The 123659-nt window shown below is 44.1% G+C and overlaps 10 protein-coding genes and 1 long non-coding RNA gene across 21 annotated transcripts in view; 5 read left to right on the forward strand and 6 right to left on the reverse strand.

Annotated features, from left to right (window-relative positions):
* The window catches only part of LOC124072897 (speckle type BTB/POZ protein), a 70139-nt gene extending 55199 nt beyond the window's left edge, over positions 1-14940 (reverse strand). For all 3 annotated transcript variants that reach the window (XM_046414666.1, XM_046414668.1, XM_046414667.1), the window contains exons 1-2: positions 14817-14940; positions 154-289 (exon numbers count right to left, since the gene is read on the reverse strand). The gene's annotated coding sequence lies outside the window, so the exon portion shown is untranslated. The remainder of the gene's footprint in view (positions 1-153; positions 290-14816) is intronic.
* A 26134-nt stretch (positions 14941-41074) lies between these two features.
* On the reverse strand, positions 41075-43191 carry ndufa4a (NDUFA4 mitochondrial complex associated a). The gene is made up of 4 exons (XM_046416392.1): positions 43032-43191; positions 42127-42215; positions 41819-41879; positions 41075-41347 (listed from the first exon to the last, which is right to left on the reverse strand). Exons 1-4 carry the CDS (start codon positions 43071-43073, stop codon positions 41291-41293), a joined length of 249 nt encoding a protein of 82 aa, XP_046272348.1. The 5' UTR covers positions 43074-43191; the 3' UTR covers positions 41075-41290.
* Positions 43192-44297: 1106 nt separating this feature from the next.
* Positions 44298-50392, reverse strand: slc35b1 (solute carrier family 35 member B1). The gene is made up of 9 exons (XM_046415608.1): positions 49791-50392; positions 48437-48540; positions 48105-48235; positions 47966-47996; positions 47320-47480; positions 47079-47205; positions 45394-45500; positions 45124-45277; positions 44298-44984 (listed from the first exon to the last, which is right to left on the reverse strand). The coding sequence occupies exons 1-9, from the start codon at positions 49913-49915 to the stop codon at positions 44932-44934; spliced, it is 993 nt and encodes a 330-aa protein (XP_046271564.1). The 5' UTR covers positions 49916-50392; the 3' UTR covers positions 44298-44931.
* A 428-nt stretch (positions 50393-50820) lies between these two features.
* fam117aa (family with sequence similarity 117 member Aa) lies at positions 50821-58642 on the reverse strand. 3 transcript variants are annotated; one of them, XM_046415605.1, is made up of 8 exons: positions 58145-58641; positions 56646-56791; positions 54025-54120; positions 53770-53883; positions 53192-53308; positions 52811-53036; positions 52545-52713; positions 50821-52306 (listed from the first exon to the last, which is right to left on the reverse strand). In XM_046415605.1, the coding sequence occupies exons 1-8, from the start codon at positions 58269-58271 to the stop codon at positions 52093-52095; spliced, it is 1209 nt and encodes a 402-aa protein (XP_046271561.1). In that variant the 5' UTR covers positions 58272-58641; the 3' UTR covers positions 50821-52092. The 3 variants fall into 3 exon arrangements, with proteins under 3 accessions (XP_046271561.1, XP_046271562.1, XP_046271563.1); XM_046415606.1 differs by lacking the exons at positions 56646-56791; positions 58145-58641 and adding an exon at positions 54872-55677; XM_046415607.1 differs by lacking the exons at positions 53770-53883; positions 54025-54120 and having other exon boundaries at positions 58145-58642.
* Positions 58643-59982: 1340 nt separating this feature from the next.
* Positions 59983-72238, reverse strand: rundc3aa (RUN domain containing 3Aa). 2 transcript variants are annotated; one of them, XM_046414369.1, is made up of 11 exons: positions 71996-72238; positions 63668-63783; positions 63281-63414; positions 63109-63194; positions 62786-62875; positions 62130-62210; positions 61863-62028; positions 61621-61778; positions 61390-61503; positions 61087-61196; positions 59983-60848 (listed from the first exon to the last, which is right to left on the reverse strand). In XM_046414369.1, the coding sequence occupies exons 1-11, from the start codon at positions 72100-72102 to the stop codon at positions 60706-60708; spliced, it is 1305 nt and encodes a 434-aa protein (XP_046270325.1). In that variant the 5' UTR covers positions 72103-72238; the 3' UTR covers positions 59983-60705. The 2 variants fall into 2 exon arrangements, with proteins under 2 accessions (XP_046270325.1, XP_046270324.1); XM_046414368.1 differs by having other exon boundaries at positions 63656-63783.
* On the forward strand, positions 66623-70614 carry LOC124072741. Its single transcript, XR_006845586.1, has 2 exons — positions 66623-66811; positions 67855-70614. It is a non-coding gene; the product is annotated as an uncharacterized LOC124072741 (long non-coding RNA).
* A 22-nt stretch (positions 72239-72260) lies between the features above and the next one.
* Positions 72261-75318, forward strand: rnf113a (ring finger protein 113A). Its single transcript, XM_046414374.1, has 11 exons — positions 72261-72289; positions 72794-72987; positions 73461-73540; positions 73629-73727; positions 73987-74094; positions 74184-74293; positions 74409-74515; positions 74601-74690; positions 74775-74868; positions 74952-75058; positions 75176-75318. The coding sequence occupies exons 1-11, from the start codon at positions 72276-72278 to the stop codon at positions 75238-75240; spliced, it is 1068 nt and encodes a 355-aa protein (XP_046270330.1). The 5' UTR covers positions 72261-72275; the 3' UTR covers positions 75241-75318.
* A 34-nt stretch (positions 75319-75352) lies between these two features.
* Positions 75353-84324, reverse strand: strada (STE20 related adaptor alpha). Of its 4 annotated transcripts, XM_046414373.1 has the most exons (13): positions 84171-84324; positions 82868-82933; positions 82496-82553; positions 80752-80780; positions 79127-79229; positions 78680-78801; positions 78321-78429; positions 78063-78186; positions 77402-77573; positions 77130-77234; positions 76612-76865; positions 76488-76530; positions 75353-76364 (listed from the first exon to the last, which is right to left on the reverse strand). In XM_046414373.1, the coding sequence occupies exons 2-13, from the start codon at positions 82877-82879 to the stop codon at positions 76209-76211; spliced, it is 1287 nt and encodes a 428-aa protein (XP_046270329.1). In that variant the 5' UTR covers positions 82880-82933; positions 84171-84324; the 3' UTR covers positions 75353-76208. The 4 variants fall into 4 exon arrangements, with proteins under 4 accessions (XP_046270329.1, XP_046270327.1, XP_046270328.1 ...); XM_046414371.1 differs by lacking the exons at positions 80752-80780; positions 82496-82553 and having other exon boundaries at positions 75353-75942; positions 76195-76364; XM_046414372.1 differs by lacking the exon at positions 80752-80780 and having other exon boundaries at positions 84171-84317.
* ddx42 (DEAD (Asp-Glu-Ala-Asp) box helicase 42) lies at positions 84267-91713 on the forward strand. 2 transcript variants are annotated; one of them, XM_046414366.1, is made up of 18 exons: positions 84267-84403; positions 85327-85545; positions 85684-85834; positions 85919-85974; positions 86407-86443; positions 86811-86963; positions 87085-87189; positions 87372-87491; positions 87591-87767; positions 87895-88023; positions 88136-88235; positions 88316-88363; positions 88474-88571; positions 88760-89036; positions 89158-89384; positions 89482-89592; positions 89814-89930; positions 90413-91713. In XM_046414366.1, the coding sequence occupies exons 2-18, from the start codon at positions 85334-85336 to the stop codon at positions 91025-91027; spliced, it is 2733 nt and encodes a 910-aa protein (XP_046270322.1). In that variant the 5' UTR covers positions 84267-84403; positions 85327-85333; the 3' UTR covers positions 91028-91713. The 2 variants fall into 2 exon arrangements, with proteins under 2 accessions (XP_046270322.1, XP_046270321.1); XM_046414365.1 differs by having other exon boundaries at positions 84333-84416.
* A 620-nt stretch (positions 91714-92333) lies between these two features.
* Positions 92334-101103, forward strand: limd2 (LIM domain containing 2). The gene is made up of 4 exons (XM_046415601.1): positions 92334-92530; positions 99884-99928; positions 100150-100286; positions 100375-101103. The coding sequence occupies exons 1-4, from the start codon at positions 92528-92530 to the stop codon at positions 100532-100534; spliced, it is 345 nt and encodes a 114-aa protein (XP_046271557.1). The 5' UTR covers positions 92334-92527; the 3' UTR covers positions 100535-101103.
* A 2719-nt stretch (positions 101104-103822) lies between these two features.
* Positions 103823-120736, forward strand: map3k3 (mitogen-activated protein kinase kinase kinase 3). Of its 2 annotated transcripts, none has more exons than XM_046414662.1 (17): positions 103823-105226; positions 109063-109147; positions 109682-109803; positions 111026-111066; positions 112000-112099; positions 112534-112647; positions 112851-112971; positions 113597-113730; positions 114098-114171; positions 114271-114338; positions 114780-114875; positions 114983-115144; positions 115260-115408; positions 116493-116624; positions 117518-117647; positions 117756-117933; positions 118319-120736. In XM_046414662.1, the coding sequence occupies exons 2-17, from the start codon at positions 109144-109146 to the stop codon at positions 118545-118547; spliced, it is 1854 nt and encodes a 617-aa protein (XP_046270618.1). In that variant the 5' UTR covers positions 103823-105226; positions 109063-109143; the 3' UTR covers positions 118548-120736. The 2 variants fall into 2 exon arrangements, with proteins under 2 accessions (XP_046270618.1, XP_046270619.1); XM_046414663.1 differs by lacking the exon at positions 103823-105226 and adding an exon at positions 106053-108948.
* Positions 120737-123659: the final 2923 nt, after the last annotated feature.

Raw genomic sequence — 123659 nt, forward strand, 5'->3', positions numbered from 1 at the left:
TATTTAGCTAAAGTATCACAGGCTCAAACTGTCTCTAACACCCCTCACCAATTCCAGCCAACCCCTTCACAGTATACCTGCCATTTCCTCATATTGGTACAGACCAACACCCCCACTTCCCTCCCCCAGATCCTCACCCCGTTTGGTACTCACCTAGATCAAAGTCCCTAGCACATCTGTTCCACTTGCTGCTGCCATGACTCGCCAGCTGGACTCTGTCCGTCAGGTCTCTCAGTCTGTAGGTGTGTCAGTACTGCATGTCTGTCCAAAGCCTGAGCTTCTTGGCAAGCTGCAAACGCAAACAGCGGAAAGAATCAACAAGACTGTAGTTGTGAGAGCGAGTGTGGGTGTGAGCCGGTGTCTTATCATATTCTTGCAAGAGACTCCTTGTCAAGTTGACTGTTTGTGTGCACATCTGTTATGTAGGAGACTTGAATGCAGAACCTTTTTGAGACAGAGTGTGTTGTGCTTGCCTGTGTGTCTGTGTGAGACAAGATATCACAAAGACGGTAGTGAGGTTTACACAGTGAGGCAGAACAAAGTGGGACAGGGACTCCTTACGTAATTACACTAAGCATTAAAACAGCAATCCAAAGGCAAACTGTATCTGGACTGTGTCCAAACAGCAAACTAAGCCACAGGTGTAAACCGAGTCATAAAGGAATGCAGTTTCATTTCCACAAAGCAAACGATGGCAAAAAGAGCCAAAGTAGGCTTAATGCTTCCTTAATACTTCTTGGGGTATGTTTACAGTGACCCATAAATATGGATAAAAATTTCATTGGATACAATTCAGATGTACATGCTGCATGTTGTGTGAATAAAAGGCCCACAGAGACCCCAATAACAGTACAACCACCTGACAGCACAGACCCACAGTGGCACTCAACTCTAGCATAGAGGTACGCTCCGGCAGTCTCATTAAATCCTCCAAGTCTAATTCTCTTCCAAATACCACCTCTACCTAAATAAACATGACCGAGGACGCTTACTCATACTCCACATGCCTGCCAACAGGATTCCGCAGAGCCGGCTGGTTGTGTTTAGCCTGCCATTATTCCAGTGTCTAATGTCTACAGCTAAACAGCCACAGTGACGCTCTTTTATTAGAGCCAATCCATAAAGATCCCTGACATTTGAGGCAAGTAAACTAGAAAAACAGTCGACTGATTTGAGTCAATGTTCTTTTGTAATAAGCTCATAAAGTACAAAGCTGCATTTTAAAACACGCATGAATGACTTGAAACGACAGCAACAAGTACAGAAAAGTGAGTCACAAGTTGCCACAGAGGAAAATTCTGACATAAATTAAAACACCGACTTGCATTAGGCCCAGACATACTACACAGTAAATATACTACAATATAATAATAACACAATAGGCTACTTTATACACTTAAGCTCTTTGTATTCACAACCTGTATCCAAACTTCCTGTGGGTTTTTTTCCTGAGGGAGAAAGGAGATGATCTACATGAATGAATGACATATCTTAAGATCCACATGTTTACAGATACATACCGAGGAAATGTCAATCAGATGCAAAATACAGACACTGAACCCTGAAAGAAATGTCAAAAAGGGAGCCCAGCACCTTCTGATCAATAGCTCACCTGAAATGAATACCTGATGGATCTCACTGTTTCAACAAAGCAGACATGCACCAAACTTGAAAACAAAACAGACACAACCCAGATCAATAGGCCCAATTTTTAAAAAATCTATTAAATACCAAACCAGTTTGATAAAACATTTTCCAGAGGAAAAGTGGGGATCAGAACAGCCCCGCCTTCCGTACAATAAATCAGAATCAAAATTCTAAATGAAATTTCTGATATTTTTCCAGTTTTACAGAATGTACTTTGTAGCTCATTATACCAAACCGACTGTAAAGACGGTATGATTTTTAAACTACTGCAAAGCTTTGGCACAGCAGCCTCATCACTGCTCTACATTAATACCAGGGATGACCAAATTAACCGGACAGGCACTGGAATCGACCGGTTTTCAGTGTGCTCAGCCCGGACTGCAGTCCCACCGGTCAGTCTCCGTTGTCTCTAATTTTACGCGTGCATCACACGTCACACACACAGCGGCACAAGCTATAATGTCACAGCCGCACGCAAACATGTCTTCAGCGTGGAAGTTTTTCACTGTGAGCGAGGAAAACGCAAAGCTCACGGGGGGTTTGAAGAGGCTAGCAAAGGAAAAGCGGCTAAAGCTAACCAGAGCTCAGTGCCAGACACAAGCCAGCAGCCTCGCCTATCTTTCCTTGGTGTGAGCAGTGAAAAGACCAAAGCAATTAGGAGCAAAATTATGGATGAACGTCTAATCTGATTAGTTGCACAACAGAAAATGAACTGTCAACCATTTTAATAATCAATTATGTATTTATGGAGCAAAGATTCCAAACTTTTCCGTTTTATACTACTGTAACTTAAATATTTTTTGGGCCGTTGGTTTCTGCTGCCCCCAAGTGGCCAAAAACATCAACTACTGGAGGGTTAAAGAATGATATTCTGAACTATCACTTCCTTCTGCTATCACGTTATCATGAAAGAACGATCAGCAATGTCCTCAACTTTAACACTGTCTTCCTTCATCATGTTTCCACTTTTAGAAAATCTTCATTTCTGTAGCCTATACTTTCTGTGTCCAATATTCACACGGTTCAGAAGTGTGATGCTGGGTTGCGACCACAGGAAATGAGGTATGACCTGGAGCTTGTAACAACCCCATCAACAGTTTGGATAAACAGGATGGGACCTGGCCTTTGTGCCCTTTTTGTCTTCTCTGTCCTGTGTCGTTTGCCCTCCTGTGACTTTGGCAGTCTCAAGTGGTCAGTTAAGACAAGGATAGATGACAACGGACAATCCAACCAGGCTTGCCACCAAGGCCTGACTGGTTGACCTCCCCTCCCCGAAAGTCTGAGCATCGGGACACAGCACGATCTGTCTGAAAGAAAAAGGAAAGGAGGATGGAGCTGCCAGACAGGGAGGTGGGAAACAAAAATACAAGAAGAGCAGAGGAAAATAGAAAGCAGAAAAATGAAGAGCCGACATTACACAGAGAGGGGAGAGGCAGGATGAGAGATAGGTGGATGTACAACAAACTGATGAAATAGAGCAAGAAAGACAGAGAGGAAGGAGTGGAACAGCAGCTCAAACAATAGTCAAGAAACAGGAGACACACCAAAGGGAGAAGACAAATTAAGGGCAGAGAGGGACATGAAGAGATGAGGGTAGCCAAAGAATTTAAAAAAAATGTCAGATTCAATCCTTCTCTCAAAAGAGGGGAGAATCAAGGAGGAAGAAGAAAGGCTTATTCTTCTCCATCTCACCGCTTCTAAAACCTGCAAAGACCAACATGTATAAAGGAACAAAACACAAGGGGGGCTCCATCAAGCGCTTCACTACATTCAAACGAGCCACAAAGGAAGAACAACTGACACAATTAAGAGCACAACTGCCATCACAGCCAATCAACCCTGTGGCGCCCACACACTGAGTAATAAACCCATCATGAAGAGGGTTGAAGGGCTGCTAATTCCCGCCAGCAATGCAGCACCGACTACTAATAGTGAATATCAGGTACCTTAAAGGCTACTCCATTCTAATGCAACAGAAACATGAGATTTCCTCTGTTCCTGCCTCCTTTGCATTCTGAGAGAAAAGCTGACATTTAAATATAATCCTTCTGACATGCAAACTAAGTGCAGCCAATTCCACCGGCATCGGAAAATGGACGATGTGTGAATCTGAAAGCAATCACAGGTGGATGCACACTCTTACTCAATAACATACAAACTAAATTTAATGAGCTCTCCAGTCCCTCCACAGTGACATTTCCTCTTCCATTCCTACAGCTCTTTACAACTATCATTCACCCTACCTCCATTTCTCTTTCTCACCCCGCTACCACCCGCCATCCCTGCACCTCCCTCGCTCAGTTTCTCATTCTTAATCCCTGCCTCCATCTCTCTCTCCCTCTCCATCCAAAACAACAGCCATTGCAAAAAGAGGGCCATCAATCTTCTTCAATGAGACCAGAGTGCGAGAGACTGCCAGGGCTACAGCAGATTACTATCTCTCCTTACCCCCACTCAAGACTGGATAACATGTAGGAGGAGAGGATGTGCAGGAGGGGAGGCAGGCAGGGTCGAGAGTGAGTCAAAGAAACAGTCTTAGATATCAGGCGGACACATTAGATCTTGAACGCCTCAGACTCCCCCCCCCCGCCCCCCAAGTCAACGGTGGAGGCTTGTCAAGCAAAGAAGCACAACAGCTGAATTTAAAAACTCTAATCCTAACTGGCAACTCCAAACCTGACCCTTGATTTATTTCCACAGAGTTCCACTGAGGGAAACACATGAGCTACACTGCAGCTTTCATCCCCTGTAAGCTGCTGGCTTTGGTGGAGGACTGGAATTCACTGGTGATTGTGATTTTTTTATTTTTTTTTATTGTCAAGTAATCACATGATTATTTAATTTATTGATTTTCTTGATCTGACAGATAACAAATTGGTAACTACTTGAGGTTGTACAGAATTTATTAAATCTCAGCTGAGAAGGCAGAAACACTATTTTTAGTCGTAACCTAAAAGCTATAAGTTGTAATTAATGTTCACAACTTGTAATCTGTTGACGGAAAGCGTCTGATGAACTGAAATCACAGACACAGTTTCTTTGCACACCTTCGTTTTCACATTCTTCTTCCACCAAATGCTGCGACTGATTCAGGACTAAACATTTTGATAGTTCAACAAGATGAACAGTCACCGCTTTGTCCGTCAAGTTGATCTATGAAACGCTCAGTCCACTCGCAGTCATAGACCGATGTTAAAGAGTGGGGTTTATCTTTGGTTGGATATGTGAAGAAGCAGTTGATGTTTTCTCATGTAAAGGGAAAAACCACCCAAGTAAACACTCTGTTGGTGCACATGTGAATGTGTGTCTCATAGAAAGTGCTATAACCTAATTTTGCAGCTTCGTGATATTCAGTGAAAATGTGTAAACGTGTGTGTGACAGAGCATTGACACTCACAAAGGTGGAAACGCCAGAGCCGTGACCTTGCAGCCAAAAGGGGTTTTTAACGAGCCGCCTCACTGCCCTGTGTGCAATAGCAATAATCCACACACACACACACACAGTGCAACACCAGCAAATCCAATGCCAAGTCTGAGGATAGAATTGGGATACATGGGAAAGTGTGGAGGAGAGAAATGCACAGAAAAATATGCGGAAAATGATCCTTTTAGCAGCTAAAACCAGTGTGATGCAGCACAAGCTCTGTGATCTCTTATTACTTATACAACATGGTCTTCTGAAGCCACGTAAAACCATGTTCAATCCAAGGACATAACAGGACCACCGAGCCAGCTCTGACAGCTACATCTACAATTGAACATGATTGGGCTAATCGCTATGCAGTTTTCTCACTGAGGAGGACTTACATGAGGGAGTTTTGTCAGGCATAATAAACTCTCCTTGTGTTGTCACAGCACTGTGAGGGGGAAGGTTAAACTTAGAGCTGTCTGTAAAGCTGTCCCTCTGCAGCAGCAGTGCACTGACTGGGAATCAGCGTACTGTGGCTCCTGTTGGGCCACACAACTACGAAGAGGAGCAGGGGGAGGAGGGGGAGGAGGAGGCAGCAGTGGGGCTCTGCCCGCCTCTAACGGCTTTGACAGTAACATAATAACTGATAATTGATTCGGCTGGTGAGGAAGGTGTAACATTAAAGGATAAAAACGGCAGCGGTGATGGTAGCGCAGCGCAGAGGCTTAATGTGAGCTGATGGGGCTGACGCCGCCTGTCACACACCATCTAATCACACAAGAGGCGAAGATTCTGAAGACACATATCATCAAATCAGTATCAGGCCCGACTCACTCAGCGCCCTCAAAAGAGCTTTGATCAGCAACAGGACAAGGGAAAATAGGGGCCACACAGGCCAAGGAGAGTGGAGATACGGAGGAGGAGGAGGAGGAGGATGGAAAGAAGACAAGCATCCTTCACTTTTGCAGGACGGCCCTGAGACATCACATGATAGGACAGAAACAGTCGAGTGCATCAATGAGTAGCACCCAAGGTTCAAAGAGCATCACAGGCTGAGATTAACGCAGGCGATAACCTTGTCCAGTCTGGTGACCGTAATAAATACACGCAGAGCTGATTTCATCTGCATGTGATTTTATTGAAATTTCATTTACAACTGATACCGGACTCTGAGATGCTGACACAAAGACTCGATGCTGTTGAACACTGAAATACAGCTGAAACAATAACAGAAAATGAATTCCTGATGACTGAATATCTTTGCATTGTAGGGAGTGTAGGTAAGACAAAACAAGACATTTCAAAACATCACCTCAGGCTTCAGGAAATTAAAGTGAGCATTTTTCACAACTTTTGTGGTCAATTAGATAATCATCAACAGATTAAACAAATAACAGAAAAGAGTTTGTGGTGTCTTTGGTTTTACTTATTTTCCTTATACTGCATATACAGTACACATACAGTACATATACAGTACATATATGTAAACAGAATGAAAGCATTGACCTATTTCCATGTGTAACCTGGACTAACATAAAAGTAGCAGTTAAAGAGAATGCAGCAAACTAAAATAAATGCAGATGAGATGTTTACAAGTTATTCTGTGATTAGCTCTATATTGTTTTCTCACTTAAAAGGCATTAACAGTCTGCTTAAATGCAGTTACACAATGTTATTCTCATTAGCTAATAAAACCACAGCTCTGATAATCTGTCAACCTGTGGGAAACACTTTGAGGCATACCTGAATAAACCTGAGGGGGTAATAAATATTTTTAACCTGCTTCACATGTGAGCAGACTCCTGTTTCTTAACATGGCCTGACATGGAGCACCAACTCTAGTCAACCTCACAGCTTTGTTATTAACGTGTAATGGAGACACATGAGGTAAGTCTAGTAACGGTGACCGGGCTGTGCCTATCTGCTGAGTGAACTGATGAAGACAGAGGGCTCCCTGTAGCCTTACAGTCAGAGCGCTGATAGATCGGGCAGCTTCCACCCTTTGCCTAACTGCAAGAGGGATGTGTGTGTTCATGAGAACCAGCACGGAAGCCTGCTAGACTGGAACTGACAATATTAAGTGGCAGTGTGACCGGTTTCATGAACACCGGGAGGCCAAGAGCGCCAAAGAGTAGGAAGGCCTCTATTATGTCACCAAACAGGAGACATAAAAGAAGCCACTCGGATTATCTGCCCTCCAGGACAGCACCAATAGACTCACCTTTCCAAAATTAAAGGTTGCTTAGTACAAACAGCATGAAACAGAGAGGCAAACACACACTTCCACCCAGTGCACCAGACATAAATGCACATCACCTCGTGTGGCTGGTGGGAGATCAAAGACTTTACAGATGTTTAACAAAACCATAGGAGCTCCTTCAGAGGTAGACTGCAGGGGTCGGATATCTTACAGAGGAGCAAGGGAGGAAAGAGGGAGGATAAGAGGGGGGAAAGGGGAGCAGCAAAAGCCGCAGGCTGAAGACAGTAGGGGGAGTAGAGGAAGGCTGGTACAACGAGTAAGTGAGAAAATGCAAATCAGAGGCTGCGGAGCAAAGAGGAAAGAGAGGAGAAAGAACGTGAGAGATTACTTTAGGGACTGTTGGAAGGGAATCTGAAGAGCACAACAAAGCTGACAATGAAAAAAGTGCTGCGGGTGGGGTGGAGAGCACAGGAAGAAATGGCAACGCATGAGACATGACGAGAACGCATCACGCAGCCTTTTGCTGCTAAAATAGGCCACATGCTTTCTCATATGTCCTTCAAAACGTAGAGCTGGCGGCTGTAGACATCATAGCACAATATGTTCTAAGAAAGAAAATGCAGGAAACACAGAAAATGAAAAGATGAATAGAGGTACCAAAAAATGGGGAGAGATATAACAAAAGGAAGGAGAAGAACCCCAGAGAGGCAGCCCATGGCATTTGTTTGTCACAAGCCAGAAGCACAGGGACACGGAGGAGGAGGAGGAGGAGGAGGAGGAGGAGGAGTGTATACAACGAACTGAGAGATGGCTCCTCTTCCCAGCCTCGCACTCCCCGGCTGTCCTCCACCAGCAGCTGGAGGCTAAACTTATGCTCTGCCAGCAGCCACCAGGGAGAGAGAGGAAAGGCCTTGGGAAGGGGTCATCCACAATCACCAACCAAAACAAAACTCAGAGATGCAGATTTGCATCATTAGCAGAGGAGTCCCCTGATGTCTACCCACGGCACAACAGATCCCTCAGAAATGTGGCCACCACTGTGACTGTGCACACAAACATGCTCTGCACAATCGCCACACAGCGATGTCAGCCTCCTCTTCATGAATATTCATCCGCCTCATTAACACTCAAGTGGGGAAACACAGCATATTGCATGAGACTCCCGTTACTTGGAGAGAGAACGAGATGAGGGGAAGGAGAGATGGGACACATGGTGACTGCAGAGGAAGCAAAGGGGTTAGAAAGACCAAATAAGAGGCAAAGCCTTCTTTTCACTGCCAGCAAACTTTTTCTTTAATCTCAAGGGTCTGCATGGGGTGGTGTGTCCTATATTGTTGCGGGAGCTGATACCCTCCTGTCGCTTGTATGAAGCCAGACTAGGGCAATATGAAAGCAGCGTCAGCAGCAGGGACAGCACAGCGGGAGTACAGGATGGGAATTACAGACCATTTTACCCTGCAAATCCTCCGGCAATAAAAGCTTTAAAACAGCTGCAATTTTGCTGCTAAAGTCTCGCTGTTCACAACAACTGCCAAACTGTAGGGGGTATGTGTGAATACACCTCAATGCAAACCGCAGACGGTCATGCAACCTCGTCCTTGTTCATACAGATGCACAAAGCCAGGCTGTCTAGTATACACAGACTCTGATTCTGTCAGTCCACACTCAGACAGACTCTTTTCTCTGAGCCACTTGCTGACAGACACACATGCGGACAGACAGTACCGCACATAGAGCGAGGATTATTTTCTCTTTATGTTGTAGTGCCAGTGAATCTCTTAACAGGAACTGCCAACAGGGGAAATCTCCCATCCTGCAGCTGCGTCCTCAGAGAGACTCTGGAAAGTGTAGAAATTGCGGACTGACTCTGGCGGCAGAAACAGTCGACCACTCAGGGTGAAAGCAGCGATGCAAAGTCAGGCAGTGCCCAAACTTCTGCCCCGCCAGAGTGACTCTGGTCCTTTAAAGGGCACAGGCAGGACCCGCTGTACCATAACTGGACCACGTCTCTGGAAATCAATACTGCTGCAGGGGCCTCCACCAAAGCTATTTCATATTCCACCTTCCACACACGGTTTCTGACACACACACACACAAAAACACCCTTCAATTTCAGAGCGGTATGAACTATCGATTTCACAGGCACGATTCTTACTCCTCTTTCTTTTCCAGTCCCTTAGCATCAACTCACAACTCCTTTCCCACTCTCTGTTAACAGCAAACAGGACTGTTTTCAGTTGGGTGTGGGGAAGGTGAAGTGGTCCTTACCTGTGAACTTGATCATTTTAGACTATTCAAATCCCTCGCAAGTGGCTTAAAGCAACAAGCTTTGTTTTAATTGGTTGGGGTCAAGGTCTCTTACAAGAGAGGTTTGATCTGTTGGTAACATGAATCGTGAGGACTACAGAAATGTTCTTCAAATATCTGTGAAATATTCAAATGTGAAAAAGAGCTTTCTGTGTGCTCCAAGTGAAAAGTGCAGCTACTTACTTCTCTACTCACTGTGTGTGTGTGTGTGTGTGTGTGTGTGTGTGTGTGTGTGAATCTGCAGATTACTCAATTAATTCGCTCAAAAAAATACATCAGAAAAAAAAAGAAAAATCCCCCTGACAATTCCTAAGAACGCAATGCAACATATTCAAAATGTATTTTCATGTTTAATTTATCAAACTATAAACACCAAATACTGACACCTGAGCAATATTCTGAATTTTGAAAAAGGAATAGAAGCTATTAAACAATTATCTAAATTGCCTTCACTTTTTTTCTTCTTACTCTGACTAATTACTTCAGCTCTGTTATTATCATTACCATAACCGAACGGTGCAATGCTAACTCAACATCAACATCTGCAAAAATAGAACAAAAATTGAAAGAAATGTTTCATGTCAAACAAACATAAAACAGACTGGCTTCAAATTTGGCATATTGTAAACAAAATATAAGTACTGAAATTAAAATGACTATAGAGATGTGAGGTTATTTGTTATGCGGTTATTGTTATTGATGTCATCGAAATGGGCCTGTCCTCTTTAGGGTATGATGCACTACTCCCACTGCTTTCAGCATTCTACAAAAACATGATATCTTTTTCAAATGCCAAATCAGACAACATCTCAGCCATGGCAGAGCTGGAACTGGCAATCAGACCATTAGGATGGGTCACTGTTTTTCTAACTTAAATGCCAGATAATATCAGCAAACTGGACCTGACTTTTGGGCACCGACACTTTTAACCAACTCTGTTGTCATTAATTCATATTCAGATGGTTTCCCTGGGTCACGGGTTGCGCTGAGCCGCCTGGCAGAGAGCGGGGACCTGACCAGTTCAAATCGCAGGTCCAAACTCAGTATGCATGCATGATTTAAATACATCTAAATGGCAGATGGTGAGAGAGCTGACTCGTGTCTGGCTCCATGACAGAAGCAGTGATGTAGGAGAAGCAGAAGATGAGGCTGCGCATTAGAGTGAGGAATGGCTTGGCTTGTCTTTAAGATTACTTTCCCTCTTAAAACATTCACTTCATCTGTGTCAGTCCCGCTCCCAAGTTGTTATTGGAAAATAGGAAAGGTGGAAAACCATTCAATGCCAGCACTGTCTGCATCAGTCACACACTGACACACACATACACACAGAAAATACATTTCATCCTCCATATCCGAAACAGCCAATAGCACTGGCAGGCATTTGCGACCCCAATCCATATTTCAATTTCCCTCCTCTCATGCAAACTAATTCAATACTTGTTGCCTTCCCTCACAAGCGATCAGCAATGTGAGAAATGAGCATCTCCTCACACTGCATCCATAACAGACCCAATCAGAGACATTTTTGAGCAGGCCTCTGCCTATATCAATTATGTCTTAGTAGGCTCGCACACAGACAGATTTTTGCATGTAGCATTAGAGGATGGAAAGTCAACGTTTTGCAGATCACTTTTCTCCATATTTTCTGCACTCAGAACGCATTCAGCTCAAATTAGCTGCACTTAAAACTGAAATTTTACATCACACACTGTCACAGTTTATGTCAGCAACAGCTTAACTGCTATTTTTTTCAAGCCAATTAAATAAGCATTAAGCAAACAGTGTGGTGTCAGTTGAGAGAGTAGTTCAAATATGATATACACTAATTCAAGATTTGACCCCTAAAGTGGAAATCAGCTTTAAACAAAAATCCCAAATCCACTGGTTTTTTTTTTGTTTTGTTTTGTTTTTTGTTTTTTTGTTGCCTTTTTTCCCCTTCAGGTTTGTTTTGTGTTCGTAAAAGACTCTCACAAAGCCAGAAACAGAGACACCAAAGCTGCAGGCTGCGATGCCATCAGCCAACACTTTTTGGAACTGATCCATCGCCAGAGCTCAGGAGACAGCCTGGCCAGAGAGACAAGCCTGAATTCTGGGGGAATTTACATATACTCTCTTAATCAAGCTCATTAGTGGGGAAACACTCAGTCAAATTCCTTTTATTTAGAGATTCTACAATGGACTTCTGACAAGCGATTGATTTCCAATGACCTTCTTCTCACTAACTGGCATTTAATGCACTATGTGCACTACGAGCACTTTGCACTGTGACAACCTAGAAAGGACTCATGCATCTCGATATAGTCCCCAGCAGTGCCAACAGCTAAGGAATTCTCCAAAAAGCACACGGAGAGCAAACAAATGATGCACATGGTACAGTCAGACTGAGAAGTGGTGCACTGCAGATTTTTTTTGTTACCACACTGTTAACTTGATGCCAGTGGGCAGTCTGTTATCGATCCTGACATTCTTTCCTCCAATTCACCGTCAATGCACTTTGCGTTACTTGATGAAAATACACAAGCATGTGTGGAAATATGTACACACCAGCATGCCCGTACGTTATTTGATGATGCTGAAACTCGTCAAGATGAATAACAACACCTGCACCGTCCCGGGAGCCTGGCCGCAGTTTTCTTCACAACTCTTTGGCCACATAAAAGGAGAAGCAAGAAGGTAATAGCGACAAATTTAGGGGCTTAAACGGCGACAGCTTTACGATGCCTGAGCGGCCTCTATGACTCCATTCCTGTCAGATTCTATTAGCTCGGTCTCCACCGTGTGTTTCGATTGGCTCTTGGCCTATTCCCAGCAGTTACAGAAGCACCTCCCGTAAATAAACCAAATAGCTGCATCTTGTAGTGTATGAAGGGGAGGGGGGCAGTTCTGGGTAGCTGAGCCCTTGTGTGTAAAGAACATCTGACAGAGTGGCTGAATAGTTTAATATACAGCAGCGAGCTGAACGGACACAGTCGACTAGAGGGAGAGCTCGACACACATCAGTGTGAGAGTTTAAATTTGACTAGTGTTTAAGAAGAATACCAGCAGCCAGGCGAGAAAAGCACTTCTAAATCAAGACAAGTGGTCTCATTCCACTCCACACAGACACACACATACACACACACTCACACACACAGTACTATAAACAAAAGAAAAATGTGTATCTGCCAGCTGCCAGGTGGAAGTCTAAGGAAAGGCCACCTGTCTAATAACTGTTTTTGATGCGTACAGCTCAGCAATATAAAACTGAGCATCTGGCCTGTCCCCTCCAAGCTGATCTTGTTAACAGTACGCATATCTCTGTTCCTTTTACACAGAATTTATCTGGGTGGTTCACCCAAATAGATTTTCCCCTTCCACAAAACAGAATTTTGTAGTAATTAATTCAACCAATCAGAGCTTGTGAGCGCAATGCAGTTTTGCCACCGACGCTCAAGCACCAGATGTCCACTGGATATTTTCATAAGGGGAACACAATGTTGCCTTCAGAACAAAAATGTGTTTTTGTTGTCTACTAAAAAAAAAAAAACAACTCATTTGAAGTATATTAAAATCAAGTCATTTGTTCTTTATAGACCAAATACGCCTCAGAGTAAAACTAAATGGAATAATAAATTCGAGTGACAATTATTAAAATGCAACGGTTGACATGCTGTGGCTAAATTAGTTTTTTATGGCTTTGAGATGGCCTTTTGAAAAAACATTTTCTTGCATACATAAAAACACTGGACTACAGCTCAACCTGTTTTATATTTTTCCGTATGGGTCTTTTTCACAGCAGACATTTTGACTACACAGGAAAGGTTTGGCTGCACCCAAAAAAAAACAAAAAACGCTCTGGCTTGCTTGTTTGTATTTGTATCATCAGACATCCACGTATACCTCAATTTTTTGTGACTGTGTGTCGAAGAATGTAATAAACAAAACTACTACATGTCCTTTTGGGCTTTGACAAAAGCTCTGAGTCCAACTGCGAGCCTTGAACAGTGAGACAGTAAGTAGTAAAGCAAAATTTACTGCTTGTCAATATTATCAGTTACATCTGTGATTGTTACCTCCATGGCAGGTCTAAATGTGATTAAGGCCTGCCGTACTTTTCTGTGCTGATTCTTAACATTACTATCTATAGAACTTTATGTTTTGGTCACTGAACGCTCTGAGTGGATTTGAGATAATTTTGTTTTGCTGTAGGCAGTTGTGACGTAGGCGACACAAAACAGTAAGATGAACTCCAATCCTGAAAACAGCACAGAAGCCTGAGGAGGGAGGATTTGATTTTGCGGATGGAGTCGATGGAGCTGCAGTTCGACAAAATTTCAAATATTTTCACAAATTTTCTCACTTAAGTAAGTGAGTAAAAAGTAAGCAAGTTAATATTTGTGGACTCATTTGTTTTCTAAATTGATCAGCTGTTTTAATTGAGGACAACTAGGTTTTTATTATCACAACAATCCCTGGCATTAGCTTACATAAAATAAGAAACAATCACATTGAACAGGTAGGTTTTAAATTTATTTTAAAAGAGAGTGCTGTTAATGGATCAGTACTATCTGTATCTGTGGGAGAAAAAGTAGGACTGCTGCACCGCTAATTTCTTGTTTATATTTATTCTGTATAAAGTGGTGTTTTACTCTCCTTTATAGACTTAGTAGTAAATATGTGTTTTACATGTTGGAGCACATTCAAACTGATTAAATTTCGTTTTAAATGCACAAACTGCGGGTCAATTTAATCCAGATGAAACAACAATGTTCTCGTTTTCTCTACGGCCTTCACTTTTTTAACGTTTCTTTCTACAGTCGCGGGTTGTAACCTGCAGCTGCATTGCGCCTGGAGATGCAACAGAGAAAAGGGAAGAAACCGTGCTCACTATTTGGCAGGATACTCGGGCTGAGCCGGAGGACACAGCGTACAACGCCTTCTTCTACGGGGCTCATTATTTTGCACGTCCCCGCTGAAATTCCCTCTCAAACAGTTTTTGCTGTGACAAATACATTCAGCCAACAGACCTCGCTATGACACAGAAAATAAGAAAAAATAAAGAAAGCGGCCCAAAAGTCAGCCGGACCGGCTCAGCATGAAAAATAACAAATCGTTAGTGAACTGCTAACATTAGCCAGCTAGCGACTGATATTTAAGCCCTGTAAAAGTGCTTCCAGCGTTAAGACAAGCCCAAGCGTACGTTATACTGAAGGAACAGCACAAGGTACAAGCGACAAATGCCGGAAGAGCCAAATATACGGCTTGAAAACTCACCTTTGTTTCGCTGTTCCACGAAAGTGATGAAGGATTTTTAAGAGGAGCTGTCACTGCACTTCCGGGTTACACTGTGACGTATACAGACGCCCAATAAGCGGCTGGCCATGCTGGGATTGTTTTGGTTTTGGGCGCTGGGTGCTCAGTCTTTTAAATTAACTGTCATTCAGCGCTCAGTGTCAGTGGTGCCCACACTGTGATTAGCTGATCTGAGTTCAGCATTAATCCTTGTAAAATAGATTGAGATTTCAGATAAAACTTAATTGATCCCCCGGAGGGAAATTTTAGCATAACAAGAAACATCCCGGGGAACAGGTGTGGATTCAAAGTATTCAGATCGTTTCCCTAAGTAAACTGAAAGGTACATTTGCGTGATGCAAAATTATCAAGCAGAAGTACTCATTATTTAGCATTTTTTTATTTTAATTTATGTTGTATTACTATCATTATTTATAAATTATGCATTTTATTATCGCAGCTTTTGGAGGTTACCTTTCATAAGGAAGTTTAGCTTTCATTTAGCTTTGTTAGTTGGGTATTTTGTCTCTTTTTTGGCAAATGAATAACATTAAAAGTACAGGTGTTGGGAGGTGGAGAGCGAGTCTGTAACCATCATCACAGACAGATTTGATGTGTTCTTCACACCAAAAAAATCAATATAAGCATAAATATCTGATCTTTTCCTGCCATATGTGTTTTGTTATCGTTGTTGTGATTTACTGCCCTCAGAAAAGTGGGTCATCACATTAGGATATATGTAAGCAAAACGTGAGGATACAGAGGATAATGCAACAAGCAATTAAAAATGTACATGGAATAAGGCAAGATGTTGTGCAGTGCAATGTTTTTGTTAAGATTTACAGCTTTATGACATGAAAAGGCGTGCTCTAATATGATTATGATCTTAATGCTGGCGTTTGAATCAGCTATGAAAAGAATGGTGTGCAGCCTCGATATTAAGTCACCACATGTGGGCAGCTGCCCATGTAGGGCTTCATGGCAATTTCGTTTATAAGGATATCTTAATATAATTTTCTCTTTTGAAGATTTAAATCACATTCATCCAACTTCAACAAAAGCTCCTGAGATCTACCACGAATTTGCTGTGATGCTCATCCAGAAGGTTGTCTTGTGGGAAAATTTCTTTAAGGCAAAGCAAATTGGAAAGATAAACAAAAAGAAGAAGAGGAACCTGGCAAATGAATAAAGGGAAGAAGAGAAAGGTTGTTAAGACACCTGGATTGTTTTCTTCTCAGGATTGTTTGATCTCTCGAGGTGCACAATGCAGCAGGGATGATATTCATAAGATCTTTTCAAAGGTGGAATTTGCTCCTTTGTTGTGTGAAACAGTCCATGTCCCCACTATTCTGAATTATATATATATCTGTGTTGACATTCTGTATTGCTGCTCTCATATTGGGAATAATAATGCAAACTTTTCTTTTTTTCTTCTTTTTTTTCTTTTTTTGGTTGTTTAGGTTGTTGTTTAATGAACAGTGCATCCCTACATGATTCATAATGTGGAATTTTCCCAGCTGGTGGGATGTTTCAGCACATGAAATTGTATTACCGCGTGGCAATCCCAGCTTACTCCACAGGTCTGGCACCGCGTTCGGCGGTGGCTCAGCTCTGGAGTTTAATGCAATTATAAATAAATAAGCACTTGGTCGTGAAGAAGACTGGGCCCTATGGGGACAAGTTGAGAGAAAATAGGGAAGTTTAATTAAAGCTGCAAACTGCACTCCCACACACAGTCACTCAGACACGCACGCAGTAACACAGGCAAACAAATACATGCCAGTTATACATGTCAGTCTGTGTGCACTTCACTCGCCTTTATGTTTGTCTGCAAGTGTCCCTATAGCTACGGCTATACAAAAGATGAAACAGTGTGGCACATGCTCACTATTGTGCCTGCCTCCATGCGTTCACGTGTCGACAGGCAAACTGTTACATGAGCAGGGAAATGTGTGGCAGAGAAATCCCATGTTGTACTCAGATAGGGCCTCCTGGATTCCAGCCTGTGTTTCAGCTCATGCTATTAGGATTACAAAAACACATCTTAGAATGAAGAAGGGTAAAGTGCCACTGCCATGCACATGCAAACACATCGCAGCAGTTCAGTTGTCTCACAACACTCTGGTCTCAGGTGGGCGCTTTCATGGCCTCTTGTGAATCCCGCCATTATTTGGTCTTTAAAGCAAAAAACATAAAAACATCACATTTTAGTTATTTTTATTTTTATTTTTTTTTTGTCTTTATTTTCATGTTTGGTCTTGAAGTGATCCAAAAGTAATGGAAAGTAATCAAGTTACTTTAACACTGTGATACTTGGATTAGGTCACTGACTACATGTTTAACATGTAACTTGCATCACAAAGAAAGTAACCCTCCCAACCCCACATGATTTCTTTTTCTTCTTCTTCTTCTTCTCCTCCTTCCTGGCGACAGAGGGGAAGGTGTTTTGTCTCCTCCAGTTCTGTGACTATCACCCTCTCTACACAGCCACAGTAAAAAATGATTTGGCGTGTGCAGCCATGTTTTTTGTTACATTATTTTCTGCAAAATGATTGAACCGCCAGCCTCCTTGTAATTACCTAAGGGGTGCAGGCAAAGGCACAGCTAGTAAAAGGCTGATGAGGGAGTATTGAATTTGCACTTCAATTAGAGTGCTTATAAAGTGTGGATTACACAAGGACTCCAGGGCCACAGCTCCCACTCAATTACCACAGTGCACTACGGTAGGAGGGGACAGCAGGGAGGACGGGTGGACAGTGAAGGCATCGGGGTAAAGGAGGAAGGTGGTGGATGAACGTGGATGTCGAGTGCTCGGTGCTCGAGTCTTGGAGGGAAATCCAAACATGTGTGAATCACATGTGAGTTTTGGATTCAATGAGGACATCTGAAATCGTGCAGCCATCTGAGTTTATTAAACTTCTCAGTGCTGGACAGAGAAGCATGCCTGTGAAAGTTCGTTCATTTCCATTTTCAGTGTAGTTTAAACAAGTCTCCTTCAAGTTGAAGGGGGTACACAGAAGAATCTGTTCAAAAGCACAAAAAAAACAACCTCAACAATGTGTCTGAGCCACCGAGTTAATTCTCAAATGGATTATTGAGGCAATGAGTGAAAATCACCGGCCATTTAGAGTGGATTTGTCTGCAAGGCAGCGATAAACGACAGTTCGCTTTTCCGCAGCTTAGCTCCTAGAATCTGAAAAGGAGATGCTTGAAGGACATGCTTTTAGAGTAAACAGGCCAATGGCAGAGGAGAAAAGAAAGGAAAATTTCAGTTTGATTGCTTGGCTGTCCGTATAAAGACAATGTGAGATGATATGAATGTGAATAATTAATTGTCAGAGAGATGAAGGACTCTTGGTGGTTAATTGCTGGTTGTGATGTTTGCATGAGGCCCAGTGAGATTTTGAAGATTAAAAAAGTGAAGATGTGCAGAGAGGAATGGCAGAAGAAAAGAAAGGTTTTGTTATCTTCTGACTCTGAAATCACTTTCAGTCTACAGTACGTTACATAAGGAGGCTGCACAAACACAGAATGACAGTGCAATAAGATACAATATGGGGAGGTTACCTGGGTTCAATTTGACAGCGTTATAAGACGGACCTGGCAGTTGCGTGAATGTGAAGCTTGTGCTAATTGGATATATGGATGAACGAATAAAGGACAACCTGATAGCGTGCTGCAGAAAGGGATTTTATATCAGCACGTACCTTTAATCTCCCAGACTCCAGCAATTTTCTGTCTGTTTAGATCATCTCCCTCCCTTCTACCTTTCTCTCCCTCACTCTCACTCTCTCTCTCTCTCATTGCTACTGTCAACAAAGAATGTGCAAGCTTCCCACAGGCCCTAAAGGAATCTCTCACACTGCACTCACATAATCACTTCAGACCCGGCTGTTTAGGCCGACATCTCCGCTGGGACTTAGCAGCCGCTCGCTGCAGGCCAAATCAGACCGCTGAGTAAAGAAAATTAAAAAAAAAAAAAAAAAAAATCAACTGCAACAGTGAAACAAAGAAGAGCAAGTCACACGGAGGAGCATGACCAATCTGAGAACATCAAGGACTCGTCTTTTGGCGGCTGAATGTCAGATTCACCTGCTTGAGTAATGGGATGATTTGGTGCCCTCCTGTATGAAAATGATAGACTTTAAGAGGCCTCGTTTTAGCACACAATATACACCCACATAATGTGTATGAGTAGAGTGTGCCGAGTTATGTGTGTGTGTGTGTGTGTGTGTGTGGCAGGTCAAGCTTGAGTCTCTCACTGCTATCAGACCAGTTTAAATTCCTTCATCCTTTTCGAAGACCGAATGGGATCCAGCGCTTCATCTACTTATATCAAAGACGCCGGATTTAATGACATGTTTAATGACTCCTTACGTTGGCAAATGGGCTTTATTTGAAACCTCCTCTGTCAGAAAGAAGCATTTTCTCCTCCAATTAGAGGCATCCTTTGGAAGACAGACTCGCTGCTCTAAATGAGAAGCTTTTTTATTTTATTTTTTTTTTTCAAAGATAGAGAAAGAAAAGATGTTGACGTCTGGTCCCTTGCTGATATCAGGCTTGAACAGGCTGGAAATACATTAAACTATCAAGGTGGGAAAATATTTTTAACAATGGCAGGCAGTGACTGAAGCCTCACGGGAGTTGACAGCTTATGAGAATGAGAGTTAACTGCCTCTGCTGGATTGTGTTTTACGGATGGAGTACATTCACTTCTCCTTTGAATATATTTCCAACGCTTTATCCCCCTCAACTTTTTTGTTTAGTCAGTTTGGTTTTAGTTTATTTACGCGTTTAGTGAGGACCAACTCTGGTTACAGGAAGGGTTAAAGATGCCTTTATGTCAGCATAAATGCTGCACTGAAAAGTTGCATACTTGCAGACGTGTTGCTCTGAATTGGGCAAATTGTTATGTTGAAAGAAGCACATCCTTGCCGGGAGTGTAGTTTGCCTCAGTGAACCAAATTATTAATATCTTAATTAACAGCTACAATATGAAAAGTGTGAGGCACATAACTGAAATGAAAGATGCTTGTGTTTTCTTCTTTTTTTTCCAGGCCATCAGAAGCTGAGCTGTGCAACTCAATTTGACTGACTCAAAAAGCTAATTCCCCTCCAGCACTGAAACAGGAACATTTGCATAGTAAAGGGTTGTACAGGCGCTGAAAGTTTCTCAGGGTGAAATGCGTGAGACATGACATGTGAAGACACAACCGCGCATTAAGGGAGAAGGTCTTGGAGACATTTTAGTCAGAAGTGCAGTTTCAAGTTTAAAGGTTGTGGGTCCACAGAAAAACGGTGCATAGCCGAGGTGAGAGATAGCAGCAGGTTTCATATCCCCGCTAATGTGCCCAATGAGAGGCGGAATATTGTGAGAATTACCAGAGAAACTGAAACCGGAAAAACCAAAGAGGAAACAGATCCGTGTTACTGTTAGCTAATTTTATTCAAACCCGTCCATAAATCATGCTATAACACAGATATCACTTTAATCCTGTAAATGTCATTCTTCGTTATGCTATGAGTGCGTCTGTGGACTCAGCTGTGATTATTGGCTTCAAAGAATAAACTAAGTTTAACAAAGCCGTAGCTGCTCACAACAACAACAGAAAGCAAAGCCATAGCCATGAAGTCAATATCCTGTAAACATAGTGATACACACACACATATATATATATATATATATGAATATTATTGCCAACATATATTATTGCCTCATTAGAAGGTCTACCTTCAAGGCAGCGGAGGTGAGTTGGAGAAGCTGAAAAGACACGCCGCATTAAACTATCTAAAAACAGTTAAAAAGGCTACTCCAGAAATTTGGCAGGGTAGAATGCACAACACTGAAGCCTCCTTGGCGGAGACATCCTGGGTTTTACTGGGATATTCACACATACATTGGAGGTGCAACAGGCTGCCAAGGTTTTGCTGCAGCACTGCAGGAGGGACTTTATGCAGACCCTCCCTGACATGCACGAGCAACAAGCTGGACCAACAATCGTGTTTGTTTTTATTCCCAGCTGTTAGCGGCTGAGCTGTTAGCCCCAACTCAGCTATGTAAAAGCAATTGGGACAAATGTGGGAAACAGCAGTAAACGTCTTTCCCAGTCAATATGATGTAAATTTAACAAGGTAATGCACTGAAAATGATGCATGGAAACACATCGCTCAGGAAATGAACTACTTCATTATGCACTAGCATAGTGGCAACAGGAGAAAATAAGAATGTGAGGGAGTTACGGACTGTATAATAAATAGAAGCGAGTCTGTAAATCACATGCTTGACTAAACTCACCACAAGTTTGGAGCTTATGAAAGGGAGGAGGAGGAGGAGGAGGAGGAGAAGGAGAAGGAGAAGGAGGAGGAGGAGGAGAAGAAGAAGAAGGAGGAGGAGGAGGAGGAGAAGGAGGAGGAGGAGGAGGAGAAGGAGGAGGAGGAGGATGAGGAGGAGGAGTCTGCTGCTTCAAGCCCGTTTGGGTGAATACCCTGATATGAATCATGGCCCAAAAACTCTGCATCCTACATTTCCCATAATGCAACTTCACAGAGACTTATATCTGACCCTCCCTGCTCTGATAAACACACACACACACACACACACACACACACACACACATTTCAAGCTTCACAACCTCAGTTTGCAATGACGATTACGATTGCTTTTTAGGGAAGCTCCAGAGCCAAAGAAGGTGATATATAAATGTGACAACAGCATACAAGACTGTCGCTTTAAATAATACTGGATCAACATATTGAGTGTTTTGCATTAACATAATAATAACAACTAAGTATGTTCAAACACCTAAGAACAGGAAGTGCTAAATCTCTGAAATGGCGACGCACATCCAACTTCATTTTGGGCTACAAATTATAACACAAGGACAAATCATTAAGTTCAGTGTAAAATATGCTTCACTACATTTACTCCAAACAGGCTGTCATCTGTGTCTTTCAAACTGCAGTCATTAACTCCAGCTAAAGTAGTTTCTGAGACAGGAAGGACACTGGCTGCCTTTCAAGGCTCTGACACGCTTGGCTCCGTCTCAGACATGTTGCACTGTAACTCCGTTCCTAATTCAGAAGATAAACAAGGACATGAAACAAAATGCCAGAAAGTCACGGCATGAAGAACAAACGGAGCGGCTCCCCGTCAACAGACACTCCATTTGTCCTTTCATTTAACCACCTCATCTCCGTCTTGGCGGTGTGTTTGTAAAGGGCTTCACCTGTTAGATCAAATTTTCTGCCCCCTGACCAGCAGCCAAAGCCTACTGGAGTCGTGCAGAACGAGCTTATCTGTTTTTCCTGACACAGTCGGGGCATAATGACCTCATGCCACAGGTCGAAACATTTTTCTGTCCTCTATCCCCTAAATGAGGCTGCCTCTGCTCATTAGGGAACCAGCGTTTTAAAACCGCAGAAAAACAACCAGTGGCCGCGGCCATTAAAGATGCCATCGACTTTTTAATTAAGTCTCGTAAAGGGCCTATCAGTGTGAGGGAGGTAATGTACGAAGGCGTAAAGCCAATCCCATCCCATTTCTGTGTTCTTTGAGGCTTTAACAGATCTGTTCTCATTTCACGCTATTAGAGAAGGTCTGGGACTGTAACACTTAACATCTCAGCAGTCTCTGCTGTAATTTCTCATCATGTGCTATAATCCAATTGCAAGATTTTATGTGTTTTTTCTTTCGGGTCCGACCGACATGGCAAAGAAAGTTTATTTCAGCACACAAGCAAGTCGAATGACTGTGCATGTAAGGCATAAAAAGGCTTTAACGTGCCGAGAATCAATATTTTAACAATAACAATGGGTCATATGACTTTTATCTGGATGGTTTTGGCTGAAGAGGGCAAAACTGGTCAGCAAAAAAAACCCAAAAACTTGCAAACCTGCCCATGATGAAACTGCTGGCAGACAAAGTTAGCAGCTAGCTATTGAGGCATTTACATGCTAAAGAGCCAGATAATTTCTGGGGAGTTGGTGAACACTGAAAACAGAGCTCGAGTGAATATTGGACTTACCAGGGACACAACATGCATGCTGATGTTAAACAGGCAACAGTTTGTCATGTCAACTTAATGGCTGACAGTATGTGAGTGCTGTGTTCACAGTTTTGTTTCTTCTGCTCCTAAAAGGCCAAAACATCAGGTAGTTTAAGTCAACATTTAAAAAGGCAGAGACAAGAAAATGAATGAAATCAACAGCAGTGGGAAAAAGCGTGCAGATTTAAATGAGTCCGAAGCAACACTGAGAGCAACAGATCGCTGATTACATCTTTACAGGTGCAGTGTGCGGCTCCTGTCACAAACACCTGTGGCTTGTTCTTCCCATCTACATTTAAAATCACGCCTCACGTCTTCAGACGTCTGTTCCAGAGACGTACACCAAAACCAAACGCTGCTTCCTAAGCTGCTTCCTGGACTATTGTGCTTTGCTTCCTTAGCCTGAGTGAGAAGTCCAGCCTCGTCTGGTCTGATTGCTTTGTTTGCAGACATGCATGAAGACGTTGATGCACTTGTTATTGAGATAATTAAAAGTAAAAACTTGAATGAACGTTTGTACTTGGACACAAACTCTGTATAGGCCTATCTTATCTCCTTAGTTTAACTCAGGTCCATTCCCACTCAAAGCTTTGTGGCTTGCTTTTTAAAGATCCCCTGCAGACCCATATTAAGACAAATACATGCATCTGATATGTTTTTATAGCAAAAAAGTATAATTTCTGTAAAATCCTAAAAAAATTCACAGGCAGATTTTGTCTCTTGCAGGTGTCCATTCTCAGTTCAGTCAATGTGCACTGGAGGCTCCAAGTTTCCACAACACCTTCAGTGGACCAGGATTAGACATCCAAACTGTTTATGAGGTCACAAATCATGCTCGTGGGCCTCGTCTCATAAAATCAGAGAAACCTTATTTCTTACACATGATTTTTCACACTCAGCCTCAGACATCCATCTGTAGGAAGAAGAGGAAAACATAGCTTGAGTGGAGGGGGACTTTACGCATTCAAGTCTATTTATTTCTACAACATGGTACGGCTGGTACGGCGTATCTTTTTCTGGAGAAAGTGCACGGCATTTGTGTGTGCTTGTGCCAGAGAAGTGTGAGTTCAGAGGCAACGACAAAAAAAAAGAGTTCGGGACACAAATGTATGACCTGGATTGACTACTTCAGACTGCCAGACCAGCAAAAGGACTTTGAATCCCTCCCTGATTCCCTTTGCAGAAGAATCATCCAGAGGGGAGGTGATATTGGACAACCTTCACTCACCTCACACATGGGGCGGGTCACAGTGACCTCAAATCTCTGCAGATAAAGTTCTGGGACTACCAGGATGCAGTAACAAGACCGACCTGCTTATCTCCACTTGGCCCAAGACACCATATCAAATGCTGCATCCGGAGGAAAGTCAGAAAGTCCAACTTTCTACATGGGAAAAGTTTTGTGGAAATCCAAATCAAGTCAAAAACAAGAAATCGGAGAACCTTTGGATATACACATGTTCTAACATCCCCATAATGACAGCATCCTTTAGTAGCAGCTGAGTTGTTTGTTGAGGTTTATTTCAACACTTGTTAAAACAGCACATGATTTCCACCGAAATGCCAGTCAACATCACATTATCTGTTTCAAAGACAGCAGTATTAAACACGGTCTAATGGTTCTCAGTGTTTTTCTGTGTTTGGTTGTGAGCTGGAAGCTGGAAGTCACAAAATTAAAAGTTCAAAGTGACTGCAACCAATCAACCTGAAAATTCCTTCAGCAACAAAATAAATTAAAGCTCTATCACAGAACATTTATACAGCTTTAACAAAAACATGAAAGAATATTTAGTTTACTGTTGATCTCACAGTGCGGGATGCGTCTGCAGTTTTTAGGGTCTTTCAGCTCGTTGCTTGTTTCTGCAAACCGTGTGTCCTGACAGTCACCAAACACGAGTCTCAGCTGCCTCTGGGTGTCACGTTAGCACCATCCCCTTCTCCTCCTGATAAGTTAGCTCATATACACGTAAGCTGAATGGAATATTATACAAATTAAAGAAATGTTCTTATAGTACACATGAAACATACAAATTTAATGTGTCAATTGATTGCAGAAATACGCAGTGCCAACATTTTATCAGGCTGGCAGCAGATGACAAAAGCTGAATATTTTTCTACTGAGTTTTCCGACTAAAACGAGAACTAACATTCAGCAAGAGTTTCCTCCACGCTGGTTTAAAGGAATCTTACATGCTGATGTTGTATGTCAAGACTGTTCACACATGATGGCCTGAATCTGTTGTGCATAATGTTGACTGGTGTGCAGGATATGATGTTTGATGGTATAAACTCCAAGTCTTGGTCATGACTTCTGCCCTCTGCACCTCATTAAAACGGCTGTTTTCTTTGGAGAGTACAGTATGTAAATGGAATTACAGTGCTTTGATGAACAAATGCTGATGAGCTCTCCTAACGGTAAAAGTATAAAAAGTAAGGCAAGCTCGTGCTTTGCTTCCATGCATATTTGGGGAAAGAAGATGGAGCTTCTTCTCTTCCTGAGCACATTGTGCTGCTCCACTAATCAAAGACCTTGAGTGTGGTCCAAGACATTATCTTCAACCAATTGTATAAAGGCAGGAGAAAGAAGGTAATGGGGTTGGCAATATAAATCAGTGCACAAGAAACTCTATTATTGGTAAAGTAATGGGGACCGACGTTGTTTGTAAGCTTCAGCTGTTTGCTTAATTGCAGATTTACGAGCAACATTGGCTCTCATTTACATATGTAAATTCTAAGCAGGCCAGCAGAGCTGTTCTTGGCAATGCTTCTGTTTGCCGGCAGGAGAAAAAAGGGGGCTGTGAGGGAAGCGAGATAAACAAACAGATGGAAACTAAAATAGAAAACTGAGATGAAGGGATCGCCTAAGAAGTGGTGAGCAGAAACCGAGGCAGAGCTCCGGGGTGAAGTGACGGCTGATCTGAGGTGGTGGATGGATGACGACGAGGGCTTTGTCAATACAAGAAGCTCGACGCTTTCACCTGAGCGTTGGACGACTGTCTCCGCTTTCCGCTGCATATGGCAGCAGTCAGGGCAAGTAAACAAAAGGACATGTTGCTCCTTCCTGTAGGTTAAACTGGCAAGCGCCCCTGCAGGTTGTTTGACAGTCGCAAGAGTCCTTAGGGCAAATTTCCCGATAGGTTCAAGGACTCTCAGACTCACACTGATGTACTCAGATGTGCACAGATGTTCCCATGCCTGAGACTGTGATCTGCAAACCTTAGCGGCGCTGTGTGTTACTAATTCATATAGACAGCTGGGGACAGTAGGAGCAGGTCCCCAGCTCTTCACCTGCTTGCAGACAGGATGCTGCCAGCTAATACAGTCGGTGTAAGTGTGTGCATATACAAAAGAGACAGTAGAGCCAAAAAGTACAACAGAGGAAGGAGGCCCAAATGAGAGAGCAGAGAATTTCGCAGGCAGACACACTTTGATCCTCATTGTTCCAGTGCGTCGCCGGCTAACAGTGAGAGCAAGCCAATGTGGGAAAGTGCAGACAGAAACAAGTTCGAAGTTCAGTCTCACCCATCTGAGAGGAAAAAATAAGCTTTGTTTAGAGGAATACTTGGCAACGACGTCACAGAAATAAACACTCATCTTCTCTTCGTTCTCCATCCCCCAATTATCAGCAATAATTTTAATGCCTGATTATATCAATCAGCAGCAGAAATGATATAACATAAAAGTGATTCAACCTATTCCCAGTTCATGAATATACATTAAGTCTTTCAATCATCCAGCGTCTGGTTAGGGCAAAGACTCTAGAGTGTAGGAAATTACGCATTTTACACTTACTGTCCAGCCCAAGTGAAACTGACTTGAAGAGGAAATGAGTGGTGGGCATCACCTGTACCCACAGCACAGTAACAACACAGTAATTGCAAGGATGTGCATCCAAATAAAGATAAAGTTGGTAAACATGTCCGACTGTCTCTCTCCAAATCCTTTTTGATTGCGGTGTTATTTGAAGCAGCATCGAGACTGCAGAGTGCAGATTGGAGGAGTAACAGCCAGTTACTGATATACAATTAATGCGACTTGGCAGCAGTGCGGACTCGTGTCTCTGGTCAATCTTTCTCACTCTCCCGCTCTTTCACACACACACACACACACAAAAACACACATAAAGGCAGGAGAAACATCAATGAAATTCATTGCCACGTATTTTCACTTTGCTCTCTCGCTGTTGACAGACTCCTCCTCTCTCCTTCTGCTGATCTTCAGGCTGTCCTATTTCACTGATTCTCCTGAGAAACCATCAAAGTTAGCTACATACTGTATTAAACCTTATTTCTTCTGTTTCACCCATTCAGTTTACCCCTTTGTGGGCACACACCTTCACACATTTGGTGTGAGGGATGCCCATGTTTGTGTAGGTTGAGTAACAGTCCAGAAATTAATCCTACTCCCAGATGGTGAAGCTTATAGTGTGTGTTTGTATATGTGTGTTTTTTAATTTCCCACCACCTCTTGTCTTCAGCGTAGCTGAAAACAAGAGCTTTGTGTGGGGAAAATTATCCCTGAGTCGATTACACAAGAGCTTAATGCGTTTAGGACTGAAATGAAGGAGCTTCACTGCATGTACGTTCACACACTGAAGGCTGTTTACAAGTCTTGAGGTGTACGACAGCACATATGAAGAGAAAAACGTTAAAGCCGTTTGGGGCTCTGGATGGAGCAACAAAAAAAACAAAAACCCAATTCTGATAAATTGGGAGTCAGTTGGGGCTGAAGCCTGCTGGTCAGACACAGTACTTGGAGTTAAAAAGATGTGATCACCTCAGACTTCTGTGTCCTGCTCCTCAGCTCTGCTTGAGGCTATTGGCTTGAGGCCACATTAGCTGCTACTAATGTGAAACTCAGTCTAAACTGTGTAAGGGGGTTTCAAACTGCACTGTTGAGGGATGAATTCACAGAAGGAAAAAGATAGCTCCGGATTGTTTCTTTAAACCATCCTTCATGAGTCCAACAGTGTTACAGGAGTGAAGAGTAATGGAGAGCTCTGTTAGGGCTAAACCTGGAGTATATTTTCTCCTTGCTGCTTTCAGCCTGATATGAAGGAATATCAGATTCAGCACCACGGACAGCTGCAGTCTGGAGTCTGTCAAATGTCAGCGAACAAAGAGAATTAGGCTTATTATGTTTCCTTCCACTGTGCATTTTAGTGGGTCACGGCTGGGCTACGGCAAGCACGACAGGCTTCCACAGGCAAATGTTGTTCTTTTGAACACCTACAAAAACACATTCCCTCCCCCCGAATCAATAATCCAATATGTTCAGTCAGAGATAACAGATGATCTGAGGATAGGCACTACGTGGTGCCAAGAGGCGCCTCCATCACGCCTGGCTCGCACAGTTCAAGCTAAGAGCGCGGACGCCAAAAAGCATCTCAAGAGACTGCCAATCACCTCCAGTAATGATGATACCGGAGACAAATGAAGGCAATAACCAGCAATGGGATTAGACCTCTTATAAAAGTGTGAAAGAGGGAGATTTGGGACATTTGTCTCAGTACAGTGCAAATATGACAGGACAGTGCAATGACAGCAAGTGTGAGACTGGTTTAAACGGGCTGCATTCAGCTCACATTACCGTGCTATATTTTTAATGGATATGCTTTTTAAACGTAGATTTAGCAAACTTAGCAAATATAAAGTTTAAGCTTTTAAACCAGATGTTAAGACGCTCTTTTGATTAACTATTGCAATCAGTGAAATCTATCAGTGAAATATGCGTTGTCTGTCTAGAATGTCTGACCAAGAAATCAGTTAATAATACGGATTGTAATATACGCATTTGACTTATATGTACCTTATTTAAGCAGTCTACACAAATGTTTCACGTAATATTTCACCCAAAACTTTCTGTCACAGGAGTTGAAGTCCATATGAATCTTCCTTTGCTGGAAACATCAGTTATTGTCTCTCAATAAAGCCTGTTTACATCACACATCAGTCACATGTGAAATACTCTCAGGTTTTGGAGGTACACATCACATTCTATTAGTCAGACTATTTTTGCTTCATGTAATTTGCTCTTTCCGTGCTTGCGGTAACCTGCAGGAGAAATCTGATGCTTCAGAGCATCTGTAATATTATCATGTGCTCATGGTGGTGTGCTATCACACCTTCAAATACATATTTCCACCTCATTTAATGTGGGAGGTGGGAGCCTGTCACATGTAATTTATTACCGCTGTGAACATTATCCAAGGCTTTCGAAAACCCTTTGGTTAATTGTGAGGGTGAACAAAACAATCTGAATGTTTTGCAGCCATTCATTTCAAAGCGACTGATGCATCTCTCGACACACGCCGCGATGTGCATGTTTTCCTCCCGCTTTTTCACTTTTTCTCCCAGACAAATGTTTAATTTTCCTTATTTGGCTATAAATCTAGTTTATAGTTTTATTACACCACTGAGTATTACAGCAAACAGCAATAAGCAATGAGGTATTTATGAAGAGATGTGTACACATGAGAACTGCATATTAAAAGGTGCCTTCTGGTCCCTCTGGGTAGGCTTTGAGTCACCAGGGAAGGAAACCATCTTATCGCAGCTTAATGTATTTCATAAAAGAACATTTCAAGGCTTTGTCAACAAATAACCTGGGTCATCAAACAGAACCTAACTGCACATGTATTAAGGCCAATCACGGGGAATAGATGGACACTGGGGTCCACGGAGGGCCGATATTAAACCCAGCAGGTGGTGGGGACAAACAGTACGCGGCACTGGAGCTAATATGCTGACAAAAACAAAACAGAAGCAATATTATTTTGACTCTGATCACGCGTTCGCCTCTTTACGTGACCGTTGATGTTTTCAGATGATGAAGTTACATTTGCACATAACAATGGCACAAATGACAAAGTGCACAGTGTCTTGATTTCAAATGAAAAAAGTTAAGCATTTGCTTTTTCAAACTGCTTTGTGGGGGAAAGTTTGCATTTCACGTGATGTTATGAAAGCAATAAATATATAGGACGTCATTTGCATGTTATTTTAGGTAAGCCGTCCACCAACTGCTGTTCCCTTTTAAAACTCATTCAAAGATTACAGGAAAAATGGAGCAAGCTTTTAAATTGGATCCCTCTTTTTTTTTTCTTTTTTTTTTGAGGGGAATAAAACTCAAGGGATGATACTTACCAGCACCACGGTGGTAAAGACACAAAAAAACAAACAAACAAACAAAAATGAAACCTTCAGAATAAAACTGTCAAGAAGAAAATGTCATGTTGACTCTGAGTTCAGCAATAATAATAAGCTGGATTTCAATGCAAATCATCAGATCCTCTTGTGATTAGTTCTGTTTTTAAATGTTTAAAAGTATGGTGTGAGAGCAGCGTAAGCAAGAAAATTCAGTTCAGTCCGTCAATCTCCTGTTTCACATTGGACCTTTGAACCTCACATAAGTCAATAATTGAGTTTATGGAGCTCTAAAAGAGTCTTCGCTGCACCTGAACCGTTTCATGTTTGCACTTCAGTACATAAATCAGCGTCCGCAAGTACTGTGAGACATCAAGCGGCACCATCAATTACTCCTGTGTTGTGATGGTCGCTCAGATTATAGATCTGCAAACCGCGTTTTGCCCTTTTGGTTTTATTGTTTGTCTGCACTTTAAAAGAACGTTAAAACTGACTTGAATCTGATTAAATGTTACAGTGTGGGTATAATTGTGTTATGGGACAGACAAAAAGCTCTGCAGTAGGCTAATGTGCCTGCGGGTTGCTGCTCGCTCGACTTCAGATGGGAGCCAGTAGGCCTAATTGGCTACATGCAGCCTAATCAGACTTGCTGGATCGTCTTGCTTAACATTTTATCCCCATCCTTGTATCAATTTTCAACTAAATTAGCCTGGTCCACCAGAGATGTAGCAGAATTAGGCAGGAGAGTAGAGGAGGGGCTGCCATCACATCACTTCACTCCACCATCACAGTATTCGCAGTCTGTCACGACGGCGGCAGCACAGTGTGCCTCATGTCATTCAGAGGCAAAATAATAGATTCTGAGTCCAGTGAGTGTGTGTGTCCAGTGTTAGCGTTGAAAATGTGTCAGAAGGCCACTGTGGGACTGCTTTGTTTCAGGGACATGTTCAAAGAGGTTATACCGCCCCCTATAGGCCAGGCTCACTGTGATATGCAGCACATTCCAGGGCTGGATGACGTGATGCTGTGTGGTCCTCTCGTGACATTGTGTGTGCATTGGAGGGCTTTGTGCAGACCTGCTGCTCTGGAAAACTCATGTTAGCAAATAATGGGAAAATCAAAAGAAGCTGGAAAAACAAGGATTGCGATGGAAACACCTTGAGTTATCTTTAATATTGTCTTTCAAAGTCAATAAAACAAGATCTGGAGACATTTTGTCAGTTAATTTTACAAAACTGTGTTTGCTTCTTCTAAATCATTTGTCTTTGTCATTTGTCAAAGTTCAATAAATGTTTCTAGTATTTTGTCTGCAAGTTCAGATATTTTGCATCAACTACTTGCTGTGAATAAAATGATTTTTAAGAAATATCTTAGAAATCTTTACAAAATATGGGAAACGCACAGAAACAGAAAAGTCAGTGCATGAAATGAGACAAGCTTTTGGAGGGGCCCCAAGGCAGCAACCATTTGCTGTGACAGCAGTGAAAGGCTGGCGACCTCTGTTTACCTTCGAGAAAGAACAGGACCTTGGTACAAGGTCGTGAAGGTTCCCACACTCCAGTCCACGATCCAACTCTGACACATCTATAAACTCTAAAACAGTAATGTTTTCTGCCTGTGCCTACCTCCCCTACCTACTAAATATACAGTGTCCTGTCCTAACTTGTCTTCTGTTTGCATTCCTCTGCAGGCTCCCTACGCTTCATTTGTGCTGTGATAGATTTAGTATTGAATTGTGAGAACTGTAGACTGAAGCAGAACAACACAAGGAAAATCATTGATCAGAGTGGGCTGAAACTGAAAGTACTGTTCATTTTACTGGGTTGCACCACAAAATGACCTAAAAGACTTGGAGAGAGGAAAGGAAGAGAGGCTGTGAGCTGTCTGAGCAGTGACAGGGAGGAGAAAGGAAAGTTTCCTCGGCTTTGGGCAGATGCTGGTCGCAGTGCCAGCTGGTGAGGGGTGGGCCCACCTGTCTCTGGCTCTCCCCGTCTCCCTCCTCTCTACCGTGGAGAAAGCGACAGATGGAGTCCGAAGGTTCTGCTCCAGTCCCAGCGGTGCTTCTTCTGTCTGTCCAGCTTTCTCCTTCCCCGAGCCTGAAGACAACGAGCCAGGGGAACATGGGGATGGCACCCGGCCCTCAACCGCAGCAAGGGTCAATTGCTTACACACAGGGGTCGCCCCATAGCCTATTTGTACTCCAAACGCTCTGCTACCTCCCCGTGGATGCGTGCGACAACTACATCTTTGCTTTGAAGTCCTGGCAGAATGGAGGCATTACTTTATCCAGACAACACATGCCCTTTCACGGTCTCTCAGCAATGCCAGCTTTGAAATGATCAAGACTCAAGCCTTCCTGTAAGGGGCTCGTTTTTCATTGAGACTGAAAGAGAGGGTGAATGAAAGGTGCCAGATGGGATATGTTGTACATACTGATGCGAAGCTGTATTGTCCCTGAGGGATGCTTTGGATGTGCGGCGATGCACATGGACTGCGTGACAGCATGATAGGCACTGATGAGCTGTGGAGGTCAAAGGGTTGTGTCAAAACCCCAAAGTACCGAAGTCCATCACAGGATGGTTCTTTGACCTTTATGTCACTGGCTATGTGATAAATCAGTGCATGAGGTCTCAGAAGAAACCGAGAGCTCATTAGGGATCTTTAAAGGAGTGAGCCACCCACACCAATTGTTCTACTGGACCTCCCATTAACCTCCTGCACATTCGTTTTTTAACAATACACACGGCTCTCATTAAGGGGAGCTGGTCTAAATAAAAGAGAAAGGAGAAAATTCACAACACTGCACCAGCAGTTCATTCAGACCTTTTTATCTGTTTCTCTATTATCTCTCTGCAGATTAATAAATTCTTTCCTGCTTGGGTTTTACCACAATCAGCGTTGATATTTCTGGTTGTTCTCTCTCCAAAAGCAGCATAACTGGGCTGTTTCTCTGTCCAGCAGCTGCTCCCAGAGGTGCCATTACAGCACATTAATGGATTCTCTGCCATTCAGGAAGAAAGTTATATGGTTGTAGCAAAAGCTTCCTGCAGCGATCGAGAAATAAGACCAAATCCCAAGGTAGTTAAGGTAGTTATCGATATTTAAATAACAACTCTTATATGTGGTATTTGGCTGCAAGGAAGAGACGGTGGCCCCCTTCTCCTCTGAAGAACGACAAAGAGGACCCTGACCCCAAAAGAAGAGCCAGGATTCCTTGACAGCTTTCTGATGAACTGCAGGGTATCCAGGGAGGTCGGCCTTTATTCACAGGAGCTTACGGACTTAGGTTTATAAGTTTCTTTTAAAGCCTTACTGTATTGTAACACATTGATTTAAAGGAAATGATCTGGGGATTTTCACACTGCACAAAAAATGAAATGAGCTTTACTGGCTCAAAGAATTCAGAAAATATGAAGACTGAGGGATACGTTAAGGCAGACAGTCGAGCAGTTTGGTATTATCTAGACCGACAAAGCTTCTCAATTATCACCAAACATGAAATGAATCTAAAGAGACCAATTTTCACCAAATAATCAAGCCATTATCATTCATGACTCAGTCACAGTGGAAATTACCAAGTCTCTGCTTTTTCTCAGCCGTGGAGAAGAAAAAAGAACAGACGTGAGGAAACAAAGGGATGATAACGTAGCTCGAACCAGTTTGTGGCTCCGGTGGGACCGGTGTTCATCTGCGTCACTGGGGTTTGGCTAGATATGGGCGCTTTGCCATACCTGAGCCTGATTGAGTGCAAATTAAATCTTGTTTTATCATTTGAATGGGAGACAAAGAATGAGCAGGAACGGCCAACAACCCATTTGGAGGCAATATCTGCAAAGAAAATCATATCAAGAGAGCATTCAGGGAACACGTCTCCTCTGAGCTGAGTACATGTGGTGGGTTATATCTAATGTTTTATCACAATCACAAAGAAAAACAACAACATTTTGTCAGTCGGTTGTTGCTGTTCCACTTTGTTGCCAATATGAAGTCAAAAACAATAAGTTTGGGTTAAAAATGATATGTTTTTGTGAACTAATGCCCCTAAATGGGACATTCTGAAAAAGCAGTAGAGTGACATGGATAATGTTGGATGAAATTGTTAAGGAGTGATGTGGGTCAAAGTGATCAGCAGGTGGAAGCCAAAATACAACCAAATCATGGAAGAAGTTCTTGTATACAATTCCAAGACACTAAATGGAGGACTCGATATGCAGACACTAACACGGGGAAGAAGAAACTTTAAATAAACCCAAGAACAGAAGAAGGCAAACAAAAGCGGCTGGGAGTCCAAGAAAAAAGGTCCAAACAAAGAATAATCCAAATGACGAAGATCCAGAAACCAAAAGCAACACTGGAAACTCTGGGGAGGCGGAATACACAGAACACAGGGAACTTTGAGAGACACAGAATTCAGAGACAGCAGAGAAGTTAGAAATCTGAACACACTACAGGCAGGAAACACAAACAAACTGACAAAAACACACAAGGAGAGCACAGGTATATAAAGACAAAGGGGACTCAACACAGGTGAAAACCATCAGGGAGGGGCAGGCAATCAAAAAGGAGGGAAAAACAGACAAAGACAGGAAATGAAAAGCTAAACCAGACACGGGCTGAGAAAAACTACAAAATAAAACAGGAAAAAAAGCAAATGCACACTTCAACCATGACACCAACCTATTTTTTATCAATTCAGTTTTCAGGAAAAAAAGGATTCAGAAATCCCAAAATGTCAGTACTTCATTTCAGAAATCTAACTTATTAGCTTTCTGTCCAAGGATTTGGTGAGAAGAGCAATCTGTTTGTTACATCTAAGGCTACACCAAGCAGCTGGTCAGCTTAGCTTAGCACTGGGACAGAAACAGAGGAAACTGATAACAGGTACAGAGAGGGGAAGGAGACATTTCTCGGCCCCAAAAGCTTGTCAGCAGTGACAACAGTGACTAACTGCTCCCCGGTCAGGGAATGTCTGGCACATGTGTGAGACCCCCATTAAAACCACCACATCCCATTTTTTCACCTTAGTTTTCACAAAGACTAAACAAACAAGACATAACATATTAATTAGCAAGCTTAGCAGTGCTGCTAGGTGAATTTTGTAACCTTTGAAGAGAGCCAGGATGGGCTGTTTTCCTCTGTTTCCTGACTTTGTGCTGAGCTAATTGAATTCAGTAAGAGGGCGAATAGGCGTAATTCCAAAAATGGCAAAGTAGTGCTTAAATGCACTTGGCCAGGACAAAACTTTGCTAATCCCGACTAAAAGTACTGTGACACGCACAGGAGTGTTGAGGTAGACTCCATGCAGGAAAAGATTTTTAATGAGCGTGTTGAAAGTTTATAAGCCATTAAACATTGGTGGTTGCGTCAATGTGACTGTTTTCGTTACCGTTGCACAACAGGAATTTAAAAGCTTTTACTTATGAGGCAATTTCGCTTCCCTTCAGCCCAAACATGTCTTCTTTGCACCTTAATCTGAGTTTGGAATGATTTTTATACGCTGCTCCAAAATTAATTTTTACTCTTCTTTGTACGGATCAAAACTATTAAGTTAAAATTGTTCTCACTGAGTGGGTTTACAAGCTCATCAGTGTCCTGATTTTGAGCCTTATCCTGGCTTTGATTTTATTCTGGATGTGGCGTTTACATGGAACATTGGACACCTGGTTATTCATCTCCCTGTCTGACAGCATCCAGGTTTCTGATCATGTGTGTGCAGCTATGCCTTGATTTGTCATCATCTCAGTCACCAGATCAACATAGAGTGTTCAGAAACTTGGATCAGGTCTTCATATGCCATAGTATCCCCCAGGCAGCATATCCAGGATTCTCAAAAGCAGGATAAGCCAGCCTTGCATGAGTGTCTAAAAACAGTATTTGATGTTTACATGCACATACTCCGAAACACTGATTGTGACCAGGATGCTTGTGCACATGTAAATTCACTCATTCAGTCCGGGAGATGAGGTCTGGAGGCCTGGGGGACAGGCTGGTGTTGTGGTCACTAGTTTGTCCTGAGAGGCTGTTTTGATGTCTGGATTCTGTTTGGATAGTTTGTGGTGCGGTTGGTGGTGTGTGGATATGCTGTTTGGATAGTGTGTGGATGGAGTCTGGTTGCTGGAGTCAGTGTGGCTCTAATCAGCTGTTGGCAGGCGGACGAGCGGGCGGTCTCTCCCCGCGGCGGCACCCCGGGTCGAAAGCAGGTTTGAAGTTTAATGATGCCAGCTGCCAGCTCCACCAGGCTGTGAGCGCTAACGAGCTGGCACCGGCGGTGGACTGGGCTGTGGCGGCAGCACCTGGAAATGTAGCACACGTTTCAGAGGGGCGGGGCTCCACCGGGGCTGTTGAGGGGCCTGCTGGAGACCCAGGACAGCACCGAGAGGCCCGCATCTCTTTGAAGAGCGCCCCAATTTCCATATTTCATTACGCACTGCTGACTGACAAGGCCCAGCCAGATGTTCTATTTTCAGCTATTTAAATTTTGACCTGCTTTCCTAGCATGGATGCAAAAAAGAAAAAAAAACAGATTTCATCAAAACACAGATGCCAAGGATGATGGGAGCTCGGATCAGGCACGTCTGCTAGTTTTTGTTACCATTCCTTTTGTTTTTCCATCCCAGTAAAGCACAGAGGAAATAATGACACATTAAACGTTACTCTTTAACTTCCCCTTTTTCATGTCAGACAGTCGTTGACAGTCTGTCCTGAGGAGTTCACTGTCCTGCTCAAGGACGCTTTGACAAGGCACACTCGTTGTTTCAGGGATCAAACCTGAGACCTTGTATTTATGAGACAAGCTCTAACCAGCCAGTCAGCCCAGTGCTGAATCGGCTCCAAAGAGGGTGATGCATGCCCTGAAACACCACATAAAGCATACTCGCACGGCTTCTCTGTCCCTGAGATATCGGTGATGATTAATTTCTGTGGTATTCCTGTTGAAACGGCTGTTAAATTGCTGCGTCCTTACTCAATCCCTCATGCAAAAATACATCGACAACCATGACCTTTTTGTGCATCTGCTGCAAATGGCACTTTGTCACCCTGAGTGAGCAAGCTCAAGGATCAACGTGGCTTTGCTGAAATAAAGCTTTTGTGACGCCGCCCCCCTCAGCTGGCTGTGTGTCCACGTCTGGGCTTCATGACAGTGAAACTGAAAAACTCTTGAAGGAGAAATGAGGAGGCAAAAAGGAAGAAGAAGAAGAAGAAGAAAGCAGGGGTGAAACCCAGCAGGAACGAGAGGAGATCAGCTCTGAGCTGAACAACAAATGGCAAGAAAAAGAGAGACACCCTCTCTGTGAGAATCACAGGCAGAAAGGCTTTCACTCATTACTCAACACAGCTCACAGCAGGGGAGGGAAAGCAGTTTATTCCATCAGTAAGGCATCTGTGAGTGTTTATGTCTGCGCACATGCCTGACTGAGCGAAAATAGGGAGGCAATCGAAAGGTAACTATGGCATTACAGACACAGAGACAGAAAGTGGACGATGGCTGTCATTGTGTATGTTGTTTTTTCTCTCCTGGGTTGAGTTTGTTTCTGCTCATCACCACATAATAAACTGCAGAGGGTGCGTCTATCATGTGGCCACTGCAGACGCTCAGCTTTTCAGTACTGTGAGTTTACATGAGACAACAGATGTTTAATACAGTTGGCAGCAGATGCTTACAAAAATTTGTAGAGTAAAAAGGTCAAAAAGCAAGTTTGGTCAGATAATGTTTTAGTGTTCAGTGATGAGAGCAGCAGAAAAGTGGAGGAGACAACAGTGATAACACGAGAACTCTTGTGCATCCACAAGTTTTTAAATGTGTCATTTCTCCAGTCAGGGCAACAGCATATGATCGTTTAAAGGCATGTCAACACCCACCTCCAATGCATGAGGTATCAGCTAACTGAAACCCTTCAGCAGAAATTGTGTTGCAGTCGGATGTTACGTTGTTTCTAAATTTTTATTTATTCATTTTTTTTACATTTATTTTTAAATTATAAATTTGGACACATACGGATCTTCCAACAGGTTGATTAAAAACAAATACAAACATTCAATATGTAAAATTCATAAATGAGATTTTAAAAAAAAGAAACTACAGAATTAAAAATTAAAAATATACATATACATAGAGAGAGGACTGCAACAGCTAACACGCTCATCATAAACCCACTACTCATCCAGTGTCTGACAGCAGACACACAACATCAGATAACTAGTGAACATAATGGAACCAAACAGAACAAAAAGGAGTGAATACTGGATCTGCATTCACCAGAGGGTCAGAACATCACGACTCTGAAGGTGATCCATCACTGTTTGGTAACACAAAGAGTGAACTTAACATAAGTACGCAGTCAGGAGTGTTGCCTCTGTGGAGGAAAGAAAGTTGCAGAAGGAAAAAAAGAAAATGCTAGAGATGATTTTCTGTGATGGTTCCCATAAAAAGCAGTAATTTCAACCAGCTAAATGTCAACTGTATGTCTGCATAATCGTCGCGGGGGGAACTGATAAAATACTTGAGAAAAAAAAACACTTGAGAAGATACCACAGGACTGCTGCTGACAGACTGCGCTTGGCAAAGGTTGCATAAGCTTTATGTACATTTCATGTTCATATGTAGAAGAGAAGATCACAGCTGCCATATTGTGCACAGCAATGACAGAAAATCCCTTGAATTCAACTTGAATAATATGTTTGTTTGTTTTTCAAGGAAACAACATTTCTAAGCAATCAAGACATCTGTGCCTGTGTGTGGGTGTCCCACGGCAGAAGTTTCAAATTCACACAGGCGCTGTGGAGATGCTTTCTTGAGGACTTCACAGTGCAGGATTTCTGCACTCGGCCCGTTTCTCTACTGCCTGACCTTTGGCTTGACCTTTAGAACACAATTTGCAGCAGCAGCAATCGCCTTGCGCCTCGCCCCACATTATTTTCCCTCATTATTTTTTCAATGTTACCTTTGCAGTGTGGCAGCAAAGAGATGGACTCAACAGAGGGGTCAGAGATCAGGAGGAGGGAGGGTAAAGATGCAGGTCAGATTGGCTCCACGGTTGTGCTCAGCCTGCGTCCTCAGAGAATTCACCACCATGAAGCCATTTGAACTCTGAACCCTGTAGCTGTCTGTCAAACGCTGACCCTCGGTGTTGACTGGTTTGGTGATTAGGAAAGCTCCACAGCCAGCAGTAATCGACTGGACAGTGGCCATAGAGCCTCAATGTGAGGCATCAAAATACCAAACGTCCAAAGAATATCAATTTTCTCTTTTACTGTATTAGAGAAGTAAATCAACATCTCTCAGACATGGAAAAACAAATCACAGCTGTCCTCATAACTAGAACAGTTTGTTTTGATGTGTGGATTGTGGCCTACCACAACTGACAAAATTTGGATGGATTCCCAAAGAATTTGGGAGACATTTTTATACACTATCATTTTCATTTAACTTATATTTACTAAAGACACTCCCATCAGCCTCAGCTGCACTTTGTGTTTACTGCTAATTAGCAAATGCTAACATGCTAAACTAAAATGGTGAACATAGCAAATGCATACCTGCTAACCATCAGCGTATTCGCTTGCTGATGTTAGCATTTAGCTCATGAAGCAGCGCACTAAAGCGCAGCCTCACTGGACCACTAGCATGGATGTAGATTTGTCGATTTTAATCAGTCACGACAACAAAAAGTCTTCATTTTAATGGATTTTATTCTTCTGATTTAACAGTATTATAATATTACAAAAATTACGAAAAAAAAGCATTTGAAAGGCCCTGATTTGCAGAAGGATTTCCAGCCACTGTGATGTCTCTTCACCTCCCTTATGTGCTCCCACCCGTTGAGTCTTCTCACCACCACTCGTCCTCATCTAGTCCCACCTTAGAAGTCTGACCATGTTTTACAAGTCACCCCTTAAAAGTTAAAAAGGTTTGTTTTCTGAGTCATTCATTAATTTATTTTGTATTTTCATTCTAATCTCAATGTGTGAACTACTGGTGTTTGCTTTCCATCTACACAAAATGTCACTTGCTTTCATAGCTCTCTCATTAAGTTAGAAATCACAGGTTACACCGACAACCAGATGGAAAAGAAAGGCATTTTTGTGTGATTTTGTTTTTCCAGAATTACTCAACTGATTGCAGTTATTTCAGGCCTGAGTGCTTTGAGTCAACAAGGTGAACACATTGGAACATTTCAAACGTTGTTCCAAAATGAAGCACTGAAGTCACATACTGTGCCACAAGTTCATTTTCATCTCCCCAGGTGAAAAAGCACAAAGACAGATACGTGCAGAGCGCTGCAGCCTCTGGAGAAGTGGGTGAAGATTTAGACGTGGGCTTCTATTCAAATACGAAGGTCTCCTTGACATTTTCTGCGCTGCGTTGGCTGCTGATCCTTGTCGCATTTCACCAAGCTGCATATGGGACAGCACGACCTGTTGACATTTACAAACTCATCCGGCGGAGAGTGATGGCATTCTATATGGAGAAACACCTCCACGTGTCCCACCATGGTTCTGTTTCCATGGCACATGAACATCTCATTGCTTTAAACAAATATAAATCAACCTTTGCATGGGCAGCCCCTTTGCCTCCTCCCTTTCAAAGTCTGTAACTATGGCATCTTCTGAAAGCATCTAAACTCACATAGGCAGAGGCACTGTGCAGCTGGTAGGTCTTACAAACAGGAATAAATACTCATGGCTTCCTCATCTTATCGTCTGGGCTACCACAACTGACACCAGAGGGAGCGCACTGCTCACACGTGACCAGGTTAGTCTTATCCCGCAACACCAACAGGACTCTGGATAGCAGCCAAGAATAGTGTGCCATATAATTCACCAGTAGCCGGGTGAAGGCGGGGTCGAAGGTGAAATGAGTTGAAAGCGTAGCTGATATAGTAACAGCAGAGCATGACATAACTGTAAACTGTGTGGAAGGTGGTCTGTGTGGTAATGCAAATAAAAGTATGCAATATGTATCACAGTGACAACACAAATAAAACCATGACCCAAAATCAAATAAACAGAAAGTGCCCATAAATAGAAGCTCAATAAATGAAGCAGGTTCTTTTCTCTGTATGGAGGAGAAAAGACTCCTTGACTTTATTCACAACCATTGGAAAATGAGCCACAGTGACAAGGTTTCAAAAAGCCAATGGGATGCAATGGCAAAACGTAACAAATCATCATTGTGCGGGTTTAGCTCCTGGCTCCCTCAAGAGGTTCAAACTGAGGCTGTGCGGATCAGCTCATCCTTGTGCTTTTGGTCCAGCAGATGTGATCTTTAGAAGTCAGGGCGATCCTTCTTCAGCTTGCTGTAGTCCATGTTAACTGCAAAAAACTGAGAACAGACACACACGCTAGTTCAAGAACAAACGCAGATATTTCACAACACGATGCCATAACAGCAGTAGTTAAGTTCAGGTGACTTTTAGCTTATGTTGTAGGGTGTGTGTGGTACAATATAACACCATACTCATGTTCTTTAATACACAATCATTTAACATCAAAAGATGATTTATTAAATTTTCTTGTAACAATAAAATAATCATCTCTTTATACTTCTGAAGTTAATTTGTCTCCTTGTTGTCTTCTCCTATTTGTTTGGTTAAACGTGAGCAGCTAATGACTTTATCAGATTTGTTACTACAAGTCAGCATTAACCAGATTATGTCACTTCATTAATCCAACTGAAGGAATAATCCACGGCTGAGCAACAAGTCTGGCCAAGATCCCTACTATGATCCCTGTATAAACCACCCACACTTTTCAGCACAGAACATTAGGACAGTAACACAGTCTTGAGGCACACCTTGTACTGATCAGTTGGGCTCAACTTATTCCAGGGCTCTGGGTTGTTCTTGCGATCCCAGCTGCAGAGGAGAAAAGAGGTACACATTATGGAAGATCAACAGAGACTGTAACCTGACAAAGATATTCTTTGGCAGGTAGTAACAGATTTTACTTCACTTGAAAAACTGTCAGCTTCTTCACCTCCTTCATCTGCAAATCTCATTAGATGCACATCACATGCACCCTCCTTCTCCCACACTTGCCATTTTGGAAAAGGCAAAAAGTAAAGTAATAGTAGAGTATAAGACACAAGCAGGTTGTCCTCACCTGACATCAGGGTTTCTCAAGGCCAGACGAGCAAGGTACAGCAGAGACATGGTTGCTCCTCCACCGATGAAGATGAAAAGAGGGATCAGCTGTAAGTGACAAACAAAAAGGTAAAAACCTTTATCAACCTCAAACGATCTGTCACGGTTCTAGGAAGTTTGATCCGTAAACACAGAGACTTCTGACAGCATGAGTATACCGTAAACACTGCCCTGGACAACTAGCTAAGGAAAAAGAGCTTTCAGACTGACCATTTCCCACAAAATGTAACTGTAATGCTGTATTTAATGCTAACGCTCTATTGCCTTTTACCCTGCCTGAAATTCTTTGCTCTTGTATTTTGTTTAAATGGAACAGTTTAATCAAACTACATGGCTGAGTTATCTTTAATTACTATTTTCTTTGTCACCACTTGACTAAATTAGCTTCCCCCAAGTCGAAGAGGATTAATAAAAATAACGTGTGGCTCCGAAGCCTCAGAGTTGTAAGAAGAACCACCATCTCCAAGTGACACTTGCCAACGTTACCCAGCCAGCTAACGTGCTAACAAGTTACTATTTACGGCTCAACAGACCCCTCTTCTTGGCTAAGCAGTTGCTATCGTCTTGTGGATGAAATCGTGACCTGATTTGACTTCAAATTATCAACTGCCAAAAGTCTTTAGGCGCGCCACGTCGCGAAATGTTTGTTAACACGTAATTGTAACATGATAAAATAAACACTGAAGCATATCTTCGTGTTTCCTCAAAGTCAGTGCGGTCAAAGTCAGAGTACTAGCCTGCTGCGGCTAACGGCGCTAACTAGTTTAGCTAAGCTAAGTTAGCCACAAAAATTCACAGATAACCAGAATTAGGAACTGGAACTGTAACACAAATATCTGTTGAATGCAACCGAGCTAAACTTACAGCTGGGTGGTTTCTAAGTTGTTTGCGGACTGTGGCGAGCATTTTGCTGGTTCTGGGGACAGGTTAAGCTCGATTTGTATAGAAATAATCGGATTACGGACAGTCTTGCCAAAACGGTGCGCAACTTTATCTGCGAGATCGGGCGGAAGAAAGACCGAGAAAGCTCACTTAGGATGCTGGAATACTGCCTGACAGACGGTGGTTAAAACACAAAATTATTAACTTCTTTGTGTGCTATGCAGACCATTTATGGCGCACTGTATGTAACTAGAAAACCGAGTAATTTCGTATGGTTTCATCACCACGCTGTCGTATCCGTTCAACCTTTATCTCCACAGAGCATTTTATTCCGGCACAGCTGCAGTAGTAAAAATGTTGCTATAATTATGATATTCTAAAGCACAAAATAAAACACGTTTACATTCCTGCCATTTGCGAATTGACTTTGCTCTCTAAATGTATATGATGTGTGATATAATGTATTGAATTTCACATACCGTCACTATGGTCATATCTGATCATTTTGTCAAGGTGTTGCATTAATTCTACCTTTAATTTCATTAATTTGATTTTATTCCAGACAATTAAAATGCCAGTATTTAATAAAGAGTAAATGACAGGTCGACTCAACTCAGCAACGTCGGTGACATGATGGAGATATTAAGCACACAGGTTTACTGCTGCCATCCTTTCTGAGTGAGGAGGCGAGCTGTCTGTACTACAATGTGGCTGCAGGGGGCGCTGTTTCCTTTCCAGCAGACGTGAAGAAAACTACATGCATTTTCAAAGTCAATTAGTTTTAATCCTCAGGTTGCAGCAGCTGTCCCCTAACTTACAAGTACTTTTTCACCTTGTTTACATCTTTCATGCTGTTAATAACAGAAGTGCTTATTTCCTGCAATTGTGCTACTACAGCAAATGTTGCTTGTGCTTAGATGTATTTCCACAATCTAAATGAGTTTAGAAATTATTTGCAGCAACCACCACTGATAAAGCTTTTTTAAAAAAAAAAAAAAAAAAAAAAAGGAGCTCAAAACATGTTGCCACTTTCCTACTCAAAATACAAAGCTTTCTCAATATCAATAGTTTAAATGTTTTCAGAGTTTAAATGATCGTTTTAATAAAAAAAAAAACAGGTTGGTTGATAGGAACATAAGTTCCTGGTGATAATGATTTCCAGTTGTAGTGCAAATAAAGACGGAGCAGGAAGTATCACTGACTGTGGTCCAATTAAGTGAAATCGAGGTAATAAAAAGAAACTCTGCATGACATATTACAATTTCCTTTTATGGCAAGTTAATTTCAGCATGTAGAAAATAAAAGTAAAAACAATTCAATATTAAAGTTGGACATCACTCAACAGGGTACATATAACCATTTATATACTTTATAAATGACATGATACTTGCCTAACCGTTTGCCAAGAAATAAACTACATGTGTGATAATTACAACATACTGAAGCAACAGTTTGTGAACCAAGCCATAACAGGTGGTAAGTTCATGAGTAAAATGATGGAAAAGTATGTCTGAGACCTTCTTTGATTCGATATCCATCCGAGGGAATTTGTCTAAATGCCGTGTCTTCCACCAGCGTCTTTCAGCCAGTCCAAACTCCCCCGCAAGAGGGTGAGATCTTGTGGTCGGATAAAGATGTTAACAGCCCATCACAGTTCATTCAGGTCTTGATTCCAAGTAAAAATGTCTCTCATCAGTATATCAACAGTACACAACGGAAGCTGGAGTTGAAAACTACAAGAACTCTCTTTTAAACACAGAAAATCTGAGCCGTACTTAAACAAATCATAGGCACATACAGTATGCCTGTACAGGATGTCTTTTAAAAATGTTTCCATTTGATGTGCGATGCTTCTGCCTTTCCCTCATTTGCTCCAGATGTTTTAGTTTGTTGTCTTCTTGGGGACTTTGCCAAATTTAGCATCAAGTCCAAGACCTAAAATGAGACGACCAAAGATGTGAGGAATTTAAACAAGAAAATAAAAACAAGAAAATATGATATAATGCATTAATGTTTGAACAGGCAGAAACAATAAATCAGGGCGACCGAGTGTCAAACCAAAGGAAACGCTCACCGAGGAACACCAGGACGGTGCCAACCCACTGCATCGTACTCATGACATTGCCAAACAGAATTACGGAGCCGAGGATGGTGAAGAATTTCCTCGTGGTGGTGACAATCGAGCAGGTCAAAGGGCCAAAGTACACCACCGTCATAAAGATGAAGGTCTGGTAAAGGAATTTAAAAACTCATTAAAGAATGTAATTTGGATTGTGCTGTATGTCAGGAAGCTCATCAGGTAACACAAAATTAGTCATCATCTCATACAAGTACATCCGCCCACCTGGCCTAAAGCACTGGTCAGTCCAAACAGGAGAATATTGTAGATGATACTCGGGTGGCGTTCAGTAAAGCTAAGGAACTCCCACAACTCGCCTGTCCACAATACAGCTGAGAGCAGAGGAGACGAAAGCGTCAGTAAAAGCAAATAACATTAATGTCATTTCAAAAACAACTCAGTGACAGAACATGAAAAAATGTGACATTTTTCTGCACATCAGGGCCACCGATGAGAAAATCACATCCCAGTGTTCATAGTGTGGGTATACAGCACCACCAACTGGTGTGGCACAATAACAGCAGCTGGGTGAAGCCTCAGTGTGGGGGTGTCACGGATTCGTGGGAGAGGAGGCTTGAGAATACTTTTGTGTCTTGGGAAATATCAGGACTTCAAAGCTTCCTCAGGCACATTTCTTTTAAAGGAAGCTGTGCTGACTTTAGGTACGTGAGACTGAGGGCTTCTGAAGGCGTTTTAACGCAGCCTGGAACTGAATTCCAAACTTGTTGAAAAACAAATAGAGCCCTGAAAGTGGGAAGCCGATGTGTAGGAAAGATGGACACTTAGTAAGAGACAGCAGACACTGCCTATTAATGTGTTATGGGAACGAACAGCCTCGCAGTCCTCATACTGACTTTGACCTTCTGATCTTTATCTTAGAGCCCATTAGTGCCTCACTTCAGAAAGCCCCTCGTTATATTGCATTTGTCTTTATGTGCATTACGTTTCAGCATATTATAGCAACCTCACAGAACTGAGGGGCTTTGAGGTGCAGGATTCCTTATCTATGCAGATAACACTAAACACCCCGCTTGACTGAATTAATGGGTTTTTGGCTCCTGAGAGAACAGTGTTCGCCTTTTCTTAAAGAGCCTGTAGCACAGCTGTTTTTGGCTTTTGCTCTTTTTTTTTATTCGAATTGCCATTAGTCATTGCATCACAGCAGCTATCGAGTCTGTGAGAAAGAATGTATTGTGATGCTATAAATCAGCAGACCTAATCATCACATAACTTAAACTGCATGTTAGACCGACAGCAAATAAATAATTCAGCTGTTTTTGCTAAAACACCTTCAAGCGCTATGACATACAGCTGCAGTTTGATCAGCTGCTGACTGGACAAGCAGCTCAAAGGGACCCACATGCAAACAAAAAACTTCAACGTTGAGATCATTTAAGGCCTGTTCAGAATTTTTCGAGGAGAAGATATAAACATAAATGACATGTTTTCATTGCATGTGCAAAGCTCTATAATTCAGTATAATGTGGCTTTTTTTTTAGCTCAGTGGCAGGATAGGCAAACACCAGACAAGATTACTGCAAAGACAGTTTGCAAAAGGTTTCCAGTTCAACAATTTTGTGTGCTAATGTGCATAAATAAGTTTATAACATTAGCGTACCAACAAATATTTAAACCTTTGCTTTCAGCGTTCTGAGAGTTATTAAGAAAGCTTTGCAAAGGGACATTTGGTGCAACACCGTTTCTGTTTCCGTTTCATTCTGCCATACTTTGGCAGTCCTGAAGCACATCAAGGTGATTTTGCTCATTAGTTTTTCCTGTCTGGCTGCAGCTGTGTCAATCAGTGAAACGGCCTGATAGTTTCTGGTTGGAAAGAAACCCTCCGTCGTCCTGGCACTTCAAAGCACATGTTCAGTCATACAAGAGTTTGGCAGACAGCACGGGTGACTCACTTAGTCCCAGCACCAGCATGGACCACATGTTGATGTTCAGCATCATGTAGTTGGCACTCGTCTGGAAGCGAGCCCTCATGTGGTCCTGGGCCACACCAGTCAAACCGTCCAAAGTCAGAGAGACCAGCTATGACAGTGAAACACACGAGTGAACCATGAAATATTACAGCAGCCATGGCTACAGCAGACACAGAGAGATTGGCGAGTGAGACGGTTGGAACACAAGGCTGTATTAACTCACCAGAAGGATCTCCCCAAACCCAAAAACATGGTCTTCTGCTACGGCTGAGCTCTTGTTGGGTTTGTAGAGGAACAGAGCTACCCCTCCCACGATAAGCAGCACACACAGGTACTTCGCCAGTGGGTACTTCTTTCTCAGTAACGTCACACCGAGGATCATCACTGCAACAACACGACAACAGAATGATGGATGGCTTTTAGCCATGGATACCAGGCTCGCATCTCTGGGGCCTTCACCCCTGAGAATAGAACATGTGGATGAAGAAAGTGTGTGTGTGTGTGTGTGTGTGTTTCTTTCTGTATGTGTAACAAGAGATAACCAAGCTGTGAGCAGGGAGATAAACTCTTCATGTTCAAACAGAACACACTGTACTGCACTAACCTGTCTTGTATGCTCTCCACACATTGTTTACTCAGTGTGTCTCTCGTATGCCTGCAGTTGTGCTGATGTACACTTTTGTACATCAGCACAACTGCAGACGCTGAGTTAATATTGACACACAGCAAAGGCCCAAAAAGGCGGGAAGTGATAAAATAGCATCAGTGCTGATTGATAAACTTATTATCTTATTACGTGTATGTGATATGCAGGTATCCCAGTGATATGTAGGCAGAAGGCCACCTAAACGTGATGTCACCACATTTACCTGGTATGGGCTTGCAGGACTTCCCCAACACCTGTCACAGCAAAAACATAGCTTTAGGATACAATAGCACAAAGCATGAAAGAATCCAAAAGAATCGTGTTAACCCGCTAACTTTGAACCATTTGAAGCACAGACTAACCTGTGTGGGGTAGTTGACATACTGAAGGGCAGAGTTACTGGACACCATGGCTCCGAGATAAGAGAGGGAACACAGGCCGTAGAGCCAGCTCTTGGTGTGATCCGGCTTGGAGCCCTCAAAAAACTGAATCACTGATGATAGAGAGGAAGATTTTTCCTTAACAGGCATCAATTAGCCATATGATAGATTTCAAGTACACTCTATGATGCAAATGTTACAGTCTGAAAATCTCTCTCACAACTGTGCTAAAGCAAATTCACAACTTCAGAAATCTATTTTGGATGCTTTTCTTGTTTTGTTTTTTGTGCCTCTTCTGTACAGCACATACTCACAGATCTTAGCAAACAGAGCACTGATAATGCACTGGATGCAGACCAGCGTGCGAGCGAATCTGAACTTCTCCTTTTTGTCTCCCTGGCCATAATCACCCCGCGTGCTGAAAAAGTCAAAGAAACAATCAGACAAATCAGACTTTAAAGCTTAAACAGCCAGCAACAGCCTTCCTGGAGGGAGAAGGGGTTAAAGAGTGGAGTGCTTTCATGAGTCTCCAAGCTATGAAAAGACCCGTCAGAAAGGAGAGGTCATAATGCATTAAATTACAACTGACAGGGAGGAGTGGCAGTGGTGACATTTGTTAGGGGACCAACAATTTCAAGGAGTAGTGTTGCTTGCTTGCTTGTGTTAATGAGCAATAGCTGCCAAGAACTCAAAGGACGGCATAACATGAGCATTGTTTAACAACAACATATCATGGAAGTCAATCATTTTGTTTTCTGAAAGGGCTTCTTGGGTGAGATGCCAGTTTTGAGTCACCATTTTGACACCAGATATGATCCCAGACCACTGTAGTGACTTAGGCAACAGCATACCATCCGTGTCATGCCTCGGTGTGTGATATGCCAAACAGGCTGAGCTCAGATTGCTTCATTTACTCTGCGTAGTGAACCACAAATTACCATTGTGACTTGCTGATGTTTTTAAATTTCAAGTTAAACATAATAAAAGTATAAACAATAATGTTGGTTACAGGCACAGAACAAAAGTATTGCCCCACCTAGGAGAGATAAGACAAGATAAGATGAACTTTATTGATCCCACAGCTGGGAAATTCACTTGTCATGGCAGCTCACAAGAACAGAATAGGGTGCAAAAAGTGTGCAAAACAGTTTCCAAAACATAAAGAGTTTATAAATTAACAGTTTGCAAGTAAACATTATACAATATACAGCTATATACATATCCGTATAAGGGAGGAAATGAAGACTACACGGTTGAGTTGTACAGTCTTCACAGTCTACTGTGAATGAGACAGTAGTTTTGGTTAACTGGAAACAAAGGTCCTCTGCCAACGCTTTGCATTTTCCAATGTAACAACCAATGTCACACCAAACTCCATTCCAAAATATGACGATTTAATGCCAGATTCGGCTTTCGTACAGGTATAGGAAACGCTGTATACCTGACATGCGATTACATAACGAACAGATTCAAGACACCCACACATTGTTTATATTTTCTTGTAAATTGGTTATGGCAATGTCAAATAAACGCCAAGCTCGTAGTGAATTGGAAACTTTCACCGGGCAGTGCAACGTTAAATTGTAGTAATTTTGAATGGAGTTTGGCACAGAGAACGCTATCTGTACCAGCTGTGTAACATAACCTAAGCTGGTCACTGTTACTTACATTGTCTCTTGTAATATTCCGTAGTAAAAGTAACACACGAAGACTCCGAGGAAACAAACGGCAAATCGTACTCTCATATTGTCCCACAGTGAGGCGGGCCTCCCGGCTCCTTTTCCCGCAGCCATGCTGCCGTCCACCAGCGCAGGTATGGAAACCGACACCGCTCCGCTACCCGTTCCCCTCACACCGACGTCCCGCTCCACTATAGCCGATGTCACGAGCCCGGAAATGGTGCTCGCGGTTTTGTGTTAGATGTGGTTTCGGTGGTAAAGCTGGTTTTAGGTTTGCCGATAAATATCGTCAAACTGTCATGTACTCAGTGAGTGTTAACTTGCTAAAGCGTGTTGCTAACGGTCCCTTGAATTGTATAGAGACACACAAACAGATGTCATGTCATTTGTTCATTATATATCATTCTGGTATATCTCCTGCCTCCCGACGGCCTAGATTTATTCTCAAGGACAAGCTGCAAAATCAAACGCATCAGGTAATGCAGGCAACTGCCCTGTCAGGCGAGAACAATTCGTGTTTTCATTGAGGAACTGGAACCTATACTTAGTGGTAAAGAGCGGTCGCGTCGGGAAAATTGGTTTTGTGAAAGGACCTCAGTGGTGTCAAGAGCCGCGCCTGAACCGTCTGATTTAGTTCAATAAATTTGTTCTTGAACGTAAATGAATCATATTGTGTTTGTTATAGTCGCGACAATCAGATGTCCGTCAAAAACACTACCGAAAATAGAAATTGTTCTTGTTGTAATTAACATTTCTTGGCGGTGTTACGGCATGCGGCACCTGTAAAGGCAGCTATTAAAGAGTAAGAGGTCCTTCCTTTAAAATGTCGCGAACCTTTTCTTCGTCCAAGGATGTGGATCAAATTCATTGGTCCATGTAAGGCAAAAGAGATCCTTTCTCGGCCAATCACAGAAAAGATTTGGGTGAAAGGGGCGGTGCTTAGATTTAAAAACCGCAAATCCACGTGTCAAAGGCAGGACACAACAACAAGAGAAAAACCACAGGAATGACAAACGTGATTGAACGCATTTAAACGCCCAGAAAATGTTGTTCATTTATTTTCTTCACAATGGCAACAGCACACCAAACATTTCTGACTGTTATCATCCTAAAAAGTATGAAAAGGGTGCTGAAAAACACTGGGTGAAAAATAGTACCTATCCACTATTACTCATTTATTTTCACTACAGGGCATGTTTTTGTTTTTGTTTTTTTGTTTTTTAAAATCGGTGTTGCATAGGGTCACGCTTATACAGTGTTTCATCCTTCTGAACATGAACTCATGCCCAAGGAATAAGTGAATATTCAAACATTAACACTTTATGGCCACAACCTATTTGTCCAAAGAGGCTCAGATTCAACAAAAACTCAAATTCTCAAACAGTTTGGTTAGAACAATGCCTGCTGTGGGCAAGTAAAGCTAAAAAACACATCCATTCTGGCTTATATATCACCAAAGTATGAACAGAAATACAAGTCGATTTCTTCAGTGAGTACAAAAGCAGTATCACTAGCATTATAACTCCTCAAAAAGATACAAAAATATATATCTTCCTAGAAATACATCTGTAGAAAAGTAGGCCACCATAAACTATAGGCCAAAAATATTTCTCTTCAACCAACAGATTTTAAGAAATGTCAGAAATAAACCCATCAAGTATGTTGTTCATCAATGAAGGCTCTCAAATTAAGAAGCTGACGGTTCATCTAAACTTAACAACGCTTTACTAGGAAACGAATCAATAGTAAAGGTAAGAAAGTAATACTCAAGTGTTGTAAGTGCTCGGGTTTTGCCTCTGAATTCACTCATTTTGACACTTAGGTGAATTTAAAAAAAAAAAGAAACTCACAGACTGCAGTCTTTGTCTCAAATGCTGGTGCATAACTAAAACAACAATCAGTTTTATCAAAAAGCAATGTCAAAAACTCAGTCACAACCATCAAACTTTACCAGCATTTTCCAACACTTCCAGAAATCCACTCCTGTAGTCTAATCAAACACCCCTACGGGGGGGACAGTGGGACAATTTAAGTGCTGATGAGGTAAATATCAGCTCAATCCAAGCATCCTGTAGGTGGAAATAATCAGTAAAATGATTAATGTAGAGTATGATGAATTGCTTACAGTCACAAAGTCTCTTTGTTTGATCACAGCACATTACAGCAGTGATGAGTCAGCAACCACAGCTATCTGTTCACACCCTGCATATAAAACATACTGAGGTTCTGCAGGTCCAGGCAGTGCAGTGTGGTTTAGTCCTGAGAGGCTCTGCTCAGACGCCGGCATCCACCTACTGCATCCCCAGGTGCCTGGTGGGAGAGGCCTGACCTGGGCAGCCAGTGACCGGAGAGACTGACAGGCCGCGGAAGAGGAGGTCCATGGAGGGCAGCAGGGGCTTCAGAAGACTGACGGGGCAGAAAGCGGAGCCTCCATGGGGGGTAAAGTTGACTTTATTGGGGTCAGGGCAGGATGGCTGGAGCAGAGGCTCATCCTGACAGGCAGACCTGGGGGTAAAGCGATGGAGAGTCGGTACGCACCACAGAATAGTGGATGCTTAAGGGCAACAAAACTCACAGCTCTGCATGTATCTCAAACATCCAAATAACAGTTAAGTCTGTGACTCAATCATTTTCATATTGTTTTCAATAAAAGTCCATGAAACGTCACATTCTGGACAAAGTGACTAAAGAACGCTCACATAATCATATGATTTCTGCACGATCGTTTGGTCTGCTGACTTACAATGTCTCCTCGCATACTCGAACTCTCTCGCAGCCCTCTGGTGGCTCACGCTGGAAGGAGCAGGTTTTGTTGGGACGTGGAGAGGAGGAACAGGACTGCAACAAAGGAGGATCCAATGCAAATGAAGGGAGCAATGTTGACGGGGAGGGACACAGGGTCTCCACCGGCTCTGCATGGAAGGACAGAAACACCCAAACCTTTATTAAAACTGAATGAAAATTATACTTAGCAAAAGACGCGCCACAGAAAGTGTAAAGTTGTCTAACCCGGCTCTCCCATGGCACACGGAGACTGTGATGGGCACAAAAGAGATGGGTTCAGTGGACAAGGGGAACTTGAAGGCGACAGAAGCGATGGATCTAGAGGACAGGGGGACTGAGAGGGAGAGAGGAGGGAAGGATCCAGGGGGCCCGGGGAGGACTCGCTCTGAGAGCCACTGCTGCATCTCTGGACCGGGACAGGTGCCCTGTGGCCATCTGGGATATCCAAAATCTGGAATGTTTAGGAGGAAAGAAGTGATCATTAGGACTTTCTGCTGTCAAAATGAATCCAACAATACACATTTCAATCTCAAGTCTCAATATCAAAACTAAAGTCACTGTTTAAAGGACAATCAGCTTTTCAGAAACAGAAACGCGTGGGCTCACCTCGTGCTGCTCGTCAGGTTTCTCCGAAACAAACACCTCTTCCAGCTCCAGGTTCAGACCTTCGACGCTGCGTCGCAGCCGAGGGGCGAGTCTGTTCAGCGGAATCAGGGGCATCGTCTGCACAGACAGTCAAATACAGGCAGAGACGGCGTGTTTGATGTGCACTTGTGCAAAACTGTGGTCTGGTGTCTGGTTCAACAAAAGCACGTAATCGCACCTATGAAATGCCCACAAAAGCTAAAAGAAATCTATAAACGCGATACTGTTTGGGTGTTTTTCTGAAGGCCTTCGTCTACTAATATCTGATGCTCCCCTCCCCCACATCTCAGTGTCTGTCTGCAGGTTTGGCCCTCGGCACAGTATGACATGCTGGTTTCAAATTGTCTTTCTGTGACAGCATGCAGGAGCTGCGATGACAGCAGTTCCTAAGAAAAGCACCCGTGTTTTTTATATCCCTGTCACTAAGCTCTTGTTAGTCTGCCGTGGAAGACCGTTTGGCATCAGTGTCTCTCGTGAAAACATTGTTCTCTGTGTCTTTGCCTCGCATGTCATGGGAAGACGAGAGAGCAGTGGGCTACCTGAGTGATGCCTGCTGCATGACCCGCTGGCAGCGGGGGGTGGGGCAGCTCATATCCTGCCGAGGGAGGAGCATGACGGGAGCGTTTCTGCAGCTGGTGCCTCAGCTTGGCCACCTGAGGGCAGAGTGGAGAGAGAAATGATTCAGGAGTCACTGGAGAGTCTTCTTCCCCTCAGAGGGAGGTTAATGCTGGAGGGTGTCGAGTTAAGGTTGCGAGTAACAGAACAGGTGATCAGTGATCCGCTGCAGTACTTGCCTCCCTCAGGTGCTCTGCGCTGCCCCATGACGCTGAGCGCTTGTGCCCGCCACTGCTTCTCCTTCCTCGGGTCTCCTCGGCCCAGGAACTTGGAGTCTTTGGAAGAGATGAAATCACAATGTGGTAAAGAAAAGAGTCCAGCGTGTCTGTTGATAACATTTCGTGCTAAACACACAATACGTAACTTCCGCCACCATGGGGTCTCTCAAAAGATGCAAGTAGCGTGGACTTGCTGTTGTTTTCATTGTGAAATAACAGCCAATGCTGATGAAAATCACCGTAACGACGTGACGTGAGGCGGAAATGTTCACGCGGTCACACGGTGACGTTTTAAAGTTTCATTCCTGTCACGTTTCATTGCCTTCGCAGACTTCTTTCTCACTCTCTGACTGGGCTCTGGTTGTCTTGAGACACTTAGAGCAGAAATGCTGCATGTGTCACGCAGCGAACTCCAATCGACACAACAACTCGAGTACGACGCAGAAGTGGAGCCCACAGCTGTCTTGCGCACCTGCCCCACAACAGCTGTACAGCGGAGGCGATGAGAAAACCACTCGGAGCTGCAAAACAGCCCCACTTCCACACACATGAGAAAACATCCAAACCACATCATTGTAATGACTATAAATACAGCACAAGTATCAGCATTCAACACCTCAGTGCACTCACACACACACACGCACACACAATCACGTATGCAGTAACCCTGTTATTCACAAAGTCACAAAGTGTGGAGGAAAAACAATTCAGAAAAACAGCCTGCGGGGAGACTTTTTTGTTTTGTGTGCACTTCTTCTTTTGTCAGTCACAACTCGGTAACGTCCTACTTTCACTCGCACGACCCTACCGATTTCTTCACGTTGACTCTTGATCTCCTGCCGGGGGGAGTGTGGTTAACTGCTCCCGGCGGCTGGTTGGGAGCGGACGGCGGCTGGAAGTTCATCATCAGGTGAAACCCGGGCTGAGCTGACCTGCTGCAGGACACTCAGATCCTCCACTGCTCTGCTGCCTTCCTGCTCCACGAGTCAGCTGCCTCATACACTTGGAAACGATCTGATCCACTCACTGGCGTCCCTGCCATTCATAAGGCGGCTAACATTACACACGGTCGTTTAGCTCTCACCGCCATGTCACCGTTTTCTGTCCCCAAAGTAGAAGCTGAGCTTTAGGAGTCGGCCTCATATCTCAGAAACCTCAAAGGTGTCAAGACTGCCTGACACCATCTCGTTTCCTCAGCTCGTATGGAGTCCATCGCCTGGCTAAGTAAGTCAGAACGCGGTGCGAGTCTGTCACACAGTGACTCCGGTGTAGAGTTACAGGTGCCAGGCCTCCCCCACCCCAGCCATCATCCAAAGCATGAAGACGGCAGATCATGAGACACAAACCTATAAAAAGACTAAACGGAGGCTGAACATTTGGCCTGGCATGGCGGGTGTTTCCAGCTAGGACGACTCGTTAACGTGTACTTAATTCCCGCTCACATAACGGTGATTATTTTCGACTATTTTCTTGAATTTGCCTCAGGATCAATAAAGTATCTGTCTATCTATCTTTTCCACTGAGCTATGAATTAATTTGTCTGCATAAAATCAAATAAACCGTGATTCTCGCAGCAGACCGTCACATTTTAAAGGCTTTACGCTGAGAATATTTGGCATATTCGCATGGTGGTATACAATTCCTTGGCTGGACTAACTGATTTATTGAACAACTGGTTCAGCATGAAAAGGTAAAAACTTTCATTAGAATAATACAAATGCAACTTTACACACACTGTTCAGATTTATGCATGTGAACATGTCTGTGCAAATAGTTGTATTATTTGTTTTCTTTTGACTTAGATCACAGGAAGTTTGCTTCATTTTATTTATTTGTTTATTTACTTTTTAGATAAGCAGCGCTGTCATGCAATCTAATGATGCAAAAATTATGCAGGAAAACTGAGGAAGTGAAATATGCAGAGTAATTACGGCAGAAGGCGGTGCTGGTGCGCGCGTGTGTGTGTGTGTGTGTGTGTGTGTGTGCGTGTGTGTGTGTGTGTGTGTGTGTGTGTGTGTGTGTGTGAGTGTGTGTGCGTGTGTGTGTGTGGTGGAGCAGAGTGCTGCTGGGGGATGGGGTGTCTGTATAATGAGGTCAGGAGGGGTCTGCTCCTCACAATGGAGGCGAAGGGGGTTCGCTCGGGTCTAAACTGTGTCAGGAGCGCAGACGAAGCTGTGGAGCTTGGTGATGTTAGTCGGGGCTTTGTGCACCAGTTAGGAGCAGATACAGTCAAGGGTGGGGGGAGCGAGGGAAGAACAGTTTCAAGAAGAAGAACAAAAACGTCTATTTCCAGTTGGCTGCCGTCTACTCGCAGCATCAAGCTGACACCTGCAGAGCCAGCATCTTGTCATCCACAAAAATCGTGCAAGAAAAGCACGAGAGGAGAAGACATTTGGTCTCCTGTGTGCTTTCCTTCTGCAGCATGAAGCAACAGGTTTTATGGGAAAAGAGTTTTCACTCCAAATAACCCTCATTCATTCATTCGGTTAAACCAAACCGGGGCTAGGGTTTGGTTTAACCGCAGTTATTACACCAAAGGTATCACGTCTGATGTGACAACCTCCTGACGTACGAGTACTCACCTGCGTGGCTTTGTCATTGACGCACGTGACAGCCGAGCTCTCCGCCTCTTTGGGCCACTGTCCCTGCAGATACGGTCCAACGATGGCGTCCAGAGAAAGGGTTCGCCGCATGGTGGGTTTCGGCGGGCGAGCCGCAGTCCTGTCAGCTTTTTGGAAGAGAAATAAAACAAGTCAACTCAGAGAGCATGTCGGGGTTGTGCAAGCCTTAACTCGGTACTTGTTGCAACGAGTTAGAAAAACTCGTGCCTGTGTCATCATGTTTAGCCAGTAACTCTGTGTATAAAAACTCTCTTTAAGAGGGTTAACAGTATTTTAAAACAAGTGGTGGTTGTACAGAAAATTGCTCCCAGGCTTCCTCTTCACCAATAAGCAAGCAGAGTGCAGAGTTGTGTGTGTGTGTGTGTGTGTGTGTGTTGGCAGCTCTTTGTAATCTCTGGCAGGTGTGGACTATGCCTTTGACCTGAAGCAAAGCCATCCAGCTACACAACACTCACAACAGTCACCACAGGCTCCTGGTTTTTCTACCAGCAATCCCAAACACACACACACACACACGCACACATTACAGGTTGTCATCGGGCCAGGTTGCAGGGTACACAGGATGTATAAATAAACACCACAACATGCAGATGTGACTTTCAAGGCTATAGTTAACAACGTGCTCAAACTCAAACAAAGAAGCCTCCAAAGCTGCTGCTGTGTGAGCACGAAGCAGCGCAGATCCTGCAGGTCAGAGTGCAAAGGGGGGCCACTCAGAGTCCAAATAACATTATGAGACCAGTGTTACGTTTCAGGGAGGGCAGCCTTCACTGTTCACTTAGCTTTCTCATAGCATGCTGCAACTGGCAAAACTAGTAGATGTTCTAGTAAAAAGCTGAAGCAGTTTGTTCCCTGAAGTCTTTGTCCTTCTAGTTATCACATTTTTAAACACTGCTCTGCTCAGACGTCCTGTAAATCATCACGTGTGTATGCACACAAGTTCAAAGATGGTTATTATTGTGTGACTAACCCGGGACTGATGTTACGTGTTAGGAGCAACCAACAATTATTAGCATTACTGATTAAACTGCTGATTACCTTCTCAATGAACTAACTGGTTCTTTTTGTCCATCACATCAGGCCCATCACAGGCCCAGTTTCTGTCCAACCGACAGTCAAAAACCTCAAAATATTCAATTTACAACCACAGAGAAAGGCAGCTTGTCCCTCCTTTCCTGATAAAATGATTAATAGGTTATCAAATAGTTGCTGATTCATACTTTGCTGTGATATAATAAAGAGATAAAGAAGTGATAGGAAGTGAAATCGGTTTTGTTGCAGTGGAATCCACCGCGTTTCGACAATAAAACACGCTTCACCACAGGAAACACACTAAATCAGATAATGATGACCAGGTGAGACAAAATAAACTTTGCAGCTCTGGACCACATGGACCTGAATGCAGACTTAACCCCCCCTCCTCCTCCTCCTCCTCTTCCTCCTCCTCGGTGTGTATTTACCCGTGTTGACCTCTCGACAGAGGAGAGCTGAGCCCCTCTGGAGCTGGTAAGGCACTGTGGCTCTGAGGGGCAGCAGGCTGGGGTTGCTGCACCCCCGAGGTGCTGCTGCTCCACTTCTGGCCGACATCCCCCACTCCGCTCCCTTAAGAAAACACACGCTCGGCTTTGCTTTTCTTGTTCCTCCGGTCGCTCGCTCGCTGCAGCTCTGCACGCCGCTGCCTTTCTTTGTGCCCACATTCACTTCATCCACCACACGGATGATCCCGCACTGTGATCGGGCCTCTTGTTGGGCACCCAGCTCTCTCTGGTGGGGATGACCATGGTCTGTTTTGTTGCTGTGGCTTCGCAGCTCACTTTGGGGTTGAGAAAGCAGAGACGTGCTGTGCGGGCTCAGCAGTTCAGCACATCGCTGCCTGTTTGCCTGCTCTGCAGAGTGACAACACAACAGCTCAGCTCAGCCTCACGCCTGTGCACATTTCTCGTGTGGCGTGTCGTTCCAAGGGAGGATGATGTGGTTGGTTGCGGCAGAATACGACTGAGCGCTCATTGGTCATCGCAGCCATCTGTCGGGAAACTCCGCCCCCAAACTTAAAGTTCCCATCCACTTTGTTGAGATTTTCTTTTTTTCTTTTCTGCACTATGAGGGACATGGGCCTCCCCCTCCTCCCCCTCCTCCCCTTCAACCCTAAAGCCTGGGTCTATTCTAGCCTGTGTGTGTGCGTGTGGTCTCCAACGTGTGGTTCAGGGACCCCTACAGAGGCTCAGAGGGGTCAAACTTCACCTTTAATATATTTTGTGTCATACGTTTTTCATTCAATGTAAAATAAACAAATGCGAATGAGATTCTGTTTGGTGTCATTATCAGTATTGTCTCCCAACAGATGATTTCCTTACCTACAAATATTTATTTTGCACATATTAGACGCACGCTCAGTGGGGTTTCTCCTTCTCTGTGTCTTAAAACACAGCTTTAAGGGTCAGGGCTCTTTTTGGTATTGTTTGCATGACGTTTTGTTTTGATTTATTGTTATTTCTATTGTTATTTTTCACTACAAAGGCCTCAACTGCAGTCCTACCAAGTGTCCCCCCCCCCGTTCCCGTCCCCCCTTGTTACATATTAGCCTGAAAGACAATCTCAAGTTAAACTCAAGCTGTGCATTGTCTCTGAACAGTTTTTCTGTCGTGCCCCACGTCTCCACACAGTCTGTACTGAGAGTAAAAGCTCTCATTTGACCTCAGTACAGACTGAGGCCTAATGAACTGTCACACACGGCTCTAAAGTGTCCCTGCAGGATGTCACCTGCAGGGACCTACAGCGTCATGTAGATTAACTTTGGTAAAATTAAAAACGTTTTGACGGCATGAGTTTCTTTTGCTTTGCTCTGTCGAATGTGGTGGGATTGTGGTGCTCTCTCTGACAGGCGCTGTGGCTATCCAACGATCAGTCAGGGCCTGCAGGAAAACTCACAGACTGAAGAAAACCCACAGACTGATCCTGATTCTGGTCGGATTTTCTCTCATCCTTTCTCACACGCAGGCCTGCCATAAAACAGCAGCCACGCAGGAGCTTCGGGCTTCAGCAGCTTGATAAAGGACCCTTCAGCAGGGTGGATGCTCCCAGTCTGACTGAAAAACCTCTGTGGTTTTTACCTGGAAGCCCCTCAATTGATATGTTGCACCATATAATGTTTCACCACAAGATGGAGCCAGAGCACACGTCCTGTGAAACCCGCTGCTCAGTCCAACATCTCCATTAACCATCTTTCTGTGCCTCTGAACCCCCTCCCCCCCATATAAATACTCCATACAGTGTTGTGATCAACACAAGCAGGCACACATAATGGAAAAAAAGGCAGTTTATTGCAACACAAAAGAAACAAAAATAACCCAATAAATGCACGTACAAAGAACATACAGCAGGATAAAATGAGATAAATGAACATATGTGGTAGCTTCAGGTTCGATAGATTCAACAAACAGCTTCACACTCTAACAGCGTTTGATTACTCAAGCAGGAATGATATGCACTTTCATACTTGTCAGTGCCACGACAGCATGTGAACACCCATCCTCTGCTTCTTACAGATCATCTCACCGCATCTCTCTCCACAAGTGGCTGCATCCACAGAGCTGCAAGTTTTGGTTTTGCTTACACTTTGACAAGAAGACTGAATAAAAACAGGCCAAAGGCACACAAACACTCGGACGATGTCGTGGAAGAATACTGATATTAAAATAAGGAGCAGGATTTAAGGAAATAAATGAAGGGACTGGAGAAGGTCTGACGGGAAGTTTGCAGAAGAGGTGGATGATGAGAGTGTGACAGAAGAGTCGAGCTGATAAGGCGAAGGAGAAGGGGAAAACACCAGAAGAGATGGATCCTTTGAGCTTCACGGTGACTTCACTCTCATGTGTACAAAAATCCAGAGATGGTGTTGTGACTTTCCCGTTGTTTTCTCTACTGACGGTGTTGGACTGTGGGAGCAGGGATTTGGTCGACGCAGCATCACCAGGCAGACAGGCTGGGGGGTTAAATCTCTGTTGTTGTTGGTTTGGAGCTCCTAGCTGGGAGAGAGCGCAGGGCTGGCTTCAGTGCTGATGTTGACCAAACACTCACTGGACTTGAGGCTGGCCAGGGACTTGGAGCTCGGCAAAGAGGCCAGAGAGCCGCACAGGCCCAGCATGGAGGGAGTGTTGTCTTTTCCTGCAGACACAAAACAGAGAAAAGGCACAATAAAAGTGAGCGTCTGTTCGTGCACAGCTCAAGCTGCCCACGTGGAGCATCATAAACAGGCATCAAGTGTGCCTTTGTATGGGCATGCACGTGCATGTGCATGTGCATGTGCATGTGTGGCTCATCTCGAAATGAACAGAACTGCAGTACATGATAAATCACCACACATTTAAACGCTGCTGTGAAAAGTTTTTGGTTTTTTTTTTACCTCCTGAAGTCCAGGCGGCGTCTCCGTTCTGCCTCCCGTCTCCAGTCTTCTGGGAGTCCGAGTTCAGACTGACTTCAGCAGAAAGCTGCTCCAAACTGTGGAAACTCCTCCTGTGAGGACAGAGACATCCTCATCATCCTCATCCTCATCGTCATCATCATCGTCATCATCATCATCATCATCATGTCCTTCTGTACACTGACTGCATCTATCAGCATCTTGTTTCATCTGTTCTGCATGTATGGATCACATACAAACAAATAAAAACAAAACATAAGCATACTGTTCGTGTCTCGTGTTCACCTGCGGAAGAGCTTGACGTCACCCTGGTTGTTTGTGACGGCGGACCACTGGTTGACCAGCGGGATGGAAAGATCTTTCGCCAGGTGGGAGGAATCACAGGGCATGAGGGCAGAGCTGCATGAAACACAAATAATTAAATTTAAAATCCTTTTATTGTGTGCATGAAGTCCTTATGATGAGGTGAGCACGTGTGTGTGTGTGTGTGTGTGTGTGTCCTCGTGCTTCCCTCACAGTTGTGCCTGCAGCTCCAACACGATGGCCTCCAGCTCCTTCTTCTCTTGCTGGCTCTGGACCGTCAGCTCCTCCACCTTGGCTCTCAGACACTTGTTCTCCGTCTCCACGTTCTTCAGCTGCGACTCCCGCAGGCGCACCAGCTCCTCCAGGTAGCCCTGCGACACCAGAGAAAGGAGGTTCATGTGCAGAAACTCATAGCGAGCAATTTCAACGTGACTTTAACAGTTTGCGCGAGTCACCTTTTGGGCGTAGACGATCTTAAACCTCTGCTCCATCTTGCGACACTTGTTGCTCCAGCTCTCCTCGTCGGTCACCAGAGGGATGTAGGGATGCTCTGGGACGCTCTCCTCGCTGTTGCTGCTGTCCACGCTGCGACGGTCCTCCTCATCGCTCAGGTAGTCGTAGCTGCCGCAGCAGAGAGGCAACAGTGTTTGAGTGTCGCACACGCACACACTCACAAACACACACGCATGCGTGATGCTAAAGGTTTAGTGAGTCAGTCTCACCTCTGAGTGAACTTCAGGTACGGCGTGTAGTCAATCACAGCAGGCGATTTACCGTCCAGAGTTTCCCCCTTCAAGCAAAAGCTGCACAGAAACACAGGAACTTTGTATGAAGAGCTGCTGTTTGGAATCAAGGACTGCAAAACTCATTTTCGGAACATTACTGGACTGAAACGTAGCATGGAAGGAAATGTTTGTTCAGCACATCTCAGAAATATGATTCGCCCACTTTCACTATGTGTCAGACATACTTTCACATTCATAACTGATGAAGAAATACATTAAACATGTGGAAGTACGAATACATCCTATCACACTGTATTATTCATCACACATACGCTTCACTAACACTTTAACAGGGTCACTAAACGTGGGAGTCAGGACCCCCGCATGAGGCCGCAAAAGACTCGAAACAAACATACTGATATTTGTTTCATTTTCATTTTTTAATAAAACGTTAATAAAATACTTAATTGTTCAGTGTAGTCAGAGTGAAGATTCATTTATAGATTAGAGTATGCTATATTCACATTCACATACGCAGTATAATTCATGCAGGTTACTTTCTGCATTTACTGTGCTGATGTTAAAAAAGCCCAGGCTGCACTACTCTACACGTACTTTATATACTGAAACATTCTGTGTATCAGAGTCTTCACCTGAAGTCAATGGCACTCAGGCCAATCAGCATGCCGGTCAGGACTGTGGCCTCCTCTCTCAGCATGATGGCTCCATCATCGTAGAACCTCCTGTCAGGTGAAGAGCAGACTATCATCCAACTATCATCAGCCTCCATGCAGCAGTCAGCTGATGACAGAGTTCATGTTATGTTATCTGTTATCTGCAGCGTGTGGCATGTGAGGTCTTTTACTTGTACTCGAGAACCTGTGACATCTGAGTGAATGTGAATGTGTGGGATCCCTGCTGCAGGGGTACCTGAGAATAATAAAAAATAAAAGATCAGATTTCTGATCTGTCTGACCTAGTTGTTCTTGTGTCCCTCAGAGCAGTGGATACATATTCAGACAGACGTTTTTCCATCAGCGCCACTCGAATCCATGCCCGCCCCTGCAGGACAATGAAAAAAGTGAGTAGGAACAGAAGGCCTTCTTTGCTGCTCTCTCTCGAAGGATCCCACACACAAACGCTCTTGCCTTGGCTCGTGACGTGCTGATGTTCTCTATGTTTTCGATGCTGGCGATGCAGTTGTTCTGCACCTTGCTGCACGCCAGCCGAATATATTCCCAGAAACTGCGCTGTCCATCTGAGCTGAACCAGCTCCCCGAACCTGCTCCGACATTAAAACACAGCAATAAACCATTTCTGCCCTGACATCAGCCCACACTGTGAGCAGGCAACAACGGCAGCAGTACACTTAACCGTGTGATCATTCATGTTTTCCACCTTTTGATAATAATATAATAATAATTTTGCCTCCATGGTTAATGTATACAGAAACATCTGTGCAGCAGATTTCCATTCCAGTCACGTCGGCCGATTTGTCCATTTTTTTTTTTGCTATGTGTTACCTGCAGTGTTACCTTTGAAGCGGTGGCTGAGGATGTGCTCTAAAATGGCGGCAAAGTTCATAAACTCCTCAGATGAGTCATCTATGGGCTCTGCTGTGTACTTTTCTAGGAGAGTCTTTACAGAGAATCTGCAACAGAAGCACACAGAAAAAGAGGAATTAGAAAAACATGTGACACTGAAAGGTAAAAAAAACAAAACAAAAAACACTTCTCTACTCTGCAAATGTGAAGGATTTGAGCTTTCAGCGCGTCAGTTGTGTGCTGCACAAGCCGATGCAACGCAGCCGTGTACTGTACCCGAGCAGACAAATGCACTACTGTATTTGAACCCTGACACAATAGCAGGGAGGAGGGTTTTTTTGGGAACCACGCCATCTTATCATACTGAGGTCACCCCAATTGTCTTGTGTACTGCACAATGTACCCCTTCAGTGCTTTGGCAGTGTTATCATGAAAACAATACAATTAACCCCCTGTCTTTTCAGCCTTTGTGCACGCTGTGCTTCCAGGTCCCTCTGGGTCTCGTCTCTCTGAGGGACCGGCCAGCATCAAAGAATGATCAAATAATTCCCTCCCCCTCATCTATACACGGTGGTCTGATCTATTTAGGCCAGCCGCTGTTGCAGCTTTAGTTTGGCTTTTGGCCTCACATGCTCGTCCTGCTGCACCCACAGGCAGCTATGCGGCTTGCATGTTAGGAGCTGGAATCCAGTCACGGGCTCGGGCTGACTGCCTCTGCTTCGATGGGCAACACTAGCATCACCGAGGGCAAGACTGCCCTGGCAGTGGGAAGCACCTCCATCGCCAGGGGAAAGACGACTGTCTCCTTGGGCAACTCCTCCATCTTCAGGGGAGTGACCACCACCTCCATGGGAGATTCCACCATCCAAAGGCAAAAGACGACTGTGGCTCTGGGACGGGCCAGCTTCAGCCGGGGAACCACGACCACATCCTTCCGCAAAGCCTTGATGCCCAAGCGCAGGAACACCTAGATGGAAAGGACCACTGAAGCCAGGGCTAAGACACCCAAAGCAGCCACGAAGTCCAAAAAAGACTCTAACAATGAGTGGAAAACTACATTCTCGTCAAGCAAGACCTCCTTCACCAAAGGCAGGGTTTCGATCCTGAGGACTAAGTACGCCATCTCCTGGGGCAAATCCTCCATCTCCTGGAGCAGAACCACCGTAACTCTGGGAAACACCAGCCTGGCGGTAGGCATAACCTCTGTTACGCGAGGGGAGACCACAAGCTCTCTCACCACTCTGACCTTCACCCATGGGACCAAGTCTGTGTCTGTGGTCAAAACTACCCTCATCAGGGGCAAAGAAAGGCACAGCAACATCTACTGGGATTTTCACACATGATTTCTGCACACACTTAAAAACCCAAGGATGTTTCTATCTGGTCAGTTTTAGCAGGTCAGTAGTAGTCGATTTAATAAAAAAAAAAAAAAAAAGCAAAAAAAAAAAGCTGCTGTGTTTGTAATCAGTTTGCGTCAGGAATTACAGCTCAGTGTGGCACGACATCGTCTGCTGCGATGTTTTGCACAAGATACTAAAGTGGCTTCCCAAGTCAGAAAGTGCTAAGTGAGCTGCAGATCTAATGGGTTTGCAATCAAGAGTGAGATGTTCCAAAGCCACGCTGAGTGTGCTATGCAAACGTGACAGCGATGACATGACGGTTTACGGTGTGTCTACTTGGCAGGGAGGGAAAGTGTGAAGCAGCCCTGTGGGATGTACAGGGAGACACAAGAGATTCTCCTGTAATACTGTGCAACGACATGTCTACAACTTTGGCATAAATGTGGTATTTTTGTGCATGCTGATGAGATTGGTTGATATTCTGGAGTCTGCCCACATTTCCGTAACTTTGCTGCCACACGTCCAGGAGGAAACGCAGTTTTGAAACAGAAAAACTGTAAAGGCTGGTTGATGTAACAATGCTTATAAAAGTTAACATGTCTAAACTCTGGCTTGGTTTGATTGTTTTGTGAATAGATCTGACTTTTTCTGAGACATTCTGCCATCTAAATGACATAAACGGTAGACGTTACCAAACTCAAAAGCGTCACGACTTGCAAACAGTTCAGCAAGGACACAAATAAACACCAACTGAACGGGTCACGCCCATATTTCAAATGGAGGGACAACACAAACACAGGAGAGGCGCGATCAAAGCCTCGACCCCATGTGGAGAACATCAACACGTTCATCCGTTCCTTTATCAGTTCTGACACGATGCCAATCATTTCACATATGGTGTTTACAGTTGTACACAGAGGCTAAGTCTTACAATCAGAGGCTATAAGGAACAATGGCTCAGAAGAAAGTGATGTCACCACAGATTGCCCCCTTTGCAACAATGTGCCCTTCAACCGTCTGGTGTCGTCGTGGAGATAGGACAATCGCTCCACTGTCCCATTCCCCCCAGATAGGCTGTGGCCACCTACGGCTGCCTCTGTCCATTCACGGGGACACATGGGCGGTATGTGGCCTTCCAGAGCCCACGTCGATCAGCTCAACGAAGGCTTTATGTGACACGGGGGTCGTGCTATCCACGCTTAGCATTCTGGTCTGCTCTGGATCGTAGCTGATGTTACTATTACCCCCGAGGGACAGAGCAGGGTGTGCTGCATGAGTGTGCGATGCTTTGCGTCGAGTGAGCCCCGAAGCCCGCCGTCGAATCTGGGTCAGGAAGACGAGCCTCTCCTCAATGGGCAACACCAGCTTCACCGAGGGGAAGACGGCCTTAACGCTGGGCAACACCACCATAAAGAGGGGGAAGAGCAGGCTTGCGGTGGGGAACTCCTCTATCACCAGAGGCAAGAGCACGACCTCTCTGGGCTCCTCCACCATCACCAGCGGGAAGACCAAGATCTCCCTGGGCAGCGCCTCTTTCAGCAGAGGCTCCACCACCACCTCTTTTCGGAAAGCCATCTTCCCCAAACGCAAGACGCTCTAGATGAGAGGGGACCTGGTAGCGGGGTGAGGGGTATGGCACAAAATGTCACAGGAAAACAGCACCGTCACAGAGAACATATGGACACCACTGCAACATCAGCACAGGGTCTACTCCAACCGAGAACGAAAACCGGATTAAACCTGCTTTTGGATCTTTGACTTGTTTTTGGTCATGCCGGATTTATCAAGGAAACAGGTCAGTGGCATCCAAATTCTGTCTCACAACTTTATCTGCAAAATCACAAGTAGGTCAGCCAGATGTTCAGGTACATCAGAGCCCCAGGATGTCAGGTAGACTCCACTGTGTTTTACGAAACAAATCCAGCTGCTAGTAAGTTCAAATGTTGCTTGGCGGAGAAGAGAGTCTCAATCACTGTCACATTTAAGCTCCACAAAGAAATTCTGCTTCATAAGAGCGGTTCTTTTTTGACATGATTTGGTCTTAAGGAGTCCCGTCAGTAAGGGGATTTTGTAGGAAACTGTACTGCTCTCTCCAAAGCCACAGATGTGAAGTGGGCAATGAAACATACATTCCCTCTTTGTGCAGACTTTTAACGACAGAGAGGTTTATGACATCAAGCAGTTCCTCATTACTCCGCGTGCCAAACTCCTGGAAAACCACCAAAACCCCCCCCACCCCACCCTGTGGCTCCCAGGGTCCAGTATGGGAGTGTTTGTTGATGTTACAGCACTTAAAATCATAACAAAAAGTCAACTGTTGCTGGCCCCTCTGATCAGCTAAAGTGTTCTCAAAGGGAACACCACAGCAGATGATTGTACATTAACTGGAGTCCTTTGATCTGAGGGGGGAATTGCTGGCGTGCCTCGAATGCAAATGGTTGGAGTGGAATAGCAACATGTTCTTGGTACGATTTGACACTGAAAAACAACTGCAGGGCCTCCTCACAAGCTTCTTTTGTGCCCCTTCACACACACACACACACACACACACACACAGTCTGGATCGCTGCCAGGCCCACTCCCAGCTCCCTGCTTTGAAAATGCCCCCTTGTTCTCCTTTCTCGCCCCTCTACTGTACTCACACAAGTGTGTTTGACCCGCAGCACCAGCAGCCAGGATAACCAGAACTACATTTACCAGCAGTGACAGCCACCCTGAATGCACCAGCTCCACATTAACTCTCACAGCTTTCATCCCCCCCACCACAAACATTTCCCTGACTTCTCTCTCCTTCTCTCTCCTCCTCTTTCTGTCTCTCTCTCTCTCTCCTCTCCTCAGTCTTGGCATAACCGGCAGGATCAGATGACACAGGCAGACTCCTCACTGGCAGCAGCATTTTGTAACACCAAGCCAGTGCTGTGTTTATCGTCCTGGAGCGTTGGGGGAGACGTCCTGTCCTGTCCTGTCCTGTCCTGTCCTGTACTGGATCGGCACAAAAGGCCAAGAGAAAGAACGAGCTTTGAGGAATATTAAGATTAGAATGACAAATTGGGCCAAATCAAAAATAGACTAAATGAGACATAAAAATGCAACTACAGCAGGGTGTGTCTTTCTCTCACCCCCACCCCCCCACTGCGAGTAAGCGTCCAGGCAAAGTGTTTCATGGTTAGAGGAGGTGTAGAGGGATTAGCGTGCAAGACGGACAGTAAAGGTGTTGGGCGGAGCAACGCTGCGAGTGTGAATCTGATGTTTGAAGCTGACGGGGGGGTAGAAAGCAGAATAGCAGGGTGTCACAGAGGAACTGCCAGCGAGGGAGAAGGCAGATCTGCAGATGAGAGATACGCAAATGTGTCGTCAAACCTACAGATACCTCTGCTGTAATTTCACATACTTGATGGTGTCGGTAAACACAAGAAATCAGGGAAAATGCAAAAAGAGGCTGCACGATGCAGATAAACTAAAACAAAAGAAAAACATTGTTATTCCAGACATGCAGATTTTGGATTATTTCTCAAAAGCAGAAGCTGACAGAGCTGGAAATTCAAACTTGCACGAGCACGTCTACGACACTCGAATACGCAGCGACGTCGACTCGCGAGTCACGCCCCAGACGAGCTCAAACCTCAGCTCAGATGCACCGCCCCCCCTGCCCCCCCTGCCCCTCCGCCCTTCCTCCTTTCACTCCCTGTTCCTCTTGTTTACAGGAAGCAGCTGAAAGGATATCACCATCATGTCAGACCCGTCGAGTCTCACTCATCTTATCTATGTTTTCTTAGGTTCACCGCGTCCACAGCAGCACCTGCTCCTGCACAGACGACGGCATGAGAGCCAGACTAAAGCAGCCAAACGTCACAGTACAGCATGGGGCCTCTTAAACAAATTCTATTGTGACAGTTGATCTTTTTTTTATATTTGTTTTTGTTTTGCCAAATTCAGCTCAGATGAACAAAGTTAAACTGGAGTTACATGAAAGTCCCCGCTGGCTCGCAGAAGGCCTCAGCCCTGCCGTGTTAAGAGAAAACCTGTTTCCAGTGGCAACAGCTCAGAGATGCAGCAGATCACGCTGACGCTGCTGTCACTGTGGACACGACAAACATCACAGAGTCAAATCAAAGCTGCCGACTTCCTCTGGATTTTCCTGATGCCGTCAGGTGAAAAAACCTTGCAGCTAAAATCACAACTACTTCCAGAAAGATTTTATGAGTATTCCTCTGAAGCTGCGGCTGTTTCACCTCACCGCATCAGTCCTTTGGTTATCTTCACTGCCATCTTTAATTTTAAGTTTAGCCTAAATGTCTGCCGCTGCACACGTGTGTCTAGTTAAAGTCGGCTCGTTCATTGTTCAGCATGACACCGCAAACACGGCGGGTTTCTGTGCCTGGTACAACATGACCCACCCAGTAAGAGGCCCAGACCTGAACAGAAACTGCCCCCCTTTCTCTGAAGTCCCATTAAAAGACTTGTTGCCAAATTGTTGAGGATTGAAAATAGTTAATCTCTGCGTGTGCTGGTTGTATTTTAAACGTGTATGATGAGGGGGAAAAAAAAGAGGTCAGGTTTTTACACACACACACACACACACACACACACACACACACACACACACACACGTGTTAGGGGAAAATACAAGCTTGGCCTGGTGTACTAATCGAGCACTAACATCAGCTAAGCTACTGGAGCAAGGCAGCAGTGCAAGTTGTGGGAGAGTCTCAGCAGCACGACGAGAACCTGGACCCTGGATCCTGGATCCTGGATCCTGGATCCTGCACCAACATGACGCCCAGCCCGCCTTAATGCACAGCCAGAGGCCTGCTGCTGATTCAGGGTCTCTCTCCAATGAGACCGAAACAACACACACAACAACCTTGGACTACCTGAATCACCTCTGACCAGAATGACATCAAACAGGAAACGTGAATGAAGAGAAGGTCAGAAATCATCCTGAACGAGGAGAAGCAGGTCTGACAGCCCGCAGACTGGCCTGGAAGAAGTCGCCCTCCAGCTGAAGCTAATCAATGTCATGTTGTTCATTAGAAAATGGAGAGAATCTGTGTTGTGAGCATTACTGACGGAAAGCTGTTTGAGATTTATTTCTGTCTTGTGTGTTCGTTATTAAAATGCCTAAACGATTAAAACGGTCTCAGCCAAGTCAGGCCAAACTGAACACAGCAGCGTTTTTGTGCCCTCGCTAATCCTTCTCCGTGTTGTCCGTCCACTGTGAGAACTTTCCTTTCTTTGCAGACGAGCTGTGTGATGTTTTGCTTCTCTGTTCGTGTCTCTAAAATGCAGACTGGACCTTAGACAGAAAGGACCGGAATAAAAGACGCTTGGTTGTGTGTCTATTTGACAGTCTGGATGTTGTCTTTCTTTTAAAGATTTTATTTAGTCCTGAGCACCGTGTACATTCACTGTGAACCACAAAGACACTCAGGAGGAAATAAAACAGAAAGGACTTTGGAGCGAGACGATCTCGCTGTCGCAGAACGCCTCCACAGTCCACACAAAATCTCGTCTCTGACTGCCACATCATTTATGACTGTAGTCAATTTGTAATTCAAGACCCGCACGAACGCTACAATAAATGTTACAAGAACGCTATAAAAGAGTCATCGTGACGCTTTAGTTTTCCTACAAGCCTCTGCTGATATCACAGAATATTAAATAATACGATCACTCTGAAACAGCCACAACAAACAATCAGCCTGTCAACAGAAAATAATCAGTAATCAATAATCTGTTCTGATACTTAAAGTCATGTTTCAGTCTGCTGTGGTACTAATTTGAATATTTTTCAGGTTTTGAACCGTCGGTTAGACAAAACAATCTGTGAAGAGGCCACCTCAGGCTCTCTAACCAGTTAATCAGACAGTTAATCAATTCACGAAGAAAATAATGAGCAGATCAGCTGATGCTGACAATAACCGTTACTTTACGTAGCAAAGACACAGTTTGAGTGCTGCAGTGAGACAATAACACTGCAAACACCACTGCAGTTTATCTGTAATTCATTAATTATAGCAAACCTACAAAGTTTATCAAAGGGATCCTGTAAACATAAAGGCTCTCAAGAAAACGATGACTCGTTTAAGAGTGAAACTGCAGCACAATCGATGCAAAATGTACTTTGCTTTTTGAGGAACATTACTGGACCAAAACGCCAGAAAAACAAGAAAAGGCAAACTCACTCATGACATATTAAAGAGTCCCTCAAGACGTTCACTTTTTTAAAATATGTTCTTTTAGAAATAACATCATTTTTAAGCTTATTCAGCTGTCAACAGTACAGCAAGATCAGATCAGGGATGCCCAACTTCAGAGGTCATGTGTGTGTGTGTGTGTGTGTGTGTGTGTGTGTGTGTGTGTGCGGGGGGGCCCGGTCCCGCACTGCTTCAAACGCCCTTGTCCCACCACACGGGCACTTAACCTGACTGCTGCTGGCTGTCGGATCTTCTGTCCAGCTCTGTTCTGGGATATTATGTTCAGTATTCACCCGTTTGTCTCTTTTTGTCGTTTGAAGCTGCGTTAATCAGCACAGGCGGAAATCAAGAGGGTGTTTCCACCTGTTAAATAAAAAAATAAGAGACTTTCCCATGAGAGGTTTTAAATGTCACAACAAATTTGAGGTGGCAGCAAAGTCTATTTAGGGAACGCAAAGGTGCCCTCCATATGAGAGGAACACTCTGAAAATTAAGGGCATTTCTGAGGTAATATTTTTCTACACAAGCGGATGTGATGCCGGGGGGGCACGCGAAGGTGAAAACGCACCTGCCTCCTCTTCATCCCTCGCATTTCGTGCTTTTTAATCTGCATTATTTCCAAGCTGTTTTTACGATGTGCTGCCTTTGTTTGCCCATCAGCGCAGGAAGGAGCCTGTTACATAAATGTGGTCATCTCATTGAGATGACGGACTGAGCAGCATGCAGGGACTGGTTCGTGCAGAAAACACAGCCTGTCGTCGGTGTCGTGATGTGTAAGCTACCTGCAAACCGTGATGAGGTTTTTCCGCTCCACGCCGACGCTTCGAGCAGACGCCTTTTTCGATGTCAGACCCATAGCCATTGCTGTCTGAATGCAGCCCGACTCCATCCAGCGGCGGCCCCGGGGCCTCTTCGGGATCCGTGCCCAGGCCAGGACCCCTCCCTCCTCTTCTGTGTCCTACAAACACCCGCTGTCCTCTGCGGGGAGCCACGGATGCTGCTGCCGCCGCTAGAGGAGGAGAACACGAAAGCGGTGAGCAGCGTCAAGTTGGAGACGATTACATGTACAAGTTCCGGTAAGAAGTTTCGAAATAAAATCACCGTCACCTGTTTGCGTTTCACTGTGCCGTTTGTTGAGAAATGACACTTTTATTTCCATCATGATTTCCGGTTCAGTGTACGTCGTGAACTTGGCACAGATGAGAGCAGTGGAAAAGATGCCTTCACGTATTTTTGTAGGCTTAATTCGCATTAAAAAGCTTTCGAGATGTCAATACAACTTCAAGAGGCCTAACAATAATACAGACAGTGACAGAAATCAGAGATGTATATGTATATACCGATAAATAAAACAAATGCAAAACAATATAACAGTAAGCCTTAATGGACAGCGCAGTCCCTAAAGGATGCTAAATCTATAATGAAAACCTTATACAAGTACCATATTTCCGTGAACAGTGAAGGCATCATATACCGTGTGTGTCTTTTGCGAGAAAAAAAAACATTGATTTTTTAAATAAAAAGAATATACTGTATTTTCAAACAATATGGGCAGTGATGATTCTCGTCTCGACCAGCAGGGGGCAGTTAACTAAACTCGTATTTGAAAGACTCCAAGACACAAGAGGGCGCTGTGGCGACATTGGTTATTTATTCACGGAAAGGAAGATGGCGGACTCCGAGGAAACAAAAACGGGCCCTTGTACATTTCTGTTCAAAAAATCTACCAAAAAGTTCTCTGGACGAAAGAGAAAAGCAAGCGACAGCGATAAAGGTATCAAACACTCATTTCAAGTGCTTTTCGTAACAAGAATTCACCGTGGCTTTGTCAACGGTCCTGAAATGTCAAACACAAATTAGCTTACATTTACTGGCATGTTTTTCTGTTATTTTATGTCTGTATTTAATACTGACACTGACATTTATTTGAGGCAAAGGAGCAAAGGCGACACAAATGTGTGAACGATGCTGTAACTAAACTGGCATGTTGTGAAAAATGTCGTTACCGTTAAAACAGTTACCTGTTGTGCTGCGTTCCTGTCCCTCGGCATTTGGAGCTTCGCGACAGCCAGCCATGTTTTTCATGTGCAGCTTGATAACGTAGCAGACAAATCTAGTGTCTGTGGGCTTTAGCGGTAGCTTATTGCTCTCACCACTGATGGAGGGCTGGACTCCGACTTTAACACAAAATTAAAAATGAAAAACAAGAAAACCATTTCAATCTTGTATGTCTTTCTCTTTTTTCAGATGACAACAGTGATGAGGACCAAAGCTCTGTGGTCAGGAGAGGCAAGAAGGACACTCGGGTGAACCCCATGATTCAAAAGGTACCATGACAGCAATGACATTAACAGTTTAAAATCCGTTTGAGTTGAGGAGTGTGCTAAGCCTGACCCGGGTCTTGTTCCTGTTCAGACAAAGAAGGTGGAGAGAGATGCTGTATCTTCCAGTGAAAGTGAAGATGAGAAAGAAGAAAAGAAGATTACTGTGTCCTACAAGTCCACACGGTCAGCAGTAAGTTGAAACTTCTTTCATATGACAGTAACCAGCATGCACAGTCATTTAAATCTCCTGGTTAGGGAAAGTGAATGAGAAACTGAAGTCTACTTAATTTCTCCAAATGCATTCGTGTTTTTCTGAGCTCTGATGAGATGGCTGTTTTGTGTGTTCACAGGCTCTCATGTTGTTCTAAAGCTACAGTCTCTTGCTTGATTGAAGTGCTGTAAAACTCTCTCTCACTCTTTGCTATTCTCTCAATCTTGCCCATAAAAAGAAACCCGAGGGCCCTGAGGACATGGGTGCAACTGCTACATATCAGCTGGACACAGAGAGGGACAACGACGCTCAGGCTATCTTTGAGAGGAGCCAGAAAATCCAAGAGGTTGGAGATTAAGTGATGTTGTTGTCCCATTTCTGCCAAAGAACTAAAGATACCGACGTCCTGGTTGAATCCTTTTTCTCCTCCAACAGGAGTTGACGGGTAAAGAAGACGATAAAATCTACCGTGGGATCAACAACTACCAAAAGTTCATCAAGCCAAAAGATACCACCATGGGCAATGCCTCCTCTGGCATGGTCAGGTGAGTACTAAGGCAAGACATACTCGTGCTTTCACAAGACATTATTCACCTGTGAGTGTTTGTATGTACATCAGTTATCATTGAAGCAGTAAATTTTCTTTGACCTTTTCAACAGAAAAGGACCAATCCGAGCCCCTGAACACCTGAGGGCCACAGTCAGGTGGGACTACCAGCCGGACATCTGCAAAGACTATAAGGAGACTGGTTTCTGTGGTTTTGGAGGTGGGGATAAGAGATTTGATAAAAGCTTTTTAACACCTTGGCCAGTCATTTTAGTGTTCTTCATGTTTTCCTATCCCACCATTAGACAGCTGCAAGTTCCTCCATGACAGATCGGACTACAAGCACGGCTGGCAGATTGAGAGGGAGCTGGAAGAGGGCAGATATGGAGCCAATAGTGAGTTCAGGATGGGGGAGGATTTCATGTTAACTTTGTGTGCCTTTATCAGCACTTCCTGAACAACACTGCGCTTTCTTGTAGATGATGAGAACTACGAGGTGAGCAGTGACGAGGAGGATTTGCCCTTCAAGTGTTTCATCTGCAGGGAATCCTTCAAGAATCCCATCATCACAAAGTAAACTTTGTTTACTCCGTTTCTTCACTGTGCAGAGCCCTAACGATCAGTTGCAATGTGTTAACCAGTCAAATATCTCCCAGGTGCAGGCACTACTTCTGTGAGGCCTGTGCTCTCCAGCATTACCGCAGGTCCAAGCGTTGCTATGTGTGCAACACTCAAACCAACGGCGTCTTCAACCCTGCTAAGGGTAAGCAGGCTTTGTCAAAAGACCATTTGACAAGTTGGAATAAACTATTTCATGTGACGAAAACAACTTAATGATTCCCTTAAATCATGTTTTCTGTTGTTTTTCCTTTTATTCCAGAGTTGATAGCAAAGATGGAGAAACATCAAGCTGCAGCAGATCAACCACCAGACGAGGAAGATTAACAACATCTGAATGCTTTCCACCCTTCCTTTGTGTTTGTCTGTGTAAATTTGTATTAAAACCGCTTTTTCTAGAGTCAACTGCCTCACTGTGTGATACCATCAACTTAATACATCAGTGTGAACAATGTTTATTGTTAAAAGTCAAGTCTGACATTTGCAACACTTTGCTTTGCCCTCACTTCCAAGTGTACAAGCAGACAAAACAAGCACCAATGTAACATTCACGTTCGACATAAGTAACATCACACCCAGAGTAAGTTCAAGGAAATACAATTCTACGCTCTGAAGGTTAATCTAAACAGATGTTATGCTTAACCTCTGCGCAACAAAAGTGATGTGTAAAGCATGAGATGTAGTTTACACTGTAAAACAGGCAGAGAGCTAAGAAACACATGCTGCTTGTTTATTTGACCCTCTGACAAAGTTAAAACCTGCCATCTGGTGCGGAAAGGGCTGAGCAAGATCCTCACGGTGGGCTCGCCGAGCAGATGGGCCGCGTCAAGCAGCCATGTTCAAACAAGAGGTAGAGTGTCCCCTCTGAATGTTCAGTAGCAGTTTCCCATTGATTCATATGATGACAGTCTTCAGGGGTGTAGGCTACATCTAGATCCACAGACCTTCCTCTGAAACCTCAGCAACAGCATGAGGAACAGAGGAGTCTTGTGTTTCGGCTCCAGGGGGCTCGTCACATGTGAGTACGATCTGTAAACAAGTGAATGTGTGAAACCGAGAGAGGCCATCAGTGCAGTGCAAGAGTCTGTGCATATCTAGAGAACCAAAGCGTGCAAGAAACATCAAAAAGAGGCAAGATGGCTGCTGGCTTTTAACCTCTGTCTGAGAACAACTCTATTTAGAGGGAGATCTGGATTATTTACAAGGGGACCGTTACAAAAACACATCTCGTCCTGTGTGCTCGGAGATATTCCCGTCAGAATCCCACAAGTGCCTTCCCACCGAGTCCTCCACTGTCAGAAGTCCCAGTCGTCCACCTCGAGGTGGCTCAGACCCGACTCCAGGCTGGCCAATCCAGACGGAGAGTCCTGCAGCTGGGAGCTCTCGTAGCCGGTGATGGGCGACACGGGCTGCAGCAGCTCAGGCAGCGCCTCCGAGGGCCGCCGTTTGATCTGACAGGGTGATTTTGATTGAAAATATAACTTTGTCAAAGTGTTCACATCATACATGACAAAATCAATGCTTTTATTTGCCCCCAATTTTTTATTCAAAGTAAAACCTGCAAACATACACACCTGTTTGAAGAATGGATGACCTATGAGAGTGGTGGCACACGGTCTGAAAGACAACAAAGCAAAACAATTGAGCCTCAAATATTCTACATGTTTAAGCGTGCAGGAGCTTGGGAGAAATGCCAACCTGTTTTCTGGGTCTCGCTGTAGGCACAGCTCCACAAAGGCATGGAAGTGAGGGGAGAACGTCCGGTTGTAGGGGTGTCCTCCTGACGAGGAGGAGGGCTCTCCGTTTGAGTGACGAACACCTCCGGCTCCCGGACCCTCGCAGATCCCAGAGTCAGCCCCAGAGCGGGAGGGTTTCAGCGAGAGCTCCTCCGGTGGGATAGTGGTGGTGTCCAGCAAACACGGCACCGTCCCATTTAGCTTCTCCAGCAGCATCTGTAGAAGTGAAGTGCACATGAGGAACGTTAGTTTAGTTTGCTTTACTGTTCAACACACAACATAATGAACAGTTTTTAAAACTGTCCTCTTTAGCGTTTGTCCAAAAAGTCACCATGATGAAAATCAAATTCATGTTGGAGGTCCTGATTGGTAAATCAGAGGTCTACTGCAGGAGTTTTTTATTTGTTCCTAAATTGCTGGCTACAAACAGCTAAGGTGAGTTAGGACAAGAGGTGGGGAGTTGACAGGCCTCTGTCTCACCTGTGTAGCTGGCATGTCTTTGAAGGGCACGTGTCCATTTGCCAACTCACAGGCTGTGATGCCGAGGCTGTAGATGTCTGACCGAGAGTCGTAGCCCTGCAGGTTCTGAGAAAAAAAAACCCACTCACTTATGAAAATTACTGTCAGTGTCATTACCACAGACTAGTATCACCTTTTAATTTTGGTGGTAAATACAGCATGGAAAACTACAACCTTTGACCAAAACGTGCAGACCAGGGACAGACATGATAGTCTTGAATGCAGTCTTGTACCTGCTGTAGCACCTCAGGGCTGAGCCAGGGCAGCACCTTGACGCTGTACTGGGGGAAGTCGTGGACAACTTTGGCCCTCTGGCCGTGGCGGATGAGGCTGAAGATGCTCCGTAGACCTGACATGCAGACCTGTCCGTCTGCTGAGATCAACACGTGGCTGGCCTTCACACTCCTACAAATAACCCAAAGACAGTCAAGACCCTGAACATCATACTGACCTGTAATTATGAGTATGATTGCACTGGCATGTTGGCTCATAAGTATTTAATGTTTATTAAAATTAAGTGTAAGTATTGGTCCAGAAATCAGCACAAAAAATAAATAAGGAATAACATATTGTGTAAGACCGAGACACTGGCTTGTCTTTCTTCTCCAATTATGATGTGATGACTCGCGACTCCTTCGCTCCACTCATTATTAGTGTTGGTCCAAGTGATACCACACTGGTTGATGTTGATAACCTTACGTAGCTTTGTTATTTAGATTCCACATTATTGTTCTGGTCAGGATTTTATGAAAATCTTATCCCATGGTGGCATACACACTGCGTCACACGGTGTTTAATCTTTAATCACAGTTTAATTTAGATTTTGCATGAAAATTGTGTGTGGTACAAAAAGTGTGCCTTTAAAAACTCAAACCCAGTAGAGTTGTATCTTACCGGTGCACATATCCCATGTGGTGGATGTATTCCAGAGCTTTGAGCATACCCAGCAAAATGTATGCGATGGTGAGCTCACTCATACCATCAGTGAAATGAGTGCAGATCAGATCCCTGGCTGACCCTGAAAGACCATCAAATGGAGATAATCATCACGAGCAAGCTGTCCTCCATTAGTACGGGCTACTTTAAAATATCGATCACATCCACTACTTATTACGCATCATAAAACACAGTGAGTTTGAAGGTCTTTCTTACCATAAGCCATGAAGGGAGTGATGACCCACAGCTCATTTTCAGCTATAAAGACGCTCTTGTAGGGTAGAATACTGGGGTGGTGAAACAACTTTGACACATGTAGCTCACCCTGGGAGCCAGAGAAAAAGAAACGACACCTCATTATGTCAAGACGAGAAAAGAAAGCGAAGCTGATTAATTAGAAATACGAGAGCGAGCAGTACAGACAGGAAAGTTAATCAGAGCACAGACACAAAGGTTACATAAGCATCCCCCAAAGACATGAAAGAAGGGACATTTTATCCATGAACACGAGAGAGGCACAGACTGCGGGGAAGCTGAGTCATGGCACCGTGGCGGGATCGAGTGCTGATGCAGACCTGCAGGTAGGTGACCATGTCGTTAGTGCATGACTCCAAGTCAATCCGTCGTATGGCTACGTGCTCCCCGGTGGGTTTGTATCGAGCCAGGTTCACAGTCATCAAGTCGTCCAAGCCCCGGCCTAAAACAGACATCTTTTATACAAACTATTCATGTCATTGTGAAACAAGGATGCATCATTCCTGGGTTTTTAACTAATTATGTTGTCAATATGGTATAAAATACCAAACAAATGGTGCTGTGTAGCTACTGCTCACAAACTACATTACGCAGTAAAAGTATGACATTTGTACCACCTGGGTACCATTCGTTAAATAATCCAGGATTCCAGGCCGTACTCTAGCCAGTACAACTTTTACTGACTTACCGCTAACAAGAAAAACAGAATGAAACTTGTGCATTTCAGAATCAGTGCAAACGGTTACCTCGTCTCTGTCCTTACATACCGATAACAGCGAGCAGCTCGTAGGAGCTGCTGTCAGGGAGGAAGCTGCCCATGGTGTCCCGGCGTGGCAGGGAGGTCAGGCTCTCCTGCCTGTCCTCATGGGCCTGTAGGCAGTGGGGAAAGGAGAAACAGAGTCAATGGAGATGGGCTGTGGCACTGACTTGATTTGCTGCACTGCGTTAAAGAGCTTGTGAGCGACAAGCGGAGGGTTGGCCGTATGTGTGAGAGCTTTTAAAACATCCTCAAAGGGCAGGCTGAGGTGTGTTATCAAGGTGTGTTAGCATGGCCCCTGGCACTAGTCAAAGAAAAAACAGGAGATGGAAGACATTAGTTTGACACTCCAAACTGTCACCGATAAAATGATCAGTTCTCGACAGATCTGTAGGTCCAGCAATGAAAACACAACCCAACACCTACTTAGTACAAAACTGCACCTGTTGTATTTGGCTTTAGAAAGCAGCAATCAGAATTTGTGAAACCATATTATGTGGTTACCATCACATTAACTTCTCCTTCTACAATAATATCAAGTAAATGCACAATCAAAGAGTGTGTGCGACATACAGCCTCGGCCCTTCTGCGTTATTTAAAGATTCCTTTATACAGATGTAGAGAAAAGTTCATGTGCTTGGCAGTGAGGACTCCTGAATTCCATCAATTTATTGCCATTCAAAATGATGGAAAAGGACAGACTGCAGCAGCAAGCAATGGAGGAATATGAAGGCAAGGTGTATGAATATTTGGATTGTTTCCATGGTGACCAGGATGAAGACGCACACTCAATGAGAGCAGCGCATTTCCTTGAGTGTAATTGTACCCCACTGGTTAGAGGTGGCTTTAAGATCAAAATCAGTGACTTGCACATTTCTGAAAATATCCTCAGGAGTTGTTTCACGTGAGAACAGTTCTCCGGATGTGAAGCCAAACGATACCTGTTGCCATGTGTAAACTTCACAGACTGTACATTAAAACTGGCATGACGGCAAAGTCAAACATGCTATGTCAGCCATGAGTTAAGGGAACATCTGTAACTGTTGCTCTGATCACATAGGTTACAGTACAAATGTGATCAGGTTCAGAAGGGGTTGCCATGCATTGCTCAAGCTGAACACATGGAACTCCATCCACCTACAGCCTGCAGGGACACACAGCGGCTAACATCCAAGTGTCACACTACAACTTCACCACCAACAGCAGGCCGTCAGCACAGACAGGCGGAGTCAAGACGCAAACACGCACGACAAAGATTTGACTTCAGTGTGGGGACACCAAACCCAAAACAAAGCAGCTACCTGGAGGACAGTATGTGAACAGCACACTGAGGACTCAGACATGACTATTTACCCTGTTTCAGAGGGAAAAAGCTTGACTGTACACTCTGCGGTTTCCCCATCCCCAACAGAAGCCCTGGTGAGGTGAGGTGAGACCTTTTGACCTACGAGCGTGTACAGCGTGTCATGAACTACACACTCATGCGTATATAAATGTGCAAAGCCTCAGGGGGGTTTGTGGATTCCTCTACACATAAATCCGTGTGCGTATGTACGCATGCATGCACGCACATACACAAAAGGCAAATGGGGGGCAAAGGGGGTGATGATGCAGTGACAGGAGTACCACACTTACTTTCCTGTGAGAGAGTCCCTGAGCTTGCTCTGGGGCAGAAAAACCACATCAATGACATAAAGACATGTACACACACAAAACAAGAGAAGGATCTGTGTTTAGAGCAGCTCACGAACTGGGAAGTGCGGCGTCTGGTGCTGGGAGTTCTAGCAGAAATTGAATTTTGCAGAATTTGATAGATGACTTTTTTTTGCTGGTTTCCTCATCACTAACTGGATTTGTCTGAACCAACAGCTTTGCTTTTCAGATGGCGATGCATCATTAACAATGTTGCCTTGTGGGAATACGGCTAAACTGAAAAGCAGAACTCAATTCTCACCCCAGTAAAGTGCTTACATCTGCGTAAAAGATTAAATCAATAAACATTTTATTACTGAACAAAATAACAAAATGAAAAACAATCTAGCTAAACCCTTGAGGTTCTTCCAAAATATTATGTAAGGCAATGGAAACAAGACGCAGCCAAAACAGAAATGATACACTTGAACAAACATGCAACATGGAGCAAGAAAATGAAAATGAAGCCAAGCTTGCAAAGAAACAAAGCATAATCCACCCCAGATCCTTTCCACAATATGCAAAAGCTTCACCAATGTGCCAAGAAAATGTAGTTAATAAGGAAAAATATGGAACTTAAAAAGATAAACAACCAACTCATAAAGCAATAACATTTAATTTATGTACTACAGCCCTGAAGTGACCCTTTCAAATAAAGTGTATTAGTCTTATATTTCCTCATTGAAACCACACCACACGTGATCTAGAGTCTTAATGTAACAGCTGCAAACATTACAGAAAAAAATAAACCAGAAGGGGAATTACCACCAGTTAGGGCTGACGAATGTCGCTTTTGGCCAGAAATCGACAGACAGCAGCTCAAATGTTCCAGCCCATTTCTTAATGAGTACGATTTGGAAAAATATTTTTTTTCTCAGGACTCGTACTTGCTCAGCCTTGAAGAAGATTTATGTTGTCTTTTACAAAAAATTACCCAATCAAATCAGCTCTCCGGTAACCAATAGGACAGATTCATAACTGGAAGGGGGCAGTTCAGTTCACAGACTGCTGGGAGAAGGAAAGTGGCAAACAGTGAATGAGAATGAAATCCATCTAGAGCAGCAACACTGCTGCCAACAAGTAAAACAGGAAGTACTTCAGTTTGAGGTCTGGTGTCAGCCATTTTCTGTCTTTCTATTCTACAACTGTGTGAACAATAATTTCAGTAATTTCAACAGTAATTTCATTACAGAATAAGCACAACAGTAAAACTTGTATACTAGCACATGCTGACTCGAACCTAACTGCTATCCGAACACTCAACAACACACCTCTACACTAGACTTTGTTGTATCTATATCTGAAGTGAAATTCAGAAACAGCAAATTAGAATACAACAAGCACACAAGATTGTTACACGCACAGTAAACACAAAAAACATCAAATCAAATGGCACAGACTTTTTATGTGACAAGCGCACATGAGATATTAATTAAAGAATGGTTTGTTTGTTCCTCCCGTGTAGCACTTAAGAAAAGTACAGATGAATGACTGACTGGACGGCAAAATTTCATAAGTGTAACTCAAAGATCTGAGAAGCAGAGCAGAGCAACCGCTCACTGAGAGCAAAGCTTCAACTAGAACAGAATGTTGTTTTCTGTTTGTGCTGAGGAAGGTCCTGATGTGTAACCAGCAGTTTGGGAATGTTTGATGCTTTTGGTGTATCTCGATTTGTCTTGGCCCTCACCTCCAAATAACTCCAAATCCCGCAGGCTCTCCACACTCAATTTCTCAGATACCCAACGCTGACAGACACATAGGATTAAAGACAGACATGGAGAAAAGAGAAAAGGCAAGCAAGAATAAGAAACTGTTCCACAGAAACATAAACATGTTAAAGGCAGTTGAATAAAGATGCTTCATGCTGATTTTGTGGCTGGAAGAGTTTTGTCTGAAGAAGAGAAAGCCATAGAAAGATTTCATGCAGACTTTTTTTTATCTGTAAGCAGTGCTGTGGTCTCTGGAAGAACTTCATAAACATAATTATATGTTATTATTTGAACATGATTAAAAATAATAAGCCTTTGTCTAAAACAGGAAGTGCCTGTCAAACACTTACAAGAAAAGACATGGATCCTCTGTCACGTGTTACATATGAAATGCTGAAAACAGGTCCAGGGAATACCTGTGAAGACAAGTGAAAGCACTATGAAAGAGAAGATATCTGTTTGCTCTCCCCTCTCTGGTGACATTTGCGGTTGGCATATCATGATCATTATTTGATTTAATTTCATTTTTTCATCAGAATATTTTTCAGAAATTTGTCTTGCACCCCAAGGCAAACACAGTTTCACTTACAACCCTAAAAATGTCACTCAGTAGAACAACTAACCAAACACTGATAAGTGGCTGAAATGCAATCAATTTAATCGCTCACTTTCACATTCGGTGCATGGTCTAAAACTGGTACACTGAGGCCGACGTAAAACCCAAACTCTGATTTAAGTCTGACACAGTCTTTGAGCAGATATCTGGCAGTCAAGCATTAAGCTGAACCCAGAGACAACTGTACTGTACCATACACTGGTTCCATACTGAATAATAATAACATAATCTCTGCATTTGCTCCAAATCATTACTAAACTAAACTAAAAAACTAAAGGAACTAAATATGATGTTGTACCTTACAATCTATATCTGTACTAAGAGTTCAATGGAAGACCAAACACTATATCTTGTGTCTTCTTTGGAATAATACTGATGAATGCATGAAGCATCTTCAGTGCAAAACAAAAACAACAAAGTAGTTGTGTGTCTGATTAACTTTAACCATCTGTACTTCGCAGGATGGGGATGAGGATGAGCATTCACCTGTAGTTCAGCCATATTCGCCTCTAAGAGGTATTATCATGGCTACACTTCATAACTTTATCACAGATTACATATAGCAACCTGAAATAAAAATGAAATGGCTTATATTCTGGCACATAATGATACATATAACTTGTCTAATGCATACAAGTACTACTTAAAATGACTATTACAGTCTATATTGTTTAGCAATATAGAGTCTACCAGCCAGGTGACCTCTCACTGGTTAGCGCTGGCTTAAATGATGGTGATGAAACCATTTTCAATCTGTTGACGTTGAAATCAATTAGCATTCACACTTGAATAACGATGCTTATAATGTAAACACAGAGATGCTGACTTCCAACGACAGCAAAAGGGGCAATCTGAAGAGAGGGGGATAAAACAAATCATCAACTTATAGCACATTTGTCACAAGCTGCGCTCAAGTCTTGCTAATGTTGCTATGATGAACGGCGAAGGCTAGCAACAGTAAATTATCGTTAGCTAAAGCAGCTACCTAGATTTTTTAACACAAGGAACTGCATTATTTTAATGTTTTACTCACTTACCTATAGGGTGTTTATAACAGCAATGCCTTGTTCGATATTTTATTTTAAGATAACTAGTTTAGTTAGCCATCTTCTCCAGCGGATGTTTTGGCAGCTCTCCACTACGCTTTCTTGGTTGAGAGCCGCGTCGCGCATGAATGACGACATGCCCGCGGAGAAACTTTGCGCGCAGAGATGACGTACCAGCGCTTGGTTTACTGGAAACATTGACGCTTTTACTGGCATCAAAACAGGTAAATTTGCACTGTAAGTTGCTGTTACAAAATTATAGACACATTCACTTTACGAACGACGTTACTGTATACTGCACGGGGCTATTAAAAACATCCTAACTAAAGCACATTCACGTTAAAATAGATCGCACACCACCACCCCGGCCTTTACGGCCTTGAGCTAAAGCTAACGTTTCGTATAACGTTAGCTAGATGTATGGTGGCCAGCGTTATGTCTGTATGGGATTTCTGTAATGCAGAATAACTGCCCTGAGCTAGAGGCTGAACCCCCTTGCTGCGTTAATTTTGTCGTGTTTAGCAAATGGCTAACTGATTTCTTTGTAGACATGGCTAACTTACGTCAGTTTCTCAGCCTGATAACGTTCTGTCATGCAGAACTCAACTTGAATTATTCCCGATAAATGTACTTTTTGTGCTTTTTGGCAAGCATGTGTGCATCTATAAACATATACATTTCTGATTAACTGCGAGTCTTTATTTCAACATTTTTTAAATGTTTAACCTGCACAGCTACGTAGTTTAGTAGCTATGCTGTTGAACTAAAGCTCTTATGTGCTATGCGTAACTAACGTTACTGTGGTTGAATAATAACGCATTACATTTATGCTGTGCTTCACAGTCTCTAGAACCCACCATAAAGTAGGTTACTGTCAGGGACACTGCTCATTTACTACTTGGCAATACGACTAATAATCGGTCTTGTTTCCAGTGAATCCGTCACAGTCCAGCTAAATACCTCTAAAGGTCAAGCTGAAGAGAAATTTTCATTATTCATACAGGTGCTGAGTCACATTTTATTGAGAGTACCTTCAATAAAAAAAATCAAGGACAAGGGAATACCACGTTTTTTCAGGCAACAGGTTTGGTGTAACAACACTGGTATTTTACGATGTTGAAGGCTTGCTTCCTTCCTGTTTCCACAGTACAACCATGAACTGGAACAAAGGTGGTCCTGGTGTAAAGAGAGGGTTTGGGTTTGGAGGATTTTCCCTTGCAGGTAAAAAAGAGGAACCACAACTCACTCAGAGATCTCACACATCATTTGGAGCCACTGGATCGAGTGGGGGATATGGAAAGAACCAGCAGCTCCCTTCATTTTATAAAATAGGGACAAAGAGAGCTAATTTTGATGAGGAAAATGCGTGAGTATTACATCCCACCCATACACATACACATACGCTACACAGGCTCAGGTTAACCCTCTGCCAAAACTGTCAGTATATGATAAGAATTGAGGTATTTAATAATTCTAAAATTGCATCTTTGTTCTTTTCAACAAGGTACTTTGAGGATGATGAAGAGGAGTCCAGTAGCAATGTGGATCTGCCATACATCCCAGCTGAGAACTCTCCCACACGGCAGCAGATGCAGTCTGGTGGTGGCTCAGATAGTGAAGATGACCCACTGGATGCATTCATGGCGGAGGTTGAGGTGAGAAGAAAACTACAGTTAGTCAAACAAACAACCTATGCTCCCAGATCTACTATTTTCCTTGACTTTGTTTTCCTCCTCCAGAGCCAAGCGGCCAAAGACATGAGGAAACTAGAGGAAAAGGAGAAAAAGTCAGCCAAGTAAGACAAACAAGTGCTCACATTCTTTAATTTTTATAATTTTTAGTCACTTTGTAAAACCCTATGGAGGTTTTTAAATTGAAATTTGACCAAAAGAAAAAAGAATTACCCAGTGGTTAAATTAATATTATGTGAGTGAAAGTATAAGCCCACCACTCGGGATAATCATACTGTTAATTGGTATTTAACTTCTGTACAAGTCACTGCTTGCATAAATCCCTTCACTGCCAATAGCAATTTAGCTTTATGTCGAAATTATGTCCTAAACTGCCAGTTATTGCCACAAAATGTTGCATACTCAGCAGTGTTTTTGTTGGCTTAGCAGATGTAATCAGGTAAGCAGAGTCACATTAGTCAAAGTGGGGTGTGGGCTGTCTTGAGTGTATGAACGAGCCGCAGGGAAGTTTTTTTTTTCTCCGCTTGTCATTTCAGGGGTATTCGTGATGACATTGAAGAAGAAGATGAACAAGTGAGTGAGCCCTCCAAAGTTCTTCATCCACTAAATCGCTGATGAGAGAGGTCTTCAGACCAAATATTCCCTAAATCTAACCTCTCTAACTTTATAAAGCCTTCCCCACTTTATGACCATGAAGATTGTATTTAGGATCATTGTGATGAAGTTGTTTTTTTTTTTTTTGGTTAGCTTATTCTTATTGTTTAGAAAGTGTGGGATAAAAAAACATTTTAATTGTTGCTTCATGCCAGCAGGTGACAGAATAGGTGATGTTGTAAGGCTGGGTGTCTCTTCAGGTATTTGTCAGTTACTGGTGGCTGGATGCTGTGTTCAGCAGCAACCAGGCCCAGTTTTTCACAGGGAATGGCTGTGCTCTCTGCAGGAAGCCTACTTCCGCTACATGGCAGAGAATCCCACAGCTGGGCTGACCCAAGAGGAAGAGGAGGAAAACATTGACTATGATAGTGACGGGAACCCAGTTGTCTCTACCACGAAGAAAATCATCTTGCCGCTTCCTCCCATTGACCACTCTGAGGTACAGCTGACAATACTGATTGATCACAGACAGTCTAACAGTGTTGCCTCAGTCACAGATCAACATTTTATGTCTTTAACATGTGTAATATGAGTGATTTTGTGTGTGTTTTTTCCTACAGATTGATTACCCACCCTTTGAAAAAAACTTCTACAACGAGCATGAAGAGCTCAGCAACCTTACTGGCAGTCAGATGTTAGAGTTAAGGCAGAAACTGAATTTGAGGGTAAGTCTGGATTCATGCACTAGTACATACATTTATATTACTGAAATGTTACACATGTTGCAATTTTTGTTTTTCCCCCATTATTTTTTTACTTCTTAGCTGTGGTGCAGCATCATGTAGACTGTTGTCATCATCATGATGGCAACATGATGACTTCTGGTCCTTTTCTGTGTCTGTGTCAGGTATCTGGTGCTGCGCCTCCAAAACCTTGTACCAGTTTTGCCCACTTCAGCTTTGATGAGCAGCTAATGCACCAAATCCGCAAGTCTGAGTACACTCAGCCTACGCCAATTCAGTGCCAGGTATCGTGCAAGTTTAAGGTTGCAAAATGCTGCAAAAAGTTGCTTTTTAGCGGTTTAATGAAGAGTATTTGTTGTTTTTGTTCTCACTCCTGATTCTAGGGGGTACCCATAGCTCTGTCTGGACGTGACATGATTGGTATTGCAAAAACTGGCAGTGGCAAAACTGCAGCTTTTATCTGGCCCATGCTGGTTCACATCATGGATCAAAAGGAGCTGGAGGCAGGAGAAGGACCCATCGCAGTCATCGTGTGTCCCACCAGAGAGCTTTGTCAGCAGGTAAGAAATGAGAAGGGACTGAATAATGCTTTGTGAATGTATAGAAGACATTTGCTGTAGTATTAACTAAAAATGCATTGTTGAGCGAGTCGGTTCACGAACGTGCGTCACTTTAAATGTTTGCCAGATCCATGCAGAATGTAAGCGCTTTGGGAAAGCCTACTCATTGCGCTCCGTGGCGGTGTATGGAGGAGGCAGCATGTGGGAGCAGGCCAAAGCCCTGCAGGAGGGAGCAGAGATTGTGGTGTGCACTCCGGTGAGAGAAGAGACAATCAGCTTCTGTCAGCTTATGACCTGCATTCAGACAAGAAAATTCTTACTCTACTGCAGCAACAAATACGTTTTATGTTTTATGTGTGTTTTCACAGGGTCGTCTGATAGACCACGTTAAAAAGAAGGCCACGTCCCTGCAGAGAGTGACATACCTGGTGTTTGATGAGGCAGATCGCATGTTTGATATGGGCTTTGGTGGGTTGGCATCATCACTGCAGTAACAAAGGTGTTGCAAACCTTTGTGCACTTTGGCTTATTTCCTTTTTCCATTTCAGAATATCAGGTTAGATCTATTGCAAGCCATGTCCGCCCAGACAGACAGAGTAAGTAGTTTTCCTTAGACAATGCTTCTTTTTCAGTAGTAGTAAGGCACATAACCTTTTTTTATTATATTATAATATTCTTAATATCCTTAACATAACTTCCTTGACAGCCCTTCTGTTCAGTGCTACTTTCCGAAAGAAGATTGAGAGGCTGGCCCGAGACATCTTGACAGATCCTATTCGTGTGGTGCAGGGAGACATTGGAGAGGTGTGCAGCATCACACATTAGCTACAAACACATGAAAAATGTTTTTAGAGCTGTAGTTACACAAGGAGACCCTGTGACTCAAAATCCCAAAACTCAATTTAGAAGCTTCAAGCTCTTAAATGCAGTTTCTATCCTTCCAATTAAGCATTGAAAATTTCAAAACTTGTATTGCCATCCTCTCTGACCAGGCCAATGAGGATGTGACCCAAGTGGTGGAGCTTCTCCCTAGCGGTACGGATAAATGGGGCTGGCTGACCCGGCGGGTGGTCGAGTTCACCTCCTCTGGCTCAGTCCTCATCTTCGTCACCAAGAAGGCAAACTGTGAGGAACTGGCAACTAACCTGTCCAAAGAGGGCTACAGCCTGGGTCTCCTGCACGGAGACATGGACCAGAGTGAGAGGAACAAGGTCATCAGCGACTTCAAGAAAAAGAATATGCCTGTTCTGGTGGCCACTGATGTAGCTGGTGAGTACAAGAGGAGGTGGCGATGGGGGTGGGATAAGTTTTTCCTTTCCCTTCTTTCCTCTCGTTTTATGCATTCACATCTTTCAACATTTTCCTGCTTCCTGGTTTTATTTCTCTCCAGCTCGTGGTCTGGACATCCCATCCATTCGCACGGTGGTGAACTACGATGTGGCCCGGGACATCGACACGCACACACACAGGATTGGTCGAACTGGTCGTGCTGGAGAGAAGGGCGTGGCTTACACTCTGCTCACCAACAAAGACACCACGTTCGCCGGTGACCTCGTGAGAAATCTGGAGGGAGCCAATCAAGCAGTTTCCAAAGAACTGATGGATTTAGCCATGCAGGTGAGATACATAAGTCAAAGAATCAAATGTGTGTTGGTTTTGATGAATGAGTCAGTGAATGTTGTTAACTTCATTCTGTTTCTCTGTTTTTTCCCAGAATCCCTGGTTCAGGAAATCTCGATTTAAGGGTGGTAAAGGAAAGAGGCTGAATATTGGTGGAGGTGGTCTTGGTTACAGAGAGAGACCAGGCCTCGGGGCTGAAAGCTCTGTGAGTTACCAATTACTACACTATAATTTAGCTTTTCTAATGAAGGTGTCGTCATAGTAATTATCATGCACTGTAAAATGAACAAATATTAACGTGTTAATTAATAAAATAACTCTAAACTGTTCATTAATCCTTTCTAAGGGTACTCTTTTTATCTGGTGGTACTTCTTTAGTTTGAGGAGATTCATGGAGATGTGATGAATTCTTTGTGTTGTTGGCAGGAACGCAGCAGCAGCAGCAGCAGCATGTTGTCTTCCACTAGTAGCTACGACAGCTACAGCAAACCAGCCACTGGGGCGTTGGGAGATCGCATGTCAGCCATGAAACAAGCCTTCCAGGTAGAACTTTCTCCCATCTGTTGGTCTTTCATAATCATTATGTCTTAATTATATTTTTACACTTACTTGACGTGGATCAACATGATTCTCTTTTTCTTTCACACAACCTGTTTCTCTCTTTTTATCAAGTGTTTTTTTTTTTTACAGTTCTTTTGCTGTTTTTCAGGATTCTGCATTTGTGTGTACTTCATCTTTTCATAGTTTGAATTCATACATTGTCACTTGAAAATACATCTGTATTGTTACTGTTGTTAAGTTTCACAGCCCACAATTTGTTGTACGCATTCATGGCTCAGTGCCTTGATGTTTTTGAACAGCAGTAGTCGTAAAGTGACTTTATGTTTTCGCCACCGTCCAAGTGTAGTTTGGTCATTTGTGTCTTGAGGCAGTGAAATCCTTAATCTGAAGTTTCAAAGTCAGGCCATCTTGTTTTGCCTCCCCAGGGAGCTAAAATCACCTTCTCAATGTCTCGTTTCTTTTAGGCCCAGTACAAGAGTCACTTTGTGGCTGCGTCCAGCGGCCCTCCAAAGCTCAGCGCAAAGACTAGCAGTTCATCAGATTGGACCAGTGCCGGCAGCCTGAGCTCTGTGCCTACTGAGGCCGCCAATGGTTCAGAAAAGCCCTACGGTGTGACCATGTCCCTGTCTGGCTTCACCAGCCCCACCACCCTGAGCTCAGTGCCCGCCGGTCAAACCAGTTCACAGCACAGCTACCTTCAGCCTGCTCCTCCCCCACAGAGGGACAGCTCACGAGAGCGACATGGGGACGACCGGGGGCGCCATGGGGACAGTCACCACCGCCACAGCGACAGGAGCGATCGACACAGCAGTGACGATCGCTACGGAGACCGGGATCGCCATGGAGATAGAGATAGAGATCGGGACCGCTACGGGGACCGGGACCGCTACAGCAGCAGCAGCAGCAGCAGCCGCCACAGCGATAGTCGCAACGGGGACGGAAGCAAGAGGGACAGAGAAGATCGGAGGAGTGAGAGGGACGGGGGAGACAGGGGGGGTGGAGAGGGGAGGGACAGAGGAGACGATAGCTTTGCTGTCCCAGAACCGCCAAAGCGTAGAAAGAGCAGGTGGGACAACTAAAGAAAAACACATTGTTAGAATAATATGTGCAACCAACTGCTCCATTGTGAGGCTGTCTCTCATGTAGGCACATGGCAGAGCATATCAGAGGCGGACACAGCACAGGACCTTAGGGGGGTCTGTAGTGTACTGTAAGTGTACTGTACTGTCAGGCTGGTTAGAATCTTGTGAACCAAGCATGTCAGACAGATCAACAGAAGCAGCTCAGAGACAGCCACTGTACATAGATACCATCAAGACTGTTGTTATTGTAAGTCAATAGGTTTAAGCAATAGAGCTGTGATAATTCCTGCTGTCAGTAAACAATTCAAAGTTAGGTTGTGTTGGTTGTTGTCTTGTTTCTTCTCACTGAGCTCCAGACACGCTTTTGTGCTTGCAAACCTGTCGCTTTATTTTGTATTTTTGCCAAGTGTGTTTGTGTGTTTACAATTTGTTAATCTCCAAATCTAACTCTACAAACGCTTTCATTTTGAAAGTCACAGTCACACCCGTATAATTGGAAAAACTATGTATGGCTCTTTCTGTGTCCTCTGTTCAAGTTTTAGTGAAGTGCCTTTCCTTGGCATTTAGTCTCTATGCTTTTCAAATGTTTTTCAAGAGGATGCGTTTGTATTAGAGGAATTTCACGTGTTAATTCATACATGGGAAACATTAAGTTTTGATTAAAAAGACTCATTTGGCATCGACTTTTGTATCTGCTTTCTAGGACAGTCAAACTATGTCACACTTCTTTTGTCCTATTGCATGCAATTCATGAGGCAGACCAGCCGGCATAATACTTTTGTACTTGTAGGAGTTTTGCTTGAAATGACATATTTTTACATATGTATAAGCATGGCAACTTTCAGTTAAGCTTAGGGTCTCAGTACTTCGTGCATCCCTGTGCACTTACAGTTCAGGTCGCCCCCCAATCAGTCAATCAATCAATAGTTTAAAAGATGACAACTTTTTTGCATTTTTTTCTCACTCAAATGATAATTAAGTTTATACTATAGTAGAGTTTAGGCATAATGGTGACAGACAGACATAGAAGCCGAACAGAACTTGTTCAAATACACACAAAACAAAATCAGGAGGGATATGAACAATAATAGCCTTTATCAAATAAAAAATTAATGTGCCTTAGAGCACTTCCAGAATAAAAAACTTTTAGGTAAAGTTTAGCGGACTGAGTTGGTACGTTTATCAAAAAAAAAGGCTTGACAGTGACATCCTTGTTCCAACACCCATAGTTGTGATTTGTCCAACAGCACGCGAATGCACCATGACCAGATGAGAACCAATAGCGTGCGACGTCCTGCTGAAGAGAGAAAAAAATAAAAGGATCTGTTGAAAACAGCCGAGGAGCGGAGCGGAGGTTAGAAACTCACCGGCACTGGGGCCAGCCTCTGTAACAAAGCCTCCCGTACGGGTGAATGAGAGAGCGAAGATCAACCTCCAGCCACCGAGTGTGAACAGACTCTGCGTTATCAGCCAGTGCGTCGCAGACAAGAAGCGCAGATGGTGAGTGCTTTTTCTCGGCTCTGTGCACCGTGTGTGCGTACGGGTGTGTGTGTGTGTGTGTGTGTGTGTGTCTGCAGCCTCCCCTCCCTCCGCTGCTCGCCTCTCGGCTCCGTCTTTTTTGTGAGATGAGGTGAGGTGATGATGTCCGTTCACCGGCTAAAGGTTTAGCTAACCGGGGGTCGACTGGTTGCATAAGCCACAGCATGAATGTTGAATGTGCTTGATTTAATTAGTCCAAGTCCCATCAGAGAGTTTTTGTCGTGAATTTGAAGATAATTGAAACGCCCGCTGTCGTGTTCCTCAAAATGCTAGCAGTGCTTGCTTTAACGTCTATTGGTTAGCTAGCTTGGCTGGCTAATTATTGTCAACCAACGAGGTGATTTTAGTCGAATGAATACTAGCTTTTCATTTACCCAAAGTTATCCAAGCTAATTTGAGCAGAACCTTTTCAGTGAATTTGATTTTTTCCCTCCCTCCCTATCAGTCCTTTTGTGAATTGATTTTTTTTTAATTACGTGACGAGATTTTATGTGATGTTTGAGCAGCAGTTTCCAGTCCTGGCAGATGACTGGGTGATTTTTGGCCCCTGACCTGCTGAGGGTTACATAAAGGTCTGCAGCAAAGCAAGCTTTTCCAGGTTTCTTTAAGCCGGGATGCTTATCCAGGTTTGAATTCAGGATAAGATGGTGATAACGCGTGCAACACATAACGGAGAAACCCCAGATCAGAAAGCGTAGTGAAATGGTCCTTTAATCACCATGTGGAATACACAAGACAGCATTTTGGGAACAGATATGTCTGCTGCAGTTTATGAACTTGTCAGCTAAGTGAAGTGGATGAGTGTTTGGATTAAACCCGTGGATAAATCGACGTCAGATCAAAAAAGAAAAACATGTTTTCACTCTTAAATTTGTTGCCAGTGTTTGTGTTGTCAAGCAGTTTACAAACTGCTCTGTGGTCTGGTGAAACCACTTTTTATCCATCCAAAGGCACCACATTCACAACAGTCTGTCATTACAGCCCTGGCATATGGCGACGAGGCTTAAGTAAGTGTATGGTCATTTTCATTTCCTGCCAACGTCAGTGGGCTTCCTCACTGTAATTTCAGCTCGTCGATGGCACGGATCGACACCCTGCTCTGCTGACTGATTTACGTCAGTATGCTCGGGTGGATTTGAGAGGCTCTTGTTGCAATTTGACTTCTTGTTCCAAAAAAAAAAACAAATAATGCGGATTTAGCGAAAGCACTTTGCACAAAGCTGCAGTGAGGACTAATAACATTCATTTTCTTTGACCATATGCTCTTCTATCATACAATTACCATTAACGGCACCAAAACCTGATTTGCTGGCCGTGTCAGGAGTGCCATATGTTGGGAGGAGGGGTGTTTTCCTGCTGTCAGATGTGCAGAACAAAAATTAAATGGGTCGCAAACAGGTCCAGGTCAGTGAGCTGCAGGCAACAACGGTCAGAGTCATAGTTCTCACTAGCTGCACACCTGTCCCCTTCTTTCCCTTTGCTTTGAAAGTGAGAAATATGGTCAGGGTGGTTGTGTGAACAAAGGAAGCCTTTCCTCAAGCCTAGAATAGGCGTAGTGGTTCTCTATGTGATTTAATGCTTTTTAGGTACTGAAGTACTAAAGCTGCGTCGTTGTTTTTTCAGACATTTTAGACTGATGGCATTGGTGGTTTAAATAAGTGAATCCTGGAGCCCTGCAGTGTGTTGGAGCCGTTTTCTGTTTATTTCCTGTTTCACCCCACTTTGACTCGGCACCTGCCCATGTTTGGTTTATTTATAATTTGGCACATATATGCATTCAATCTGTAATCCATTCAGATGTTTTATTTAATATTTTGCCTCTCTTTTTCTTCTCCTCTGGGGAATCTAAATCTGAGTAAACCTGTATTGAAGTTTTCTGGCTCAGTCCCTGAAGACAAAGACTTACCACATTCCTTTCACTTTGAGTTTCTCGACTTGGTTGGCTGCAGTCTGAAAGTCACATGTCTGATAGATGATTTGTAATGAAGGGTTCAGCTGCATTGCTAACACAACAACAAGACGGTGTCAGTGAGATGTCAGAAGCCAATCACTGTCTTTTCATTGCTCTTCATTTATTGGCATTATGTTGATGTGAGTTTTTGCGATCTTGTATCACAGTCTGAACTCGCTCTTGTGAAGAGCTGCTCTCTGACATTTAAATCTTTGTCTGAATATTCAGCAACAATGCACACACGTTGCTTTGCATCTCTGTGGCTGTCTGCACAGATGTCTGGTCTAATGTAGGTTATCTGGTTTGAGAAGATAGGCCAGGCTGTTTAGAGTTTCCCACAGTATCAAAAGTCAACAGCAACTACTTAATAATATAATAAAATGACTTCTTAAGAGGCCCGATTGAGAAACACATTCATAACATTCATTCCCGTTTTGTTGTTGTTGTTGTTGTTGTTGGTTGTTGAGGAGTCTTCGGCGGTTGATGGGATCACTGAGCAGATATGTGAAGGTGAGATGCTTTTGAAGACGGGATGGGACTTGTTATCCCGAATTCCAGTCTTGAAAAGAGAATTTGGTTGTGAAATGTCCCACTCTTCTCACGTCTGTGATAACATCTGAGCAGTCGTAGCCCTCGAGGCCGTTTTCCTCTTGACATCGACATCCCGCCATGTCAAGTCAACACTGACACCTGGTCTTCAGCACATTCTTCGACAGTCAATCACTGGTTTTAGAGTTTTGTTCTTTGCAATTTTAAGAACGCAGACCAACAGACCAGCTGCTGCGGCATCCCAGCGCCGACCTTTCGTTTTTAAGAACATCACAGATTTGAACACAACTTGAGTAGTTTAATTATCTCCTCAGGCAGCTTCTTTTTAAGAAGTAAGAAAAGGAAACACTGAGTTCTTAGCTACAGACAGACACTGCAGTACAGAAAGTTGCTGTCTATTAATGACTAATTGAAAAATCAGTATCGCTTTCTCTGTCTGTAAGAGCAGCCTTTCAGACATGATTTGTGAGCAGTAAAAAGCGTTTTGTTTCCCTCAGTGTTGACAGGGCGTAGATCTCCTCAGGTCAACAGAACAGCCGAGAAAGAGGAGGCTTCTCAAACGTATCTTATGCTCGTTTCACTCAAAAAGACCTGCAATGATTCGCCGATTAATCAGTTGGTGGGTCAGCAGGAAACCTAACCAAAATGTCAAACATACCCCAAGTTTTCTCTTTTCTTTATGATGGTAAACTGAATGTCTCTGGGTTTGATCGGACAGAACATCAGATAGTCACTCTGGGCTTTAGGAAATTGTTACTTTTCTGACATTTTAAGTCATAAGGATTAGTTAACTAATCAGAAAAACCATCTGTAGTTGCAGCCCTATTTTTTTTCCTCATTCTTCATGCAAGGCAGGTTTTAGTGCTCGTTATACTGCAAAGCCGCACATGTAGACAAATCCTCAAAAGGTTTTATCTGGACCTGAGCAGCCTCCCCAGGCAGGAAGTGGAAAACTAAGTGCCTGGCTGTCAGCTGACTAAAGAGGCAAACAGACATTCGACGCCTTGCGCCTTCAGACACAGAAAACTGCCTCGTCACTTTTTCTTGTTGCATACCGGAAGCTCGGACAGGGAAGAGAAGTTAGCTGCTGACCAAACACCCCATCAGACGTGCCGACTGTGCAGGCTGCTGTGGTGAACCCAGTCAGACAGTCAAATGTCAAAACCTCATATTCAGGAAATACTTTTCCATCACAGAAAAGTGTTTTCCCCTTTTTAATAAGCCCAAGCATCTCGTCCACATAACTCGCTTTGTCTCTTCATGTTCAGAGTTGCTGATGGAAAACTGCTGTCAACGGGGAGCCTATAGATGCAGCAGCTGTATCACTTGTTGGATCCGTGCCATGACTTGCAGGTCCAGAAAGCGATCGTGGTTTACGTTGCTGTTAGTTTGAAGTCAAACTGCTTGACCACATACAGATGGGCTTTTTTTGCCACGGTTTCATCGTGTTTGAAGAATAAGGTTCTCAAAGTTTGTTGTGTAGTTTTCCACTCGATTGTCCCAAGTGATCAAACAGTAATATCTAAAAATAAGGGATGAGAAAGAGTGGGAGGCCTGTTTGTGATTAATGACATAAGACATTTGTTAATATAGCGCCTGCCTTCCCTTGTAGGGGCCTGCTGCAGTGAATCGTGCACCACAGTGTGTATTCAGCGATGATGGAGTGTGAAGCGGGGAGAGGGGGTTTGTCCAATTGTGCTGCGTCCATCTGCATTTGGAGGAGAAAACAGAGCAAATGCTTCTTAAAATACTTTCTGAAGAGTGGTTGGAACCGCTCTAAATGGTTGTGATTTACGTCAGCAGATAGCTCAGTAAACACTGAGATTTAGACAAGAGGGACCGGTTTGTGGTTTTGGTGCCTGTTTTGAGATGCTTAACTCGCTCACGTTATTTTGTTGTTGCGTGCGTCTTAAACTACATCCTCAAATTCTCTTCCTAGTATGTCTTTTCCTGACTTTGAAAGAATAAGGCCAGACTTGGGGGGGTCATTTATCCTCCCGATCACATGGGTGGTCTGCGGCCTCGGGGGGGCAGGCATTGGGATTTGTGACTGTAATGGTTTGAGTGTTTATTTAGGAGGATCCTTAACACAAAAGCTTAAACCCAAACTCGTCCTTTAGAGCGCAGATGAAGATGCACAGCTGCTCATCACCGATCACTTAAACTGGTTTGTTTAATCCTTATGAAAACCAAGATGCAAAAACAACAAGTTATAGTTGCATGTCCGCTAATCCTCAGCAAGAAAGCAAACAAATTCAAAGAGAAAATGGGGACCTGACGCTTTCCTACCAAAAAGCTGCTGGTTGTTTGCAACATGAGCACAGAAAGACACACAGGCAGACATGTGCAGGTGTGAATTTGTTAAGTTGAGGAAAGGCGTTGGCACATGAAGGACTGACGCCCTGAGGTAAGACTTGAACCTCTGTCGCAAGAAAATTTCACCATTTATGTGAAAGTGGTCTTTGTTTGGTAAGATACAACTGTCCAGCTGGCTCTCGCTGCTTCACAGTTAGCACAGTGTTGTGCATAGCAGAGCTAATTAATTACACTACAAAGCTTCTTTATTTGTGTCCACATTGAACACCTTGTTCCGTGTTCACGAAGGCCCTCCGTTTCCTGCCCCTCCAAGTATTTCCTTTGTCTTGTTTATCGGCTTTATGAGCTAATTTGTGAGTTGCGGGCACAGAGATCACAGTTCCCCTGTAGCTGATTCGCGTGCATACAACGTGCATACGGAGCAAGTGGTCATTAACAGTCATTTATGGGGATGGAAGTCATTTAGAACTGAAGCTGCTGCTTCTGCTGTCCTTGTTGAGACACTGCAAGACGGAGGAAGCCAGACGTGTCATAACAACTTCCTGCCGCATTCGAACTGTTTGGTGGCAATTGAGACTCATGTACATATAAGGCAAAGAAGGCAGGATGGCACAGGCTAATGTGAAGTCTTCCAGGATTTCTGTGTGTGTGTGTGTGTGTGTGTTAGAGTATTTGGAATGCATGCCCACCCCTAACTTGGTAACTAATCTTTCCACTTTGTTTTTTCTTTATTCTGTGCCTTCACTCACATGAGTTTTCCTTTTTTGGCTGCATTGATTTCATGATCTGCACATCTGAAGCCCTTATTGACCTCATTTCCCTGCTGTTACAGCCTCCCACTAAAGTAAACCCTCTCTATGAATTAACTGCGAGAACTTTACACATTCATACTCTAGTTTTCAATCGTGTTAAATAATTTTGACAACATCAAAGGCATGTTGGCTCTTCAGTTGCACTGCAACAACAGGAAGTGGTCGAGCGTGCAGTCGGCTTGATAATCAGCAACATGTGAGCCGTCTGCCAGCTATGGCAGCTACTTACTGACTGAACTCCAGAGGAATCGGACATGAATGAGGAGGCAGACAGTTATCCTCTTGCATCTGCAGGAAGCTGCATGGCCTCACTGTTAATGAGTCAGTCGTTTCAGAAGCACGTCTTCCGGTTCTCATGAGTGCAGGCAGCACACTTGCTGTTCCACCCTCTCAGTTGTTTGGTGGGGCGTTAAGGTGAAAGGGTCAAAAATAGTATGCAAATTACATTAGAGGCAACTTTCATGCCGTTTAAACTGCTTGTCAAAGAGGGCCACTCCAATCACCCCAGATAAATCACAAGTGGTGAACACATAAGGAAGGAGTCCGAACAGTCTGAACCATGATGTTGCACATCAGTGAGCGGGACCTCTGACTGCACGAATGCGGAAGAGTATCTCCGTCAGGTGTTTAACGTACATGAGCATGAGAAAGATGGATGCACATACGTCGTGCTGTCATTTTCATCGCCATGGTAGTTGTTTTGCTTACAAGGATGGACATGCAAATAAAAATCTCCTCTTTGCAGCTTTGGTTGCAGCCCCTGAACCCCCAACACACAACCGGCCCCAGCCAAACAGCCTTACATAACAGGGTTTTAGCAAAGTCTGCAGTGGACTTTTCCCTTGGCTGAACAGAGCCTGCCCTTCTTCCCTGCACACTGGCTTTTTCATGGCAGTTACTGTGTACACGCCTGAATATCTCTGTCTGTTTATTATCCACTTGAGCTACATGTTAGCCCTTCTTTAAAATGTGGCCGTGCTTGTTGCTGCTGGTGACTGGCTGCAATTCCCCAGAGGGCAGGTGCAATCATTGCCCTTGAATAACTTCCTCCAGCTCGAGTTCATGGAAGCTTTTTTGTTTGTTTGTTTGTTTTCTCTGAACCTGCTGAGCACCCAGGGGGAAGGCTTTCAATTCCTCGTGTCATCGTGAACCAAACTGATATTACCTGACTGGTAACTGGTGACTGACGTGGACACCCTGAGCGTGCGGAGCTGCGTGGTGACCTGTGTTTTAAATGGTTAACAGGGAATTAAAGAGTAAACCTACGATTGTGTGTGATTGTGGGGTTAAGTGTGACATAATTTGGTGAATGGGTGTCGGTCGTGCTATTTCACCGCGAGACTTCGTGTGGTGTCGCCCTGCGAAGCCTCGGCTCGCCGCTCTGCTGTGCTGAGGTCAGCCCCGTGCAGTGCGTCCCACAGCTCGGCTCACATGACCAGACAGAAGGCACCTGATCCTCTCCCAGGGGTGCAAAGAGACAGATGGAACAAACAGAAAGAGGGGGAGAGAAGCACAGATCAGATTTACAGTTCTAACACTCTGCCGAAGGTAATCGGAGGACGGTGAAAAGCACAGCAGTGTGTGAAGGTCTCCTGTTGTCTGCAGTTGTTGCAGCAGGAGTCTTCACACACATATGAATACATTTGTTTAAGTGTTAAGTTTGTTTGTTTTTCCGTCTTTCTACAGGACACCAGGAGCACCACCGAAGAAAAACCTGTCCAGCGATCCAAGGTAAATGGGCCTCGTCTGTCTTTCCTTTCTCATCACTCATTCGCTCCGTTCTTCTGTTTGCGTTGCTCTCGCCTCGCTTCACTTTTCGTCAGCCTTTGATCTCCGAGGAGAGCGAAGGAAGTGCTTCCTGCTTTTTGTAAATGCGTGCTTTCATCTCACTAAGGATGGAGGTCGCTGCTTGTTTCTGTGTCTGGTGGTGAACTGTTTGTTTCTGTGCTCAGTCCTTCAGCTTTAAGACCCAAAAGGAAGTGTGTTCATCATGCGAGAAGACGGTCTACCCAATGGAGAGATTGGTTGCCAACAACCTGGTCTTCCATTCAACGTGCTTCTGCTGCAAGCACTGCAACGCCAAACTCAGGTGAGGACACACACTTTACTGTTTCCTCTTTTTCTTCCAGCCCTCTTCAGATTTGCACGTAACGGTTTCATGTCTCCCCTCTCGGCAGCCTCGGCACCTTCGCAGCTCTTCAGGGCGAATTTTACTGCAAACCCCACTTTCAGCAGCTGTTCAAAAGCAAAGGCAACTACGACGAGGGCTTCGGACGCAAACAGCACAAAGAGCTGTGGACCTCCAAGGAGACGGATAATATAACCAAGACGGCATAATCGTGTCAGCCTGTGTCCCACCCCGGCTCCGCCTCCTCCTTTTCCCTCCGCCTAACACCTCCAGTACATCACGGTGAACACACGCCTCGTATTCTGGGGCGCTGTTGAATCTCACACACACGCTCACTTGCTTCTTAAATGCCATCAGAACAAATACATGCACAAACAGCTTTGGAAATGACTGGCCAGTCGTAATCATACCGCTTAAAATTAATTTTGGGGATTTATCTTGGGTTCGGTTTTATTGATTTACTTTATGTTCCTGTTTCAAATTGGTAGTTGAATGTGACCAAAAGCCTTCTTCTGTATGGGGAGAGTAATAATATTAATAATTGAATTTTTTTTTTCTTTCTAATAATTTGCACCCTTTCTGTTTTATTTTGTGAGTACGTAACTGTATGCTCAGGCAGACATATCAGAGGGGTTACAGAGCATCCGTGTTTTGCAGTCGAGCATACACTCAGGTCAATTTTCACCCGGGGATTTAAAAAAAACAAAAACAAACAAAAAAAAAAAACACATTGCAACTAGTTTCACTAATTTTATCAGAACACAAATCAAAAATAATAGTCCTCATTATTGTGACTTTGCTGTCAGTTTGTCAGGTTTCATATATGAGGAACAAACAGGGTACAGAGTACTGTAAAATAACCGCACACGTCAGCAACGGCTCACCTCTCGTGTAAGTGTTTGTGTGTTATTACTGTTGGCTTCATCCCATGGTTTGTTCTTATCTTATTGACCACTTTGAGTCCTGCCCTTGCATGTTGGGATGACTGCGTCTTAACAGCCTTATGGTATGACTGCATCAATCTTTTATGTCATGACTGATTTTTTTGTTTTATTTTGTTTCACTTGATGCATTGGAAATTACTTTTTAAAGTTTTTATCAGCACTTGAGTTTGGATTTGATTGATTTCATGGCATAAATTGATCCTTCTCTGAGCTTTTATGGTTGGAATTCTCAGATTGTGTTTTGTATGCTATCTGTACATAGAGCTGTAGTTTGTGATTAGTGAACATTCCCCGCCATGCTGTACTCGCGCCTTGCAGGCAAACCGAGGCCTCGCGCGCAAACACCCGCCTCTCCGTCACATGAAACATTTAAAGAGAAGCTGTAATCGTTCAGGTAAGCTGACTGCAGTTGAGGGTTTTTTTGTGTGTGTGTGTCAGCAAATGAGGAAGATGACGGACAGAGCCCGAGCCTCGCAGGAAATCGCACAATTTAGCTCATTTGTCGTTTCACGCTTGTCAGCTGTTGGCGTCTTGTGATGATTTTTCCCCCCCTCTACTGTATTTGTATTTGTTCATGTACATGGACAGTTTTTATGGGGACGTTAGATGAATCCAGTCCAGTCACAGTGTCTTGATCACCTGCGGTTATCCCCCCCCCCAGTCCCATCCAGAAAGCATGGACAGGTTTCTTTTTTTAGATAAATGCCTTCCTGTTCTCATCTCTTAGCTGAATACATCTTAGCACCTGGACCTATTCCTTAATACTGAATCTGCAGAAGGTGTCTGAAGGAGGCTTTGTCACAGTGTTGGTCCCCCAATGTGTTCTTGCATGCCAAACCCGGCGCAGAGCACCCCCTGCTGGGGAAAGTGTGACAATAGCGTCTAGTGTGAAAGGTAGAAAATCTTAAGCTGCCCGTGAACTCAACGTAGCCTTTATTCAAAGTTTTGGAATATGTTGCCTCGGTAGCTGCACTGCAGCCACTTTTTAAAAAAAATCTTATTTACTTCCAACACATAAGAGAAATCAACCCGTTTAGACAAGATTCTCACCTCTTAATTTCATTCTACACAAAGAATGAGTCTGAAGCCATTCGAATATCTCATCTTAGAAAATGTCTGAATTCCGCTGAGACTTGACTGACACTTGAATGTCACAAAGTACTTTTTTGTGACTGGAAGTTTACTGTGAATTTGAGCATGCTGTGCAGAATAGAAAGCTGAACAGATGGATATTTACTACGTTTTCAGAAGATAAAAGCCTTAGAAGTAAATAGCTGACCTTTTAGTGCTTTTTCAAACAACACCTTTCAGTCTGCAGATCTTTACAAAGAAATTTCCTGATCATGCGTTTTCAGAAACACCTGATTTCTCTAGAGCCCTATTCTTAAACACACGATCACTTCACTCAACCAGCATCCATTTTTTTCCTGTCCAATCACTTTTTATCCTCACATAATGTACAATAATTCAAATTCTACTGTGTGTGTGTGTGTGACAATGTGTATTTTATATTTTCTCTTTTTTTTTCATTTTACAACGGTCCTCTGGATCCCTGAGAATGCTTTAAAATCAAGAATATTGTATCTAGAAATGCTGTCTTTGTCACTGTCTGTTAGCAGTTCGCCAAGGTACAACTGCAGAATCTGTGAATTGCAACTTTTAAGTGTAACAGAACAGTCAAGGTACACTTTACACTGTCGCCAAGTGGCTCAGGTGAATGAATTCAGTGTAAGGTTTTTCAATGTTGAACCTGTGAGTGATTTCATTTTTGTGCTAAACTTGATGTGGACTTCTGTTGTCATCGAGACATTTTAAATGTACGCCTCTTTGAAAATGTATTCTGTATTACAGACTTGACCTGTGGATCGAGGTGGCCTTACAGCAAAAGAACGCATGGACTGTGTCTGCAGTCTTTCCCCTCTATTCTCCCCTCTCTCTCCCTTTCCCTCCCTCCCTCCCTCTCTCTCTCTCTCTCTCTCTCCCTCCCCCACTCTCTCTCTCTCTCTCTCTCTCTCTCTCTCTCTCTCTCTCTCTCTCTCTCTCTCTCTATCTCTCTCTTTCTGTTGCTTCTGTGTGGTATGAAAGTGTAACGTTTTAAATTGTAAGCGCCCCCCCCCCTTTCTATGCCAATATACACAATCATTTTGTGCATTTTCTTTCTTGTTTTTATTATTTTTTACATGCTTTTGGAGAAAAAAAAATAAAATGCTGGTGTTGATTTAATGCAGTGATTTTATTGTGTTTATTTGGAGGAAAAAAATAAAGCTAACTTAAATTAAGTAGAAGTGAAAATAGCATGGGAATACCATAAAAGAAGTAAACAGTAGAATAAATATCAAAAGTAAGAAATATTGATCCATCATTTAAGGTCATTTTCATGGTTCCAGTTTCACAAATATAAGGAATTGCAGCTTTTATTATTTAAATTACTCTCTTAAAAGGATCACGGCGGAAGGAATAGCGATGAGGAATTAAAATGGCTATTTTCCTACGGTCTTTAAGGCAGCACTAACCTGCCCTACGTCACAGTTGGCCCGCCCCACTAATAACCTCGTGCGCGCTCCCGCAGCAAGACTTCGACCAAGTAACAGCGCGTTCCCGCAGATGCGCGGCGCTAATTTAGATAGTTTAGTAATGAGAAATCCCGCTGGGAATAAAACCGTGAAATCGCGGATGCAAGCGCGACGGATCGTCAAGCGTTTGGACAACATGGACACCACCTCGGAGTACACTTTTCCCCACTTGTCGGAGGCATAAAAGCTGGTTCCGGTGGCGATATTTTTTCTGTCAGGAAGTTTGACGTACTCAGCTGAAGATTATTTCTTTTCTAACTTTGGTTTTGGTCGGGGAAACTTAACGACGGTTGCAGAAAACCGTACGAAAACTCCGCGAAACTGCTGTTGGAAAAGACTGCGTTTTGTTCCAGTTAGTTTGTGCCTCACATGAGATCCCCAGGAGCCGTAATTTAAGAGTCCGAAGCTCCGCGAAGTGTAAACATCCGTGGAGTTTATCAGACTTGGTTTACGCTTGACAGGAGCTAACAAGCCGAGTTTACGTGTTCAGTACGCGTCTGCACGGAGCGTTTTATTCTCTCTGTGTCGTTTCGGTCAGTTTTAGGCTGAACTCCATCATGTCGCGCACTGAATCAAATTCCTCTGCACTTCTGTTTTAGGCCAGGAGCAGGCCTGCGTGTAGTCTTCTGTAGCTGCCATGCGATGCACTCTTATTCAGTGCAGTCATCACAGTAAACATATCTGCAGCCCAGGCTTTGTGGGGTTCCAACCTGGCAACACGGTGAAGGAAAACCTGCAAAGTTAGCAGGAAGAGAGGCCGTCAGAAATCACGGAACTCGTACGGTCTTTTCCTCTGGCGAGCTGATGCCCACAAGTGGATTTCACTCAGTTATTGTCACATCTGGTTGGGTGGGTTTTGTTCCCGTGTAACACCTGGCTTCCTGTTCCGCAAGACCCCTAAAATATCGAGTGTGACCCCCTGAAAATGTTTTGGAAATTGAAGTTTTCCAAAGATCCGCGGCTGCAGCAGAGCAGCGGTTTGTCTTCGGGCCACAGCTGGGGCAGTGTGATGTAGGCTTTTCCATCGGAACATTTTCTCCTGCAAAGCTCACGGCTGAATCTCACCAGGGTTTGTTTTTTAACTTTTATTTATTTTACAACCTGGAAACTATCTGCTAGTGTGTGTTTGCGTGTGCGCTTTGATTTTCCGCGTGAAGAAGAGCCGCTGTTATCTGGGGAGGGGGGGGTGGGGGTGTCAGCACCCGCCATGGCGCCCCCACGCTCACGTGCACGCGGTGTGTCGGTGTGACTGAGGCCACCGATGGACGTGAGCAGCGGCCGGACCAAGTGCGTCATCTCTGCCTCGAGACACCGGTGACCGGACTCGGCTGCACGCGGGAGAAGCCCGGTATTGTCAAGGCCAACGTCGTCGTCAAGGCGACAGGTGAGTGTGTGTTGTGCACGTGACAGGGATGACAGGTGTGTGCGATGAGCGAATTGCGCTGCATTCATGTCGTGTTGTGTTTGTGCAACTGCAACTGCGCCGCTTAAAAAAAGTTTGTTGTTGTTTACATGAAGAATTTCCAAACATGAAGTTCAGTAACTCAGGTGGGGAAAGCCTGAATTCTTTATTTATTCGTGTCGGTGAAACATAAACGAGCTGAGATTAAATGAAGTCAGAGTAAAAATAAATACAGACAGACAGTCGTTGTGTCAGCTGCTAAAGGCCCCGAATCCCCATAACGAACACAGGAGGCACAACTTCAGTGTCCTCCCTCTAAATGTCTCTGAAATGTCCCTTTCCTTTATGAAGTGAGGAATAGAAGGGATAGAAGAAGAGTTTCAGAGGAGCAAAGGGGGAGAAATAAGACTTTAATGAATTCTGAGACCGTGGGTTTCAAAAACAACACTTATAGCCCAGTAGAGTCTTTTGTGTTCTGTAAGCCTTTTGTTTTAAAGTACATAAAGTCATATGTGACTCGCAGAGCGTAAGACTGTTTACCAGCACAGCTGTAGAGAAAACAAAGCAGCCCAATAAGCGCTTTTAGACCAGACACATCAGAATCAGATTCTTTTAGAGCAGACGCATTGCAGCTGTGATCGTGCATACACTGTAAAAGTGACTGAAAGATGACAAATCATCACATCTGTGTTCATCAGCTCGTTGTGATTGAAAATATAATTTGATGGTTGGGGTTTACAAGCATTACTTCACCAGAAATCAATAAGAACTTAGATTTAATCGTTGTTTAGCGTTAGGCCCTGCCCAGCTAGTCACTGGTTTTATTCATTATATTCTAGTTAACTTTAACTAGAACAACTTAAACTCTAGCTATCAGCTTTTCCCATGTTACCTGAATGCAGCACCAAATGTATGGAAGTACATTATGAGCAGCCAGCTTGGGAAAATCAAAGGAATCAATAACAAAGCGCCACAGTAGTACATTATTGTGAACTGCTTGTTGTTGTGACATGTCAGCGCTCACCTCGGTAGGTTCCCATCATACGACTCAGAACCTCACATTCCTGTTGGAGCTGAACTGTGTGAACACCTGTCACTGTAAATCAGAGGGGAACTTTGGGCCTAACAAAGAATTTTCTTGTTTTCTTATTTTATCTGAACACGCAGAATAAGCAGCAGTACAGCACTCATTTTGATCAGCATGAACATGATGGTGGGTTCTGCACCAAACGAGCAGGTTTCCTCCCATTTGGAGAATATGATCTGTTGGCCAGGACGTCCCTGTGTGATGTGTGCTCTCACATCATGTTTTTCCTTTTGATTTACTGCTCAGCCCCAAATCTGAAGCCCATTTTTCCTTATTAAACAGTAAAACAAAACTGTCCACCTTCTGAATCGAAGTTTCTCTCTTTTAGAGATCTGAACTCTAACTTTATTGCATTAATGTTATCATTATTATTATTAACTTGTCCCCAAACACGCTTCATGCCAACCAGCAGCGGAGTCAGCCAGTTGCTGATTAACTTGTATATTCGTTTGTGCGTATGCTTCAATAAAACTCCACTAAGAGCGTCTGAAACTTTAGCCAAGCTGAACTCCAGCGACTTGTTGAGGCTGCAATATTCAAATGCGGTGGGCTGCTCTGCACCCCAAAACACACGTGCACGTGAAACTGGAGAGACATCAGTCCAGGGGATTTTGCTGTGAAGCACTGAGTCCAGATGCATCCCTGGCCAAAGACAGAGTCTGAACTGTGGCTGGGAAAAACAGCCTCAGACTAAACACCTCTTAAAGCAGACAGAGGAGAGAGGGGGGGAGGGGGAGGAAAATCCATGTAAATCCTGCTAGTCCTGGAAATGTGATACAAGGAAAATAAAGCGGGCACAGCTGACTGGACTGGTAAAGCACAGCCTCCTTCTCCATCGAATTCCCTGCATTCCACTTGAGAGGTAATTAAAATCAGGAGACTGAGAAGTACAGCCGGGGGACTGGACAGACAGGTGATTCGCTGTGTTGTTGATTACAAGGACCTCTTAAGGTGTACGGATTTCCTCTCCTCCTTTGCTGTTCTCTTTGGAGAGAAGAGGTGATGGGGTGTTCTGAAGTGACTGGACCTTCCATGAAAGTGGTGGAGTTGGAGGTGGTGGTGGGGTTGTACAGCCCATAAACTCTATGTTATTTAGTCGGGGACAAAGTGGCCTGAGCGTGAAGTCTGAAGGGTTGAAGGACAAAAAGTCACTGGCACCTTCTGCGGTGGCAGGGGAACATGAGAGTGGCGGAAGCTTGAAAACAACATGGCAGCGCTCCTCCGATCAGAAGCGGACATGCCCGGCATTCCTGTGGGTGATTATTACCCAGAAATCCACAGAGTCAATGAGTTGCCTCAGGTGCCGATGCTGCCCGGTTTCATGTACGGAAATACTTTCCCGCATTTTGAGTTTTCTCCTCAGACGGCCTCCTGCCTGTGCAGAGCATCACGCCGTCTGGTATTTCTCTGTCCTCTTTGATGCAGCAGTTATGTTGTGAATTAAATTAGTTCTATAGGCCTGCCGGGCTCGCGAGCACAGAACCGACGTCCTTATATCTGAGGCAGGCTGAAGCACATGTCGAGGTGAGGCTCTCGCTGTGTTGTCAGTGGACTCTCTCATTTCCACATCTTTTTAGAGCAGTCGCGTGAAGTTTCTGTCTGTCTGTCCTGGTGTTTATGTCATGCTGTGGATGCAGCAGCAGGATGTGACAGATCCACGTTGCATACAGTTTGTTTATCAGTGTCGGTGACATCCAGTCAGTCAAAACCTCAGCAGTCCCTGCCTTCAAGTCGCACAGTGGGGTGTACAGGTTTTAAATGTTTGAAAAAGAGAGCTCTGGTTTCACTCTCTGATTTGATGCAATCTGGTCGTTTTGTTATCCCTTCACACCTTTGTGTGAATTTATGAAAACTAGCGTTTGTTTTGAAGGACCTCAAAGTGACAAGAACGCAAGAGTCCTTTTTTGTTCTCCTTTTTTGGAATTCCTTTGAATTCGGTGGTTTATTGGTTGAAATTCTCCATTAAAGGAAATGCTTCAGTTTATAATTCTGTTGACGCCTCAAACAGGCCAGATAATATTGCCCTGTTAACATCGACAGTGGGGTCGTAACGCAGCCCGAGTTTGGCTTTTTGCAGCTCGTGCAGTCACAGAAGTTTAAAGCTGGTAGATATTTCAAATGGCAGAAAACTCCCCGTATAAAACATTCTTCCCATATGAACTGTGCCAGACTGATCGCTGCCAGGGCAGCTTGAATTTCAGCCGTTTCCAATTGTCGTTCTTTCTCATGGGCAAAACGCACAACACACACTCTCACATGCGCTGCGCACGTTGTCATTCACTCAGCCGCAGAATCCTCTGCAGGCTTAGCTTGTGTTTTTGCATACATGCGGGGAATTGCGCATGAAGAACAGCTTGTGCTGTACATGAAAAGGTTTATTGTCACATTAAAACACTCCGCCATGTAATTTAATTACCTGCATACCACATAATAAGGGTGCACTTTGTCATGCTGGCCTCCAGGTTTCCTGCTGTGATTCTCTTTTTCTTCCTTCAGGTCTCCTCCTCTTTCATCACCGTGCTGTTTTATGGGCTCGCACACTGACCCTCTGTGACTGACTACTGTAGTGTGACAGTGGCTGATAACCTTTGTCACATGCCGTCACCTGTCTGACTCGGTGACTCACATCCTGCTCTGCCTCCACGCAAAAAATATAGACCAAAACAGCGCCAGCCCCAGTTATTACACGCCTTTTCTTTTCACTAATTAATATCTGTTTTTATCACTGCAGGCTGTGGGCGGGTTGGCACAGCGCAGGAAAGTTTCTGAGGACTGGTTTGTGGACCACACGGTCGACGCAAACATCACCACAATGAGTAAGTCTTTTTAATCCTGATGTTAGACAGACGTTTAGCGCACAGTTTCCTCGCAGTTCAAGATAAAAGCAGACGCACGCACTCATAACCAAACACCATCCCTGAGGCCAAAGCCTGGGCGAGCTGCCGTCCCAGACGCTGCCGGCTTGAAGGGATTGGTTTTTGCAGAGATGGGGGTCTGGTTCTCTCCGCTGCCCCGGGGTTGTATGATGTCTGTCCAAGCTACACAAGGAGAATATTTTCTCTTCGTGAGCTAGTTCAGCCAAGGCAGAGCTTGCCCTGAGATCAAACATGGGAATAAGCATATCAAAAACAGTGCAGTGCTTCCCTGCCTCTAATACCCTGTCACAGGATAGTCTGCATCTGGCTGTAGTTAAAGACGATGGACTCGTCGTCCACACACACCTTTTAGTGCAGAACTAAACGCACAGGGGCTCATCTCTCTCTCTTTCTGTCGTACAGGCACACACAGGCCACTCATTTTCCAATCCACACTCTAATTGTGTATTTTGCCCGACTCATTGTCCTCTTCAGATGAGAGGCAGGCGCTCCACTCCATAATGAAGGACCTGGTCGCCCTCCAGATGACGCGGCGGCAGCCTGTGTTGTCGTATGACAGCGGCAAACCCAAGACGCCGGCCCAGGCCAACAGACAGGTGCGCTGCAGCTGCATCATCACAAAGTGGACGTTTCAGAAAAGCCTGCAGAGGGTTTGAAAAGCCGAAGCTTGTGTAAAGTTGTCCTCATAAGCCAGGATTTAACAAAGGAATGATGGAAATGGTGCTGAGCGACTGGATAAAACCTTTGCTGTTACCCGGGCTTCATTTAAGTCGGAGCGCTCAGCCTTTAGTCTTCACTGTGAGCTGGAGCTCAAACATGTCGGTCCCACCTGAAAACACATGCCTAATGAAAGCTTTCATAGAATTAAGCACATTCGAAAGTGTTTCAGTAGCGTAGGTCCAAAGAGGCAGCGTAGCCAGGTGATCCTGAAGTCCAAAGCACCCTGAGCCATAGCTGCCCCTCAGACATGAAGGAGCATCTGCTGAATCTTCACAATTAAAGTATTGATGAAATTACTCGAAGTTCTAAATAGTCAAATTGAGGATGAATTGTGATCAATTGTGATCTGTCTGCACGGGTTTTAAACTTGTCAGCCCAGAACCACAGATCACCGTGTGTCTGTGGGCCTTACGGTCTGTCGACTAGTCTAAAAGTAAGAAGGAAACTACTGACGGTGGAAACATTAAAGCGACTGATCACCTAAACAGCATCATGTTTTTCCTCGTGACTGCGGGTCTGTTGACCATGAAATTCAAATTTTGGACCGCTGCTATAGTAAACGTGTAAATGGGGATCACCCATGCAGGTACATTCTTGTTTCTTGCTGTTTCTCCCCTCCCCCCACCCCCCAGCCCACACAGTTAGCTGATTTAGCATGAAGACCGATGGATTCCCGAGATAGACACCCGCAACTGTGCTACTGCTGCACGTGAAATGTATTAAATCCAGTTATTTTCGACTTTTTCCCGCAAAATATTCTGTGCTCGTGTGAAGAAGTAGCCAGCAGCCCACCCACCCTCGCTGTCCACCACAGCCGGCGCTGTGAGGGTGGTCAGAGTAGACAACTCGTGTGCAGCGTAGTGTTTGCTTAAAAGCAGAGAGTGGCCCCCTGGGAAAGACAGTTTCCACAGTAACTTTGTTTGGACTTCACTGGAAGTGGGCTTTCACAAGTGATGTACCCGTGGAGGAGGTACAGAGTGGAGTGATAATGTCTGAAGTGCGTGTGCAAGTATTTTCTTTTGCTAAAATCACCCGTCCTGTTAATGCAGACCTGATCTGTCCACTCTTTGACTTTCTGTTGTTTGTGTTGTCTCTCAGGATGATGTCAGGATGAAGTTTGAGTTCTCGGGAGAGAGGAGGTGAGTTTGACTTTTTTGTTTGTTTGTTTTTTTTATATGCGCGTTGTGTAAGTCTAGGTATACTCTTTTAGATACGCTATGTAGACAAAAGTGTTGGGACACGGCATGGGCCCGTTTTTCAGGGTTTGGCTCGGCCCCTGACTTCCAGTGAAGGGAAATCTTAATGCTTCAGCATACCAAGACATTTGGACAATGCTATGCTTCCAACTTTGTGGCAGCAGTTTGTTGAAGGCCCTTTTCTATGGTTGGATGAGTTTGGTGTGGAAGAACTTGACTGGCCCACACAGAGTCCTGACCTCAACCCCATCCAACACCTTTGGGATGAACTGGAACGGAGATTGTGAGCCAGGCCTTTTGGTCCAACATCAGTGTGTGACCTCACAAATGCTCTACTGCATGAATGGGCACAAATTCCCACAGAAACACTCCAACATGTTGTGGAAAGCCTTCACAGAAGAGTGGAAGCTGTTAGAGCTGCAAAGCTGTCTGTGTGTTTAGAATGAGATGTCATTAAAGTCCCTTTTGGCATCCCAATACTTTTGTCCATATAGCGTACGTATACGTTTATATATATGCAAGTGAAGCAAGTATAAACTCACACTGAGACATAAACATACTGGCTCAGTCATGCCTTCTTGTCACATGTTCCCGTTCATGAGAAGCAGTCCAACACACACTTAATTCAGACTGCTATGTTGAGCTGGAGAATGGGAAGGGGAAAGGACTGTGGTTAGTCTGAGGCTGCCAGCACTAACCACAAATATGCAAGGTGCACTTAGAGGAATCTGCACACACTAGAAACAGCAGCTCGTTTGGATTTTGCTTGCACATGTGCATGTAACTCAAAAGAGGCTTCCTTAGCATCCGGTACAAATCTCTCATAGTCTGTCTGTCCGTCTGTGTGATCCTTTGATGTGATTTTTTTTTTTTTAGGATCCTGATGTTTGGACGACCTGTGCAGTTCGAGGAAATCCAGCAGAAAGTGAAGGCCGTCTTTGGCCAGCAGCTGGACCTGCATTATATGAACAATGAGGTAAAGTGGAGACTCTTGTGCTGTATCCCCGCCCGTCTTTTTCCCACTCGTTCTGCTGTCCTCGACAGGAAGTCATTTGAGAAGCTGGAAATGTTTGGTATTCATGCTTGAAAAATGAAGCAAAAAATGTTAAATCCATCATCAAAATAGTTGCCAATTCATTTTCTGTCGACTGAAATTGTTTCAGCCCTGCACACACATTGTGCATGTGTGTTTCTTTATGTCTGCATGTGTTTCCAGATTTGAAATGAGGAATTTTATTTTTGTCTGTAAATAACGAAGCACATGATTGCCTGTTGTTGTACGGATCTGCACGTTTACTTTATCAAATATTTGTTCTGCATGAAATGTTTCCAAAAGCTTGTGTGCCTTGATGCTTTTGTTCAAACATTATGTTGATTTTGTGTGTGTGTGTGTGTCTGGTACCCTGGCAGTTGTCCATCCCTCTGCGCGGTCAGGACGACCTGGACAAGGCGATTGACCTGCTGGACCGAAGCTCCAACATGAAGAGCATCAGGATCCTGTTGCTCACTGAGGAGCACAGCAATGTGAGACACACACACACACACACACACACACACACACAGGACTATCATTGCACCACTGCCCTTTCTTCACCGTGGAGCCACGTTGTGACAAACTGAATGTCCTCATTGCGATGACACCAGCTTGCTGACGTGAAGCGATTTGTCAAACGCGTGTCGAAGCTTTGTTTAAACCTTCTTCCTCTTCCTCCTTCCTCCACCTGCAGGCCTCCTCTCCCTCCCACCACGTTCCGTGTAAGCAGGTGAGGATCAAGTCCTCTCAGTCCACTGGAGACGTCAGCACGGCGTACCAATCCTCCGAGCCCAGGGGGCGCCACCTCTCGACTGGTACATTTACACAAATCTTGTCTGCGTCAGAGTGGGAGGAAATGTAGATTATTTTTCTTCCGACATTTTGTTAACGCTCATTTATGAGTAGCCGTCATGTCTTCGTGCCGCAGCCACTTTTTTACTACCTCTTCTCTCTCTCACTCTCTTTAACCGGCTGTTCTTTCCTCGGCTTCCCCTCTTAGCAATGGGTCAACTTCCTTTTCCTGTTCCCCATCACTAGACATGCCTGCTGGACAGCAGCCAATCAGATTACAGAACGCTATTAGTGTGGTGTGCCAGTGGCCTGCTTTAGCATCCCCCCCCAGAGGAGAGGGTCGAAGTGGCTGCAGGAGGGCCGGAGAGCCAGACGGCACCAGGCCATAAATATTAAAACCAGCTCTCAGCCGTTGCTCCTTTCAGTCTGAAAGTCTGTAAATCTCAACAAAGGGTCTGTTAGTTTAAAAAACAGGTGCAAAGCATAAGCAGTATCACGTAATCATCTGGTATCCTCACAGCACGTTACTGCTAAAGCTGTCATGCACTTTTCAGTCTTCAGATCTGTATAGTCCAGTCACTGTTTTAAATTTGAACTTTTCATACACCTGATGTTTCCTTTCCGCTCACGACTGCTGTCTAATCCCAGGTTCTCAGAACACGGGGCGTAGCTCGCCGCCTCCTGGCTACGTGCCCGAACGCCAGCAGAGGATCGCCCGCCAAGGTTCCTACACCAGCATAAACAGTGAGGGGGAGTTCATCCCCGAGACGAGCGATCAGTGTGTGAGTCACCACTTCACTATTAGTGCACAAAGTCCACCTTTAAATGGAAATCATCTGATGTGTTTATGACCTAAGACTGCTGAGATTTGATCAAACCAACAGCTCTTCCTCAAACCTTGTGAAAGTGTTGTGGCTGATGTTCAACGTTCATTTAGGGCAGATGAGCTCAAATAAAGTATTCAGTGAGTTCCCAGCGTTGTCCATTGCCACAGGCACACTGACAGCGTAGGTGTTCCAGAGAAAATGAAATATATTGTATTGATGTTCCCAAAGTTTTTAGGATGCATCTTTTTGCCTTTCTGAAATGAGTGCACGCAAAGCACATGTGCATACGCACCCTTTGATTTCCAAATGATGTCCTGTACAGGTGCTGGATCCCTGGAGCAGTGCAGAAAACTCTGTCTCTGGAAGCTGTCAGTCTCTGGACAGCAGCTCCGACAGGTGAGAAGCAGAGCCCACCTGCTCTTCTTATCACACTGAGTTTAAAGTCCCAGCGCTCTCCCCATCTCATTCTTCTTCCTTCCCTCTCGTCTCCTGCAGTCCCTCACTGAGGAAGTCTCGTATGCACAGAGCCAAGAGTTACCCTGATAATCGTCAGGAGTGCTCAGGTGAGAGCAGCTACCAGAAGCAGATCCTTCCACGTTTTGATTTCCACAGCAGCCGTCAGGAAGTCCTGTTTTAAAGCATAACACGTCACGGGACAAAGCCTTGTGCCTTGAGTACTTTCTAACGTCTTTTCAGCCATCAGGTGGAAGATTTCTGTCGACTTCAGCTGCAAGCTGTGAGAGATGCATTGAAGTTAATGCTGACGACAAACCATACGCCAAACATGAACACTGATCCGGGGCAGCCTTAAAGCTTAGGGCACAAGTTACTGATTTGATCAAGAAATCTACTCTTGAGAGTCAGTGTTTGCTTGTTAGTGACCAGAGTGACCCTGGTTCTGATCTGCTGTGCTCTTGACTTGACTGTATGACTTGGTGTGCGTGTGAGCGAAACTGGCTTGAATTACAGAGTGACGCAGCTGACCTTTGGATATTTGCTTCCAGACAGGGAGAATCATGTGTATGACAGGGTAGCAGGCAAAGGGGGCACCTATCCTCGTAGGTACCACGTCTCCCTGCACCACAAGGACCACAGTGAAGGTAAGTCAGTCAGTGTGTGTCTTCTCTCCCTGCTGTTCCCTCCCTCTGCCTCCCCTCTCTGTCGTGTGATATTAACCTGAGCCGACGTCTGTCCGTGTCCTCTTCAGGCCGTCGGACGTTTCCGCGGATCCGTCGCCCTCAGGGGAACCTGTTCACTCTGGTGCCTTCACGCCGCTCGCTGAACGGCAGCGAGGAGAGTCTGGGCAGCTGGCAGCTGGTCGACTCACAGGGAAGGCTGCGTCCCCAAGATCGCTCCGTTGTGCATAAATGTGAGTGCTGAGGAACTCGGAACAAAATGTCCTCTTTTGAAAGCACACCACACATGACAGGATGATGTAAATTGTGAAGGTTTAAGAGATGTGTTTTTGTTGTTTCGTTTTCCAGCACCCAGCGCTCCGATCACCTGGCGGCGGGGGAAGCTCCTGGGCCAGGGAGCGTTTGGTCGTGTTTACCTGTGTTACGACGTGGATACTGGGAGGGAGTTGGCTGCCAAACAAGTCCAGTTTGATCCCGAGAGTCCAGAGACCAGCAAGGTGAGACGCTAACATGGGTTGTCCTCCAGCTTTTCATGTTTTCACAGAGGCAGACTGCTGATTGATTTGTGGCTTCCTCTTCTCTCTTTCTTTCACCATTTACAATATTTCCATTATTATTTATGTGATGTTGCCTCTTGGTCCTCCTTCAACTGTAGAAATATTGTTTTCTTGCTGGCATTACGTGCACATGCTCACATTTTTGTTCCCTCTGGTTGCACATTAGAAATTCAGCTGCTTTTTTCAGGACATTGCACAATTTCCTCCGTTACAATATAACTCATGAATGTAACATTACAGCCTTTTGTAAAACATTAAACTGTAGTTTTGATTCATTCTGGCCCTGCAGAAGAGCCAAGAATGACCTCATGCGTTGTGCTTGTTAATCTGTTCAGGAATGCAGGTAGTTAGCATAACTGACTGAGCATTAAGTGAATGAGTAAACCAGTTTAAAAACAAATCTGTCTGGGTCAGGAGTTACGCTCCCCTGACACAGAAGTAAAATAATCAATCTGCAGGAAGGAAAAGATTTTCCTTTCCATTCCTGTAAAATGAATTGAAGATGTTTTCGCCCCCCCCCCCCTTCGATTTTAATGTCTTTTCCTGTATTTAGCAGAGAAAACATGCACTGTCACTTCCTGTGTCTGAAAGGCGTTGGGGTGATGGATCAGCACTGCCTTGGCCTCCCGTCACCCCTTCGGTGTCCCACCCCCAGCTTGTGGCAGATGTGAATCAGTTGTTGTTCCTCTTAAACCGCCTTCTGTGTGGGGACTTTGGGATTTCTTTGTGTGTCTTTGTGTTGTGGCCTCATTCTCTGAAGTAAACACAGGAACTTCTTTTGAGGAACTGTGCCATTGGTTTTCATTTACTCTCTTGCTTTAAGTTTCACTTAGTGTTTGCAGGCTCCACATGCAGCCATAAGTCACCGTTTGTTACGGTGTTTATGGTTTAATTGCTTGTCACCGGTGGTGAGCGAGCCTGCAGGGGCAAAGACACTTTGTTCAGAAATGACAGCGTGTGTTTGATTGCAAAGCGGACGTTTGACGTTTCAGTATCTGATCTCTTATTGTCCGTGTGTGTGCAGGAGGTCAGTGCGTTGGAGTGCGAAATCCAGCTGCTGAAAAATCTGCATCACGAGCGCATTGTTCAGTACTACGGCTGTCTGAGGGACCACAACGAGAAGACCCTCACTATTTTCATGGAGTACATGCCGGGGGTGAGTCGAGTTCAACCAGGGCTCAGAGCAAACGGCTGTCCAATCCTAGAAATGATTCCCATAACTGCAGTCTTAGGGACGGTCAGTCAGCTCCCTTGACTTAACAATTTTAATTGATATTAAAGTTGGTTCATTAAACAATATCAGGCAGTCAAAAAAGTGTCCGCACTTATTTCCTCTGCTTGCTCCTGAAGTTATTTGGTCAAAGTGAAACACTTCTGACTATATTTAACCACAGGAACTTATTCAGGAACCTTTTTAGGAACTCGGTAACCTTGTTTCAGTTTAGGTCGCTGGAACATAGTTGTATTGCTAACTTGTAAAAAGTGTAAAAACTAGCAAGCTGAAGAGAGGAAGTTGTGTACCAAATCAGAAAAGGAAGCAGAAACGACTCTCACATTGACGTGCAGTCAGTCAGCAGGCGGGTGGTTTTCTGAGGTCTCGCGATCTACAGATTACAAGCATTTTATCTCCCATCCCGACTCTGCGTTTCTTCTCTCCAGTATTAAATCAGGCGTCAGATCAGTTTTCAAAATTACACTGCAAACAGTGACAATGGTTTTTAATCTTTTTCATCAATCAAAATTTATCCATTAATCCCTAAGGTTCTCCAGATGCGGAGAGAACTCAAGCACAAAAGCAATAAATAGTTTAGTTTTTGAGGTTGCTCCTTCCCTCTGGGACCACTTGGACAAAAGGCCCAAGACGCCGCCCCTGCTTTGAACATATTGCAGATGCTTCAGGTGGCAGATTCCAGCTCGGCTCTGACACTCCGTGTGTTCTGGGTTCAGGCTCTCAGCTATGGAGTGGATTGTTGGTCTTAGACCCTGGTTGTGATCACAGTTCGTGGGGTTGTTGCTCTGATGTAAAACACTTTGTTGTCTTCCTGTCAGGGTTCCGTCAAAGACCAGCTGAAGGCCTATGGAGCCCTGACAGAAAATGTGACCCGGAAGTACACAAGACAGATCCTGGAGGGCATGTCCTACCTGCACAGCAACATGATCGTGCACAGGGACATCAAAGGTAGTCCTGTTTAACTGCACATGCGCCCATTTTATATATTTTTGTTTGTGTTTCACATCATGTGGAAGGTGATTGGTTGAGTTAAAATACTTACTTGTGCTCTCTCAGGTGCCAACATCCTGCGGGATTCAGCGGGCAACGTGAAGCTCGGAGACTTCGGTGCCAGCAAGAGACTGCAGACCATCTGCATGTCTGGCACCGGCATCCGTTCTGTGACCGGCACCCCCTACTGGATGAGCCCGGAAGTGATCAGTGGAGAAGGCTACGGCAGGAAGGCTGATGTGTGGTAAGACCAGGAGTTTCAAGTTTCATCCTAGTTTATCAGGACAGTTTGTTTTTGCATGTAACCCAGTTCCTACCGCACTCACACAACGTCCCCTTATGCAACCTGATTGGGTGGTGACCTCCCGGGCGAGTGATGTGATTGGCTGCAGGCCAATAAGGCAGGTCGTAACAGAGGTTGGTATGTTCCAGGTTCTAAGCCCAGGGTGGGTGGGGGGCGGGTTACTGCTCCCAGGAGGACTCGTACCTCCCAAACAGGTAGAGGAGGCCCTCTGCAGTCAGCCAGCGAGTGTGTTCATTCAAAACATTCCTTTAAAGCGTCAAGCGGCTGAGTTTAACTTGTTATGTGATTGAACTGAAGCAAAAACAACTGTGCGTTTCTTTCACAGGAGCCTTGGTTGTACGGTGGTGGAGATGCTGACAGAAAAGCCTCCGTGGGCTGAATATGAGGCCATGGCAGCCATATTCAAGATCGCCACGCAGCCCACCAATCCGCTGCTGCCCTCGCACATCTCCGACCAGGCGCGGGACTTCATGAGCTGCATTTTTGTGGAGGCCAAACACAGGCCGAGCGCCGAGGAGCTGCTCAGACATCCCTTCTCCCAGATTCTGTGCTGAACCCTGCCCGGTTTCTGAACTTTAACCACAGAGTGGCACAGTAGCCTCAGCAGTATCTGTAGCTTCCCCGTAACCCCTCCACGGCAGAAATCTGGACACAGGACTGGTCTAGAAGTCAATGTTAAAAACACTGAGTCTCTGCCGCCGCTCGGAAATCTCCGCTCACACAAATCCAAATGACATTTGGCAGCAGCAGCAGCCAACAAAGCCTTGAAAACCAATGCCAGTACCTGCTCTGACTAGTCTTACCACCAGGGGGCAACAAAACACAGATGAAGCCTCCGGTGGGCCACTGACTCTCCTCAGATAACAAACACACACACATGCACTCCAAAGTCAGCAGCATTCAGGTCATCAAGTATCCTCTCTTGTGTTTACGTTCATTTGCAGGGCAGTTGTGAGAAACCTAAGAAGCCTTTCAGTGTTTGACATTTAAGCATTTAGCTGAGCACCAGTTTAAAGCTACAGCAGGCCTAAAGCTCATTTTGTCCCACGCATGTTTATCGCCTCTGCTGCACGACAGTGTGAACTGGACAGGATTGTCTCCTCCCCCCCATCCCTGCTTAATCTCTAAACAAAGCAGAGTCCACCTGTGAACTATAACTCTGCTGAAAGCTATTCGTGATGCACTTCTGACTGCACGCTCGTGTGGATTAGGTGAGACGAAATGGTGTCGCGCTGAGGTTTAATGGGCTTGTTTTGGTTTCAGCCCTTCTTAATTAGGACATCGTTTTGACATGCCTTAGTAACCTCACAGGTGGAGATTAAGAAGAGACCAGTACACACATTTCTCCACTGACGCCACCCTCCATGACCATGATGCACAGCAGCTTCCTGCCTCAGTTTGTGCCTCTTATATATTATATTTACATTCAAGTCACAGTGGCAAACATACGTCTTCTGTAAATGACACGATGATGATCTTTGAAGAACGCAGAAGGCATTTTAACGACAGTCCCTGCTGCTGCGAAGGTTTTTCCAAAATCAAAAAACTCATCTGCACAACACAACACTTTTCATCACGTTTCTCAGGTTGCAACTAAACAGCCAATCAGTCAATCAAAAGGAAATTAGTTGCCAAAAATTCTCATAATCCATTATTCATCTGAGTCATTTTTCAAGCCAGCGGGTTCCAGCTTCTGAAATATCAGGATTTGTGCCTTTTGTTTGTCATTGATGACAGTGAATGAAGAGTCTTTGGGTTTCGGAAACTGTGGTGAGCAGCGACTGAGTTCTTCTGGGTTTTGTAAAGGCTGCTGAGTATCTCTTTTTTTAGACAAACCAGTGCTTTGCTCTGTGAATGTAATTATAACACAGGAGAGGCACAAACTTGGAATTTGCATCTACAATACCTGGTTTAAGTCAGAGAAATGACTTTTAATATTTCCCCAGAGAGAAACAAGCTCTCTGCTCACTGTCGTTATTTGTTGTTGTCCAGTTACTGGGGAAATTATCAGGATCAGCGCATTTCAGTCCAGTTCGATGCGAATGATCTGCTCATATGAAGTTGCTGTTTAAGAGGAGCTGCGGGTGGATTTTTTCCTTTTCCACTGGACCTTTTTGCCATCCTCCTCTAGTGGCTCTTCAGAGTCACAGATGTTCTCAGCCAGCAAAGTGCCAGAAAGGGGCTGATAAAATACTTTGCAATGGACTTGTTATGTGAAAGTAAAGCTGATGATGCTTTTCATGGCTTGAAAATACAAACTAAAGGCCTTCATTTTAATCTGATTGTTCATACGTGTCTGGCCCAAACATCCCTGACTGAGAAGCCTTAGCTTAAAGTTCACTTTTCAAATCGGATGCACTTTTATGTAAAATGAATGTTGTGGGGTTTTTGGGGGGTTTTTTTGGCTTTAACAAATTTGATTTTGTTTTTAACTTCAAATGTGAAAATTGCTTCATTTCTATTTATATCCCCACGTCCATTCCAATTAGATTCTATAAGCAAATATATATGTATAAATATATTTTTTATATTTAGACTGTGTCAGATCTAATGATACTTTCAGGACGTTGTGTCGTTAAAAGTAAATCATTGAAAGCAGCTGGTTTTGCAGACGTTACAGAATTGGGGTTTTTAAATGAAAAATGGGTGGAAAGCGAACTCTGGCTGCCTGCTTCTTGTTCCAGCTCAAAAAAAAAGAAAGAATAAACCTTCCACACATCCTTGGCTATACGTTTAGATGACAGTATTACCTGACGGGTTACAGGAACCATTCAGCTCCGACACATCTGTGAGGTCTCATGAATGAAACCTACCAGAAAGTAAACGCTGGCAATAATTTTTGCGTGTTCTCAGAAAATTAAACTGAAGTGTGTGTGTGTGTGTGTGTGAGCCAAAGACGAGCAGGATCGGAGCCAGTGCTGGATCTCAGAGTTCGCTTTCTTAACCCGGACGACGACTTTGTTTATCCCAGGGTTCAGACGACGAGTCCAGTGATTTCCTGGGCAAAGGGCTTACTGCTACCGTGACGCTAATATGAGAACTTTGTATGGAGCTGCTACAGGCTAAAGGCAGCTCAAATATGTTGGAAATAATGCATTTTTAATTTAAACAAAAAACGGCGAGATTAAGAACCCTGTGGTAAGCAAATGACTACAGAGTACTTGTTTATAGAGATCTATATGTGTAAATATATGATTATGTACCACGACAGGACTTGCAGTGCAAAGTCTAATTGTATCGGATTTATTTTACAAGCAAGAAAAGAATAGTATGTTTAATGACGATGTTTATACAGTACATATACTGTATGCCATGCCTTGCTCCAAAACAAATAAATAGTTTTTAAGAAATGCGTGTCCAGACTCAGGGGGTCCGCTCAGCGACAGGACTCAGGAGACTGAGCGCTTTGTTGGCAGTAAGAAGCTGCTTGATTGATGCACTCGTTTCTCTTCTCTCTCTCTCTCTCTGTCTCCCTCGCTTTGTTTCTTCCTCTATTTTTGCCTTTTTTTTCCCCCCCTTTGTCTCATGAGGAAAAACAGGAAGGAGAGGTTTCTGTGGCCGTGTCTGGCTGTGAGATGAGGAAACAGATTGCGGCGAACAAAGAGTCTTTTTCTTGGATTGGCGTGATGCGTTTGCTTTGACAGATTTTTTTATTGCCTTTATGAATTGATTAATTCTGATTTGTCCTCGTCTTTTTTTCCACCCCACACTACACAGGGAAAAGCTAAAGACAGAAAACATGGTTGCGGTGCATAATCAGGTTTTAGGATATAGAAAAAGGTCACTTTTGTATAATTTTCCTGTTTTATTTTCGTGATACAAATGGAGGAGCTGCTCTGGTTTTTTGTCATGTATGATTTTTAAGACTTAATGGAAAGCAGAATTAGATCTCAGAAATATATACTCATAACTCAGCCAAAGCAGCCGTTAGGTGTTAAACTGAGCGTCAGAAAGACCAAAATTTAAATGCTGAATTCGATGTGTTGGGTGTCTGTTAAACATGAAATGTCACCACTTTTGTCCACACTGACAAAAACCTTCGGATGGATTGCTGTGAATATTTGTACAGACTTTCGTGGTCCTCAGAGGGCGAAGCCTACCGAGTTTGGTGAATTCTCCTCCAGTGTCACCACAGACTGATATAATCTGAATTAGGCCTCCATTGTGGCGCTGGATGGATTGCCAAGAAGCCAAGATGGTGACATTACATCGTGTAATTTCTGGCCTGTGATCAGTCGTGTTTAAAGATCTGATGAGGATAAGAACGTTTGTCAGCATCCAAACAGGATCACAGTCTGAACAGCAGTTTGCCGTCTGAGTGCTGTGCCTGTTAGGCCATGTGTTTGTACAGTATATGCAGCTCGTGCTCTCTTTCTGTGTGGCATATTAGGGCCCCCTGGATTCTTGCTGACAGGCAGACTGGAGCCGCGGGCCTGAACCGGCTCTGCACCGGCCCTCTTTGTGGCTGCGCTCTGTTTGGGCCCAGCGGTGCTGAGTCACATGGCCGGCCTGTCTGTCCCGGTTAAGCCCCCCTGATTTCCACCACGGCTCGTTCCCATGAGGCTTGCTTGCTGGTTGTGTTTATGTGCGTTGTGTTCACCTGTCGTGTCTCAGGTGTTCAGACAAGCACCTGAGAAGTGCAGAGGACCAGCAGGACAAATGAAACATGAATGTGTGATCCATGCATCGTGATTGAAATCAGATGTGGCAGGTTCATAAATTGACTCAATATGTGTAATATTTTGTCTTGAGTAGTGAAGGAAAATATTTAGGACATTTACTCAAGTACTGTGTAATTTTGAAGTATCGCTTTCAGTGTTTTCTACTTCATACTTGTACTCGGGTGATTTGTTGCTGAGCTTTTTACTCCACTCAGAGAGTTTTAGTTACTTTGCAGATGACATGCAAAACACTTTTGATACTTAAAAGTGTTCAGCATTTTTACTTCAGTAGCATTCTGATTTCAGGACTTGTACATGCAGTGGATTAATTCATGTTGTGGTATTTCTACATTGAGTTAAGTATTTGAATAGTTCTTCCATGTCTGGACACGGCGATGTGCAATAACAAAAGGAATACTTTAATGAAGGAGTAGAGTTTCATGTGACATTTTGTCTAGTTTGGACTCAAACCGTGTAAAAGAAGAATTAATCCAGGATGTGATGAATGAAATCACACAGTTTGGACATCATTTTCTCCCCTTCATAGAACAGAAGGCCTCATTTCCCTGCTGGATCCTGGACCTGCGTCTGATTCTAAAAGAAGAAAACCCAGCAAACCCTGCAGTTTTTTCCATCAGTCTTTTTTTTCTGCTGCAATTATTTTGTCTGTTTTTTTCTCCTCCAGGATGAACAATTATTACATGCTTTTTGTGATCCGTTCCAGTTTGTTCGGCAGCCTCAGCCTCTGAAACGAATCCTGCTTGATTTAGTGCAAGAGCTCAGGGAGAGAAGTAACAAATTTAAAGGCTGAGACGTGTTTCAGTGAGTGAGCGTTTGAACCAAGAGTTACTATTCCTGATTAAAGCCTACTGCTCGTTTAATTTACACCTTCCCGGAGAAACAGGACCCTGACGTATGGGGCTGAGGCAGTCGTATTTCCAGCTAGTTAGTCAGGATTCAGTTTGGCATGTGGCCACGTACATTCGACCGGTGAGCGAGGCTGAG

Source organism: Scatophagus argus, chromosome 16 (genome assembly GCF_020382885.2).
Source record: "Scatophagus argus isolate fScaArg1 chromosome 16, fScaArg1.pri, whole genome shotgun sequence".
Classification (NCBI taxonomy): Eukaryota; Metazoa; Chordata; class Actinopteri; family Scatophagidae; genus Scatophagus; species Scatophagus argus.

Excerpts from the sequence above, each read along its gene's own strand:
- ndufa4a (XM_046416392.1), bottom strand. The coding sequence starts at position 43,073 with ATGCTCGCCACAGTCCGCAAACAACTTAGAAACCACCCAGCT. Across the intron at positions 42,216-43,031 it reads AACTTAGAAACCACCCAGCT|CTGATCCCTCTTTTCATCTT; the intron begins GTAAGTTTAGCT and ends TGTCACTTACAG. Across the intron at positions 41,348-41,818 it reads GCCCAACTGATCAGTACAAG|TTTTTTGCAGTTAACATGGA; the intron begins GTGTGCCTCAAG and ends GTCTGTTCTCAG.
- slc35b1 (XM_046415608.1), bottom strand. The coding sequence starts at position 49,915 with ATGGCTGCGGGAAAAGGAGCCGGGAGGCCCGCCTCACTGTGGGACAAT. Across the intron at positions 47,206-47,319 it reads GGTTTGGGGAGATCCTTCTG|CTGGTCTCTCTGACTTTGGA; the intron begins GTGAGTTAATAC and ends TCACTGTCATAG. Across the intron at positions 45,501-47,078 it reads CATGCTGGTGCTGGGACTAA|CTGTATTGTGGACAGGCGAG; the intron begins GTGAGTCACCCG and ends CTCTGCTCTCAG.
- fam117aa (XM_046415605.1), bottom strand. The coding sequence starts at position 58,271 with ATGTCGGCCAGAAGTGGAGCAGCAGCACCTCGGGGGTGCAGCAACCCC. Across the intron at positions 54,121-56,645 it reads TCAATGACAAAGCCACGCAG|ACTCCAAGTTCCTGGGCCGA; the intron begins GTGAGTACTCGT and ends TCTCTTCCAAAG. Across the intron at positions 52,307-52,544 it reads CGAGTATGCGAGGAGACATT|GTCTGCCTGTCAGGATGAGC; the intron begins GTAAGTCAGCAG and ends CTTTACCCCCAG.
- rundc3aa (XM_046414368.1), bottom strand. The coding sequence starts at position 72,102 with ATGGAGTCGGGCTGCATTCAGACAGCAATGGCTATGGGTCTGACATCG. Across the intron at positions 63,415-63,655 it reads CTTCAAAGGTAACACTGCAG|GTTCGGGGAGCTGGTTCAGC; the intron begins GTAACACATAGC and ends ATGTCGGAGCAG. Across the intron at positions 62,876-63,108 it reads AGGGACACAAGAACAACTAG|GAGGTTCTACGATGATGGAG; the intron begins GTCAGACAGATC and ends TTCACCTGACAG.
- rnf113a (XM_046414374.1), top strand. Across the intron at positions 74,516-74,600 it reads TGGTTTCTGTGGTTTTGGAG|ACAGCTGCAAGTTCCTCCAT; the intron begins GTGGGGATAAGA and ends TCCCACCATTAG. Across the intron at positions 74,869-74,951 it reads AAGAATCCCATCATCACAAA|GTGCAGGCACTACTTCTGTG; the intron begins GTAAACTTTGTT and ends AATATCTCCCAG.
- strada (XM_046414373.1), bottom strand. Across the intron at positions 80,781-82,495 it reads GGATTTGGAGTTATTTGGAG|AGCAAGCTCAGGGACTCTCT; the intron begins GTGAGGGCCAAG and ends TTTCTGCCCCAG. Across the intron at positions 76,365-76,487 it reads GTCATCCATTCTTCAAACAG|ATCAAACGGCGGCCCTCGGA; the intron begins GTGTGTATGTTT and ends TCACCCTGTCAG.
- ddx42 (XM_046414366.1), top strand. The coding sequence starts at position 85,334 with ATGAACTGGAACAAAGGTGGTCCTGGTGTAAAGAGAGGGTTTGGGTTT. Across the intron at positions 87,768-87,894 it reads CCAGAGAGCTTTGTCAGCAG|ATCCATGCAGAATGTAAGCG; the intron begins GTAAGAAATGAG and ends AATGTTTGCCAG. Across the intron at positions 89,037-89,157 it reads GGTGGCCACTGATGTAGCTG|CTCGTGGTCTGGACATCCCA; the intron begins GTGAGTACAAGA and ends ATTTCTCTCCAG.
- limd2 (XM_046415601.1), top strand. Across the intron at positions 99,929-100,149 it reads AACCTGTCCAGCGATCCAAG|TCCTTCAGCTTTAAGACCCA; the intron begins GTAAATGGGCCT and ends TTCTGTGCTCAG. Across the intron at positions 100,287-100,374 it reads CACTGCAACGCCAAACTCAG|CCTCGGCACCTTCGCAGCTC; the intron begins GTGAGGACACAC and ends CCCTCTCGGCAG.
- map3k3 (XM_046414662.1), top strand. Across the intron at positions 109,804-111,025 it reads CGGCCCAGGCCAACAGACAG|GATGATGTCAGGATGAAGTT; the intron begins GTGCGCTGCAGC and ends GTTGTCTCTCAG. Across the intron at positions 114,172-114,270 it reads CTGGACAGCAGCTCCGACAG|TCCCTCACTGAGGAAGTCTC; the intron begins GTGAGAAGCAGA and ends CGTCTCCTGCAG.